Source organism: Myripristis murdjan, chromosome 9 (assembly GCF_902150065.1).
Source record: "Myripristis murdjan chromosome 9, fMyrMur1.1, whole genome shotgun sequence".
In the NCBI taxonomy this organism is placed as follows: Eukaryota; Metazoa; Chordata; class Actinopteri; order Holocentriformes; family Holocentridae; genus Myripristis; species Myripristis murdjan.
Genome location: NC_043988.1, coordinates 15,457,529 through 15,575,913, shown reverse-complemented (window position 1 = coordinate 15,575,913; position 118,385 = coordinate 15,457,529). Strand labels below are relative to the sequence as shown.

Sequence of the window (118,385 nt, the reverse complement as noted above, 5' to 3'; positions counted from 1 at the left end):
GGTCGTATTAACCCTTACGAAAAACACCACCGTAATCCATCTCATGTATTTTGTCATACATTTTACATGGATGCTATCAAAATATAAATTCCTTGCTCTTGCGTTAAAAAAACAAAAAACAAACAAACAAAAAAAAAAAAAAAACATATAGAAGACCCTTATATAATTGTGTGTATGTGTGTCTCAAAATAACTATATATAGTCAATATAATCAATTACTTATATATATATATATATATATATATATATATATATATGTGTGTGTGTGTGTGTGTGTGTGTGTGTGTGTGTGTGTGTGTGTGTGTGTGTATTTAAAACCCACGTAAACACACACACACCACACCAATCACAGACAAATCAGACACTGTATAAGTCGCCTCTATATAATCTCTATGGGCCAGATACGAGCCAAGGATTTTCCCGAGATTATGAATTCGATTCCTTCCATTTAGTGCATCTTCAGGAAATTCACAGTGATGAGGGGATGTTTCTGTATTTCAGTCAGTTGTAAGATCGGATAAACCCCTGTCAGAGTAAGCTAATGTGTTGTATGAACTTATTTCTTAAGAAACAAATTCGTCTGACATAAAATCCACGACAGTCGGTTCCAGTCCATCTGAGGCACGTCGTGTTATTTCTGGCCACTGATCGTTGCATAAATAATGGACATATCCAATCGCTGTGAGCCGAGGAAAAGGCTACAAAAATGTTTTTCTTTCTTTAGGACCACATGTAATTAGGCCTATCTGTAATACCTATTAGCTACAGATGGGAAATTGTAGCTATAATGTTAATTTAACGCAACGCCTGTCTAGTTAGTTCGCACTGGCTTTAAGACCAATTTAATATGAAAAGGCGATCTCGGTTATTTGGACACTATTCCACTACATTTCAGGTTCAACAAAGCTTTTGAAATGATCACATAATTTATACCTTTACACAAAATAACAATAGGCCTATAATCGGCTTATACTTCTCGCTTTTATACATTTACATTCACGAAATGATAATGACGTATGAGAATTCGTCGCTATCGAAATAATCCGTGATTTTTAAAAATTATTATTATCTAAGTTTAATTATTATTTTTAACAATATTTGATCCGGTCAAGTATCCTCACCAATGGTCAGTCTGTACGCTGAGGTGTCAGTCTGCCCAGGTAGGCCCGCCCACTGCGGCTGAAACCCAAGTGAACTGAAAAACATCTGCAGGTGATCCGGACTGGGCTTCCAAAACGACATCAGCTACAGTACTCCTGTGTTCTAACGAAAAGAACTTCAATATAAAACTCACTGAATAATGTTGTCTAAATATTACGGAAATATTAAGTTCCCATAGGAATAGGCTGTAATGCAGATATTATATTCACAGGATAAAATAAATAAAGATAAAATAAATAAGTAAATAAAAATGCCATACACTTAGAAATCATATAAGCTTGCAATGGAAAATAATACGAATGAGTACAAAGGTACACTGTAAATCGTCATAGGAATACTGAAATATTTAGAAATACTAATTTTTGGGTGTATGTTTTTCTTTCTTCCGCGGATTTCTTTTCTTTTTTTTTTCTTTTTTTTAAGAAAAAAAAAATCCTAAAACAGTCAAAGTTATAGGTGAAAGGGAGACACATTTAGCAAGACAAACAAACAAACAAAAGATTATAATAAGGAATTTTGAATTCTTTCAGAAACAAAAACCCTATTGGAATAAACCCAAATCTTTTATTTAATAAAAAAAACTATGCCAGTTGTGCACACGGCTCTGCTTTTACGCGCTTTGTAGCAAGGTCCTGTAATAACGCCCTCATAATGCATTTATAACTTTGTAACTACCGCTGCGGTGGTCGCTGATGATTATTTCAAAGCCGGAAGAAATTTTCCAATTACCTTCTCAGGCATTATAATGTAATACCGTGTTCTTTGAGTTTTTACAAAGTATTAATAAAGTCTCTTGACATTAACAATTCCCCTTTGATAATTACAATGTCATGAAACCAGAATTTAAGGAAGAAAAAAATACAGTATGGACTTTTCATAATGTCTTTATCAGGGAATAAGTTAACTCTGAGGTGTATATAAATATATCTGTTTAAATGTTCTGGGAAAAAACCATATATCTCTAATATGTTGGACATGAGAAGAGCATTTACATTGTTTATTAACACCTCCCTGTTTTTCATTGTGAATTTCCCTTTAAGATTCATGTGTACTGTCTGGCATAATGTATTACTGGGAAAGATGATGCCATTGTAATGTTAAGTGAGATAAACACTGGCTTTAAATGTCAAATAAATGTCTGCAGTATGAATACTTATGATATAATGCCATGTTTGTTTTAATGTAAGTGGAAAGAAACAAATGTAAAAATGATGTCATTGTCATTATTTCAATGTCATGCAATCCATATTGTCTTAAACTGTAGTTTCTATGGCACCATGCACTGACTTGACCTTTCTTTCATGGCAAAGGCTCATATGAAGCTGGTTCTGTTTTTGCGTCTGCACAGTGTGAACGTGACCATTATCTTGAGATGCATGCAGAAACACGTCAAACACAATGAAATCACACCAAGTCACATCAGGGTAACTAAGAAAGCCAGTAACTTTACTGAAATCTCTGCAAAATACAAATAACCTTTCCCTCCAGCAAAGGAGACTTTTATTTCATCCCCATACGTTTTCACTACATACAGCTGAATCAAGTCCCTTGAGTTACAGAGATGTGGATTTAATTTAATAACATCTTAGTCTCAAGTGGCGACAAAGGCCAGCTTATGCCGCTGAAAGCCGCTCTTGCGTTCCAAAAAAACATTTACTCCAAACCTCCTCCAATTTTGGGTTTATACAAGCTACATTTGATACTACAAGACTGACTTTTTAAGCATTTTTGAGATATTACTCTTTTTTTATTCCTTTTTTTCAACTTATGGATACATTTTAAATAAACCACAAACAAAGTGGAGCAACAAAGAGTCCCATGTGAATGCAGGGACTTTAAGTAATGGTATGGTATTACACATGGCTGTACAGGTGTATGGTCTCCCCTTTGCACTGCAAGTGACTTATCAAAACATGAGCTGAGGTACTGCTTGGGTCAATTTTGAGGTACCAAGATTTAGGCTATCATGATAACGACAAACAGCAACTGATCAACAGATGATGAAAAAGAACGGCGTCAAATTTAAAAACAAACCCCCTTCCCCCAAGCACACACACACACACACACACACACACACACACACACACACAGACACACACACACACAAGGATTTGATAAAAAGACACGTTTGCTCCATGTCTTTGGTTAAAAATATTAATAGAACGACAGCACTCTGACTAACAAATGGGACATGTTGGCATTATTTCAGTCAGTGAGCAAGTTGCATGATAATTGGTGTGTAATGTGCTTTGTTCAAGTGGACAACAAGCATGCCTTTCACATGATGACCCCTAAATATGTCTGTTAATTACGCAGAGTGGATCACAGATTGTAAATACAAAATAAACTTTTGCATGTAACCTAATCCCTTTTAATGCAATGCACAGGGAGACGGATGACCAACAAAACAGATACCAGCAGTACTAATACTTGGTATTGACAACAGAGTTCAGTATCTAACGCTAAATATGACCGATTTGAATTGAAGTGTGAAACCAATTGTACATTTCAGCAAATTCTTTTATTGTTTTGTTTCAATGCTTGCAAATAACCATAAATGAATGTGAAAATAAAAGTTGAGTTTACAACACAGAAATGCCACTGGCTTTGGTTTCTCCACACATATGCTGCCTGAAATATCATGTTTCTTTTTTTTTTTTCTCAACCTTTTGTATTGAATTAAAAAAAAGAGAGAGAAAAACACTGTTAGAGGCTCTGCCCCTGTTTGACTACACAGACTGTATACAGTAACAACATAGTGAACCTGCATGAAATATGCACACAGAAATACCATAACACTTAATTAAGTGACAGCAGATACGGGAGTGGGAGGCAGAGAGATATGTGGCTAGTCTCATTGTTTAAAAAAGAGAAAATCAAAACAGCTATTTATCTAAAATAAACAATTGTGCTTCTCCCATACCAGCATGACCAATTTTTTTTCCTTCAGCATCTTACTTTGAACTGTCAGCGACATTAGTAAAAGACGTGGAACCCTGTTTTAAAGAATGGAACGTGAGGACTCACAAGATGATGCAGAAAAAACTGGGCTTTCAATTGATCAGTGATAATTATTGCAACACACTTGCAACATTACCTGACATGAATATGATTTCAAACAAACACAGTTTCTATCAATCTGGGCTTTTGCAACATCCTGAACACAAGTACAGGCTGTGGTGAAGAGGTGAGGTTTAAAAAAAAATGTTGCGGATTTTTTTTTTTTTTTTTTCATGGGATAAACTATATTAAGGATATAATTAATGTTAAAAATGCAATATATGATCCATCTAAACATGGATTGCGGGTAATATTATTTCCACAAAAGTATGACAAGCATGTACTTCATGTGTCAGCATCTATTTCTGTGTCATCCCCAGTTCCAGTCTTGAGACATTTTCCACTAACAGGTTGTTTTTCAGCATTTAGGCCTGTCGTTCCTCATTTACACAAAGCCTGGCAATGCTTTCCAGCTGGTTTTTAAGGTTAGACTAAATACACTCCTGAACAGCACTGTTCAGAGCTCAAATCAAACAAACCAGACAATATGTGCAACTGCACATAGAAACTCCACTAAGAAACCAACAAAAATCATTATTATATATATTTATATATTAGAAAGCTATACACAAGCATGTTAATTTCACAGATTTTTTAAAGATTCTTAATATTACCATTATTATATATAATTAGAAATACACGTTTAAAAACAAACCTCTACAAAGATAAAACAGTTCAGCAAAGCATTGGATCTCAGTCTGTTTTCATGGCTTAGGGCTTCAAAGCCCTGTCATTTCACCTCTGGTTGAACTATCCATCTCTTATTAGCAAAGCTATCAAAAAACACATTCTGGCTTATAGAAACTACAAAAAGCCACAAAAATGCTTTGCATTGTATTCCTTTCATATGAAAATATAAGCAAGTGTATCGTACAATTGTTTTTTATTTTTCCTTTTTTTTTTTGTTTATTAATACTGAATAGTTAATACAAGACCCAGAGTTTTCTCGATTACACTAACGTAGCTCTTAGATCAAAGGGTGGTCCTCACTCAGCTCCGTTCTTTAAGGGGAGCGCTAAAATCATCAAAGGTTCCACACAACTACCACTGGGTCTGCCTGTTTACCTGTACAATCCTTCAAATGTTGCATAATAGCTTTTCATTTAGTGAGTAAATAAATCTTGTAATGTCTGGCAACTTTTGACCCCCGCCCTTCCCCCTCGACCCTCTATTTACATAAATACGTTGAACCTGCAACATGACATCATCTAATGTTAACACACATTTTTGCAAGGGAGAACTGCAGAGAAGGTATATAGCGATGAAACTGACACTGTACACATGTATTGGTTGTCCAACTCAAGTGCTAAGGTGTTTTCCACTCGACATACTCGCTCTCATGTTTATGTTTTTTTTTTTTGTCTCTAGTCACTGATATATCGCTGAGGCAAATTTTAAGTACTTTTTACGAAACAGAGTACCTGACTTTTTTTTGTTTATTTGTTGATATGCATATATGTACACATACACACACGTGTAAAGATATATGCATACGTGATTCTTTTTATCCACACACAATACAATTTATGCATAGTTCCCCAACAAAAATACCCCCTTATGCCATCCCAACCAACATCCACCCACCCAAACCCCCAGTACAACACCCCACTGGTTTATATAACGTCAATATGTATAGCACACACACACTCAGCAAAAAGAAGAAAATAAATCAAGGAGAAAAAAACATTACAAATAGATTTTAGAAAAGGGCTGTCCCTCTACTTTCCTTCAGCGATAGAGAGATAAAAGGAGAGAGGCCGTGGGGTTGGGTGGTGAGTGACTCGTGATATCGAGTGAGAGCAGGAAGAGAAGGAGCTTGACTTGGGGGCATCGTAACGCTGTGTGTTGGGGGCTCAGGGCAACTCGGGGCACTGCCGGGGGAGAAGAGAGAGCTATCATGTCGCCCATCCCTCTGACAGGCGCACCCGTTTGATGGAGGGGCTCTCGCGCTCATCCAGGGCGGGCCGGGCCAGTCCCAGAGGTGAGTGGAACTCATTCCTGTGCTCGTCGCGGTCGCTGCCCTCATGGGAGCTGCTGCAACTGCTCAGGCTATCAACGGGGGAGCGTCCCGAGTCCTGGCGGGACGAAGGATTCTGGGGAGGCGGCACCCCGCCGCCGTAGCCCCCCGGTGTGCTGCTGGTGCGATCTCTAGGAGGAGAAACAGGTTCGGACTTGATGTGCAGGCTTTGAGCAGAGGGCAGGGAGAGATTTGAACCCTGACATAAGTGAGAGCTAGAGCAATTTCTGTAGGAAGGAAAGGAAACGCAAGGGGTTACAGAGTTACAGAGTAAGAAACAAAGTGATTTTAAAGTCAGTCTGTCACACGCCAACATGCATGCATGCACACACACGTACGCTCACACACAAAAAAAAACACAAGTGCGCACACAGTTGATCAAATGAAAAAAGAGAGGTGTCGTGTTTGTGTTTGACTTTGCCATGTGAAGGCTGTGAGGGACACATAGGCCTCTGTGAATGGAGTATCAATAAATATCTCATACAGCCTTCCTAATTAAACAGCACAGCTATATAAATGCACAAACTTTCATCTTAATGCTTTACAAGCAATAACCAGCAGGACGGTTTGCACATTTTTATGCAAATGTCCGTGTACTGTGAGAACTCCATGTGTGTGTTGCGTGGATGTCACATTTAACACAACACCTCACATGCAAGTTTAATGCACTCACCCTAGCTGGCCGAGGGCTGAGTGCTGCATGTTCTGGAGGTGTTGCTGTTGCCACCCGCTCATCGAGCCAAGGTGAAGGGAGCTGCCACTGTTGAAGCCAGACAGGGAGGACAGGTCTGCACTATTCAGGGAATACTCTGCATATACACAAATAAAGACAATGAGAGAGAAAGGGGCAGGTTAATAGGTAATTCAGACCAGTTCAAACAGGTTTGCTGCGAGAAAACAGTTCTAATAAAAGCTGCTGCAAAGTGAGGATTAAAATGATCCATTTGCAGCTTGGTGTGCAGTGATGCCATTATGTCACAGTGCAAGACTGTGTTCTGTCAGTAGGTGTGATAAGGCATAAGTGTAAGACAATAGCACCCTCTTCTGTTGGAATACTGTATAACACTTAAAAGTGGTAATGTCAAGGTTTCAGAGGCAACCAGCTTACAAATTACAAACTAGTAAAAGGATAATTTTTACTGATGCAAGGCATGTTGGAATAGGTCACTCTGGGAGAATACTGTTGGATATTACATTCATACAAAACATATTCCAGGTAAATAAATCGTAGGTTGAATGTAAGATAGAACATAGGTTAATAGACACATGACAGTTTAACACAAGTCAAAATGTGTGGGGACTTGTGAACAGCTGGAGCACTGATACCTACCAGTACCATAGGAAGTAGAGATGGCAGATGGGTAGCCGCCCATGCCTTGTCCTGGTAGAGTGGGAGTTGCTACTGATACCACCGGGGTGGCCAATGACTGAGCAGACTGAGAGTTGTTTATTCTCTGGTTCTGTGAGAGAGAAAGTGACAGACAGAGAGCGACAGAGAGGGGAGATGCTTCAGCACACTGAAAACCAACTAGAGCCCTCCCCTCCCACCCCCAAAAAGAAAAGAGAACAAATACAAACAAACAAAAAAAACAAACAATACATTAAGAAAGTTGTGTTTTTTTTTTTTCTTCATTTCTTTCCTCCACAGATGCTAACAAAATAAATGTGATGCCAGCTTCTGGGGAAATTAATCACTTGACATGCGGCACGGCTGAACCCTGCCAACCCTATCATTTACCACCCTTTCCGAGGGCCCACTGTCGCTATAGTAACACCATCAGTCTCCACGGCAACGTAGGGTAGCGACGACAAGGGAGAGGCACTTTGCTGTGGCAGAGGGGAGGGTTTGGCAGAAAATGATGTGAGGTTTGATGAAAATATAAAAGTGTACTCTTTTGTTGCTTTTCATTTCTAGATTCTGAGTAATAAAAAGCTCGGCGCTGGTGTGCTTTGCAGCGCTCCAGACTGAGGCAAAAAAGATAAGAGGGAGGAGGAGAGGGGGGAGGTATACAAGCGCTGAGATAGAAAAGAGGCCAGGCTGCTTTTACTCTGGCACACCACTGGATGGCACTATGTGTCCTCACAAAATGTCATATGAGATGACATTGGAGGCTCCAGCACAGTTACCAACAATGAAGGTGAAAGTTACTCGGGACTATTTTCTCAAAATGCAACTAGCTGCATAAGTCTCCATACTGAGAGACAACCACTGAATATAAATTCAGAATAAAGTGCTCATACTCAGGCGACTGCATTGCCCACGGTTCTGAAAAGCATACTGTGAGTCACGAAAACCATCTTAAATAGCCTCTAATTATACAACTAAGGTTTGAGGAGGAGTTTTTTTAGGTTCCATTTGGGATTGTTTATTTTGATGGCTAAATCTGAGTGGTAGTCTGACTTACCAATAGCAGATCGACATCCTCAGACTGATGGCATTGAAAGGGGAGGGTGATAAATTCAAATTAGTGAGTGTGAGTGAGCATGTAGAAGTGGTGGCTAGGTGTGGATCTGTGGATGGAGCTGCTACAGGATCGAGCCAAAGGAAACGGAACTAATGTGAAAAGAGGATGCTGAGGACTACGGCTGCTACACTAACTTAGCACACCTTATAACGACAAAAAGAACGAAAAAACACATTGGCGTTCACGGTGTATATGCCGACACAGGCGCGCACACACCCTCACACAGTAGAAGAAATGCATCAGACGATATATCAGACTTGGGCTAGTAAATGTAAAATTTGCACGAGGTGTGCTCTACCTAAAGTCGCAATTACTCATCGGAAACATAACCTCATCAGCTGAAGTCTGATATAACGAGATAAAAGCCACAGAGAGAACATGAAAGGAAATCTTGAAAAACAGCAAACAAACAGGGAAGACCCCCTGTTGGTAGGGATTTAAACAGCAGAGAAATGGGGGGGTGGGCAAAAGAGGAATGATGGCATGAGAGAAGGATAAAGAGGTTACTCACGATGGAGGGCATGTTGTTCTTGGCGCCGGGAGGGATGAGTACACGTAGGTCAGGTTTGCGGTTGTTCATGCCCAAGTTCATGGGTGGGGGAGATTTAGCCTGCATGTTCTTGTTCATGCCACCTGGAGAGACCAGCAGACCGGGCGAGTTACGGTGGTTCCCATACCCATTTCCTGAAAAACAAGGGAGTAACAGAAAGAAAGAGGGAGATAGAGAGAGAGAGATAGACGGAGAAACATTATATACTTGAATGATCTATGAAGCAAAGAAATTTCTACATGTTATGTAACACATTTCAAAAGTTTAACAAGTGGAAAATCTTCTGTCCATGATGGTGCAGCCGAATTAAGAACGACAGGAACCCATTTTCACCCTGTCTTCCTTGTCACTGTTTTTCTCTACTGTCAAACAAACCAACACTTTCTGCCAAAGTCCTTACTATTTAACTACCGTTCCTTATGCAGTTAGAAAGAAAAGAAAATCTCCAACGTAACAAGTCCTTTAGTCAGTGTTAAAATCTTGATGTTCTTAAAACAAGTGAAAAACATCAGCCAGGGGTATGTGACAATCCCACTTGCTTCAGGAATTCTTCGGGGGAAATAAATATAAATATGTCGAAATAAGGCAGAATAAGACAGATCACAAATAAAGGAAAGGAAATGTCACTTTATTCAAGATTATTTGATCAGCACTGGAAAAAAGTGGGATTATCTTATCCCACTGGCAGAAAAACAAGATTTCAACTGAGAATAGGATGCAGGCATCCACTTGTTTCGGAGAAGCCTTCACCCTCCACCTCTGTCACTGTCAGTTAAGGCTATATGTACCCGGCAACAGCCAGTGAATTGTGTAAAAACATCTAATTATGGGGAGCGAGACCACAGAGCGATGGGACCCATCATTTGGCCATCAGAGCTAAACACATGTGGTTCTTCCAGACAAAGACCCTGCCTAGGGATTGCCACTGGATCCGCACTCCCCTAAACTACAGAGTTTAGGAGAATGCATAGCACCCAGTCCTCGCTCAAAAGCAGTGGGGCAATATCCGAGCAATATCATTAAAAAACTGAGAGTGGAGCAGTCTTGCAAGCAGCATATTCTTTGTTTCTAACCCAATCCCACAAGCTGTTTTTCCCCCTACTTCTCCTTCCTTCTTCCAAGGGGTAGAACACAGGGCACTGTGTGGACGTTCCCACTTGAAAGACGGGCAGGAATTATACGTTAGACATAAATGAATTTCCTAATCATATACTCCAGGGGAAAATGAGTCGCAGATGTCTTCCTGGGCAATTTCCCTTGCTGATCTTTGTTTAATTTGAGAGCGAGGTTTTTGTTGTTTGGAAATGAAAAGTCTCGAAAGCTCAATTTGAACAATCTGAAGAGTAAACGACCGCTAGCGGTGAGAGAAAATGAGGCCGTCTGACAGAAAACGAGAAAAACAGTGTGTGTGTGTGACTGCTGGTGTGTTCGTGTTTGCGTCTCTGCCGGCATGTGTGGTGCGTGTGCTTGTATAATCTGATGTTAACAAAACAGACTCTGTGTAACATTGTACGCTCTGCTTGTACATGCAATCTTTGCATATACATGGCTATATATTTAACATAAGCGCGGTATGACTTGAGACACTTTATGAGATGCGCTCTATGGCTGCTTGTGCGCAGGCCATGGCGCATGGATGCACGTGTGTGTTTTGTGTTGGACCCTCTTAGTTCCAGTGTCAATCTCACATTAGCGAAGAGGCAGCTGCCTCTTCAGTTTTCCCGCTCTTTCATTCTCATGGCTGGCCCTTTGTGAGGTGGAGTGGGTGCATGTGGAGATAGATGAATGAGATCACTCACTCACTCTCTCTCCCTCTCTTTCACACACACACACACACACACACACACACACACACAGACACGCACATGAACGCACACACTTTTAGTAAATAACCCAGCAGGAAGTACATCAGTGTTTCTGTACAGATGAAAAAAGAGAGTGAGCCATACAGAGACATTAATACACAGTTTGGTCAAGATGACATGGACTTCATCTTGGAGACAATTAAACTGACATCTGTGTATTTCCACCCCGTGAAGACGGTTACAGTCCAGTCAATTAGCTGCTGGATGACTGTGAGTGGCATAGGCCAGTCCTTAAGCGCATACAGAGTTAAGTCACAGGCTAATAAAATTAATGAAGCAAGAATTGTGAAGGAAACTACTTGATTCTATGTTGTATTCTGTTCTATCCTACCCTATTCTATTCTGTTCTGTTCGATTCTATATTGTTTTGTTCTGTTCTATTTTATTCTGTTCTCTATTCTCTAATCAGTTCAACTCAGCTCAGTTCAGTTCATTTCAGTTCGACTCAATTCGGCTCACTGGATTTCAGTTCAGTTCAATTCTTTTCTGTTTTGCTCTGCTTTTCTGTGCTGTTTTGTTCTCATTCTCGATACTGAATTCAGTTTCATTTTATTATATACTGTATCTTATTCTATTCTATTCTATTCTATTCCATTATATTCTGTTCTCTGCTCTATTCAGTTCATTTCCACTGAGTTCAATTCAATTTAATTCAATTCAGTTCAATTTTGTTCTGCTCTGATCTATTCTATTCTGTTCTACTGTCTACTCTACCCAAATATGTTCATTTCTCCATTCTATTTTATTCTATTCTACTCTATTCTCTACTCCTCAGTTCAGTTCAGTTTAGTTTAAGTCAGTTCAATTCAGTTCCATTTTGTTCTATTCTATTCTATTCTATTCTATTCTATTCTATTCTATTCTATTCTATCCCATGTTCTTTGGTTCTCTTCTATTTATTAACAAATTTATTCTATAATATTATGTATTCACTTCCATGATTAATTAAATTAATTTCAGTTCAGTTGAGTTTAATAATTCCATTCCATTCAATTCAGTTCAATTCACTTCAATTCAATTCAGTTTACTTCAATTCTATTCTATTCTATTCTATTCTATTCTATTCTATTCTATTCTATTCTCTACTGTACCCCAATCTGTTCTTTTCTCTGTTCTGTTCTATTTGATTCTATGCTCTTGTACGGCGTGTTCACTGTGATCTAACAACAGTTGTGTCCTGCCGGCTGCACACAGGCCTCAGTGCTGAGGACATGGTATCCAGCGCTCACTTCCACTCCTCTCCTCCTCGCTGCTTCACACGGTTGAGCTGCGATGCAGGCTGGCGTCAACCGTTTAGAGGAAGTACCAAAATTAACACAGCCCAGCCAGGAGTCTATTTTGCTTCTGTAAAAAAGCGAGTAACATCTGATCTGAGATTCAGATAAACAAGTTATTGCTGTTTCTGAGGGGCTGGGAAAAACCTGAGGTCAAAGCTGAAGGACGGCAAACTGTCTGTAGGTGTCATGGTTATGACCTAGGACACCTCAAGGTGTGTGTGTGTTTGACATGACCCCCCTCACCCCACTCTTCGTTTCATTCTCTCTCTCTCTCTGTCTTTCTCTTACACACACACACACACACACACACACACACACACACACACACACACACACACACACACACACACACACACACAAAACAGAGAGGTGTGGTTAAACTCATGTACATTTAACTGTTACTGAACAAATTTCTGATGTCCTGTTGTGGTTTAACAGGCGCGCTCCATTCTATTCCCCATACACACACACTCTTCCGGTGCGGTTTGGCCAAATGTGCATTCAACTCTGAATTCACCAACTGAACTGGTGTGTCACACTCATGCGTACAGCTTGTGCAGTTAGTGTGAGGCGCTGATAGGCATTAGACACGCAATATTTGATCTGCTGAACCTGGCTGGCTACCAGTTACTGTATCGGCCTAATGGTGTTTTAGAGAGGGAATTAGCAGAACCAAGACAGGAGGTCAGAGGTAGATGGTTGCATGTTTTAAAACGAGCATGCTGCTGAGTGTAGCTTGTATTTGTATGTAACATCTGTGTGATTAAGGCAAGAGATGTCCTAATGATGCACCATGTGTACCGTGTTTTAGAGAGTAATTGGTGTATGATCAAGGTGAGAGGTGGCAGGAGCGGCTGGTTACTTCTTCAGTGCGCTCTGGCGAGCAGAGTGCTGATCAGAGCAGAGCTGACAGCTACAGTACATAATTGTACAAATGGAGGTGTTCACATGCTGGGACAGCTGTCTTTCTCTCCCTCACTCTCTTGCTCTCTTTCTCCCCATCTCATCTCCGTATCTCTATCTGTCTTTCTCCTAGCGAGCAAAGAGGTTGAGTGATATAACACATACATAGCTGTGAACATGCACACGAAGACACAGACACAGACACACAGACAGACACACACACACACACACACACACGCCACCCACAACATTTCCATAAAGAGGACCTGATGACTCAGTCTTCAGTCTTCAACACAGTCATTTCTTTCTTATCAATCAAATCTGACAGTGGACGACATGAGTGGCACAGCACTGGTTTTGCATAGCCTATGTGTGTGCGTTTAGAAAGAGCAATTCACACCCACACACACACACACACACACACACACACACACACACACACAACTTACACAAACCTGGTCCCTCCTGAGCCACTTAGGCCATGGCAGTAGGGACACCCACAGAAAGGCGGCCAGATGGTTACCTAGACAATCAGCTTATCAAAACCTGCGCTGAGGAGGAGAAGAACAATAAACGAGTCCTTGTGGTGCCACAGTGGCCGGGCCACCTCACATTGAGTCACTCAGAAGAACATCATTAAAATGGCTGACCAACTTCACAGCACACTCCAATCTGTGTTCTCCCACTGTTTCTCCTCTGCACACATGCTTCCACCATCACTGGATATTCATCACTGGGGTTTCCCCCCAACATACACACACTTGCACGCTTTCTCTCTCCCTCTAGATGAGATTTAAGAGAGCTTTGAATGGAATCTTTTAGCTTCCACATGACTCTCTCTCCACATCGTGTTTTTCGCTGCTGCTGAGCGACGCAGAGCTCTCACAGAGCGCTTCTGTTCCCTCGCTGTGGCGACACAAAGGCTACATTTGAAGCACACTCTGCAGCACGCTGCCGACGAGCACACGCCACAACAAATGGCCCTGTTGTGTGTGTGTGTGTGTGTGTGTGTGTGTGTATGTGTGTTCATGTGCGTGTGTGTGACGAGTGACCAGACAGAGAAACCAGGCGCTGACCCCTGGGATGGAGCCCTAGGGGCCAGACAGGGTTGCCCAGCTGTGCCCCACTGACCTCCCAAACTCCCCCTTTTTATATTCTACACTGTACTTCAGGGCTGTAAAATTTAAACCTTTAAAATAGAGTCTCTATATAATAAAACAGTGGCCTGACATACCCCTGGAGACATACATGTTGATCTCCAGAAGCTAACACACATGATTCTACACACATATGTTCTTTATACATATGTTGCTCCACTCTCAACAGCATCATTATGGTATAGTGGGCAACTCAAAACACTGGATTAATTATGCTGCACACATATGATAGCAGTTAGCCCATATAAAGAGTTTATGTAGCAAAACAACTTGGACTAAATGGGAACTGCAGCTGTTGTCATTTGCAGTTTACATCGAAACCCAAGAGGCAGAAGAAATAAATAGTGGTTAAAGAGTTGTATATGTGCGACATGTTGATGCGTGGCTCATTAGACAGAGCTGAGAGGGAGAGAGAGGAAGTTTGAGAAGAAGAGGTGGGGGGTCAAACTGTACAGTCAAAGGTCTCACACCTCTGCTGACTGTCCATCTCATCAATCTATCTGCTGGTGTATAATCCAATTTTATTTCCCCCCACTTGTTTTACAGTTTTATAGCTGAAACCAAGCAGGATGTGTCACAGCCCCAGTGCTGGGCAAACATTCCCAGATGAACTCCAAGACCACTAACATCAACACATCATGGACAGAATCTCCACTTGGGTTTGGGTTACTATTAGTCATGCGTTTTATGGCCCCGAGTGGTTGAGTGGGTACCATGTACATATGTGCGCTTGTGTGTGTTGTAGCAGACAACTGTGTGAGAAAAGGAGGCCATTCTTACCAGCACTGGTGCCCGCGCCAGTGGTGAGGTCAGCACCCATGAGGCCACCTGAAAGATGAAAGAGAGAGGGGAAACCGAAAGAGAAGAAAACCATTAGAGGGGAGACTTCCCTCTTTCACACCTGTATTCAATCCACTATCACCTCCCTTCTCGTTCCTCGCTTGGCTTCGAGTGGCTAACTCAGTTTAGCCACAATCTGCCGTGTGTATGTGTGTACATGACATGTGTACTGATACCAGAAGGAACACTGCTTCCCACTGAAACCTTAAGCTCTGAGCAACTGGACACTGCGAGTGGATACATACAGACGACGTCCAAGAAAAATGACACATTGTTATTTTTAAGCCATGTGAGGTGGAAGAGTGGGAGGGCCCAGAACGTGTGCGGTTTGGTGTGGATGCTGCGAGCGCCAAAACTCATATTTAGTTTGTGCTGGCGCTTCTAGCATCCAGTTGTAATGACAGGGTGAGGGTGTGGGCAGCAGCCTACAGACCAGAGGGACAGAATAAGGATTCTGGACAACAATAACAAACCGACAGGCCTGATTTGCTTATGTCACCAGCAGCTCAGTGCCTATACATAGAGCCAGACATCCCCTGTATAGAACCTCACACTAAATCAACAGGGCCGCTGGCAGGATTTAAATGCAATATTAAATCATCGACTTACTTTAAATAAAATACTGAGCAGGCAATATGTGAGTGTATGAGGGGAGTTTGGTTTCTGATTTACTCACTGCCTTCTAGTGGAAATATTAAGGGTCATTGTGCAACAAAATAGATGGCCTATTAGAATGTGAGAGTGTGAGTGTGTGCGTGTGACTAGGTACATGTGTGAAAAAGAGAGGAGATGGTCGTAAAAGGACAGACAGGCAGTCAAAAAGATAGGTAGCTGTAATAGCGGCGTGTACATGGGTGGATGAGTGCATGTTAGGTCCTACCTGTGTTACCTGCACTGGGGGGTCTGTGTGTGACTCCAGGAGACATGCTATTTCTCTGTAGGCCGTGGTGTGCCAGTGGCAACAGGTTGTGGTTGCCTAGGGAACCACCAGGATGGCTGTAAATGAGACTGTTCTGGTTGCTAACGGGGATGGACACGGGCATCTCGTAGTTAGACGGGGGTACGGCCTGCTGGAAGAGAGAGAGAGAGAGAGAGAGAGAGAGAGAGAGAGAGAGAGCGAGGATGGTTAATGTTTAATTAAATCAAGCAGTGAGACACTGAAAGATGCCAACAAACACAGTGAGCGAACAAACTGAGACAAGGCCATCAAATAGAGGTATGGAGACAGAGAGAAACAGCGAGACAGAAAGAGACATGACATTCCAGAAACTCCAGAAACACAAAGGAATATAAAACAGAGGCAGTCAAATGCACACTGTTCAAAAAAAAAAAAAAGAAAAAAAAACTGAGACTGAAAGAGACACCAAAGTCCACAAGGACAAACGGACAACTAACAATAGACATGCATGCATAGATGAATGGTAGAGAAAACAACTTCTTGGAACAAAGACAAAGAACAAGACAGGAGGAATTGTGAAGGGGAGGGTTGCAAAGAAAAAAAAAGAAAAGAAAAGGGTGAGCGCTTAGAAAACTCCTCTTTGAGTACCTCAAAACGCTTGCAAGCTGATATATGGGCTGGCTACACTCCATCATCCAAACTTTATCCAACACAGAGACGTAATAGTATGCAAATACAAAAAAAAGAATATGGACATTGGCCTTTGCTTCTTTAAACGCTACTAATAGTGCGTCTTCACATGACTTAAGTTTTTGTCCCTCACATGTTGTGACATTTTAAGGAGATTTTCTTCAATGGAAACAAAAGGTTGACCTGAGGAAGCATTGTGCTGTGGTCACTGCATTTATATTCCCAGAAATACATTCTTGGTTTATTACATTAAAGGAATAAGAAGGCTACGGTTTACTGGGAATAAGGCCAGTGGCTTCCCACTGTTCTAAATGAGCTAAAGATAATTCAGTCTGTCTTCACCTCACTATAAAAATCCATACACTATGTCATGTAAAAGTAGCTTTGGGACCGGAGTAGTGAATGTAATCACGATGGCTCAGTTACTGTGTGTGTGTGTATATATAAATATGAAGGAATAACATATTTTTTTCTGTCCAATATAATGAATGCAAAGTGTTTTTTAAGTGGTAGACTGTCAGTCAGCAGTCTCATCAGGAACATGAGTAGAAGTAGCTAGTAAGGCCTCCTGGCCCCAGGCGTCTAGTTTGTCATGTTTATTGTGTCACTTGGCAGAAGGGCTTAACCTTGGGAGTGCCCTGGAAGTGGTTGATCCTGCATGTTAGCTTTAGGAAGTAGAAAATAGGGCCTTAAATTGCTGCCATGTGTCTCAGGGCAATGAAGGGAGCTCATCAGTGGGAACATCGGCATGGCTGACGTGGAAGTAGGATATGAGCCTTTGCCTTGCCTAGTCTTCTTCAATTTTCTCCCCTCTCCTAATGTTCTTTTTGCAGGGCAAATATTATTTCATGGTACAAAGAGAGTTACTTTAACCATATTTCACTGCAGGCCTCTCCACTTTTCGCTTTTGCTGCAACTCTACGCAGGAACAGGCCGGCCAAAAGCTTGGTTGCTTTCTTTCATAACTAGCGAGTGGCTGTCTCTGGTTCTGTTTTATTTTTTTAAGATTTTCAGTAATTTCTTCCATCTTGGATTCCTTGTTGGAGTTTCTGTACCTCATGACTGCTGTACGCTCTGTGGTTCAGCGAGTGCGGGAGGGCCTGTAGATGTGTGTATGTGTGTGTGCACACATTTGTCTGTGTGTGTGTGTGCACACACCCCATCACTGGTGTAAGGGCCCCGCCTGCAAGCTGTCATTTAACTGGTGCCATCCTTCCTGTTTTCACTCATCCCTCCTCCTCCCCCCTCTCCCTGCAGTCCCCTCAACAGTCCCCTGCAATCCAGAGGCCCAGTGCTTGGCAGCCACCCTGACCACACACTGAACTGCCACTTGTTGTGAGCAGAGTCACCCCCACCACCGCTGCCCCACCCCCATCCCCACCCAGCCCTCATCCCAACCCCACCCCACCCCGCCACGCCACCCCAACTCACCAACCCTCGCCTTGCCTCTAACCACATCTCCCCCTGCTCCACACAACCCTGTCACACACTACTGTTCTTTGAATTATCTACCGTGGAATTATCTCTTTCACCATATGGCTAGGACGCTAACCATTCCAATATGGTGCTTTGTGAATGGTGAGCGAGCTCAGTTTACGTCGAAAAGAGCTTTTATTTTGTGGTTTCTGCTGGCTGGCTGCTGAGATTTGCCTCTTCTGTAAAATGGATGCTTTACAATATAAATCCGACAGTGGACAAAGTTTAGCTCTACCTATGGCCATCGACAGAGATGTCCTTTTAAAAAGGTGCCACTGTCAGACATTGCCTTCATTAGCCTCATTATTTCAGTGATGAAGGTTGAAGAAAGATAATTGAGTTGTTTTTTTGTTTTTTTTTTCTTTTTCATAACGCATGAGATACAGACCCATGATTAAGAGTGTGTGCATGCCTGCTGCTGTTTCATTGCCATGGTGTCTGTCCTTGTTGTTGCGGGTGACTGAGCGCTGTGTTTCGATGCAGGAAAAGGGAAAAACACATGCAGACCACACCTCCCCTGAGAGCCGGGCAAGGCATTATGGGTAATAGGTTCAGGGGTGGGATACCAGTGAGCTTCAAATTTGTCAAGAGAGAAAACACCCAATCACCATGACAAAAATGCCTGCTACTTATGATTATTGGTTAAAGTTATGCCAAATTTGAGCACGGCTCCTCAACTGTAATCAAGCGAAATCAAAGAATTGTAATTTTTTTCACTGTAAGTATATATCTTCTAGTTGTAATTAGCATATCTGTATTTGCCTAGTAGATTGCGGTTAGGTCTCACTTTGTGTATTTAGTCTAGAGGCAAACAATGGCGGTTAGCTGGGTTAGCTTCACGGCCACTCAGTGTCTTGTTAGCCAGCTGAGGATGCAGCGTAGTGTCAACCCAGTACTTACAGGTATTTTATGAGTTTTAATCATGTGATCGAACTCCTCGTTAATCTGTTTGTATTTCTCCTCAGTGCGTGGGGTGAGGGTGAGAGCAGACTCGAGCTCCGGGCTCTCGCCGCCTTTGTTCTCCTTCTTGCTCAATGCCTGCCAGGTCCCATAACCCCCACAGAGACGGACGGAGACACAGATGAAGCGACGGAGAGATGGATGGTAGGAACAGATGACAAAACGACAAAAACGAGGACGCAGGGACAGAGAGCGTGGGGGGGAGAAAAGGGAGAGAGAGGAGAGAAAGGTGAGAGGAAGGCTCATGGGGTTCAACAAGAGGTACTTACACACAGTCTCTGTCTGCTGATCATCAGATCAATGTCCTCGTTTATTTTCCTGTACTTGTCCTCGGACTCGGGGCTGTGACCGACCGAGTCGTCTGCGTCGGGGTCTGGGCTGTCACAGCCGTTTAGGCCCTTCTTTCTCAATGTCTGCAAACAGAGCAGTTGCACAGCACAGTTGAGGGGCTTGGGGGGGAACAGTGACCCAGGAGTACAGCTTGGGAGGGGGAATGAGAGATGAACTGTGAGGAGGTGCCTTTTAGAATCGATCCTGACAAAAAGTCAAGCTGGATTAGGAATCGATCAGATAGTAATTTAACAAATTTAACAAAACAAGTAGAAAAAAGTGCCTTTTGATTCTTGCTTATAAGCAAATTTCAAAAGCATTTTCTCCAAAACAAAACATGTTGTTTCCGAGAAAATATTCCATAAATTCCACCTTATCACTTACAACCAATCAGTTTGGCAGGCTCCATTCTAACCTCCATCGACACGGGGTGAGGTGAGGACACAGCGGCTGCTTTGTCAACAAGTAAACATGCAAGAAAAACATTCAGGATGGCACAAAGGATTTAATCGCATCCACTAACAAGACATAACAAATGCTGAGACTCTTCAACCAAATGAGGCAACATGGGACCTTAAAACCTCATAATTACACAGGAAGGGGGACAGTCATAAAACATGGGAGTGAAACACATTTTTTGTAAGCGTGGTCATCAGTGGATAGTGGAATAGGACTGAGATAGATACAGGAAAGGTGACTAGGTTCAGGTCTGTGGTGTGTGTTTTTAAATGTGGCAGTTTCTGTTTTGGCCACCTGATGGCCACCTGCCCCCATTTGAGTGGCCAGAAAACAGCAGACAGACAGAGAAGCCTGCTCTCCACTCACTCACCACTCCCTGCGATGGGAAAGTGACAGAGCGAGTGAGAGAGAGAGAGAGAGAAAGAGAGAGAGAGAGAGAGAGAGAGAGAGAGAGAGAGAGAGAGAGAGAGGAAGCTGCCTCTGTCCTTCTTTAGATATCGTTGACAACAATAACAATAGGGATAAGTTTCAGAGCGCATTACTCTGTGTGATAGCATGAGGGGATGTTTGCCTGAGCGAGCGGGTAGGGATGTACCAATGGGTGCTGCGTTCATTTGCCTCGTACAGTGGGAGACAAAGAAAGAGGGAGAAAGAAGAAGAAAAGTACAGTAGCTGACAGTTAAGGATCTCATCAAAGACCCCCGCACACCACCACCACCCACCCACCCTCCCCTCCTCTCCTCTCTTCACTCTCCCCCTCCCTCCCTCCCCCCCTCTCTCTCCTCCACGGCTGGCTTTAATAAAGGGAGATTAGTCTACAGGAGGAATATCACGGGCCTGCTCCTGTCTGCGCAGACGTCGCTTCACACTGCGCTCTCCTGCTTTCATCTGAAGCTCCATATCAGACAGACGTAATTAAATTTACTTTAGCACACCCTGTATTTGATGCTGATCAAGTGTGTGCCTCTCTGTGTGTATGTTTTAGCGCGTCGGTGCGTGCATGTGTCTGTTTGAGTGTGTGATGGTAGTGTGTGTGTGTGTGTGTGTGTGTGTGTGGGAGGAGAATGAGGGGAATGAGTCTGTGTTTGTGTGTGCCTGTGTGGGTGTGTGAGAGTGGGTGTTAGAGAAAAAGAGAGAGAGAAAGAGATCGAGAGAAAGACTGAGCAAGGAAAAAGATAGATGCTAAGATAAGTTAATCTTAGTGAACTTCTCCCTCTCATTTGTTTGCCTGCTTCAGTACTCACTCATGGCAGAGATACAAGTGCTAGCTACTCCATCACAACCAGCAGCAGAAGTGACAGGGAGCGATCTGCCTGCTTAGAAAACAAATAACAATCCAGTCATCTCTCATGTCAGCAGAACAAAGCCCTGTTTTGAGTGTGGTTTTAGTGAACTTAGAGGGCTTCTTTTGTGTGTGTGATAGCTGTTTGATTCCTGAGGCGTCTCGTGGCGAAGCAGCTACTGTAAGCGTGTCAACATTTGCTGGCTCTCCTCTTCTCACTCTGAATCCTCACTTGGCCCCCAGAGTGGAAATCTGGAGTTCTGAATTTGAAAGCGTCTCTCACATCTCTGACAGTCTTCAGGAAATCACACCAAACAAATCAACCAAGGCAACGCAGGAGATCTGACTTCTAACAGACCTACAGTGAATCAGGCACTCTTGCTCTATCTGAGGTGGATGAGTCAAAAGAACAAAGGGGTTGCGAAGGTCTAGCATGCTGTCTTTTTTGGCAAAGGCGTGAGATGTAAAACTTTTTTTTCCCGTTTCTTTGGTGTACTTTCATTCTGGTCTTGGCGATGCAAGAATTCATGTCGAACTGACAAGAGCTGAACTGCTGGCCTTTTTTTCTGTTCACATGAGAATGCATTCAAGGAAAATCAACTTATACTTTCTACTTGCAGTGCAGAATTGAACCGCCAACCACCAGCAGCATAAAGTGCATGAGGTAACGCTTCCATTCTGGGAAGAGTAAGGCGGCAGGGCATGCTGGGAGGAGGGAACGAGGGCTCGGCTAAAGGTGAGACCCATATGGGGTAAGTGAGCTGGGTGAGTGGGTGGGTTGGGGGTGGGGTAGTGGTTGAGTCGGGTGTTGATGGGGTGCAGGGAGCCAGGGCTGGAGTGTTATATGACTTTGAAGCATGTGGTCCAGGCTTAGCTTTCCAGCACGGCTCAGCAGATCGAGGGTGCGGCACAAGGGCGCAATGCCACTCATCCCAGCTATGCCCACCTGTTTAACGACATCGCACCTGTTGCCAAAGGCTGACACACAGCCCAACGACCAATCACAACCTTTGCAGTGTTCATATGGCCATAGAAGGCCCTCTCTCTCTCTCTCATACCCTCTCTACCCCACCTCTTCCCATCTTCCACCCCAGCCTGTCTCACCCTATCCTTGTCACCCTATGTATTTTCCCCTCACTCTCTAATTGCCCATTGCTCCCTCCATGCCCTGCATTTGTCATGCATTTCATAGCTCTCCGTGACGACACCGACCGCTGCTCCAAACAAATGCTCCGAGTCTCTTATACATCATCACCGCTATATGAGAGACATCAAAGAGCAGTCTTTCAAAATGACTGAGAGAATAACGATCATTGCAAAGTGATTTCCCTGCTACTATGCTGATATTAAAAAAAAAAAAAAAAAAAAAAAAAGAGTATGGATATGGAGGGCTGGCAGGGAAACAGAGTCTTTGGGGAATATGGTAATAGGATGTGGATTAAACAAAAAACATTTTGGTACACTTCACTCATGCCAAGAGCTGAATTTTATGCACAAAAAATATTCCCCCAAATTATCATTCTCATATTAAAATTCTACATTTTTCTAACTAATTAGGATTTTCATTCCAAAGAGAAATGCACATGATTTGAATAATCTACTCTTACAAAATGATTGCTCGCATTAGAGTGAAACTTTTCATGGAGCTGTATTAAAGTTTTAGCTGTCTTCAAGCCTCTGTTTACAAAATAGTGACATTTTTGACAATGTAAGAGTTTTTTTTTGTTTTGTTTTTTTTGTAATTACCAAGCTATCGGTGTCAGATAGTTGGTGTTTAGGAATAAAATCCTTTACCTATTATGCAGTAAAAAGACAATCTACAGAACAAAAAGATCACACCGTATGACCTACAGGAGATGAAAGCTTCTACTCCTTAAACCAAAGCGTTCATTAATAAGCAGTGATCAGTCTCACCAAACAGAACAAAATGGCCTACCATGGACACCCTTTGAAGTAGAAACAGGATGAGGAGAGGGGCAGATAAGAGGAGAAAAAGGGAGAGTAGAGAGAGGTACAACCTACAAATGAGTCCAATACAGATTCACAGGGCACAGTTATCGAGAGAGAGAGAGAGAGAAAGAGAGAGAAGGAGAGAAAGTACAAGGGAGAGACACACAGAGAGAGAGAGAGAGAAAAAAAAAAGAAAAAGCTGTGTATGCTTGCTTGGCTCTGTGTCTTTCTCTGTGGCCCCTTTGGAGGCTTGCTCCTAATTAAACTCCTTCTTCATGATGCTCCCTCCTGACTCGACTTGTCACAGGGCCTGTGTGAAGCAGGCACGGCGTAGACACTGCGTCCTACATACTTAGACACCCGTCTCATACCCTTCAGCTCCGCGCCCACGGCTAGCCTGGGCCAGGTTGGCCTGGACTGGGAAGAGCAGGGCGAAAAAGGTGAGCTGGGTTAGACGGAGATAACGGGAGGTTAAGTGAGGCAAGGCTGAGTTGCACGGAGACTGATTCAGGTTTCCTTGGCTAAGTGCTGGTACGGTTATCAGTCTGTATTTTATGGGGGGAAAAAATGGATGTGCATATTCCACTTTCCCAAGATTTGAGCTCACTAAGGTTCTAATTGCAGGGAGAGAAATATGACCATTTTCCCTTTATACATTTCAGAATTTGGGGTGTGGATGATAATCTCATGTAGCTCCTGTGAGGAATTATGGAGGGTATCTGCGAATTCTGGGCGGCCTCAGGGGGTCTGCTAGGGACAGCTGACGCCTGCCCAGAGCCCCCGCCATACCAGGATCCGTCTGCTCGGCATTCTGCCACCCTGACCACCCTCTCTATCCCTTTTCTTTCTGCCCAACCTCTCTGTGTTGCTCACTGTCTTAGTCTGTTACTGTGTCTCCCTACATCCACCCTCCTCCACTCATCTTCTGTGCCATTACTATATTTCAGCACAATCTGAGTCAAAACACTGGTGGATTTGATGGATCCGTCTTCTCTCAGGTAGACACTCGGCTGCCGGGTTTGAGAGACCAACTGTGGTTATCTTGGCAGTGGGCTTCGAAGGGTAAGACACATTCAATATTGTGTTTGTGGCTACTGGTGACAGCTAGGCCAATGTCTTCAAGCAATGTCTGGCAGCATCAGTGCAAAATTCCCCTATAAAAACAGTCAGCAGATAATAAACAGATTTTTATGCCACTGCCAACATTGTATGGTCCTCTGAATATGCACACACTATTGTAAGCAAAAACAAGACTTAGAAAGAAAGAAGCGTAGTATGGTGGTAAGGCACAAAGACTGTTTTCCCCAGTAAATGCAGCAGTTTAAGCACTTTATGCTTTTGTAGTGCATTTCTGCACTTGATGGAAAACACCAGTTTCTGTCAGACGACCAAAATAAAAAGGCAATAATAACTATGCCACTTATGGTTAATCATGTTTGCTGTGTGGTGGGAAAAATAAAATGGAACTGGAATAAACAGCCGCTCTCTGGCCGCCTTTCAGCATCATCTAACGGTGTGTCAAAATGTTAAAAATGTTACAAAGCCGACTGATTCACTTCAACAATCCTCAGACATTAAGGTTGTGCTCCCTGAAGTCTATGACAATATAATAGTGGTGCGTACAGGCCTTGGCAATGCATGAGAATGTGTGTGGGGTGGATGTGACCACAGGGGCCACCTACAGTATACAGTAAAGGAGTTATCTTCAGTGACTGCATGGTTTAGGACCCCAAGGTGAGTCATAATGGAATTAAAAACCACCCGCAAATAATCTTAAAGAGAATGTCATGTAATGCTGGAGGCTACAATATTTAAATAGTCTTTTTCAGTTCCTGCAATGCAGAAGAGCTTGGAAAGTACACTGTTAAATAGTAGGATTGATTTTCTTAACTAACAAAACTAAGATTTAGACCATGAGAATTTTAGCGAGAAGGTGAGTTGCCAGAGGGAGAGTTTGAAAACCGCAGCACAATAGGGACCTCCCTGGCTTTTACCAATTCACAGGCTCAATTTCACCAGAGCAGACTGGTATAGAAAAATGTGGCTGAGTGTCAGTGGGGTGAGGCAGCAGGGAGACTCACTGTCCCTTCCCATCACAAATAACAAGATGGAGGTGGTCATGAAGTGGCTCCGCTGTGGATTAAGACCCCCAAGCACATTCAGGGTGGGCTTGTTGGTAGCAGGGATGGGGTGATACTTTGGGATGAGCTCTCATTCTCTTTATTTCACTCTTTTCTGTCTCTGTCCCTCTGGCTCCCTCTTCCTATCGTTCTCTTTCTGTCTGTCTCTCCCCGCTTTTTTCTCCCTCTCTCTCTTTCTTTCTTTCCGCTTTCCAGAGTGGAGGGAACATCAGAGGGATCAGGCTGGCTTAGCTTATTGGAAGCAGATGGCAGACCAAAGGCAAGAAGGCCACAGTTTCATGAAGCGTGGTTTGAACATGCCAGGGACCATGTCGAGGGGCATGCCCATGGATGATGGCTAGGTGGTGTGTATGTGTGTGTGTGTGTGTGTGTGTGTGTGTGTGTGTGTGTGTGTGTGTGTCTGTGTGTGTGGACGCACACATGCTGCTTGTGTGAGCATTTGGAAGGGGGAGGGTGTGGGGGCGATTTTGTAGGTTACCAATCTGAGGAGTGGGACCCCCAAATCACAGTTGTGCCTCGCCTGTTTTTTTTTTTTTTTTTTTTTTTTTTCAGTCATCATCTGTGAATCCCTCTGCAGTGGTTGGGCCGCCGTTTGAAAAACTAGCGCATCAATGGCTTTTCAGTGATTTGATGGCTTTGAAGCCCCTTGCTCCTGGTGCCCTGCTGCACTATAATCAGGAATCAAAGGCTGGCGGCTCGGATCCGTCAACCCTGGGCAAAATGGTCGCGTGTTCGGTAATAACGCCGTCTAACTGTGTAATTATTGGCTGTCTAGAGATCACTGGACTGGCTAAACACAAAAAAGGGAAAGACTAAGAAAGAGAGCGAGACATAGAGAAAGTGTAAGAGTGAGAGAAAGAAAGCAAGAGAGAGAGATAGAGGGTGCTGTGCACAACGAGGTTCCTCCACATATCTCCCAAGTGTGGCGATGTGGTGCTACACGTTGCTAAAATCACCATTAAAAAGAGCCCGTTGCAAATTAGGGCCCACTCACAGGCAGACAGTCTCAGCTAGCCAGTACATAGCACAATACCAGATGGTCCAGTGTTCTCCATATGGAGGAGACACACACTAAGCACATGTCAGAATCCAACACTGTTTGCTACAGCAGCATCTCAGCCCTGGGAACAAAGTGGTCATTCAGACTAGTCACTACACTGTATAATTACCCAGACAGACACTATGAGACACAATGCCAGCTCAGTGAAACTGGATAAAGAGGGCGCTTATGCCTGCACCCTCAACCTACCATCTTTCCTTCCATCTCCTCTTCAGAGTTACATAATACATCTCTATTAAAATTACAAAAATAGGGAGCATGCACTGTGTCTACATGTAATTCAAATTCAATATTGTGTAGAAAAATCTCCATCAAATGCCATCAGATCAGATTTGCGTAATGACACGCGGCACGATGTAATTGCAATGTGATATTATCAACACTCCGCTGTATAAACTCTTGCTTTTCATGTTCTAAGTAATCACGGGACCCTAACGACACAAGGCTTCAGTTCTTTTCGGGTGGCAATGGGTGAACTTTCAATTCCTCCCTCTGGCCACCCTCTATTCCCACTTGGTCCCCCACCAACCGTCACTTATCGTCTTTTGTCTCTGTGTCTCTTATCGCGTGGTGCCACAACAGGAAAGGGGGCCTGAGGGAGGCCTTGAGTAACAATGACCAGCCGGTTGACCTCTATACTGTGACCTTGAGTTTCCACACCCTGTCCACAGCGGCAGTCAGGGGAGGGGAGGGGTTCTGGTGGTTGGTTGAGGCCAGGGGGGAAGCTCCAGGCGGGGCAGGGAATGCCATCTATAAAAATAGATCTTCATTATTCTGAATTTTCCACAAATAGTTTCAAAGAACAAGGCATCATTTCATCTTAATGACTGGCGTGAATTGTTTTGGGCTGCGTAGTGGAAAAGCCTTGCCTTTTGGCAGCGTGGCCTCAGAAGTGGCCTGCCTTTGCACTGCTCTACACCACAGGGACCACATATTGGCACATTTCAAACAGTCTATTTTTAAAGCCTCCTTTTGTTGTTGTGTGAATACCTCAGACTTCCGCTTCAGTATATTGACCTTAAAAAACACTTCTGACAGTGATCCAAATGCTACTTATAGTTTCTTGTCTGAGGTTCTGCTTTTCTGGGCAGCGGGCGTCTGATGTGGAATAAAATGCTGAGCCTGTAGATCATGTACATTATCTGCCATTTTGTTTCGAGTCTCTCCTCAAAAACAAGAAGTGAGACAGGCATATAGCACAGAAAATTTTAGCTTGGTTAACTTGTTGGCCTCATGTCTGGGGCCGGAGAACTGGAGACAGACAGATTTACACACGACACAATGTGGTTCGAAATGCCAAAACCATCATTTTGGTTGTGTTAGGAGCCTGCCTTGGCTGTGCGAGGGTGAGACCTCTCAGGGTTTGTCACATGCATGATGGGAAGCCCTGCCAATTACAAGCCAAGAAAACCACTGACATGGGACCCCACCTATAGAGGTGGGATAATACATTTTTTTCTCCAAAGCCAATCAACATGCCTCTGAGCAGAATTTCACCCCTGTCTTCTTGACTCCCGTTACCTTGATACAACGCAATTTAAAGTGTAAATTAAGAGCTCACAGACAGGAAACACAAATAAATAAATAAATGAATAAAAAAAAGCTGCAAATTAGATCATTAGTGATATAGACTCTAATGGCAAATGTTGCATGTTTGGCATTAATTCTCAGTGTAAATGATAAAAGTGAGATATCACTTACAAAAAAAATGTGCCCCTAACATCGGTTAACTAAACTATGCCTTTATTTTCTCTGTTAACAAAAAAAGTTTCAAAAGCAACCAGACAGGAAGCCTCTGTGTGGTAGAGAGAGGGGAAAAATTCCAGGGAATTAAATAATACAGCTCTTTATCCTGAGGATCAAATGTTTATAGGCACCGCTGGGTCTCAGACCGATGGTCTTATGCATGTGGTCGCCGAGGGCAACTCTTCATGGACGATCCACACAGAGGGAGAGAGAGAGAGAGAGAGACGGAGGCTGAATGAATAGCCTGACACTTTGCTTACTCACTCCTCCATTACAAAAACATCCCCCCACCACCCGCCCTGCCTCCAACACTGTGAGAGAGAGCGAGGGAGAAAAAGGGAGAGAGAGAGAGAGAGAGAGAGAGAGAGAGAGAGAGAGGGGAGAGAGAGAGAGATTCCACGCCTATTCTTTCTCCTAGCAAGGACCGCCAGCCAGGCACTATTTTTAGCTTCACCACACACTATTTTTAGACCACTACCGGTTTTTGAGGCATTTATTAGGGAAAAGAATACCAAAAAGAAAAAAAAAAACACTGAGCGAGGGTGTGTGTATGTGTGTGGGGGGGCTCCTTTACTATGACCATCTAACAAACCCTACTTTTTATACGCCGTGAACTCAGCAGATGTTCCCAGTTGCTGGAAAGTGTGAGGAAAACGTAGCGACTAAAGGGAGACACATCTGTGGAAAACGTACGAAAGCACTCCCCCTTCTCTTTATTAGTCTTTTTGTGCCATAATATCCCCTTTTCTTTGCCTGCAGAAGAAACAATACAACACAGTGCTGATATCTGGAGCTCCAAGTCCGAAGAGAAAGGACAGGGAGGGGGGGTGTGGATGGGTGTAGACTGGGAAAGAGGAGTACAAAGGCACGCCTCAGTCGGTGGAATTCACAGCGCTTTGAACACTGGGAAGATGTTTCACAAGTATGCAATATGTGGTAGGTTTTTTTCCACTAACCTTTGAGCTTCTTTGCAACTCGGTGAAATGAGTGAGCTGACAGAGCGAGCTCTGACTGTGTTGATAAGATCGAGAGTATAAAGTAAGCACTGAAGGTGGAGGAAATATATGTACATGAGAAGTTATTGACTGTGAAACTTTCTCTCACTTCATATAAGAAACACACTAAGCTTCACATACTAACTAGTATAAAAAGGTGTTTTTTTTTCATTTTTTTTTTCTTCAACATATGCTATGCTGCAGCGTGGAGATGGGCTGTCATCAGAGCCTTTGTTTTAACAAATCCTTACGCTGCTAGCTTGCCAATGTCACAAGGTTAATTTACTTAGTCAGTCAAAGCAGCTTCAGACCATAATCCTCAACTCACCAGGAAAAACAAGTCGTGTTGTTGATCTCTCTGTCACTCATAAACACTGAGGCACCGTGATCACCGCAACGCCCTGAACCTCCCCCCACCACCTACATACACCCTATCCTAACACCTCAACGCCCAAATTACTGTGGACAAGTGTGGGGTAAGGGCTACGATATGACTCCCTTATTTCTCTTGGATGCTGACACATGTAAAAACCGTAGTTGGTAAATTAGTGAAAGCATTCAAGAGTAATTATACAGTCTTTGAGAGCCATGAGAAGAAGTCATTCAGCGAGCCGATCAACAGAGAAAACTCCTTAAGGCTAATGTTCTCCATGCTGTTTAGAAACCAAATAAGCACATAGAATAGCACACATGCTGGAAAATATTTTCACAAGAGTGAGGCAGAGCATGAGCACACTGGCACTTCAGAGAGGGAGATCACATGTTCTGTTGACGTGCAAGAATATTATGAAGAGGAAGGAAGAAGAAGAAAAAAAAAAAACGTTACAAAATATGTTTAAATGAATGAAGAAGGAAAGTTTTGAGGTGAATGCAACTGAAATCAAGAAGATGAATTAGTCCCTCAAGTATTTATAACATGAGGAAAAATCAGATTTTATGGCCAAATGAAACGTGTTGTGAAGCATGCAATAAACTGATGTGGACGCTGGTATATTTACTCTTTTCCTTTCACCGTTTTATTTCTCTTTATTTCCCTTTGTTTTGATCCCTCCCTCTTTTCTCCCCTCCCTCCCTCCAGTGGACTGTCACTGGGCTGAAATCACACCTGTGCTTCTCACACGTCTCGGCACACGGGTGAACCATACGCAGGGTGAAACATGGTGAGGGAGCTTTGCTGAATCTCATTAGCCAAGCGGGTAGTCATTAACAGAATGACCTTTGGAAATAATTACCAGCCTTCCTCCCTCCATCTCTCTTTCCCTCCCTCCTTCTCTCCTTGCACTCACCCATTCCTCTGTCCCTCCCCCTTCCCCCTCTCATTCAGCACTTCCTCTTAGGTGAGGATGCAGGGAGGGAAAAAAAGAGCAAGGCGAGGGAATAGAGGGAATCGGGTTGAGGATAGGAGGGGAGGCATGCTCCCCCCCGCTCTGCTGTTTGAGATTACAGGGTGAGCTGAACTTTCAGATTAGGTTAATCTGCTGGAAATGGGATTGGCCACCAGCCTTTCCCCTGGCAGGCAGGCAGGAAGGCAGGCAGGCAGGCGAGGTCTGCTCTGTACCAAGAGCCATGTGCCACTCCATGTGATGCTTGAGCCAATGGCATCAGAGTGTGCTGTGCTGGCTGAGGTCATCACAATGCCATCATCTCTGCAGGGTGTGAGCCAATTGTCACCGTGTATGCACACACGCACAAACACATACTGTACCGGCACGGCGAGCGCACTCTTACACAGGCCAGAAATACTCGCGTGCATGAATATGAACACATGCACTCAAACGCCACCGTCTACCTTGATTCACCTGCCTCCATTTTTTCGAGGTATATCCTGGTATTGAGTGGGTATAAGCTCCCTATCGCTGCTCACTCACTCACCCTCCGGCTGTATCACAAACCTGTGTTCTTTGTTTCAACAGAGGGAAAACAAACACATTGTGGAATAGGGATTTGGCACAGCCCGGGTGTGTTGTTGGATTTGGGGCTGTTCAATCACTACGAGAGCCAGCCAGCACCACTTAGGTTTGGGCTTGATCCGCAATCATCGGGAGGGGGGAAAAAAAGGACTCTTTCATGTGCTATTGCAATTAACAACCCCCATACTGGCATAATAAATCTCCAATGAGAGCTCAAAGAGATTCTTCCTAAGGAGGAATGAGAAGAAAAAGGAGATATGGATCTATTCTCTTGTTATTTCCCAACACGGCTTCCCATTTCTCCCCTAATGCCGTTCACATGTCCAGGAAACCGGCCTGGCAGACAGTGAGTATAGGAAATCTATCTGCGTGTTTGACTGTTTTATCTGGAGCCAGACTCAGAGTGTACTGTAGACCTGCCAGGAGGACACACTCGCGGGCCCGCTCGGACATCCAACGACGCGAGATATCTTTCTGCCTCTGTGTTTGCTTTCATCAAGCTATTACGAGAGCACGGATAAGCAGCTCTTTAAAGAATTAGCATTAATTAAGTGGACCTCCCCACTCCTTTGTAAAACAGCTGACAATGCTTTGTAGTACACTTTTTTTTTTACTGCAATCTCAGGGACAAGTTTACGTGCCGTACAGTATTCTGTGTGACACTATACATGGAATCGGTTTCAGTAAAAGCATTCAAAACACTGGGGAACATGTGTTCCCGATTTGAATCTGTGTATTGAATTGCCGTTGGATTTGTGTTGCTATTATTACGGGTTTCTGTGTGTTTTACATTGTGAATTTGACACCAATAGCTTTGCAGCCATCTTGATTAGCAATGCCTCTCTTGTGTTACCGCTTGGGCTTGGAGGAGGGTAGCATTGGTTTCTTGGTCTTTTGCTTTCACAGATATTTGTGGAAGTGTCATCCTCAGCTGAGACGGTTTTCATGTGAGTCATCAAGACCTTCTTTACCACTCCTCTCTCTCTCTCTCTCTCTCTCTCTCTCTCTCTCTCTCTCTCAGTTTATCTCTACTACTCTCTCTTTATCTCCGTCTCCTGCCTCTCATACACATCTACGTGCCCATACGTACACAAAGAGTTTCAAAATAATGGGATATGAGGAGATATGCTCAATGAAAAACAGGATGAAAAAGAGAGAGACAGAAATAGAATGAGAGAGAGAGAGGGAGAGAGAAAAGCCCTCCAGCCTCTTGTAAACATGCTGTAGCTAGAGAGGCTGTGCAACGCTCTCAGTGCCACTCTCTCAACAACGCTAATTATCAACCAAAGACATGCTAATTACATAGAGCTTTATTGCTAATGTAGCAGGCCTCTATGCCAGCCGCCCACACTCTGAGCTCCGCTCCCCTACCTCTGCCTCTCCTCCCACTACACCTCCAGGCACAGCAGCAACAGAGAGAGAGCGAGAGAGACAGAGAAAGACAGAGAGCGAGAGAGAGAGAGAGAGAGAGAGAGAGAGAAATGCATTTCTGTGTGTTTGCTGAAGGAAAGGGGTTTCTGATGTACACATTTGAAAGGAGATATCATATTGCCATACATCACGTCATATTTAGTGTCTCTCTCTTGCTCTCTTGGGACTTTGCCCCCACCCCGAAAATCCATCCCTTCGTCCTCCTCCCCATCCTACCATCTCAACAGGAAGTTCGCTTTGCTCCTGCCCTCCATCCAAACCCCCAACCCCCCCTCCTCCAACTCAACAACCCACCCACGTTCCTGCACCTGTGACGTAGCCTAGCAGCAGCACACAAGGCTCCGCGGGAGGGAGCCGACCCCGAGTTCCTCTCCCCTCCGCCCCTCCCTCCGTCCTCCTTCGCGCGCCCTCCTTCCACCCACACTAAACATGCTAGTGTCAGCCCTGTGGCCAATCCCGTTAGCACGCTGCAGCTCGGGCTGAAGGCCTCTTCAGATCGATGTCTCCCACTGTGAGTCGCTCAGAGACAGCGGAGCCCCGGTCCACCGGGAATCACAGGGTAGGTAGTGCGCCGCGGCGCTCTCCCTTCACTAGGCTCTTTAGCATCTTCCCCTGACACGGCTGTTTACACGTTAGCCATCCCCTGCTCCTTAATGGAGAGACACAGTTAGGGAGAGAGCTTCAAAGCAGGAGCTCTCGTCACAGGCACTTGCTGAAACATGTGACAACTCTCTTCAAGGGCTCAGCTGGGGCAGGGTAATACACTGACTATGGGAGACAGTGGCCGAAGGGCTTGGTGCATAAAGGGTACCAGCACTTAGGTATACTGGAGAGAAAAGTATATACTAAATGGGTTAATGTAAATGATATAATACGCACAGAATGTTTTTTTTTTTTCTTTTATATCCCTGTGATATACTTGGATATGATTAATTCACAAAGTACAAGCTGTGATCCACATGGGTGCGTAATCAGAATTAAAATAAGCTTTGGGGACACAGCATTGATGTAAATAGCTTTACTGATTATTATTATTTCATTTATTTATTTATTAATGTATTTATTTATTTATTTATTTATTTATTTATTTTTACTGATTATGTGTCAGAGTGGCACAACAGATTACAACCAAAGTGTTACGTATAAAGAAAGAAAACAAAAAGAATCCAAAGTGATAGCCCGAGCATCAAAAATGACAATACAACAATAATCTGAAAAAGCTAATATGAATTATGGAGAAGGGATGAGAGCGTATACAGTACTGCAAAACTGAATAAGCTGTCATGCTGTCTAGTTGGCAGATGATTTATTTGTCTTTCTAAATGCTCTCCATGATAATGCACCTACCCTGCGTTCACTTTGTTTTGATCATCAGGGTTAGCTTTACAATCAGTGCTATATCACTTGATGTTTTTGCTACCGTGCATTAACACACGGCACATTTGACTGCACCAAAATGGAAATGGTTATGGAGTGAAGGAAATAATGACAGCAACAAAGCATGGATAACACTGTTAGGTTTGCATGGTGGTGGGGTGTATTCATTTCATTTATGGTGTTTTTATTAAATCTCTGACTTAAGTGAAATCAGATGCTTTTAAATACACTGTAACCGACCTTGACATGACAAGTCCTGTAATGTTAATGTGCGCATGTTTCCCAGTGAGTTCTGAGGGAAAAAAAACATCTTTACATCTTATCAGTGAACATGGTGTGAGTGTGTATTTGTGCGTGTGTTTGTGTGTGTGTTAGGGAGAAGGATAACCTATGCATGCATGTATGTCTGTGTGTGTGGCCCACCAGGTTTGTCAGATCTCCATAGTAACTGTTGCATAACGGCGTCACGTTGAGAGCTTAAGGATCCTTGAGGGTGTCCGTTCGGCATCAGCACCTGCTTTAGCTACCTGCCTACTGGCTGGCCTGACAGCACTGGTTAACGTCGCCTTGAGCAGGGCTTATGACATGTGTGTCCAAAGCAACTCAGATCAACATGCTACTCTAAGAGAAACACCGATGGCAACAAGACAGCGAGGCCAGGAGCCAACAGCTACAAGTCACAAGGGACAGCCTGCAGGGGCCGAATTGACGATATCTCTATGAAGGCACAATGTACAAGCAAGACACAGAGGCAATTTTAAATGAGCAATCTGTGTTGTGATTAATAACAACATGCGGATTATAATTTTATTTAGGTTTCTTATCCTATCCTCAGTGATTTTGAACCATTAATCAATCCTATCATCGAGATGTTACTTTGTCCTCCTATGATGCCAATGCACCAACAGCAACAATGATGCAAGGTTTACTTCTTGACCTACTGCCACTATCAACATGACATAAGCCTTAAATACCTTTACACACCGCATAAAGGCCCCATAAGTCGTTTAGAATCATATTCAGTCTTAAAGTCTTGTTTTTCTCAAAACAAGTTAAAATATTTGCCAGGGGGATGAGATAATCCCACTTGTTTCCAATGCAGTTACACTTCTTTCAGGAATTTTACTGTGAACACGTATAAATATGTTGAAACAAGGCAGAATAAGGCAAATCAGCCTGCTAGCATCGGGAAATTTCTGGAAATAAGATGATTTGCATCGGAAATAAGTAGGATTATCACTTCCTGCTGGCAGATTTTTTTTTCCGCTTGTTTTAAGAAAAACACGATTTTAAGACTGAATATGAGTCTAAATGACTTGTTAAGATGGAGAGTTTTTGCAGTGCAAGAGTGACTGATATTGGCTCTGAGCCCCTGGGGAAAGCAGGAAAACTAGTGCGGCAACTATCTCTCACATTGTGTCGGGTGTAAATACCCAAAGAGAGAAGTGAGGGTTGCTGAATGAGTCAAAAACACTGTGCACATCTGTCTGTCTGCATATTTCTGTGTGTGTTTGCATGAGTGTGCAGGTGTATTCCCTTTGATTTGATGTGCGTTCCCGTGCATGTGTGTGTGCGCATGCACTGTGCTTGTGCGCGGGTGTGCATGTACTGCATTAGTGCGTGCGTCTATTACTATAACTTACCTCCACAATGTCCGAGTTGGTCCTGCTCTCGTGGGGCTCGTTGTACTCGGTGTATTTAAGCAGGACCTTGTCCATGTCTGTGCTGGCATACTGGAACAGCTTGTTGGTGCTGTTGAAGATGATCAGGGCAATCTCACAGTCACACAGCACGCTTAGCTCATACGCCTTCTTCATCAGGCCAAACTTTCGCTTTGTAAATGTCACCTAAGGAGACAGGGATAAAGAAAGAAGATGATTAAGAAAAAAAAGAGGAGAGATAATAATTTTCTTGGTGAACATTTTTTTTTTTTTTACTAATGAGACTTTTCCTTTGGTCACATAGTTGACAGGAATCTTTTAGCAACAACCTTAAAATCTTATCAACATTGCTTCTTTTCTAACTCACAGTGCTTTATTATGACAAATGCATACTTCATTATAAGCCTGTTTTCTCTGTAATCGTGACAAAGAAGGCGTATGACACAAACAGAACTTTTTCTGCTTGTGAATCAAGAATTTGTAGGGAAACGGCATTAAAAAAAAAAAAATGTCTGAAAAGCGAGGCCTGCTGTTGGTTCAACACCCTGTGACTGAAAGGTTACTGGAACAGTCCATCTACTATACCAGGAAAGAAGAAAAAAAGAAGCTGGGTATGCATTTAAGGAACTGAAAATAATCTGCCTCAGAGAGATAACGGTAAAGCAGATCGGTTATTGCTTGTACATCAAAGCATGCTGCAGTTCATTATGGAACATATGTGACTTCTAATTGTCCCTTTCTTATGATCTGAGTGTGATCTCTCACTTGCACTCCCTCTCTCATACAGACATACACGTAGCTGTGACTATTTTTATCTGAGAAAAAAAAAATAGCTGAGACATACCGTTTTCCCATGGTCACATTAATACCCACTGTTCATTTGTTGTACCGACCAATTAACCACCTCTCAGAGCGAATAACAAAACACTGATATAAATAACAGTGGTTTCCCTGACTGTAAGCACTCAACACTGAAAATGCTCTTGAACTTAAACCACAAAAAATGTCTTCTCTGATGGGGGCCTCTCTCCTTTTCTTTGTCTTTCTATCTCTGTGTGTGTGTGTGAACTTCTACGTGCATGCATGCATGTTTGTGTGAGGCCCAACACCTTGCCCAGTGCCTTTAATAACACCGGCGTACATGTACCCACACTGTCAAAATAGAACATCCTCTATTCCTCTATTGTTTGGATCAAAACTAGAGCAGTGAAAGTGAGTTAATTCCAGTGAGCTGCACCTGGTTTCTTTTCCAAGCGTTACATGCGAGCTCTTTGGCTCTGTGGGAAAATGAGAAAACACATCACTGCCAGCCTCCCTCTCTGATCAACTTTGCGTTTTCATTGACATTTCCTTTTTTTTTCCATTTTTATTTACTTCTCTGACTCTGTGTATTCGCTTTAGAGATTTTTTATTTATTTATTTTTTTACCGAGGATGCTTTTTACAGCGAGAAGATATTGCCAGAACTGTGCCCAGCTGGTAGCTAATGATCTCAGTTTGTTGATTAACTGGATCTTTGTCTATTCTCTCCAGACGCCTAAATGGGCCAAAAAAAAAAAAAAAAAAAAAAAAAAATACAAAACCTCCCGACAACGCTCAGTTAAACGCGATCTGAATATAACAGCTGTAAAGTGGACGACTAGTGTACATTTCAACATTTAGTAGAGATTTACACAAGTATTTCAAGCACTGATCTCTGGGTCAACATATCACTGAAAAGATAAATGAATATATCAATAGTGTAAGTCCATCACGCATTGCCCTTCAGATTCTCTCTGAGCTCCTCTGCTGCTGTACAGCGTTGAGGCCTGAAAGAGGAGATAGGGTTGAATGGATATTGATAGATAGTTTTGGATTTCCTGAAATGATATCTCCCAGGATGCACTAGAGAAACTGAATATCAAACTATCCCCCACCCCCAACCCATCCTATCCCATCCCATCCCATTTCTCTCTCTCTCTCTCTCGCTCCCTCTCTCTCTCAGAGTGAGTAAACCTTAGATGAACCACCATTCCCTGCCCCGGCTTCTCCTCGAAAGTTTGCCAATGATGTCACTAAGCCAATAGCGAGCGCCCTATCGGATGGCAAGCAACGGCTACAGACAACAGGGGATGAAACCGGAGACACGGTCCACGTTTCTAACTCCTGACAAACTGCAAAACGGTGTGTGTCACGTCAGGTTCTATAGCTCGGTTGCAAACGCTCATCTGACTCGCCGACGACATAAGGAGAAAAAGCTCCCCTGGGCTCTAAATACCATGCTGACATTTACACAGTCATACTGGAATATGGGAAAAAAACAACCCTCATTCTTATGCCTTGAGATCAAAAGGCAGCTTGTGACAATAAGATTAATTGTCATATCCAGCCCACTCTAAGCTGTACCCAAAATTGAAACGTAAGCGCCCTAAAGGCGTCTGCCATGCCAGACTATAACAGCAGAGCTACAGCGAGGCCCTCATATGACAGAGTACACATGATGACAGGATTAATAGGACATAAGGTCAAAGCAGGAAATTCAGGAGCAGGGCATGTGGAGTGTTGTCTTCCCCAGGAGCCAGGCGGGTCTTCAGAGGAGTTTGGATGCTCGGGGCATCAGGGGCAGACACAGGACACAGCTAGCCGCCAGCCCAGCTCTGTTATCACTCACTCACTCACTCACTCATTCTACTGGGGCCATTAATGTTTCAAAAGGTGGCACGTGGCACACATGGCGTGCTGGTTGTGCGTCCTCTGGGTGTACAGCTATAAGTCTCCAAGGGGAGGCCTTCATGCTGGCTCTGCTGTCTCTGATCGCCCACAGATTACCGGACCAGTGGCGAACGCCCACACAGACAGACGCACACGCAAACACACAAACGCAGCGGGGTAAGGCAGCAAGCTCCGTCTCTTTCTCTGTCACAGACAGAGTGAGAGAGAGACAAAGAGAGAGAGAGAGAAAATATCAGACGCGTTGAGTACTTGTAAACATGTATACAGACACGCACTCCCTGCTTCTCCAGTCAAAGTTGTCCTGATTCCTCCACTTTAAATGAGGAGCCGCACAAGCATTCCCACATATTGTAATTCACACATAGGCTGACTTTAACAACACCACAGGAAGAGAATGAATGTGATTATGAAATGCCTAAACTGACCAAACAATAACACCCACATAAGCATCACACCCCACCCCCACACCTTACTCTGACACATACAACCCGCTACCTCACAATCACATGTACTAACAACACCGTGCACTTACACCCATAAACACACACACTGCACACATGCTTGGGCACAAACATTTGGTCAAACACATTCAAGAGAAACACGGAGTTGGCTCGTAAATACTATCTTGTCTGTAAGCGCTGGTGCAAGCATCTTGTCGGATGTGCTAATTTGTCTGAAAATCTGTATCTCGGCTATGCAATTTTAATATTCACCGGAGCGGTTTCACTGCTTGAGGTAACTCTGTCGTGACTTCGCTGTCTCACATGATGCCGTCATGTGACCCATTTAGCCCTTCGACATTGCCGCTGATGATGTCACCACAGGCCTTTACTGTGCAAGCTCAAAACAGCTCTCTCAGTTCACAACTTTGGTAAAGCAGCAGTCTGGACCTATATAGCACTGTGGACCTATATTTATTCAGCCACTGCTCTATAGTCTACCCATGTCCGCATGACAGCACATGACATGAGCAGTGCAAATGATCTACAGACATGTATTGCTAATTTTACTGTTTTTTTTTCTGTTTGCACTTGTTTTAATCTTGCTCATTTTTAATTTGCCTGGCTTTTTTCATCTTAATATGAATTAATAATAGTATTAATTATTAGGTGCTCTATAAATAAAGTTTGTTATTATTTATTATCATTGACAAAGAGGCCTTACAATGCCAGGCCTAAATGTCTTTCTTGGTAGAAAAAGCTCAACTATATATGAGACAGTGTCCAGTTGATAATGACCTTATGGCCTATTATGGCAAAACAATAAAAACTTTACTCTGTTGTGTCATTGTTTTTAAGGTTTTCACATAAGGGGACTGAAGTGTCATGTAATTGCAGTTATACAACTACAATTTATAATTTTTAAGAGTTCATGCCGACTGTTGAATGTTGAACTTAAAATATTTTTTTTCTCAAAACGATGTCCTTGTTTTTGGTGTCGAACCATAAAACCCATTGTAAAACCACCCGTTTCTTGGTGTGGGTGTAATCTTTGTTTCCTTGGTCAGTGGGTGCTGTTAGACACACCAGTGCGCTAATAACAGAGCATGACTGGTACAACACCTTTACCGCTATGTCTGCTGGTGGAGGAGATCAGTGTAAAAACCCTGGTAAGTGTGTGAGTGTGAACCCAACTGTATCTTTTCACTTCAGTAAATTGGGAACCAGGGTGTGAAACCTATCTTGAAGCTCACAGGCACAGACACACACACACACACACACACGCAAACACACATATATACATATACAAACATGAGATTTTTGTTGTCGCATTTTCCGCCATGCTGAGAGACAAGACTTTAAGCTAAACCATGGTATAATGGGACGTTTGACACCCAAACTGGCCGTGTTGTTGCATGCTTGCAGGACAGTTTCTTAGAGCAGGGGTGTGTTCATGTGAGGTGGTTAGAGGCTGGAACCGTGATTTCCCAACATGCACATTCTTCCCATAAACACATGCAAGATAGACTCAAAGCACAAACATGTTTATCGGGATCAGCTCTAAACAATTGGTATGTCACACCTCCTCAGGCGCAAAAAAAAAAAATCAAGAAAAATGCTTGGGATAAACAGAGGGACCAGAGGAAAGAGAGGACAGCGGCTGATTCTCCACCACATGGGTGAGAGGGGAGAGAGAGGGAGGGGGAGAGGAGGAGGGAGGGAGGAGAGAGAGGGGGCGGACGCACAGGAAGCACATTTGTATGCATTTCCTCTCATAACAGGAAGAGGCCAGTGGCTTCCCCTTCACAATGGCTTCGCTTCTGCTTCCCACCTCCTGCCTGCCTGTGCTTCCCTGGGGGGAGGAGGAGGTGGAGGAAGAGGAGGAGCGGAGAGACAGGCACCAAGAACTGCTGGTTAGCAAACCAAACATGGACACATGAATACACACATACACACACGAACGCACGCACGCACGCACACACACGCCAGTCAGCTACTGAGCAGCACAATTTGTCTTGAGACAAACACTCATCCCATTGTCGGAGGCCAAAGCAGGAAGAGATGGGCTTACGCAAAAGGAATAAGTAGAGGAGCCCAAGACCTGCGCCTGAACTCTGCCTCACAGCCAAAGAAGCTGTTAAGAGGGGCATTACGACAAAAGAAGCTTTGTTCCACCTCTAATATATGCTATGCTCTTCTCTCCCCTCAAAACCCCACTTATCATCCTGTTTCAGTGTGCCCTTATTGTACAGTAGGACCAAGAGGCAGCCATCTCCAAATGCTGCACGCATTTCTCTGTTCATTGTTACAGTCCAAACTGACTGATTAATGTGACTGAAAGCGAACCTAGAGAGCTGAATGAGTGCTGTTTTAACTGTGTCATTTCAAGTCATAGGTGTCTTAAAATACATGGTAGTTTTGATTTTTCCTCTACTTGGAGCTAGTGATTACACTACAGTAGAGCACTGTAATGCCTGGGTATGCTCCCGCTCTGTATGTTCCTGTTTATGCTGAAAAACCACAAGTGGAAAGTGATATATCCACCAAATGAAAAAAAAGCTGATGTTGCTTTGCAACACCAGAGTTAGTGGCCAGAATGGCAAAAATAACTTTGTTTTCATACATATGAGGTGGATTAACATTTGTCGTGGCACTAAGACTTACACTGTGTACTGTAGTGGACAAAGACGAGAAATAAAGGGAAGCTGTAGTCAAAGCATCAGCATCACCTTCAGCGTGTAGCGAGAAAAAAAAAAAAAACATTATAGAGTGAGGTAAGAGAGCAAAATGAGCCGAAAAGCATTTGAAAGAGAAACTGAACAAGAAAGAAGTTAAGAAGAGACAAAAGAGAGAGAGAGAGAGAGAGAGAGAGAGAGAGAGAGAGAGAATGAAGCGGGGAGAAGGTGAGAGCTTAGTGAGCCCTTTTCAGGTGAGGTCTCACAGTGCTGAACATATGACACAGAGGAGTGCTGCTCACGGCAGTAAAAAAGAAAAAGACGGGAGAAGGTGGGAAACAGGGAATTAGAGAAGGGGTGCAGGGGTGACGAGCTACCCTGTGGGCCTCATTATTTTCCTGCTGTTAATTTCATTCACGCGTTTTCTCACCCCGATGCTGTTGATTGGAGGGAAGACTGCTTTGTCGTAGAGACAAAAAGACCCCTTATTTAAGCTGCAACGCTGCAGCTGACTTGATGAGGGATAGGAAATATATACAGGAAGAGGTAAAGACATGAAAATCCTTTTTTTATCTTCTCCCTGCCAAGCATGTGTGTGTGTGAGTGAATGTTGTTTAGGGAGGCTGGGGGAGTTGTGCCGCTTTACTTCCTGTGACTGATGACCTGATCTATGTTTGACCTTTAGCCCTGGGGCCCTTCCCCTCTGGAACCCCTGCATCCAACCCTCTCTCACAGGGATATGCACACACATGCACGCACACACAAACACACACACAGTCATCCTAAATTAAGCCCACTGCGTGTACTGGCTGGAGAGGTAACACTCATTAGAGCCAATTGCAGTAAATTAGTCGGACCCCAAGATGCCTGACTCCAGAGAGATAGATGTGTTTTCATGTGTACATGTGTTTACAACCATGTATTTGTCTACGCTGCATAAACAAGACACCATATGCACCATCTAAGTATGTGTCTGAGTATATAATCTGTTTGAGCGTCTATGTCTGGAATCTGTCTGTCCTGTATGTGCGTGCATGTGTGTGCGCGCTCACCTGTGCATATATAATGTACATGTGTATGCTCTTGCGTGTGTGCTTGTGTGCTTGTGTCTATGCGCCTATCTGTGCGCATGTGTGTGTGTGTCAAAGCTTGGGCGAGAGAGTCTGCTCTCTGTCTGCAGCCCGTGCGTTTATGGCACAGGGGGCTCTTTCATGTGCCCGAGGCTGGGAGAGGGTCTGAGTGGTTGGGGGGCTTGGAGCCAGGGCTCACACACTGCTGCCCACTGTCCAGAGCTCCGGGCAGCCAGTCAACGCCAGGGAGGCCTGGCCCTTCTGCCCCTGCTCTGGGGAAGTGTTTCGGGGCCTGGGGGTGGCAGCCCAAAGTGGCCGCCCAGAGAGAGCCAGGCCGTGTGCCCACTATGATGCTACTGCCGCAGGGAGGGCAGAGGAGGGGGGGTGAAGGGTGGGTTGAGTGGGGCAGCGGAGCCCTGTGGGTGGCAAGGTAGCGTTGACAGCCCCACAGAATGGTGCCACTCAGTGGAGGGCTGCAGGATGGAGGAGAAGAGTATGCAGACAGGTAGGAATAAGAAGAATAGAAAGGCTTTGATAATAGCTGGATGGAGCTCTCTAGGAATGGTTGCAAGAATATTGTCCTTGTACCATGTTTTGACCACATGTGTTCTGAAACTGTTTTCATATTCATATCTTCAGAAATTGCCATATTCCATGCACAGATAATACAAATAGTATTCATCAGCTGAACAGAAGAACTTTGAGAAGATGGCAAAAAAATTGTTAAGTTTTGAGCTTTATTAACGTAAATCAGTAAAAATATGCCAAGAATGTGAGGTTGAAGGCAATGCTATACAAAGTCCTCTACTGTTTATTTGACTTTGGCACTGGGACATTTCCTCAAAAAGGAAGTGAAAATATGCAAAAGCCAGGGCTTCCGTTTCAACAAAATAAAAGCTGAAGGACAACAACAACCACCCCAAAAAAAAAAAAAAAAAAAAAAAAAAAAAAAAAAAGTTTCTCTGTCTGTCCCTGTCTTGTGATATCCGCCTCTACAATCCCCAAACGAGGTGATGTCATTCCTTTAGGCCTCAAGTTGAATGACACTGTCTGAATGCCATCTGCTCCACAGAGCATGTGATGAAATTTTCCACATGTGACCGATGATATCATATCAGCAGGGTTGAGCCATTCATTATTCAAATACAAACAACACAACACCAAACAAAGATCAAGTAAATGCCTAATCTATTATTTCAGAGGGCAAAAACAACAAAATCCAGTGATATATCGATTCTCCTTTCCCTGAACTCTTCCTCTTGTCTCTCTCTCCTCTGCTCCCTCCTCCTCTCCCCTGTAAGTAAAGCCCGGATATCTCAGGCATCGATTCCCCTCAGGTGTCCTTCCTGTCTCCCTCTCTCCCTCCTTATCCTCAGGAGCCGGAGTGCCTGGTGCGACTGGCGAGCCCAGTCTAAGGTGGGATGAGAGAGAAGGGCTGAGATAACAGTGGGGAGGAAGTGTGGGCGCTGGTGCAACACGATAGCTTCCCTCCTCATCTGAAACTCTGTGACCTCCTCCTCTCTCTCGCTCTCTGTCTCTCTCTCTGTCTGCCCGCCTGTCTCTCGTTCAATAACAAATACACAAACAAGCATACACAGGCACATATTCACACACACCATATCTGCTTCTTCTTCTTTATACCCCCCACCACCTCCCTTTCTATGTATTTCTTTCTCACCCTCTCCTCTTTGTAACTTCAGCTGCGACTTCCCTTACAACCTGTTACCGAGGTAAGCACGCTGTGTATCACAGTCAGCGACATGAGTGCTGCAAGGTTGAGCTGTCATACGCCTCTGCAATTCATGCAGTCACCCTCGTGGCAATCAGTCACGATAGCAGCCACAATCCACTTCGCTCCCTCGCCCAGTGTTGGCCAATCAATTCGTAGAATCACTTGGTGTCACTTTGTAAGAGGAAACAGTCTGCACATTGGAAAAGTTTTAGGGAACATCACTGTAGATGTGAGACGATATGGTATTAAGACGGGCCTGTGTTCAAATGAGGTATGTGTATGTGTGTGTGCGTGTGTGTGTGTGTGTGTATGACCTGTGATCCAGGGGCCACGTTAACAGCGTATGGATCCAATTGGGCTGCCAGGAAGCTGACAGAGTGTCAGTGGTCACTTGTGCCACAGGAAGTGATCGATTGTGGGCCTCGAGGGCAGCAAGAGAGCTCTGTCTATATCTATTTCCTGCCACAGACAAGAGTGTCTGCCTGAGTCTTGTTGTGCACAACTTATCATTTTTCTCTCCAGTCGCAGCCCAAGTAATGCCAGCTGTTTGCAAAATGCCCCATGCAAGAATTCCATTATTTTTGCTTTATTTATTGATTTATTTTCCTAATTATCATGTATCACTAGGTTTGATACCTGAGCCGGGGCATCAGTATCTGTCCTGGAGCACAGAGGAAAACTACAGCAGTCCTACTGTTTCTGCTTCAGCTCAAGAAAAATACTGTCCCAGTGTTTGTCTGTCAGGCCCTCCCTCATCTCCACCCTGTTGGCCCATTCCAGCCCGGTAGCGGCTCCAGCTACGTGCCACTTTGGACCATCCCATCTCTGTTTGGTTGTTTGTTTGTGTTTTCTTCCACCCTGCCCCTCCTGTGTTAACCCCGCCCCTCCCCCTCCGCACGGTAATATTCCACTGCCAATGAGCTAAAGTGGGTGGCATGGTGTGAGAGGTTGGGTGTGTGAAGGGTGCTACAGTTGTGTGTAGGCCGCAGTCCACAGGATGGGCAATGATATGCAGAATTTGAGAGTGGCAAATGTTCTCATGCAAATCCCTTTGGGCCAAAAAGCCTCCTGCTGCCCTCAGATTGGTTTGTTAGATTTAAGGGAAACAACCCTGCCATTATAAGCTGACGTATCCCTTCTACCCAAAGCAATAACTGTGCTATCACCGCGTACACCTCTCTGTTCCCCTATTCACATATTGCCCAGACTCCCAGAAGACCTTCATTGTTGAAGGCTATGTGGGGTGCAGGGTGTTTCTCCTTCCTCCCTCCTCCACCCCTCCTCTCCTCCACCCTTATACTCATCCATCCTCCCATCCCCGAGGGACTTACCTGTCTGTTGCGTTCATCCATAATCCGCGTGATCTGAATCTTTTTCCTCCCCATCGTCCCCGTCTCTTTCTTTCTCTCCTCTTCCTAAAGAACTTTATGTTTTCTTCTCTCTCTCTCTCTCTTTCTCTCTCTCTGTCTCTCTCTCTCTCCTCTTCCTTTGTCTTTCTCTTCTTCGGCTTCTGTTTTCTCTTCTGCTTTTCCTTTATCTGGCTTTTTTATCTTCTCTCTGTTTGCACCAATCAATTCAAAGATTCCAGCATCCGTACCTGCAAGAAAGAAAGAAAAAGGGGGGAGGGGGGTGGGAGGGGTGGGATGGGTGAGAGGAAAGGCATTAAGCGAAATGAAATATGGCAAAATACTGAGAGAAAAAATAATAAAAGTGGCATCATGGCAGCCACAAGGGAGGGTGAAGAAAGACAAAGAATCTGTCAACAATGTTGTGAGAACCGCTGTGTTTTTCACTGTCGATATCATGCAAATCAGGTTTTGCTTTTTTTTTTTTCCCAGGCACCGACTATGAGAGGAGACAGCGCTGTCAGGATCTCGCCTCGTTCACAGAGAGTTTGACAGTGTTTTGGAAGTGCCGCTAACTTAAACGCTCTAATCACCAACACTGTAACATTACCTCCAGACTGAGAAATACATTTTGTTTCTTCCCACGAAACAGCACTGTATTGACAGTGGAACTGCCAGACGCAGCTTTTTCTACTCGATCCGCGGCTCATCTCCGAAATGGCAGATGTGAGTTGTAGGCTAGAATACAGATGTAAAACCTAGCGTAGTCTTGCCACGTTCTGGAAAAACAAAGCCAACAGCCAAAAAAAAAAAAAAATTCGGGCTGAGAGTGATCTTTTGAAACATGGTAAAAGGATGTTTCTTACAGCCAGAAATCAAACACAAAATTCCAACACGAACTTGTTAGTCAGGACTTGAACCAGCTGGATATATTGTATGTCGATGAGTGTGTGTCTGTGTGTGTGTGTGTATGTGTGTGTGTGTGTCTACATTTGTATGTGTGTATGTGTACCTGTGTTTGAGGAGTTGAGACCAGTGGCTGCTGAGCTGGACTGCATGTGCAAGGAAGCAAGCTGCGCTCCAAAAAGTTTGTGCGAGCGAGTGACTTTGTGTGTGTGTGTGTGTGTGTGTGTGTGTGTGTGTGTGTGTGTGTGTGTGTGTGCGTGTTCATGTGTGAGCTTGGCTAAGCCAGAGCTCTAGTGCATCTCTCCAGAGTGCTAAAGTAGGCCAACCCAATCTATCTCAGGGAGGAGCAGAAGAACTGTTGTTGTGTTTTCTTTTGACAGTAGAGGTGATAACGTCCCTCGTTATGCAAATGAGCATCCCATTATTTAAGCTCAGTGCAATGCAGGGGAGCTGTCAGCGCCGTCACATTAAAAAAAAATCCTCCATCTACCCTGCCTTTTTTTCTCTACTTTCCCCTTCTTCTCTCTTCTCTCCTTTCTGAACCAGATTTCCGGCACCTGGCAGCACAAGCATCAGACATTGATGTGGAAGACGACACCGCTTCACCAAAAGACATGTCAGTCTCCCACTCTCTCTCTCTCTCACACTCTCTAGCTCTCTCTCCCTCTGTTTCTCTCTTGCACACTCTCACACACGCACGATGTAATGCACTTCCCTCCCCCTTCTTTCCTTTTTTTTTTTTTTTATTTTTTATCTTCCCCTAACCTGAATCCATGTATTTATTGAGTAACATGCATGAGAAAGCACAAGAAAGCTCTAAACCCCTATAGTGAACACAGCACATTGTTACGCACTTGACCTCTTTGTGCTACAGGGGAGGACATTGATAATGAAAGTGCGTAATAGGAACATCCTGGGATACGGTGGTACTTAGTGGCGGGCCAGAGCCTGACTTACAGTGCACACATTATCATTTTATTTGCAACAGAAAACACAATTTACCTGTTCGAAGAGCATCACTATTATGGGTATCATGAGAGTTACTTAGTTACTTATGAATGCTGATGTCAACCATGGGAGTTTACTGTGAATTACAAATTAAATGTTTTGCATTTTATTTTTAAAAATGGCATTGCATTATTTTCGACATATCCTAAGGTGCCCTGTTTAAAACAAACAAACAAACAAAACCCCACACACTTAACACATCCAGCGCGCTAAATAAATTCGAACTCTTTGTGAAATGATAGTAAGGTTGGGATAATGTTAAATGCATAACAATAAAAGAGAAAAAAAATCCTGGGTTGATGGCTTGGAATACACCCACTCACGGCGCAAAAAAAAAAAAAAAAAAAAAAAAGGAGAAACAAACATAAACCCATCCTTTGGCTGTGAGAACAACAGCCGGACTGCACCATCATAATAATAACAACATCTAAAATAACTCTGTGGCAGCTTTTGAGAGGCCATCCAAAACATTTTAGCATTGCACTGCACAAACACACCCATCTACAGACAGAAAAACAAAGAGCTGCCCTGTAGAAGACGGGAAAAAAAAGGAAGAAGGATGTTGTCAGACAAACTAGGATTACAACAAGCCAACACTAAGGCGCTTGGCACAGGACAGCCAGACAAGGATATCAATCAACCCGGCATACCTCAATCATAAGCTGACAGCATCACCTCCTCCCAGTCTCCTCCTCAGCGCTACCAAACCCAGGCGTCACTCCAAACAAGGAGGCGTTACCTCTGTGATCCCTGCCTCCTGGCCTCCCACCTCCCCCTCGTTCCTCCCACAAGCCCCGCTGAGCTGAGCTGAACCTCTCAATGTCAACACCCGCTGGGGCAACACCTTAGGCCTTACGTAACATTAACACTAAGACTAAGCCCGTGTCCTGAACATTTAATCCCTGCTTTGGCTCCTAGCGCCAGCCAACACTCCCCGAGGTGAGGTTCTGCTGCCGCTTAGCCCCGTGTCGATGCTCCCCCACCTCCCTTCCCCACTTCTTACTCTCTTGCCTCCTCTACCTCCTCCTACACAACAACGTGAGTTCCCTCCAACCCCCCACCCATCGCTCCCTCCCTACCCCTCCCACCCCCCCCTTTTTCCTCACACCCGCCCCCGTCCCATATGAGTGCCAGGCAACTCGCTCCTGGCTAAGAACAGAGTGCCCACCTCCTCATCGGGCGCTCTTCCCTCTCCTTTCCCTTGATCTATCCCTCCTTCCTCCCTTTCATCCTTCCCTCCTCTCCTTCACTTGTGGCGGAGACGGGGACGCAGGAGCATCAGTTAACCGATTACCACTGAACCGCTCAATCCAATTTGGCCCTGTGACGCCAAAGACGGCAACACAGAGGGAAATGCAGCGAGCGACGCGCACATGGTCAGGCGACACGGAGCGGCAATCCGCTGCCAAAAAAAGCATTTTTTGGCAAGAGCGTGACACCGACACCTGACCTTGAGAGGGCAATTGAGGTGAGGCGAGAAACGAGGAGAGAAAACGAAAAGGCACAGAAAGAGAGACAAAGAGGAAGAAAGACAGCGCGGGGAGAAAAAACTAACAAGCTTTAATGTACTAAGCCAATTTACTAATCCCAAAGTAAGGCGCAGGGAGAGAGGGAACGCAGTGTGGAGAGAGGAGAACAGAGCATAAAGATGTCATGTTTCTCTCTTTATCTCCTCTGCTCAGTCTGACTAATGGTATGCCTATAGATTCATACCAGTAACTGGAAGGAAGCTGAGAGAGGGGGGGGGTCACTGCTGAGGTCAGAGAGCACACTGTCACCGAGCAGACAGAGGGAGAACCGGCTGCTCCTCCTGCTTGTTTTATATCTCAACCAATGTCCCAACTCCCGGTGCTTTGACTTGGAGAGGTGACAATGGGAGAGAGAGCGAAATAGAGCAGAGTGGAGGGAAACAGAGAAATTGAGAGAAGAGAGGGAAATGGAAGGAAGCAGAAAGAGGGATCTTTTGAACAGGCACCAGGCCTCTCCAGGGGGAGGGGAAGCGCTGTACCCACGACCCTCCCATCTGTTAAGCAGACGGACGGAGGGAGAGAGAGAGAGAGAGAGAGAGAGGGAGAGGGAGAGGGAGAGGGGGATGAAGGGTGGGGGGAGGACAGTCGAGATGGAGAGAGAGAGAGAGAGCAGCGATTCAGCACATAGATCTAATGAGCATTCTCTCTCTCTCTCTCGCTCTCTCTCTCTCTCTCCCTCTCTCTCTCCCTCTCTCTCTCAGAAGTGGAGCTGAGAGGACGATGAGAACATACACACTCAGTGCACCACAAGGCTTGATTCTAGGTCGCCTCTCTCCCAAGTGTTTAGTCACTAAAAACTAATATACAGCACATGGCACTTTTTCACATTCTAATAGACGATCTGTAGGGTGCTTGTTAATGTGGCTTTGTTATTGAGGACAGACACTGTGAAGACGACACCAGTGTATCAAAGGAGAGTGGGGGGGGCGGCGGCAAAAAGAGGAACTTTACCTTGACTCACGCTCAGGACAAATTTGTCACTTTGAGAGACAGCTGCATGGCGCAAAGCAACGGGTTTTATTAGTGAGCAGGCAGGACACATGGGAAATAGGAATGCAAAATGCTCTTCAGTTCCAAGAACAAGAGTTGCACACCATCTTCTCATTATTTCAACATTCAGAGAATTGTGAGGGACAAAATAAAAGCAAAAGTACCGCGGCTGTAAATACTACAAGAGCGCGATTCTGCTGACACCGATATTTCCTCGAATCCTAATTCTACATGTTATAGCAAATTGGGGAAGGTGATTTATCATGACAGGATTGGCGATGTTTTTCCAAGAAACCCCACCTCGGCAGCGCAGCCTCGGCTCATGGTACATCTGCAACACATTTGGTAATAGCATGTGTCCTGAAAAAAAATATATAACGCCAGTATCCCCTATCCTCCTAGGAAATGTGGTTGTGAGGATTTGAAATAACATATTACACTGCAGTAAGTAAACCTTTTAGGAGGTGTATGGTACATTAAATAAACGCTCTCTCTTTTTTAAATAAACTCCCATTTCCTTTAAGAGGAGGATGAAGAAAAAAGAAGTAGCTTTAATACAGTTTTCCAAATACAATCTGAATGCAAGCACATAGACACGGCTCTGTTTTTTTTTTTTCCTCGTGCACTTTCTGTCATGTGGAGGGTTTTTTTCTCCCTCTTAATCCTGAGAACATTAAGTTGTTTTTTTTTTTTGTTGTTGTTTTTGTTTTTTGCTCCTTCCGTGAGTTCTTCTGTATGTGTGTGTGTGTGTGCACCGGTCTGTGTGAAGAGTGTGTGTGTGTGTGTGTGTGTTTGTGCTTTTGAGGTAGAGAGACAAGTATACAGCACTTGATCTCTCCTGTAAGGATGGATGGAGATACACCAGCAGCGACGAGAAGAGGAGAAGAGGAGAATGAGGTGGAGGAGCGAGCGGATGGCCAGGCAGGAGGGTAACAGAAAAGTGTGTATCAGGTCTCATTGTGCCTCTAATGTCATTACAGGCAGTGACTCCTCTATGTGGCACGCAGCACTCCCCATCTGTCAGAGCGAGATAGGCAGGGTGACGAATGGCTATCACTGCCGCCCCGCACCCTCCCCCCCCTCCCACCCCCACCCCTAATGTCTGCATCCTTTACGAGCGCCGGGGAAGAAGAGTGACCTAAACCTGGGCGGTAGCCCACGCGTAGGTGGGTCTCTACAGCTCTGAATCATGGCAGATATTAGGGCTAATTTAACATGTTAGCGGCTAAAGAGATTAGCAACATGTACATCTGGGGATTAGGGTGATAGCAGTGGATCATCGTATAATGTGTTCATTCCTTTTTTTTCCCCCCTCCCCATGCGTTCTCGCTAAACTTGAAATTGAGAGGCTGCGGTGTATGTGTGTGTATGTGTGTGTGTGTGTGTGGTGTGTGTGTGTGTGTGCTTATGTGTGTGCTGAGGAATATGTCTTCACCTGTCTCTCTCTATTAGCTCATGGTTTAGCTGGATCATTAGCGAGACAGAGATTGTTTCACATGTATTCTATTTCCAATCTCGATGTCCCTTAGAACTGAGACACCTGTCTATTGATGAGGAGGAAGCTGAGCCAGTGGTTGGCATAAGTTTTATACACTCTGTCAAGCGCTCATAAGTGTGACTGACACTATGGAACAAAGTGTATCGTTATAAGTAGCAGCTCAAGTGCTATAAGACGAGCTCTCAATTCCTCACAAGGCCGAGTTCTACCAATTCCTCGACTTAAAACTGATTGATTTTCATACTAATGAGACTCTAGCAGCACTGTTCCCTCTCTTGTACTCCCCATCCAACAGCCATGCCCTGGGGTCTTGGGAGGACGGAGAGACAGGAAACACACACACACACACACACACACATACACACACACAGAGCCAGCTCAGCGGAAGGATGTGACATCAGCAGCAAGCAGACAATCAGAGGTGCTAAAGGTGCTTCCTTCCCTAAATCAGTCTGTCCACAGAGCATAAATTGGGAATCAAAACTCAACACTCTTCCCTAATATCTCAAGCACCAGAAGACAAGGAGAGGAAAGATAAACAGAAACTTCGGGAGATCGTTTTATGATTCCGTTCCTTAAATTATGGCTCTGTATTCTTTGCCTTTATATGACAAATCATACAGAAAAATAAGAGCGTATATGCCAGAGAAATGTTGGCATATCTTACAAACACAGCATAGTCATATTAACTGAACATATATGCCCCCCTCTGGATTCGGTTTTATACTGTGTGAGTAGAGCACATATGTTGAACATACCCTACATGTTTAACTTGTGTGCATATATGAACACAACATATTGTCCTTATATATTAATACATGTGCAGCCATATGAGATTGTCATATCTATAAGACAGTGGCAGCTGAGAAAAATCAAGGAAAAACATGGATTTGTGATATATGTAGCAGTATTCTATGTCCATATATGAAAATGTGCTAAATTTTAACATGTTTCTAATATGGGAATTTAATATGGCCATATACTGTATACAATACATGGAGATCCCTATGCATATTAAGAGCAAATGCACAAATAGGTTTCAGCTATAATAAATCAAAAGCAAAAATATTTTTGGGGGGGGTTTATATGATGCTGAAGGGCACTCTGCAACTGTGAAATCTTGACTGAGCAACATTTAAAAAAAAAAAAAAAAACAGAACAAAAACACTTTTCTTCAAAGTGCAAGACATTTTTTATTCCAACAAAAATAGCCATTTTAATGAAAAATCACAATACTAAAAGTGACTCTATCTGCAACTTTGACTTTTGCAGGAAGCTTATGTTTTGTTCGAATATTTCTGGTGAATCGGGCCTTGTAGTGTGAGTGGTGCAATACAAAATTAAAGCATTAGCTTTGAGAGAGGAATTTTCATTTAGGCATTACAGGCCATCCTTTCAGTACCTCAGCTGCAATGGTTGTCCTCCACCCCTACAGCAATCAGCTGGAAAACGGCTGAACATTTCTAAACGAAACTGCATCTCTCCCACTGAAAGAGCAGTTGTTGGAGAAAATAACACCTGTCTTCAAAGGGCATAAAAAGACACACTCACACACACACACACACACACACACAAAAAAAAAAAACAGGAGCGATAATACAGGGAAGATGATGTGTCTAAATTTGCTTCTGATGTGTCAGCTTTTCATTTTTAATGCAGTCTAAAAATATTTAGATTTGTATTTTTTTTTCATCCAGTCAGAGAAGAACTCTTACCAAATTTGTAATACAAGGGAATTGTCAAACATCTTACACTGTTGAATTAATTTGCCTACCATTTGTGTACTTTCTCTAATAAATGGAGCTGAAGATGTAATTCCTACTACCCTGCTATGTCTTTGCAATATTCTATTACAGGACCAAAGGAAATCCATTTTCTACCCAGTGGGGTCATCTCTAATCGCAGTAGTGTGTTCCAAGAGAAAAAAAAAAAAATCCTACATAATTAGTTCTTGTTGGATAGAAATCCTAGATGTTGTATGGCTTTGGGGTAATGGATTGGTACACCAATTTAATCAGCTTTAGGCGTTTATTGTTTATGTTCTTGTGGCAAAAAATGCAGTTTTGCCAACTTTTGTGCTGTGATATAATTGCATTAGGGAAGTATAATGAGGGGTAAGGTAGGGAGATGAAGCTGTTCGTTTGGGCAGCTGCGGTTCTCACTCAGCACCAGCAAACAGGGGCCTTGGGGCCATGAGAGCTGCAATGGAGACAGGTAACCATCCGTCAGAGCCAGCATGGAGACAGGTGAGAGCCATCTTTCCATAGCCCATTGCTGACTTCCCCAAGGACGAAGGGACTTGACACAATGCGTCAACCTCCCCTTTGAAAGGAGGCCAAGGGCTGTAAAGCTGCAGCTGCCTGGCCAAAGGCAGACAAGCAAGAGGGCACATGTGAAAGTGAGCCAAAGCTAGACGGACAGACGGAGAGAGAGCGAGAGTAGCCAAAACAGCTAAAAAAGGCTTTCCCCGTCCCTGTCAGCTGCCTTTATTATTATTATTATTGTTATTGTTATTGTGACAGTAGCTTAAGTGCTAAACAGATAAACATAAGTAAAAAAGGAGTTAGAGGACTGCAGTGACAGACCTGCCACACACACACACCCTTGTGCCAAAGTGGAAAAAGAGGTATCAGAAGAAAAAAAAAAAAAAAAAAAAAAAAGGAGAAGAGAAGAAAAAGCAGAAGTGAGGGCGAGTCACAATTTGGAGAGGCCCCGGAAAGGCTGGAATGAATCACCATTGAGAGCATTCAGTCTTTCCATGGTATGAGCAAAAGGAGGGGCGATGGACATTTTCGAGTCAAGCAGAGATAGAAATGACTACAGACAGTAAATAAATAAATAAATAAATAAAGACACTCATTAAAGGCAGTGCAGTACAAGGTGCATGTAGGAAGAGGAGGTGGGCAGGAGGAAAAATGAGAGGTAGTGATGCGTTTTATTTGTTTTTTTGTTTGTTTGTTTTTTTTGTTTGTTTACCATTTATGCGCCGTGGAAAGCGGTGATGAATGCGAGCCATGCTTTAACACACACAAGTCAACTTTCATTTACTTTCATTTCACTTAATCAATATGGCAACATCCTTTTCTTTCACTTCTCTCTCTCTCTCTCCCTCTCTCTCTCTCTCTCTCAAAAAACTTTCAAGCCTGTTTCTAGCCTTTGTACAGTCTTCTACAAAGGCCTGCTGGACGTCATGTTTTCCAAAGCGCGTGTTAACCGCTGTCTCAGTTCACATGTTGCCACGTACACTTCAGGGCCCAGGTGTAACCAACCACCACACAGATGCTGACACCGAAGGACTGGAACTGAAAATGAACGCACACACACATCAGTGGTCGCGTGTACACCCACATACCCTTCCAGTCACCCACACACACACACACACACACACACACATGCACCAATAAAGTGCACCTCCATGTGAACAGATAGGCATTCCCCATGATCTGTACAGCTTATTTACCAAATCACATCAACCGACGCAATTTATGAGACATATTTCATACAATACATGGAAAAAAAAAAAAAGGAGGGAAAAATAATGAACAAGGGAACCGATGCAGCGGAATTACAGTATAAACCCTTCAATGAGGACCCAGCCCCCACAGGAACAGCCGGGAGTCATGTCACTAAGAACACACAAAGCACTGACATATTCACCCAATTATGTTCCCTGCCAAGTATGACAATGTCTCAGGATGTTAGCAATGTTCTCCAATGTGAGTGTGTGTGTGTATGTGTGTGTTAGAATATAAGCACGCATGTATGTGTGTCTGTGTGTGTGTGTGCATGTGTGTGTCAGGGGTTTTCAAATTGAGGGTAAGGGCTAGGTGCTGGGCTGCACAGCCTTATATTCAAATACATCAAACTTCCCAGTAGTCGCGTGCCCTCAGCTCACCGCCCCCCACCCCTCCTACCACACTACATCAACACCAGACAACATGGTTAGACGATTCACTGATGATTTCATCACACGCGCCCCCCTCGCCCTTAACTCTCTTTCTTTGCCACAGCATTCTAATCACCCTAATTAAAAGCTTTGTTCATTTAGAAATCTCTGATGACAATTTGTTTCACTCTACCCTACAGCAGTGGTGGCTGTGAAGAGAGGAGAATTAAATTTGATCTTCTGACAGCAATTATTAAATGCTCCCTCCTGGCCTCAATTAAGGCCCGCAGGCTAATGCTAACATGGCTAACCCTCATGCAACCATGCGGGCGCCAGCTTACTTCCCATTTCTCATCGCAGGGCTCCTTTTGTCACCTTTTCACGTGGGCGTGCATGCGAGTTTGCGTGTCTGCCTGCGCGGGTAAATCCGGGTGGGCGTATGTGCGTGCTTGCCCATGTGCTGTTGTCTGTTTTGCATACTCGGTTATAGGAAGGGGTAACTACACTGATTTTCCTTTTTCAGGCCTTTGCTGTAAGTAAGTATTGCGAGCATGAGAAGACTGACAGATCTACAGGGAAGTTGTGGAATTTACAATTTCTTCTGGTCTCGCCTCATCAGCACATTTGGAGACCGCAGTGATACTATTACGTGAACTCATTATTTTTGTAGTTACGACAATAGCATGCAAATATTGGGCCTGACAAGACGGGAAAGAGGCAAAAAAAGAACAAGGAAAGAAAAAAACAGACATAATGTGCTATTCGCAACACACAGGGAGTGCACTAGTGAGGTGCTCATCGTGTTAGCCTCTGTGATCCCACCTCTCTCTTTCACTGTTAAGACACATGTTCCCTATGCGAGGAGAGGGGACGAGAGTGTCTCAAGGTAGGAGGCAAATAAATCAATAAAAGGCATTGATCATGACCAGTGTCACTCTATTGCACTGGGTGGGTTCAGGTGTACACGCATGGGAGCACCCATGGAACAAAACAGTGTACCCCTCTACACAACATTTGCTTCTCCCTGTTTCTGTGACACTTAAACAGAATTACATCTCATGGCCACAGCCTTGCTGAGCTGAAGTAAGTGCCTCAGCTTTGTATTGAGTCTGCACAGCGTGTGGGTAATTTGCAGAGAAGTAGAAGGTTGCACACTTCAACAAGGATGTCCTTCATAGATTCGACCTTCTGTGTTTTTTTTTTTTTTTTCCTCTCCTCCGGTCCCTGTGCTCCGCTAGGAAACCGAGTAACCTAGATCGTAGAGAAGGGAGAGAGAGGGATTGTGACAGAGAGAGAGAGAGAGTAAGAGAGAGAGGGAGGGAGAGAAGAGACACAGAGCAAAAGAGGAGATGGGTAGGAGAGGTAAGAGGGTAGACTAGATGAATAAAGGGAAAGAGTTAGAGACTGACACCCCCCTCCCTTCCCAATAGCCACCCAGTGCTTTAAGAAAAAAAAGCGCAAATCCTTCTTGCATGATGTCAGGTTTTCTCTTCTTTTTTCTGCTCACCACAAGCTGATTGTGCTGATTATTGGTGCGCATTGTTGCCCTGTTGACGCTGCGCATCATTAAACAGAGATTGTTCCACTGTTAGTGTTTGTTTAAGCAAGGCTGGTGTAATGTTTCCAGTCAGTGTCTCTCCACCACAGACGCGCACACACACATGTAAACTTGAGACACAAGTTGTATGCCCCGCATCTATAATTTATGCTCTCCTTTTGCATTGTTTCGAGCCAAATTCGCTCAGCTTAATGCAATAAAGGAAAAAAAAAGGAAAACACTGAAACTTAGAATTGATCAAGCTGTTTCAAAGTATATATTTTTTTTCCCGCTCCTTATAGTAAAAGGAGATGCATAGCACATTCAAGGTACCGTAAAAGAGCTTTGAAAATATGAATCTTTAAGCACAGTAGCCAGCACTCTTACACTTTGACAGTGCTTTACAGTTCCCAGAGGAGCACTGGTGGTGGGGTGGATGAGGAGAAAGGTTGTATGGAGTGAGGAGGGCGTGTGGCGGCATACAGTACCTACAGATCAGCCTCTGTTTAGGGGAGTGGCCCCACCAAGGCCAGAGTAGGGCCAGACCCAGTCCAAGCCTCTCATTAGTCATCGGCTGGGTGCCGCGCTCCTGTTTGGAGTGGTTAAGGGGGAACCGGCGAGGGTCTGGCAGCTCCACTGTACTCCACTCCCCGCACCATCACAACCCGACCTCATCAAAGCGAGCGCTCGTAATTTGTCACAGAAAGCAGCCAATTAACATATGTTAAGGGAGGAGGGAGGACGAGAAGAAGGGAGGGGAGGAGGGGAAGGGCGAGTGAAAAAAGATAGCGTATGATTAAAGAGTCTGCACAGCTGCACAAAATCAAGATGGCAAAGAGAGGTTTGAAAGAGACCTCAGCCCCAGTGATCTGATAAAGCTTACTGTTACTTAACCCCCACGAGCAAGACGGAGAGAGACAGCAGAGGCAAGAGCGAGAGAATAAAATAATAGAGACAAACAAATATTAAATTACTGCTGTGAAGCTACAAGCCTTGGCAGAGCGCCTCAGTTCTCTGTATGTGGCTGCATCACACAAAGATGACCCCTTTTGCCAAAAACACCACCGTTGTTTGACCGGGTGCTATTATTAGCAAAGTGCACACCATTGTGCTTGACGTAGTTCACAGTTTTGCTAAAATCTGTCGGGCCACATCTTTTTTTTTTTTTTTTTTTTTTCCTTTTTCACTACTCCTTTTTGGTCTGAAAATATGACCGTCTGGTGCACCACAGCAATTTAGCTCCCTCTCTCATAAAACAAAAGGTGTTTTCACTTTTGTTTCATTTCTCTGTCACAAAGTTTCAAACAAGTTGCTTACATTCTGACTTGTTTGTTTGCTTTCAAAATTCTTGTTCCTCATGGTTGGTTTTTAACATGCCGCATGTGGTTGTTTATGCATGTGTGCATGCCCGTTGTGTGCTACTGATGTGTGTGTGTGTGTGTGTCTGTGCATTTATATGTCTGTTATTGTTGATGTTGTTGTTGTAGGAACATCTTGTGAAGTGAGTTGTGTGATATTGTGCCTTGTTGTTGGATACGGTGGCAGGCTGAATGCATTAGCAGTGCACGGCGATACCATTCTGTGTTCTGTCGTCTCTCAGCCGCCTCTGCCTCGTCTCTCTACAGCGAAAGTGATCACACAGGCTGACAGGCAAGTTTGGGCCTTCGTCTGCCGTGCCATTCTGCGCTATGTGGGCTTCAACTCTTTCAGCCGGCAAAACAAGAGAGGCGGGGAGGAAGCTTTAAACAAATTTGACTGATTTGGAATCTTACATCAAGTCATGGGGAAATCCCCTGGAAAAAAAAAAAAAAGAAAAAAGAAAAAAACAAAAAACAAAACAAAAGAAAAAACTTCAGATAAATTAAATAATGATTCTGTATCTCTAATTCAGCTCTTTGGAAATAAACATTATTGTCTGCCCTATTATTTTTCTCCTTCTCATTATTATCATTATGATTGTTATTATTATTGTTGTTGCTGTTGTTGACATCCTGATTACCATTCTCCAAGTGAATGAAAGCTGTTCTGACTGATGCCAGAGATAAAAATGGCAAAGAAAACTGTGACTGGCCCACAGAAAGTCTTCCAGTATATATAAATCATGACTGTTGCTTTTTTTCCTCCTCTTCCTCTCCTTTTGTGCTCTTATCCTGGCCATCAAGCATCAATCGTTATTTATTTATTTTTCCTATTTGGGAAGTAAAGGGCTAGAGTGGAGGAGCGGAGGAGTGAAGATGGAGTGGGGGATGGAGGGACGAGTGTGTGTGTGTGTGTGTGTGTGTGTGTGTGTGTGAGTGTGTTTGGTTCACAAGGCTTGCTGCTGCTCAGTTGTATTTTTCTCTTCTGCTCTACGTTGGAAAGCTGGTGGTTCAGTGAAGGACCTGGCTGCTTGGAGTCCCCCCACCACCACCACACACACACACACACACACACGCACACACACACACACACACACACACACACAAATCCCTCTGCTGCGAGCACAGCTGCACCGTTCACATAACCTCGCCTGCCCCCTCCTACCCCCCCAGCTAATGATAGCAGAGCACGTCCCCTCCACAAGGCAACAGCTTTTTCCACTTCATATATACACACACACACACACAAAACTTGCACACGCACACCAGGCACGCGCACACTCACTCACACACTCACTCGCACACACACACACACTAGTGGGCACAACATATCTCTTTTCCTTCTCTCTCTTCCTTCCCTTCATTTTTTCTCATATCACTGGCTTTTTTTTCTTCTTCTCCTCACCCTGAGAAAAATCCCCAGGCCTTATGACCCAAGGAATGGTCTGAGAACATTACACAGCACCCCCCCCAACCTCTTCCCACCCTACACACACACACACACAACCCACCCGCCTCCTCTCAAACTCCTCCAACTTCCCTCTCTCCCTCTGACCAACCCTGCGCAGCAAGTGACCTGCATTACAGCTGTGTGTGGGAATTTGTGCGCGTGTAACGTGTGTATGTGTTTGCCAATACCTGCGCACATGTGTGTATGAGCACACTGTACGCACATGTGCGTTTTGCATGTATGACTAGTTGGACTCAATGTGCTCAGACAGTTATATACACATTTCTACAGTGTGTGTGAGTGGAGGAGGAGGGAGGTGAGGGCAGCTCTGGGCTTCAGCTGCGCCTACTGTGCATTATCCCAAATAAACAACTCATTACACGTGTACTTAACCAAGGGGAGCTAGCGAGCATCGGAAGCTAATCCCCGTTATCGTTCCCAGCATTTCTCTTCCGATTAGGCTACAGGGAAGAGGAGCCCGGGAAGGTAGGCTGCTCAGCGCAGGAGGAGGAGGAGGAGAGGGAGGAGGAGGGAGGCGGGAGGAAGAAGAGAGAAGAAAGAAATGGATTTGAGTTAACTTCCCACAAGTGCCTTTCTTACTTATAGTATCCCCTCTCGCTCTATCTTTCTCTCTCTCTCGCCGTCTCTCCCTCTCTCTCTCCCCTCTCTCTCCTTCTCTCCTTCCTTCTCCCTGTGGATTTTGCACTGCTCTTCCTTGTTTTCGACCATCTCTCAGAACTGGGTCATCGACAGACTGTGCGGCAGCATTTTGAAGAACATGGGGGTGGGGTGGGGTGGTGGTGGTGGGGGGGGGAAGCGTGTTCTTTCTATGAGAACAATCCTAGGCTTCTTTAACAAGTAGCCCCGCTTATCAAATTAAGCTGTCAAAAGCACATTAATAACAGGCAGCACAATTCCCTTCACAGAGAGGGGAAAAAAGCACATCGGAAAAAAATGATTTCTCTTTTCCTTGTGTAAAGAGACAGTCCAGCAAGGGCAGTAAAGCTGTCCATTTCTCTCTCTCTCTCTCTCTCTCCCTCAATATGATTAAGAGACAACTATTATGAGGGCAAAGATGCAGAGTGCCACTCATTTAGAAGGTGGACAATATCCCAGGAAAGGATGCTGCAGGACTGACACTTGTGTATAATACAATTACTGTATATTGTCTCGCCACTTTCTGCTCAATAGACTCAAATGGGCGGGTTGGGTCACAGTTTAACTACAAGAGAACATCTCAGGGAGCTGAAAAGGATTTATAACCCAGTACTTAGATGGTTTGATGGAGGAACACAGAAGCAGGAGCCTCTGGAATAAGGCTAGAGAGTAAAGGTTAATATGAATAACTATCATGGAGACTGTGAGCCTGGGTAAATAAATTATTAACAAATTTAAGTTTGACCCTGGATCATTTAAAAAATATATTTATTATTAATATCATTATTATTAACAACAACACCACCACCAACAACAATAGTAATAGTAATAATAATAATTACTGGGTTACTAAACTATCAAGAGCCTACAATAACTCAAATTTACCCTCAAACGTATCATTATCAGTAAAGCGAAAGTTTGTTCTCTCATTTCAGAGCTCTCACTACCCTTGAAAACAGGGAGCCAGCTCATCTCATAAGTGAGAGCAAAGTGTGAGGGAAACAGTGTATAGCAGGGAGGCAACGAGACAAAGTTAACACTCTAAGTGCTGTTCACATGGCACATGTCTGAGACGAAGAAATGAAATTAACACGACACCTCGGCATACAGATGGCAAAGAGGAGAGAAAATCACCCTTTGACCTTACACTCATAGACTAAGTGTCAGAAAAATACAGACCTCATGCTGAGGCAATTCTATTATGTTGCCATCTTGACAGTCTTACAGCCTTGGACGAGGACTCAGGATTTGTAAAAACAAATTAACATGCAGCTACTTTACCCTTGCTTTACCAAAACCTGACAGTGTCAGCAGAGGCTGCTCATGCTAAACTGGAAGGTCTTTTGTGTGTTACTCCAGGGACTGATTTTCTCACATCCTCGATGCGAGCCCCATCCTGTCCGCTAGGCCCCCGAGGGGTCTGCTCTGTCACAGCCCGGACAGCGAGTGGGCCACTGCTGGATACATGTGACGTGGAGGCTCTGGTGGAGGGAGGCTTGAGCCACGACAGGTATCCCCCACACTTTCTCTGCTATTTATAAAACCATGAGTCCAGCAGCGGGCCAAAAATAAGACGGAGGCCTTTTTTATCCCAAATAATAAAGGTCTCTCCCTCTCTCTCTCTCTCTGTCTCCCTCTCTCTCTCGCCCTCTCACTTCCTTACACACACACATGCAGGGTCACACACAACACACAAACTATAAGAGAGCACAGAAACACAGATTTCCACCACACAAAGACCTGCATACAAAAAATGAACAGTGCAACAGAGGCTGAAAAAGTGAAAAACTCCTAGCTAGACAATGAACTCACCTCTCTCTCTTTTTATCTATCTCTTTCTCTCTCTCTTTCCCTCATGTGCGAACACTCAAACGCACACACACACACACACACACACACACACACACATACACCCTGCAGACAAAAGTCAATATCAAGGCTGAGCTATTTCTGTAGAGAGCACTATTTAGGAAGTGTGGGCTGGGTGCCAGTATTCTCCTCGGTATCGTCTGGGCGTCATTGCACCGCTGCTGTTATACAAACTCTCCTCTCCGCGCTCCTCACCTCTTTCCTCTCTCACCCGCTCCTCACCCTTTCCACCCAACCCTTCCATTGTCAGTACACATGCATGCTCTCTCTCCCTCTCTCTCCCTCTCTCTCTCACTCTCTCACACACACACACACACACACAAGGTTATTTGTTTTTCCACTGGGTCGAACCACAGTGCCAGGTGAAAGCATCTATTGGCAGGGCCCAGAAAGTGGCTGGTGTGAGATCACAAGGCCCCACTCTGCCCAGCAAACCTTGAAGTGAAGCGCCGGGCTGGAGTTTCAAACAAAGTGCCCCCTCATTCATTATACATGCAACTGCACTGAAAATCTCCTTCCGCAACACCATCACTTCTCTCCCTCTCTCTCTCTCTCTCTCCCTCTCTCTCTCTCTTTCTCTTGCTCTCTCCCTGTCTCTCTCTTTCTCTCGCTCTCCTCACATCGTCCCTCTCCCTTTCTCCCCTTTGCTTTTTCCAGACAGAGCATCCATAAAGTATGAATAAAATTAATGACATCACGAGCTGCACTTTGGAAGAGCCACTGTAGGAAAAGCCATACATCACAGTACAAAAGGAGCCAGGCCCGAAAAATTGTTTAAAAAAATGGACGGAGAGAGGGGGGGGGGTGAGGAGTTTTTTTTTTTTTTTTTTTTTTTCTCACTTTGCCCCTCTCTACCCATGTGACACTTGATACTCTGTATGTTATTATGTGAACAAAAACAAAACATCCCTAAAACTCTCTCAAGTTCCAGTTAACATGTAAGAGAAATTCACTACATGGCCAATTTATTTTTTTCATCACCATTCTCACAGGTAGGATTACACATTTTAGGGCTCTGCTAATAGCAAAAGCAATTAACTGATGAGCACAACTAAATAAGTTGATTATACATTTTATGCAGACTTCTGCGCTCTATCTTTACATTTTTTCCTCTACCCTCTGACTGAATCTTTCTCTCTACTCCTCTCATTTTTACACATTTCTTTGTCTTCCTCTCTCCTGACATTTTTTTTTTTTTTTAGGGCCAAGCACTGTAAGTACTCGAGCCAGGCCTGTGCTCCACATTCTGCAGGCTGGCCCTTGGTCTGGGAATGGCACAGATGACAGTGGAAAGGAACACTGGTGTGGACTTTGGCAGGACACAGACTGGTTAAGCTGTGTGCTCTGCGGAAGAGGGGAGCCCTGACCATGGATTCCTATAAAGCTTTTTCTCGACTCAGACAGCGCTAACAGCGTTTTCAACAGCACGGTCCCCTCAGAGCTTAACAGGGAACTTCCTGATGTTGGAGGCTATACCCAAAAAAAAAAAAAAAAAAAAAAAAAAAAAATAGTGGCTCTGCTGTAAAATAAGGATCGTGTTTAATGCTGTAATGTTCCTCACTGGAGCAGAGCAAAGAGACGGATATATCAGTTGCGCTGTCTATTAGAGGAAATGTAGTGCAACAACGTTTCGTTTCAAGAACAACATCACACAAAAGCCTGACCGGGTAAAATTTGAGTCCCTATTCCTCTGAATCTGTCGTGAACACAAGATCTGCTAAAAATACCCGATAGCTTCGGCGGGGCGGTATGAGGCTCGGCTCGGCAGCGTGGATGGGGAGCAGTGGCAGCAGCGGCGGAGATTGTGGCAGCCGAGTGAGCGAGGGGTTTCAGATGGATGTGAGCTTGTGTGAGGCCAAGGCACAGAGCTACCTCTGTGCGTCTCACCGGACTCTGTTGCAGAATGACTCGGCTATGTTGCAGCCGTGACAAAGATAAATTACAGCCACTGGAAAATATTTCTACATTTTTTTCTCTCTCTCTCTCACGCTCTCCCTCTATACACCTCTTTTTTTTTTTTTTTTTTTTTTTTTTTTGGTCATTGGGCGGCGTCCAAATGTTTGCCACACCAAAGGCAGATGGTGAAAGGTGGTGGCGGTGGTGGGGTTCTCTCTGAAAATATATTTGGTGGGAGAAAAGTTACCCCTCACCACGCACAGGTCAGGTACTGTGTTTTATCATGGAACATGCCTTCAAATCACCAAGTTTATGTACATGGACAGCAAACAGCTCCAACCCTCCGCGAAAGCCCCTAAAATTCACACCTCTAACTTTAAGCAAAAAGGATCCCCAGTTAATTCCAATTTTATTGCACAACTTGTTTAGGACAGGAAATACAGATGCACACTGTATTTGGCATTAGAGACTCGGCTAGGTGCGGGACAGCTGCGTGGATTCTGTCTGTGCTCGATTGATATCAAATAAAAATGAAAAATCTCACAGAAAAGCAACTGAAGTGCCTGTTGGTTGAGTTAATAAACTTTGTCACCGATGTGCAAATGCTGTGCACAGAAAATTTAATCACGTCAGCTCATTTTAAGGAAAAGAACTGCACATAATTACCAGTCTCTACGCTATGACATTCACAATGTTTAGGCAAAAGAATACAACCTCTGTTCTTCTCTAAATGTTTCTCTTGCTCTTATCATCCCCAGTCCTCTGCTCCCTGCTCTCCACCAGCCCTCTCGCCTTCCAGGGCTCTCCCTATCCAAATATTTCGGGGAGAAGGCCTCAGGCATGGCGAGGTGCTTTAGGTGTCTCTTTAGGTGGGCTGCGGCTGATGATATGATTGTGTGGTCGGCAGTGCTGAGCGAAGACCACCCAGCAGGCGACTGCTGTCGAAATGACCAACAGGCCGGGGCAGGAAACAGGAAACAGGAAGAAGGAGGCAGGACGTCCTGTTCATCTAGTCCAGTGACCGTTAAGCATTACATCACTGAGACATCACTCTGTAACGAAGGTTAGCTGATCACAGGCCAGCCGTTCTCTTGCTCTGCTCTTCACTCAACCTCGGCTGTATTCATTTTATGTCTACATTCTCTATCTGCCTCTTTCTGTCTCTCTCTGTCTATGCATCTGTCTTCTCAGTTTGTCTTTTCAGCCTTCACACTGACACTGTTTTCCAGACTGCTCCATCGTCCCAGACATCAAATCCTACCCTCTTCTGTGTGAGAATAAAAGAAAAAAAAGAAAGAAATACACGCATTTTCATTTGAATACACACCAACAACAACCTCACAAAACTCAGACAAACACAAAAGCACAAACATTCCGACACGCAAACAGACAGCCAGAGACAAGACGCAAACTTGAACACACACACACACACACACACACACACACAAACCTCCCAGACACACAGCACACTGACAGACAAACACACAAAGAAACAGCAAACACAAGGCACAGCACAGCCAGAAGTCTACTTTATGCAGAAATATTCTAAAATGTGTTTTACAATACAATTAAACATCAAAGGCTGATATATTCCTCTGTGATCTTTAACACCCCAGTGAACAAACCCCATACACCCCCATCCACTTACAGCGCACAGAGAAAGTTGCTGAACGTCACCGCTAATTACTAGATAGAGACAGAAGAAGACTTTGCATCATTATGCAAAAACCAGGACATATTCAAATATATGCATTCAAATCCACCATAAACCATTCAAGGACTGTGTTATTTACTTGGGATTATTTCTTAAGTTTCATGAGTAATTGCAGCTCTTATGAAGCTACACAGGCGGTTCTCCCAATGCAAAGAAACACAAGGGTAAAAATCTCTAACATGCACAACAGTTAGGACAATGAAAGAGGGATCTGTTCGGAACGAGTAAATAAACACATGGTGAGGTCGAGCCTGATGCTTTTCATTAGTACTATAAAAATGTATGGAAATTCTTTTTTTTAACAAAAAGGAGTTTTCCTCCCATGCAGCAGCAGAGGGAACACCTGCCACACACAATAAACAAGAGTTGAGACTGCAACAAGCCCTTAAGTTACCATAAAACCTAAGTATTTGCATCTGCTCATACACAGACAAGAGAATAGTTACTCTAAGCAAAAACGCTTTCACACTTTCACACTATTTGTGTCTGATAAATTCCCTAAAAAAGGCAAGAGAGAGCCTATCTTGCAGTGTATCGTCTTTGAATTTTTCACGTGCTCCATAGCATTTATATGAGAGTATACTGAAACCAAAATAGACCAGATCATTTACAGTATACAAGCATGTCTCTCGACGGTGTAAGATATTATGGGCTCCCGATATATGAGATAAATATGATTCTCTAGAATTACTTCTTATATTACTCTCTTGTTTGAGCCAAAGGGCATGAAGTCCAATTACAGTACTTCAGTATCTACCACCAGATCTTGCCAAACTGCAATCTGCAAATGAGAGCGTTTTACCTGATGTTTAACTGAGCAAACTCTGCAAACCCCTTCCAAAACATCTGAAACCATTAGTGAAAAAAAACTTTAAAGCATAGCAAAAGAGGCTATTAGATTATTTGCTTAAACGTAAATGCTTCTGATGTTTCCATTAAGAATAATGTTTTCACAGATTTGGTTTTCCATAAGGAGTGAATCGAGAAATGTGCCTTATGTACAGTGTAAAATATCTACGGTCAGAAGTAGCAGCACTGTGGTATACTTTTCCCCTTCTTGTTTTTTTTTTTTTCTTTGAGATGCAAACTTAATGGCACACATTTTACAGCAAACCTACGACAGATCCCATAATCTGACTACATGCACTCAGACAAGCTTACTCTCTCTCTGGTCCTATGTCTCAGCCCATGAGAAAAATCTAAGAATCCACATATGTATGTGCATTAAATTAAAAATTTATGATTAAAGATACTGGCAACAGTCCCTCCCACGCCATCTTTGTCTGAAGTTTTTTTTTTTTTTTTTTTTTTTTTTTTACTTTAAGAAACGGCAAAACCTTGACCCTGGCACACAACGCGTCCCTTCCCTTCACTTAACTAAAGCTTTACTGAGCCCCTGGTGTACAGCAAAGTGCCCTGACAATCGGCTCAATGCCCTGGCCAATCACAGAGACACGTGACCTTCTAATCCCTCTCTGTGAGAAGGGTAAGAGTGTGTTGTCACTGTTGGTTTTGTGAATCAGCGGCCAAAATCCCAAAAGATTTCTCAAGAGGGACAGGTCTTACAAGAATAAGAGAAACAAAGCAGTGCAGGCCAGATAGAGCGTGGGTGTCGGTGCATGTGTGTGTGTGCGTGTGTGTGTGTGTGTGTGTGTGTGTGTGTGTGTGTGTGTGTGCATGTGTATATGTGTGGTGTGTGTGAGTGCATGACAGAAAATTAGAGAGAAGAAGAGAGAGAGAGAGAGAAAGAGAGACTAAGGTTTTGTCTGTGCATTTGTGTGTGCATTTGCGTGTCTGCATGTTTGCCTGTGTGTGTGTGTGTGTGTGTGTGTGTGCCTGTGTATGTGTGTGTGTGTGTGTGTGTGTGTGTGCAGGGGCTCTGTAATCTTGGCTAAGAGAGTCCTCTGTGTGTAATCGTGGGTCCACATGCGAGCGCTCACCTTCCTCTGAGCGGATTAACCTAACGCTAAATCCCAAGAGAGCAACAGGCCAGACAGGCCACACAGAACAACTTCATTGACGATGGGCAAATGAGAGAAGGCAATGTGTAAAATCTTTTTATAGGGTTCGCAAAATTTATTTCACGAATAAGCAACTAATAGAGAGCCACATAAAGGACCGTAAAAATCGGGTAATGTACAGTGCACTAGATGATAATATCCAGCTGAAATATTGTCTATATAATACATACATTTTCAAATTTGAGGAACTTGTTAAGAAGTCAATCAGGCAAACCTATACAGGAGGATTTTCAGTCACTAGTTAAGCAGATGTTGTAGGCAGCAACACCGTGCCACTTAAAAATTGTCTGTACTTTTCCAGAGTGCCCTCAAAATGCCCTGCTGATATGCCTCATTTCAAATCTACATTAGCTCTTAGAGATGTCAAAATGTACTGTGATTATAATTACAAATTTAATTAATTTGTGGAAACTTCAACAATCCCTACCTTAATACGATTTTTTAAAAGTTCTTATGGATATTTAACAGACATAGACAGTCTTCTCACTTATTTGTTAGACATGATAAAAATTGTTAATGAACTTTAGTCAATTATTCAAAATTACATGGGTCGTATATTTTATATGCTCTAATCGAGAAGCCTGAGTTAAATGCACAAAGTCTGGCCTCTTGTACAATTGGTCACAAATAAAGCGAGGTGTACTGTCCAATTTTAAATATTGCAACAATCCATGCTTCATCTGTACCTATAATAAATAGGCCTGGAATCTGCATTTGGACCATAAAACAAACAAAACAATTTTCATGTCTAAAGCTGCAACCAGTGCAAGTTGCCACAGGTTAATTAAGGTGTCATTATTAATCTTCTCACTGCAACAGGTTTAAATGAGACACCAGAGACTGCACTTAACTGACCACATAAATATATCAATCTCCCTGTAGTACAATTAGGCTAAACAACTTCAGTCACAAAGTCACAGAGATGAAAATGACTGGGATTCAGCTGGAACACGCCTAACCTCCATCAGCCTAGAAAAGGCTCCAGACAAAGCCTTGATTTACAACACTTATTATCAGTGTGTCTCCAGTCAGCATGAAATTATGTTCACATATAGATTACACTACACTATATAGTGCACTGTGTGTTGGAAAATATTAAATATTTGGCAATAAGCTAAGCTTTCACTTCAGAAATATTTCTAAAAGCAGGGGCTATCAAGGCCAGTTTAATACAAAATACCTGGTGCACTAGGTTACTGGAAATGCACTGAAAACTTGAATTATGCATATAGTTCAAATAGTGCACCTACGTGTAAACTACCACCCCAAAAGTAGATTAAATTCACTTAAAATGTTTATCATAACACCATGCAATAGCTCTCCCTATAATAACCCTTGCCTTATTGAAACTAATTATCAAAAAATGAGTGTCCTTATAACTACCTGAAATTGTTGATTTCCTACTTTGATGAATTGAGTTCCTAAATTTCCACTCGGGTTATTTAACAGGAATAATGTTATAAATTACGCAGCCTGCCACTACATCTTATACTACAGTGTAACTTTTCCAATGCCACCCCGTAGCGAAGAGCAGAGTATATTATTAAGGCTATCCTATATTAAGGAGAGGAGCCTATTCAGTAGCGCTGGGACTGTGAGCCTGCATGTGGACACGAGAAAGCGACTACAAGGTCGAAACAACAGTAAGACAGTAAACTACGAGTCAGACCTTGACTGTCCTAATAGACTATAAACGGTCATTTGATGCCAGGGTGTAATTATATGGCAGAGTTGTCATAGAGATAAGTTGATCAGGGTCACAACAAATCAATAAGCGCAGTTACTGTACTTTGTTGAGGGAGGTAGCCCTCGAGTTCCCTCTGTTAGACAATAAATAAAGCTCATCGGATATTTTCCATCGAGATGCAACGTGTCTGGTGTTTATATATTTGGGGGAGTAAGTGGCAGGTGGTGTAGCGCGTTACTTACTTATTTTCGCGTGAAATCTTTCTCCGGGTGAAGTGAGAGAGGTTACAAGCAGTCCTCCCGGTTTGGTCCAGCCGAATGACAGGAAGGTTGAAGCCGCTGGCTGATGGGGACGGACTTCGCCAAGACGCACTTAAATCCAGGAGCGCAACTCAGCAGAGGACGTCGCCGGGAGGGGAAAAAAGTAACCTACAGTATGTGGTGTGAGTCTCTATAATGTCATCAAGAACTACTCTCTCTCTCTCTCTCTCTCTCTCTCTCTCTCTCTCTCTCTCTCTCTCTCTCTCTCTCTCTCTCTCTCTCTCTCTCTCTCTCTCTCTCTCTGTGTGTGTGTGTGTGTGTGTGTCTCTCTCTCTCTCTCTCTCTCTCTCTCTCTCTCTCTCTCTGTCTGTGTCTGGTCGGAAAAGTGTCTCTCCAGAAGGCGAGGGCGCTTCGCCTCTTCTCCCTGCGAGGTGCCGGTGAGCGGAGACGGACCCGGTGGAGCGGTGGAGGTGGCGGTGCTGCTGGACGTCTGGAGCTGATGGTGATGTTGAGCGGCTGTTTCTGTTCCTTCCCACAATCCTGACCGAGTCTTTCCCTAAACCCTCTCCTCTCCCAGTGCGAGGAGAAATAATCGTTTTTTTTTAAACCCCTGAAAGGGGGCGGGCTCACATTTCCCAACTCTACTTTAATGAAAGAGGCACGGCTCTTAATGCATTATTATCGCGAACCTCGATAGTGGACGCACAATTAACTGCTCTGAGAGGACCGCTAGAGGAGGATTATGGAGAATATGTGCTTTAACTAATAAACCAAGGGAGAGCACGTTAAACATCTGCAGCCGCCTAGACACCTAAATCCATTGCCGTCTGAGCTGTTTTCTCACTGTCAGTAAGATGAGATAACTGCACTTTCCGATGCACTTTCACTTGTTTCAAGTATTACATTTCTAGAAATTTATATCAGTTTGATCCAAGACAGAATAAGGCACATCACTCCACTTGTATCGAGAACATGTCACTTGAGGAAAATAATTGAAACAAAGTTGATCTGCTTTGGGGAAAAAGTTGAATTATCCCACCCTACTGACAAAAAAAGAAAAAAAGAGAACTCATCAGACTAAATGAGTCAAGTTGGGTATTTTTTACAGTGTAATGATGCTAGAATTATAATCAACCCGCAAATCTTGTTTACCAAATTCCAAATAAAATCAGTGTCAACAGATTGCCTCCATGCCTTTGCAGCATGACAAGCACCTCCGTGAGAAAAGTCTCTTTTCTCAGTCACCACAAACTACCATCCACCTCCAGCTGCCAATCATTCCCCAGGACCCAGCTATCTCCAGCAGATAAGCCCTGACACAGACAGTAAGCATGGGGAAATTACCAAGCCTTTATCCATCCAACCAAATGATTTCAAAACATCCACTCTATTAGTGTGAAGATAACAATTAGAACAGCAAGTTTGCCACTTCAGATAAGACACAGGCAGACAGTGCAATGGTTTTCTGAGCTGAGATGTCTCCCAGATAGGCCTTGTAATACAGCAGCGCTGTTATATCCACATTATATGGGTACTTTATCAGTTTCTTGAATGTCTGTCTTGAATGAGGATTATTACCCTCTAATATGTCATCAGTTCTCACACTCAGGGACCATGGGTACCTCATAGCGCAATATTAAGTATAATATATATATTATACTTAATATTACGTTTTGCCTGATGTGGCTTTTTGAAGGCCAGTATCAATATTTCTGGAAAGCCATAATTGTGTGCAGATCATGCGACCATTTTCATGTAAAACAATTTCAAAAAGTTACAAGTATTCACTGTTCCCCCTATAACTGTATTATTGACACAGTGAAAAAAGTGGGAAAAAAACTCTTAAATAGCATTTAGAAAGGGGTTTTCAAACTTTTCATGTTACAATCCCCCAAGTTGACTTTCATTAAGTCGCGTATTCCCTTTTCAAACAAGTGTGTCCCAGGGACCCTTATATGAACAGATACTTTGGTTTGTGTTTGGCCAGTTATTTAAGTGTTTAAATTCCATACTTAAGAAGTGACAAATAGATTCAAAGCTGTGAGATTAAAACATTAAAATAATTATGTGTTTTTTTGTGAGTGTGTGGTAATTTCTTGTGGATTAAATTATATGAAGTTAAATTAAACTATTCCTTATTTGGCTGAGAAGCCCCTGGAAGCCATTAAGGTCCCCTTGGGATCTATTGACCTCACTTTGAAAAACACTGATTGAGACCATCGCAGGACATTAAAGTTTCAATTAAACCCATAACAATCAAACTCACAGGTGGGTCAGCAGTTTGTTGAGGGAGAAGCAGGTTTCATTACAGGTTTTACAAAGTGACACTTGTGAGCTGTGGAGTAAAAATTATATCCTTACCTCCATCATACTGGCAGCAGATAATAATGACCAGTGAAACCAATGCTGGCCACATATATTGCTAAACCAATATATCAATCCAACTTTCACAGTAAACTTTTTTTTTTTTTTCCCAAAATGCAGACAAGTATCGTTCCTGGATATAGAAAAGCACTTTCTATAATACACTTTCTTAGCTTTGCATTACAGTGCATGCCTGTCACTATTGTGTGACACACAGGAAAAAACCAAGGAGCACCCTAATCTTTCCTTCACTTGGATGTTCATCGGTGAAGTACAAGCACCGTGTCCAGCCAGTCAGAGAAGGAAAGGGCGGGACATGAAATCAGTTAATAAATAAATCAAGCTGGCTAATCTGCTTGACGGGCGGGCATTTCAGCTTGTAACTGAACCCGTTGGTGTCTGATGACTCGGGATCCCACCTTCACCATCACCTGACCCTTTAATCTTTAATAGCGTTTCCTCTGCCCCTCAAACCTCCCTAATGATCAATACGCTGTATAGCCTGTTAGACACAGTGAGCCCATGAATGCTACATGGCAGATATCGATGGCATTAGGGTGTATATCCACACATGAATACACATGATTTCTGCGTTTCAGAGCAGAATAAAATTCATGATTGATTACTAGATGTAATCTGTCATTTTGGATAGGAAATAATTGCCGGTTGTCCTTGCTATAAAATGACAGTAAACCTTTTATATTATGTTTCTCTATTGGTTGAGAAATTTTATTATGCACTATATGGTGCAATTGAATGGACATCTAAGGAAGACAGCATGATTGTACATACCACATTCAATATTCCTTCGATTGCCGTCGTAAGCCTGTGTGCCCTTGGTCTTGTATTTTTTTCTGTGTTGTCTGTCAGTGATTCATCGCAGAGGTCCTTGCAGTTTTCACAATGTTTGAGGTCTGTCTTTGATTGGCACCTGGGAGGAGAAGTAACACAGGGAGGGTTTAGAAGGAGAAGAGAGAGGGAACCCACCACTGAAATGGTGATTGCTTGCATGTATGTGCACGTGTGTATCATGCACAGAGTGTGCAGGATCCATGTTACGGTTTGTGTGTGAGCACATGTGTGTTTAATGGCCATGTGAAATACAGAAAAATAAATGGGGGAGGCGGATAGAATATATTTGAATGGTGAAAATCATTAAAAGAGGCAAACACTGGCTCATGCATATTCATAAATGACTGTCTGAAATGTCCACAGGGATAAACTTATAGTGAAGGCATAGTAACATCCTCATTCTATGCTCACAGATTCAATGCAAAGTAGGGAAGACCTATATTATCCTCTGTTTGAGTTTGCAGAGCGGTGGTCTACGGCAAAATCTAAATATGGCTTCAACAGCTCAAAGCATTATCCACATTACTATAATCTATTGTGTTGTTCAGAGAATGTCACAACATTATGCCTTTTACGCCAGATAAATTTAGACTGAGATTTAGTTACACAACGTAAACATGCTGAGTGTGTTATTGTTGCTACCGCTGCTGACAGAATATTTTAAATGTTAGGCATTTTTATATGTAAATATGTTCAAGAGTGAGAAATTGTGGCATCTGTTGCATCTCAAGCCAAGTATTTTCTCCCCGATTAAAACTATAACCCGATTATTAGTTTCTTGCCATCTGAAACTTTTCCTGCCCAACCCAGAAGCCGTCGTCCCTCCCTCATACGCACATTAAGACATGCCACCCTTAACTTACTTAGTATTCAATGTTTTCAGGGGTGGTGAGCGAATGTGTGTGGGGGTGTGGGGTGTGTGGGGTGAGGCGGTGGTAGTGGTGGTGGTGGTGGGGGTGGGAAGGGGGGGTCGGTAGTCTCATCAAAGCCTGGTGAAGAAAAACCCACAGTTTGCCAAAATAATTATGTAATTTCAAATATGTCACAGTGTTTATACACACACTTTAGGCTTTTGGGCAAATGCAATTTCATGAGGTTTGGCATCAGTCGTGCATAAGAAGAGAAGGGGGGAAACTGCGACTGGATGTTAAGTCAAACACATAAGTGCGGTTTGCTGATATTGATCTTGCTCGGATTGTTTCTTAAGCCTCTCCTGGCAGTCACTTCACAGCATGTGTCACACACACACACACACACGCATACGCACACACACACAGACACACACACACTCGCACGCAGAACTGCTCGCCTGAAAATGTGTGTGTTTTTGTAACGGAGGGAGAAAGAAAGGAATGCCTCTCTCAAGCATAAGATAAACACAAACACATTTCCAGGGCAAACAGGAACAGCCCGGGCTCGGTGCAATCTGTTGTCGATCATGCTCACGTGAAAACACAATCTGCCTGTCACACTAGATGATGTTGTCAAGCACTCTGCCTCACTACTCCCGAGAATTAACCAGCTATTACAGAAGTACTACAAGACACATGGAGTATTTGTTGTTTGTCAGATATGTCTGAAGATGCTTCCAGCTTTATCTGGTATTTTCTGCTTTCAGTCACTCTCCCTGTCTTTATTCCCTAATGAATTTGAGAGACATTTGGTGTTTTGACATCGGATTGATGCAACATGATGTGACGACCAAACTCTTCACAGGGGGTAGAGAGAGACCTGCGGGCCATTTTAGCTCACAGGCTCAGCTGGGTAACTATAGATCTTAGTTTCTTCTGTGTGTGTGTGTGTGTGTGTGTGTGTGTGTGTGTGTATTTGAGAGTGTGTGTGAGTATGCGCGTGTTGTGGTTACACTGCTTTGGGTTTTTGAAGACCCGCACCAATAACAGTATTTTTACACTGAAGCTGCCAATAGCTGACATTTTACGCCAGTATTCTGAATCTTTCAATTTTACCATTTTTTTTTTTAAAAATGACAGATATTCAGTGTTTCCTCTATAATTTCATTCTTTTATTTGACTATCATGTGACATTAAAACTCTCTACAGCACATGCACAATGGTTGGGGAAACTCTGGGATACATTAAATGAAAATTATTTTACAAAAAATAATTGAACAATCAATGTCTAAGGAAAATAAAATGCATTTTTATTGTAGGTTATACCAAGCACTGATACCACTTGTACCAGCCCAGTATGTTGACAAATGTATTGTGTATCGGGAAAACTGTAGTGTGTGTGAGTAGGTGTGTGTGCATATGTGAGCGTGCCTGCATGTATATGTTTGCATGTGTGTTTGGGCATATGCATGTGTAAGTACATGTCTGCACGTGTGTAATGCTGCGCTTGATTGTTTGATTCGGTGTCATAAATCCTTAAATTTACAAAATACAATACGCAACTTTTATGTACACCATTCGTAATTCATGTAAATACCATTTTCATATTGTGCAAGAGTTGATTAAAAAAAAAATCTGGATTCTGATCTCAGAGAGATCACCTCACCTTTAGAATCCCTCCCACATTTTGTGGGAGAGATGAAGACCTTTCCCTGCCTCTCTGTATTTGGTCTTTGTGTAAGTCACCCACAGCAGTATATTACACATAATTTTGCGTTCCTTATTAATAAGGTTTATAATGAAATTCAGAGGGCAATATCATCAGTAATTACAGTCATAGAAATCGTGCCACTGTACAGTATAATTAGGGAGGCAAGGGTGAGAAAAGCACTTTTAATTAATTGAAATCATATGTCCTTATATTATAAAATATAAAAAAAAGAGAAATCCATGGTTCTGGGTATTTATTTATTTGTACACTCAAATGAGCTTTCCTTGCAATATAAAGGTTAAGAATTGCCATTATCCAAGTTCAATTATGCTTGCAGGAAATGTTATACTAGTGTCTAGCATTGAAATAGCTGGCTAAAAAGCAGTATATTCAAATTGTCTGAGTAAAGAACATTTACACCAGTGCCTTATGTTATTTAAATTTTTACAAAATAATAAATTGCATAATTGTTTTCTGCTGGAGTCTAATAGTTAAACTTTGCTTTACTTTTCGTCTGTGTCTTTTTTAACAAACACAATACAGCTTAAAGCCATCTCTGTAATTTATTCCATATCCTCACTTAGAAGCCAGTCCTGCTGTTGTCCCATTAAGACAAAATAATGAAAAAAGAAAAGAATAAAAATATTTCCACCTATCACAAGGTGCTGGATTCTGTGACATTAGGTCTCATGGTGAGTTTTAATTTCACAAATACCATTTTTCTGTGAGGCTTGACCCTTAAGTCTGCTTGGCTTTTATGAAATCCACATTACTGGTTTGTATTATTCTGCTGCTCTTACGGCTCAATTTTTAAAAAAGCAGCCCAGATGCATTCAGAGCAGAATAAGAAGGCCTCTAACATTTTAATGGGCACATTTGCTGAGCAGTGTCACGAGAGAGACGATATTGGCGATTTGCATGTGTAGTGTTTGACCAACAGTATTCTGTCTGTACACCTTTTTATCCATTATGGATGAGGCACAACCTGAACGACAAGCTCTCCCTTTGTTGTGCCTGACGCTCCAGTTACATCACAGCAAAAAGTCCTGTGGGCATGTGCCTGCACTTGCAAGCGCTCAGTGAGGTGTTGATCAGAGCTGTTGCTTCTTTACTTTGTCATACTACCATCTACAACCACACACACACACAAACACACACACACACACATGCACACACTGGATATATGACACTTGACTGATAAAGATACAGCACATGAGACACGCGGAGCTAAATTATTCAAATGATGATTGATTTGTTAATTGGGAGATTAGATGAGACCATGACTCTTATCTCATGTTAAGAAATTTGTTTCCCCTCCTTTATGGATCAAGTTGAACTTGGTTTAATTTAATGAATGATAATGAATTGAGTTCTCCAGCACAGGCTACCACAAACAGCTATAGCCTTTATTTTGATACAGGGAATTGGGCGTAATGGTAACTACAAGAAGTTGCCGTGTTAATACTGCTAGATATTTGTGCAAGATTCTTTGCACTCGCCTCTGTGAAATATGTTAAATGTGACTACAGTGCTCCTGTTTGACTTAATGTAGGTGTCTGGATTGCTCCCTGGTCTTACACTCAGAGGGTTTTTATGTCACTTTGGCTTTGCAGTGTAAGGCAATCATGAATGCAAAAGCCCCATAGCTGCCATCATGGTGCCACCTGCTACATATAAGAAGCTCATTGTGCTTTTGTGGGTGCAGGACGCTGCTATGTAATTAAATATGCTGCCTATAGGGGAGCTCTAAATCCTTCTCAGTGCAAATGCAACCGCTTTATCACATGGACCCCCTGGAGAAGTGCCAGGTGTGTGTGTGTGTGTGTGTGTGTGTGTGTGTGTGTGTGTGTGTGTGCATGTGTGTTTACATAGTGCAACCGATAACTTTTAAACTCAGATAATTCCAAATTATCAAATAATGAAATGTTATTTTCTTTGATACAAATTATACATCTAAAAATTTAGTCAAAGTACTCATTATTTAATGAAAAATGAGCACACTGACATGCAACTATTTTATTTTTAAATTGTTCGTTTTAAGTCTAATCCTGTGCACTGCTACTGTCCCCTCTATCTCTTTTTGTGCTGTGGCATTCTGTAAGTGTAATTGCCGCACTTTCTGTCTGCATATCAGGGACTCAAAGTTCTCTTTGTCTCTACTAGATTGCTTCATGAGAGGAAAAAAAAAACCTCACTTTCCGCTAATGATTTTTCCTCCTTTTGAATGGTTGGAAAGTAATTCCCTCCAGACGGCTCCAACACGGGCACAGTTATTTCATTGTTTCTCACTGCCCTTTCTCTAATTGTGCCCATAAAGGGGAGATGCCAATATTACATTTTTGCTGTCTCTGTACAGGGGTTGCCCACCGGTGTTTCCTGAAGTGGTGCAGAGGCTATGTCTGACACCGTTGGGGTGTTAAATGTGCAGCAATGGAAAAGATCGTACGTCCCCCAAAAAGTTCCATGATCATCATGGAATTATAAGTGATGTGTGTACCAAACTTCAAACTTGAATCAAACAGATTTGTCAGTTTATTTTTGTCTATATCTTAAGTTGCGACTCATAACACGACCTGTTGTGGCTGCAGAGTATAGTAACGATCAGATCTTATATCATTTTACCTTTGTTATGTATAAAATCTCTGGCAGCTGACTTCTGTTTTCCTGCATTCCGACTCCCCTTATCCATCTAGTTTCCTATTACAGCTAACTAATAATATAGTTATCATAACTAATAATATATAATTAGTATATATAATATATATGTAGTATATATAACATTATATAATTATTATAACTAATAACTTTGATACAACTTTTGTACTAATACCCTTACTTTTACAACATTTGGTTGATTGATGTGTCTATGTATGATGTGTTACTGCGTACTTGTTATCATGTATTTGTTGTCTTTTTGTGAAAATCCAATGACTTATGAGTCCAAGACAAATTTTCCCATAGGGCAATAAAGTATATCCTATCCTGCCCGAACTGATATATGATCAAATTATAAAATCAAAAGATATTTCATATATGAACACTCAACCATAGTGCTAGCACACACAAACACACATCATAAACACACAAGCCTGCATTTACAGAGAATTTACCCGTCTGCTTCTGTCCCACTACAGTGGTAAAGAAAGCTTATCATAAATATTGTAGAGGGGGGCTGAGAGCCCAGGCCTTTGGTGCGACTGTGTCCTTGCATCTCTGTGTCATGCAGTCTTCGGCTGCGAGCAACCCAACAATTGATCTCTAGCACTGATCAGCCCTCTCTCAGTTGTGAAAAATATTTCAGATCAGGCGTTATGTCTCCATGTAGGACATCTCTGCATGCACAATACCAGTTCAATCATTACTTGAAATTGCACAGCTGATGGTGTGGGAGGGGCATTTACTGTATAGTGCATGACATTCAGCAATAGCAGAAAAGCCTGCAATCATCACTGCCTCCAATTCCCATAGTAACCATTACACAGCAGAAGTCACTTCTGCAGCTGTTGACCTGAACCGATTCCCTCGACAATTAGAGATCACTCAGCACAGCTATGCAACTTCTCCCACACTCTCAACAAGCATCTGATAGCATCTCCCTGTGAAGTAAAGCAAATGGAGAGGACTATAGTGTGTGCCTAAATGAGGCAACTCCAGCTCTGATGTGTGATAGTGAGGCCTAGCGAACGTTGGTGCAGGCCCGTAGTGCACAGCGGAGCTCGGCAGACGAGCAGCGGCGTCTAAAGCTCTGTGTGCCTCCAGGATCACCCCCGACTCATTCTTATTCAGACATGATCAGAGGGGAGGCAGGCAACTGAGATTAGCTGCAGATCAAAAGAGCTGCCTCGTGTTTTGTAGATTTAGGCAGCCCCGGCGCACAAGCGCTCTATAGGGGCGGTGGAGCGTCATACTGTTCGCTGGCCTCAACACTGCTCAGGGGGGTTGACGGAAAGAGAGTTTTTATACAGGGGGCCGGACTACGGCTGGAAATCTATCAAAATGAATTAATGAAGATGGTAGAAGAGAATGAAAGGGGGAAAAAGAACAAAATTACTATGGAGTTACTGTAAGCAATTACAGTGGAACAAAGATACTTGTCCTTTTCATGCCGTCGTGGCTGAAACTACTTCCATATGTGTAATATGTCTTGGTTCAGTGATAATTTGTTTTAAAAATGAAATGCACTTTCTACAATAACATAGCTTGGGTAACCCAAGAGCATCTGGATCAGTGGCACCCACAAAATAACCATGGCAACTACTGCCAAGCATTCTGTCAGAGGCAGTTATAAAATAAACAGCAGCGGTGCACACCTATACTGTAGGTTAATCTTACTCTTAATTTACTTCCCGGTGCCAAAAGAAAACAAAAGAATACCTGGTGTAAAAATATCTGCATTAAACCGCACTTTACTAAATGATGCACTTGCAAATATAATCTGCAATCATGTATAGATGTTCGGCTGTTGTAGCTGAATATAATTAAACCAGCACTGTGCATTAGTAAGCCATGATATATAGACATAACTCAGCAAAAAGGTACAGGCAAGTTTTAATTTTTGTATTATATTACAACATGGTCCGTACTTGCTACACTGAATGTAGTATAGCAAACAATGAAGCCAATAGCCCAGTATAATAGTGAAATGACAGGATGAGGTGAGTTTCAAAGCCAGAGAGGCAACTGCGTAAGAGCGCTCGCCACCCTACAGAGAAAGAAAACAACGCGTTTCCTTAACTCTGCGCCCCATCAAAGCAGTGGAATTCAGGGGCAGAAAAGTTAATAAGTGAGGACTGAGAGGTTCCTGTAAACTGGGTCAAAGTTTCTCAGGTCGCATCTCTTTGGGGTTAATGGTAACAGGCGAGTATGAACCAAGGACAAGAACATGCATACATACAACTCAGCTGGAAGTCATGTACTGTAAATAAGTATCTAGATATATCTAATAAGTATCTAGTCATGCCTAATTGCATATTTTTCTTGTTTTTTTATTCTATTCATTCTACTCTATACATTCACTGTGAAAGTGTCTATTTAAATGTGTTGTAATTGATGATGAATATTAGTTGTAGTGTTAGTATTGATGTTATTAATATAATGATTATGGTGATGATTCATGTCAGTGATGATTTGAAAATAACAATGCTATGTTACTGGTAACAAAAAACAAAAAACAAAAAAACAATAAGGCTTCGCGCTGTTCCAGCGCTCGGGCCCTAAAAAAATATGATGATAACACATTTGTTACTCTAGACTAAGATGATATCAAATTCAGGGGCATTATTACTTTGTCCCCTTCTTTCATCTGAACATTACACTAACATCAAAAACGCTGAAGGAAGAAGTCATTCACCACTTATTAAAATCAAACTAAACTTTTGTTTTAGTATGAAATTCCTCTCAGTTGTTTTGGGACTTGTGCCCTGTATTGGAGACTCTCCGATTCTCTTATGCCTTCTTAGAAGCCAGTTGGTCGTACACAAACCCCTCTCTGTTCATGTAAAATGACAAATTTCCTCTTTTGTTTCAGAGTTTGGCCGGTAATGTTTTACTTAGGCACCAGGCTGCATGACACAAATTGCTATTGAAGTGTGCAGTTGCCACTTAGGTAGCTACCTTGAGAGAATGAGTCATTTCTAAAGCAAACAGCATGTTAAGGCCACGCTCTTTTCTCTCACTGATAATTCCAGATTGTGCAATGAGATGTTCTAAGCAATTACCCTTAAAAGTACCAGTAACCCGAACTGACTGTGAGGAATTAGAAACAGAGAAACAACACAATATAAAGTTCCACTTTAGCGACTCAAACCATTTGTCATGCCTTGGAGAAATAAAAATGGCAATGTTTAAAACTTGAACACATGCAGTTCCAGGAGCCTCAATCAACTTATTCCCCAAGTGCTCTCAAAGAGGTGATTGGCAACAGCTGGGACGTGACTCCTCCCTCAGCAGTTAAAGCTTGTCTGTTGACTTTCTACTTTTCAAGCATGAGGAGAAGCCAAAGTAAAACACTAATTAAGCCTATTCTTTGGCCTTTTTCACTCCAGTAGATCCATTTCTTTCTTGGGCTAAATGACAAATAAATTGTTCATTGAATACAGCAGGTATATAACAAAACAATTGTAACACTTCACAACCAATTTCAAAATCAACATTTTCAGAAGGAAAGAGTGGGTTGTATTTCAAATCTGTTTAAAAATGTCAGGAGCTGCTGTGCAGAGTATGGTTAAAAAACCTCCGACCCTGCCAGAGACACATTTTCCACAGTCAGAACGGGACGGAGAGGAGAAGAGGTAAACAGGGAAGGGAATAGGTGTATTCTAAAAACTCACCCGTGCCGTTTCTCTGCTTCGCCAGGAAGTTACACCCTTCAGTAGCAACTGAGGGCCAGCTCAATTAAAAAAAAAAATCAAAAATAAATAAAAAAAGAACAGAGAGATTGCTGTGATAGTGTGAAAGAAAAAGAAAAAAATACTAACAAATACACAATTTCACATAAATGTCCTGCATGTGATAAAGCCAGACCAGCTGGCTTTGAATAGAAACCCCCGATTTGGGTTGTGTGTTTGCCCCTGATCTCTGTCTGAACTGAACCCTGGTCTAGTTCTTTCCAGCCCCCCCACCCTGCTCCCACCCCTCCATCCTAGCTCAATCCACCTGCCCCCGTCACTCCTGGGTAAATTTAGCCTTCTGAGGGATCAGTGACACCCCCCGCACACACAACCCAGACCTTTGTCAGCGCTGGCATATGTGCCCTGGATTATTGCCCCCCAAAGAATGCTGCCATCTTCATAGGGTGGCAAAAAAAGACACCCCCTCCTCCTTTTCCTCCCTCACACATCCCTGACTTGAAACTGTGTAGACAACATTCTTCTCATTAGAGTTGTTTTCTTTCGAAATGGAGTTTTTACAGGTGGAACTAAATTACCATATTGTGCATAAACTTGCAATATGCTCACTTGCGTGATTTACATGCATTTTTTCTGTAAACATTTGACAGAAAAAATACCATGCTATATTTAATGGGGCAGAACTCAGGGGCCTATATTATGGCCTATTACAAAATGGGAGCTCGTTTATGCTCTATTTCATTTCTCTAATTTGATGACCAAGGGTACTACCCAACATATTAAATAAACCTCTCTATGACAAATACCACTACCCCTTTCATAACCGGCACCGGTGCAATCTATTTTAATCATAAATAAATTGTCCAAGGGAAGAGATTAGCAAGCATTGATAACATCTTGTCAAATGTCAAAATCCTAGGTTCAGTGGTATACACCTATAATTTGGTAATTTTGTAAGCTCATTTAACTAAGTATATCTATGACTAAAATCCACCTACCGACATTTTTCCCTTTTTTTGGAGAACCACAATGCTCAGGAAATGTAGGCTTTTCATTATATTGAGTTTGACTAATACCTGATAAAAATCATACATCACCATCCAATGGGAAAGTTTTGAGCTTCCCAAAGCCGCTGGCGTCCCAACTGTAAGCCATTTCCCTCCTCTAAATGATACGTTCACTATTTCAACATAGACGTATGAGCAAGCTTTAATCTCATATCCACTGCAATTCCTTGCACATTACCATGTTGTGTGGGGGTGGCACAGGGGGGAATTGTATTTTTATCAAGATATTTTCCAGTCAAAGTATTACACCTGATGCCAAAATCCAATGCCGATAATGACACTGAATGATACACTTAAATTATTGCTTTATGTTTCCCTCTTAAAACAACCAATTTGCTAATGTGGAGATAGATGATATATGGCATTTGATGGAGGAAAGATGAGTAGGATATAGATTGGTATTTTCCCAGAATATATCCAAAAGAGGGAATCCAGTGTGAGCAGGGAATTAAACAGTGGTGTTCCCTTGATGATAGGGATTCACACTCTCCTGTTGGTGAAATATGTTTTGTATTGATCAGGTTGGATTGTTTACATGTTTCTGGGCACAAATAATCAACTAATCTGGTTATTCTTGTAAACATAGGGATTTCTGTCGCCACAACTATCTCTCTATAGTGAGAGATTGGTGTCTGCTCTGTCTTATAATGAGCTAGACAGGAATTCGGTGACTTGTTTATTCATTTATTTTTAGCTTGATCAGATTGATTAAGGGCACTTTAGTTAATTATGGTGTCCAAAGAATAGGAAGGGATTTAGTATCTCGGAGGGATTCAGTAAGTAGGGAGGTATGAATCTACAGTGTATGAATCTACAGTGTTCCATGATGGGGCAGTCTCCATCCACCAGGCCAACTTGGGATACTATGAAGCCCAAACAGCAGACGACCAAGTGCATGCATGCACACACACACACACAGACACACACCAAAAACTCTGTAACTTTGTGCTGCGTTTGTGTGTTGGCCTGTGTGTTTTGGCTGAAGACTTCCTTTGAATAAACAGCCTTCCCAGTGGGGGCCTCGTAACAGGACATTTTAACTCTGTCTCTCTTTTCATGGGGCTGCGCCTAAGTGGGGGGACAGAGGGCTAAAGCCTGGCTGTCTTTTCATGAGTGTGGCAGGGTCAAGGGGAAGGAGAGGGGCCAGCATGGCAGTCTATGGCACCATGCCATGGCATAGCACTCGACCACAGGAACCAGCAAGGCAGCAGTACTGTAAAGATGAATCTAGGGCACATCCTGTCCCTATCAAACAAGGACTGGCAGGCCCACAAAGACCTCTGTTTGCCTTGAGTGTATGAATATTAAATGTGAGCATCTCTGAGGGTGTTCATGCTATGGCTCACGACACCGTAGACCATGCCAGTGGTGCAACACAAAGCATTCTGTCAGCTGAAAGGTGACGGACAACCAACAGGAAATGTGGCGTGGCGTCTCCTCTAAAAACTCCATTCAATGTGTTTTATTTCCTCCTTTTTTTCTGTTGCTTTATCATTAAATCATCAGCAGCAAATTAAAGTAATTATTGTAATGAACCCAATGACAGGTTTATGCAACTCTGGGTGGATTTATGACTGCTTTTATAACATCTCCACAGTAGTCTGGTGCAACCCGGCAGTCTGGCTTGGTGCTGATGACAAAGTCTCACCTATGTGTGTGCTTGCTTGTGTGTCTGTGTGTACTAAATGTCTCTTGAAGCAACAACAAACAAAATAAGTTGCATATGGCAAAGCAATGTTTTTTGGTGTGTATGTGCACATGCTCACATGTGTGTATAACCCAGCAGAAACTTTTTTTCTTTCTGCTTAAAGTGTGCTGTGTGGTGTGAGCTGACTTCAGCGTGTCTGCCCAGCCCTCTGCTCCACACAAGGTCGCTCTGTGTGTGTTCGGCCTCGGAGAATGAGGGGAGGCCATGGTGCACAATCACCACTAAGCACATACCTTTCTGCCCCGCAGCCCCACCAGCCCAGCTCAGACACAAAACCAGTGGCTGAATGTTTATCAAATGTCTCAGTGTAGGAGTACTGATCTGGGACCGCTGCTCAGGTGTTTTTGACAATCTTTTTCATAAAGAATCAATCTGCTAACTGACTTTAGATTAGCACTCCAAATCTGATATGCTTGATGAATGCCAGCTCGGGCCTTAACCAAACCCGGGCCGGCCCAGATTAATGAGGCCTGACTGAGCTGCTCCTCTGGAGCCCTATCCTGATGAGCTCTGTTGGTTTTATAAGAGGCCCCCTGTGACAGGATCTGATAAAACACAGCAGAAGGAGGGCTAGGGAGAGAGGTGGGGAGTGCAAGAGAGAAAGATTGAGAGAGACAAGGACAGAGAAAGACAGGGAGACAGAGAGAAAGCAAGAGAGAGAGAGAGAGAGAGAGAGAGAGAGAGGGAGAGCAAGAGGGAGTGTGCACACCTTGATCCAAAAACAATATTTTGACTGAAACGTTAGCCGTTCCATCTGGCTCATTTGAAGGATAGATTATGACTGGTGCCATGGCTAACTCTTTATCCCACACTGTTCCTACTGTAAGTGCAGTCTGACATTTTTCCTAAAGGAGAGGTGTGCAGGAAATAAATGTGAATAATGGGATTACTATTGGGCATGCACAGTGCCTATCACACAAAGTGTGTGTTATCTTGTAGGTTAATTTAAAGAGTAAACATAAAACAAATATAGCAATGATAGATGCTAAATCTGACGTAAATCTAAAAAGACAGATATATATAAGTAAAATGTCTCTTAATGTATTTTACATTTCTTTTTTGGTTTGATTAGGGTCTTTTAAGAAATCAAAAATGCTCAAATGGGTCAAAGAAATGTATTTTCTCTCTACTGTCATGTCTCTGCATCCTCTCTTGGATTGGATAATAACAGAAAGAATTTTCTGGTGGCCATGGAAACAAAGTGAAGCACTTACCCTGCACTCATTGCTCTATGTTTCCCTTAACTTCCACATAAATCTTCCTCATGCTTCTCTCTCTTTCCTCTCTCTTTCCTTTCCAGGGAGCTGGGTAAAAACTGGGTAGGGGGTTCTTTTCCTCCAGATGATATCCTTTATAGATTTTGCTATATAGTTGTATAATATGAAATAAAAGCTGAGATTGAAACATTCTGATAGATAACCTTCCTTCTCATATTACCTAACATCTCTGTGAAGGACTTGCAGTGCATGCCCACATCTTTCCAGTGAAGGGTTTTTTTTATTTTTATTTTTTTTAGTCAGTTGTTTATCAAAGCTTGTAAGATAGCATAGAAGGTCTAATCTCTTCTCTTCTCTTCTCTTCTCTTCTCTTCTCTTCTCTTCTCTTCTCTTCTCTTCTCTCCATTTGCCTTCTCTCCTACTGTGACTCAAGCTATGGCCCCAGGCACCATCTTTAAAGTGACGGGCGGTCCAATTGAAACGTCAGCCCCATATCTTCCATTTAGGGGAAACGTCAAAGATAATAGGCAAAAGAGAAGAAGGGGCAAAAATGGGATGACTTCTTGATTAGCTAGATCTCATAACCTTTCACAAATACACTGGACCAAATTCACAACATCAAAAATGAGCACTTGATTAATATTCACGCTTCAAGTTCTAATCATTGACACTGAAAGATGTAGTGCAACTGCATCATTAAATTAAATCTCAGTGCTTCAAATCTCATTTTTTCCTCATATTGCTCTTTGAGTATTTTCACCCCTGACTAAACCTCAGTGGCAGATGTTTAGACTTGAAAGCTAACAGGAATTGATACAGTGATGAACTTTTGATGCCAACTGAACTCAACTAAGCTACATACCACATTCAATAATGCCACATTAGACCACATTAACTGAGCATATGATCCTGACTGCCTTTGAAACCATGCTAACCAAGAAATTGGCTATTAGTATAATTTTCAAAGTAAGGCTATATTTAGCATCAGCGCATATGGAGTCGTTGCTTCGCTTGTTGAATCAGAGCATTACACATTCTGCTAATGCCAGATAGGTTTGTCATGTAAATACACGCGGCATCTTTGTATACATCATTTTTGTTTGTTTGGATCATTCGCTGGACACACTGTAATACTATTTAGCACTTAATATGTATATAATTCATAGAATGTGCTTTGGTACATATGACTACCATTAACATTATATTCATGTGTGGTTATGTATGACTAAGCATTATCATTGTTTGGCCAGTATTTTTGTGTGGCATGGTTACTGCAGGTCCATATGGTGAACCTCTTTACCGTGTGTGCTGACACATACTGACCACATGAAGAACTTCTAAAACATATGGAAAATCTCATTCTCCCAAATGAAGCCACATATTTCTGTCCCATGAGTATTTGCATTTTGTGGGTGGGGCGTATGCAGTGAATGATTGATGTACCAACGATGTGATGTGTTTTTATGGGCTTACAGTGAAACCAGGCTAAACCATTGGTGATATCTCTCTGTCTATCACATCATCCAGCTTTACGGGTTATTGACATCTGAAGGGAAATCATTCACTGCCCTGCTTTTCCCTCAATTATTATTACATATATCACTGTTCACTGTGTCTCATACTGTTCCTATTCTTTCCCTTTGTTTATTTAAAGTGATAGATCACATTGATAGATCAGACTTTTCCAGAAGGATGAGGCGTTCAATCAGTCATCTACCAACATCAAATACATTTGTCACCACCAGTACCCAAGCTCTTCTTTTGCCACTCCATTTATTTGCATATCACTACTGTCAGGGGCGACCCTCACAATTCAAATTTTGGATCTTTTTGTACTTTTACTTGAATATAATATTCATATATCCCTGTATGGATTAGACTAACTACAATGGAACTGTTCCAAAACCTAGGATACATTTTAAAAAGTCAGGCTGTTTTGTTGTAATTTCTGAAAATTTTACCTTTCGAAAACATTTGTTTTCATGAATGTGATCACAAGAGTTTCAAGAGCTCTTGTGTCGACACAAAATCTGTTTTGTTCACAAGTCACCACAGTTTGAAAATACATTGTCTATTATTCTGCTGTTCCTGTGTGGCTCCTGTGCCCGGGGTACAGTCTACCAACACTGGGATTTAGATTTTGGCCCCAAATAGGGCGACATATGTATAAAATTCAGTAATGTTGCTTTAATGAAGGTGCTTTGGACAATAAGGATCACTAACTACACAATTTTTACTTCTGTGAATGGAGAAAAAAAATACTGGTATGATTATGAAATTTCAGCTAGCTGTCACTGTCATTTCAGTATTTATAATGATAATAATGATAATAATGGCTTTAAAAATGTGTACAACATCTAAATGTTCTTCCTTTGCTTGGAGTCCAACAACTATTCCTTGTTTTGAGAGAGAGCATGATCTCTCAGACCTTACAGTATGAGGTAATTTTAAACAGCTACAATCACTATTTGAAGGTACTGGAACCATGTTATCTGAGTGAAATAGTATGACGGCTGAGGTACACCCTTGCTACACCCTATAAGATTATGGTGACAAAAGAATACAGCGCTCACTTGTGTCAAATGTATGACTGGAGAGAGTTCAGAGAAGCAACCACAACCTAAAGCTTATAGACCAAAGCCTAAGGGAACACAGCACTTTGGTGCCCAGGGAAAACAAAGTCTCAGACCAGAGGTTTAGGGTGTTGCCGGCTCTTCTGTCAACTACACTTAACATGACAGTATGCAACTCCGAACCAGACAACATACAGTAGATCGAAAACTTCTCAGTCAGGGGAAAAAGTGATAGGTCAGTTGTTTCATTATGTACATGCAACTGCCACACATGCAATGGAACAGGGTCATTCAGTCTGGTACAACAAATACAGCAGGGATTTAAAGACAGTCATTGAAATTTCATGAATAGTAGAATCTCACCTTTTCAACCACAGCAATTAACAAGACTAGGCAAGCCCAGATGAAGCTGGGTTGCCACTGTGACTTGAATCACTGAAAATGAACAGTTTCTGTTCTGCTATTTCACTTTCCTAATTATGCAAGCTCGTGGGGCAGAGGCGTCATTGCCCATTGTCTGCTGGTCTAGTCACTAGCCCACCAAACAGCCTCTCTGCAGTCCTATCTCAGGCCTTGTCTTCTACTGGACTCTATGGGTTGTACTTCTCAAATTATACGCATGGACTAGCTCTGTACAGATTTTCTTAAAATCAGTTGGCCAATCAGGATGGCCTGCCTAGGGTGTGTGTGTGTTGTCCACACAGGATACAAGGGGGCGTACCAAGCTTTCATCTTCAGCAAATGGGGAAACAGCTCAGTGAGAAGCAATGGATAGATGCTTTGTCGCTTCTTTTAGCAATATATGTTGGAGGAGGCGCTATCTCATGCCACCATTATGTGTATGCAGCAGGCATTTCCATCATTTTACATCAGGAGCTCATTCTGGTCAAGAACCATACAGCTAGATGCATTTTGTCCTCCACTCTGTAGGGGAGACTGGGACGTAAAACTGCACCTTCTACGCATGTCCACCATCCGATTCACTGAACAGCTGTTTCTGTCCTATTGGGATGGTGTGGCTGGCAAAGCCTTATCCAAGAAGTGTCTTGCCAAATGGCTGTGTGAGTGTATCTCCCAGGCCTATAGGCAGGGGGGAAAGAGACCCTCCCGCTACAGTCTGTGCATACTTCACACATAGTGTAGCAGTGTCAACAGCCATTTTTGGTGGGATGAGTGTTGAGGACATGTGCAAGGCAGAGTCGTGGTCCACAACCTGTCTGTCATATGTTTCTATCTCTTAGACATTATGGTTTCCTTTTCAGGGTCTGTACTCACTCAGCTGTCTTTGGACCAGGCGCTCCTTGGACATTACACACATCACCTGCATTTCCCATGCTTCTTGATGATCTGAGTGATGCGGTGGGCAGGGTGTCTTTGGCAGGACTTATGACCCCTGCTAGGTCAGCCCTTCCACCTGGGTTCCCTCGGTGGGATTAGATCCCTTATTTCTTTAGCCTAAGTGGCTGACCTGGGAAATAAGATGGCCGTGGTGATCGGGCATTCATCGAGCTCCACCAATTGTACCCATGCAATCCGGTAGAGGGCTGAGTCTGTGTGAGATAGAACAATGGTTATGATGGACCTTGCTGCCCATACTGTTCACTGAAGAGGGTTGTGGATGCTGTCATCTTTTTATGCTGCCTGTCCTGATTGGCCCACAGCGTTTATGCAATTTTTTAGTGAGCCAGTACTTTTAGAGCTAGGGTTATAATATTGTAACCTCTGTTCGGTCACCTCCCTGTAGGAGAGTAGACTAGAGAGTAGAGAGTAACTTACTTCCTGTTTGTCCAGTTAGCTAACTAAACTGCCTCAAGCTCTACCTTGATTTTTGCATTTCAACAGCTAGGATATGGACATTCAATATTCTTGGTAGCCCTGCTCACCTTGTCTGGCAAAAATGAGTTTTTAGTGTGAAAATCTGACACCTTCACGGGTATCCATTCAGACAGAATTGCTGTTGGATCATGTTCATAGCTGTAGTGGCCTGTCCCAGATGAATCTGTGTATCAACATGTTGAAACACTGATAAAGTTCCATAAGAGCTTAATTCTGAATAATGTGGCTTTCTGTTCAGTCACCACAGACAGAGGAATGATGGTTAACCAAATGTCTGTAATGAACAAAATATGTGGTGATTTTGTTGGCTGTGCAAGCTTACCATAGTAATTCATATTCCCCTTTGCTATATTTTATTTAAAGGTACACAATGTAAAATTGCAGTGGGTCAAAGTGAAGTGAGAACCAGTTTGACTAAATTATCAAAAAAAAAAAAAAAAAAGAAAGAAAGAAATGGAATAATCACATAATTTGATAGTTACATCTACATGGTTCCATTATCACCCAAACTCATAAAAAGATTACATACTTATTCCTAAACAGTCCTCACTTTAATTTTCCCTCAGCAGTTTTACATAGTACTTTAATTTCGACCCTACATGGGTTTTGGAATATATGTGTCCGGATGTTTGACACTCTGAATTAACAGGACAACCCAGGAGATTTGATATTACTTGAGAGACCTTATTAGATACAATCCATCAATGAATACTACCAAATAACAGAGGACACTCCTGTGTCAGGCCACATCTTCACTTTGCTGTGTCTCCATCTTGTTTATACTTAAGAACGCAATGTGATATTTCTTAAATTAGCATCTTTATTAAAAGGTGTCTTGCTTCCTCCATTAGATCCTGTCATGGTGGCATCTGGCTGATGTAAATCCTGTGTAGTTTGTGTTGGCTCAGAGTGAGAAACTCCGCAGGGCCTATATGCATCCCACCCCCACCCTCCACCCCACCCGGCCGTATCACCCACTTGCACACATCCTGATGAATATATGCAAACAAAGACATGCATAGAGAAGCTCATACAGTGCGCACATACAAAAACACCAAAGGAACATACAAACTCATAAGCACACACGGGGAGCATATACTGTACAAGCACACTCACACACGTATATGCATATATTCACAGAAAATGACCGAGAGATTGAGGGAGACAGGGAGATAAAGAGAGAGACTTGTCATCCTCCTGTCAGAAGCAGTAATCATTTCAAAGTGTTTCTCTCTGTGGCCTCTGCCACACGCCCTGTACGTTGAACGGTGGAGAATAATCATTTAAATGTCTCCCAATCAGCCCTTTGCCATCTTCAATTACACCTTTCCACCCTAACATTTGTGTAATTTTCTAATCTGGCTGAGGCGTGGGGCTGTCAAATGTGCCAGAAAAAGCAGCGCAGCGCCGGCAAAGACTGACAGATGGATCCACCAAGATGGAGAGGCACATCTCTGGATCCTCCATATACACTGCACTGCTGGCGGATTATGGCCACTTCCGATGGGGATTTCCACTATTATGACGAGAAGCACAAGTGATTGTTTTCGTTCTGTTAACACCCATGCATTTCAGAGTTGAAATACAAGGTTTCTAGGGGGAACTGACAATATCCCGAGAGGCCCAAGCCACGGCAGAGTCCAAAATGTGAATTTCAAATCTTGTTACACAAAACACTCATGGGACATGCACTTTCACACCATCCATGGTTTAGCATTACACAGGTTGACTAGTTGTTGTGGCCTGGGTGCCACTAAGTGATTACTGGTTCTGGCAGTAGCTCTGGTACGACTTGATATTGATTTTCTGTCATTTCTCAAGTCCAGTACTTAGTGCCTCTGTGTAGAGCCACTGAGGGGTAAAAGCTTTTTGAAAGGGCAGCTCTTGGTTGAACTTCACTTCTGGTAGTGCTGTAGTGAGCAGATGAATGTGGAGTGCCAGTACACCCCCTGAGGCGTCACCCATTACAGTGTTTTAGGTTAAAGTGCCCTCCACTTTGCTAACAGAAAAAGGCATCTAAAAACACAGAGAAATGGTCCAGACCCCCACCCCTCTTTTTCCCCCCTTTTGTGACACTGCACATGTAGAAATGTAATACATGAACTTATATGCCTTAATATCAGAGAAATACATGTGACAGATATAGTTATATATGAACCAAACATATATACAACATAAATAATAATAATATGCATTTAACAAATCCACATATTGTCCTAATACAGTCATATATGTTTAGCTCCAATTCTGGATCAAAATATATGACAGTGGTGTATAGTGACTCAAAAAAAATGTGTATTTGTAATATATGTTAGACATATATGTCAATATATGAAAATGTTTCGTAGTTGGGTATTTAATATGAAAACACATAGAAATCCCCCATATATATATATTAAATTTCAATATATGATAGAATGAAATGTATATATTACAATTGTACAGCTTAAGTACATATGCAGATACTGTATGCATCTTCAAAAATAGATATTGATACTGTACTGCACATATACATACTGTATACAGTGTGTGCTGCTTCACTGTGTTTCATCACAGAGGAATGGTTTTAAATATTAATAGCAAATAACTATGGAGAACTCACTACTCTCTTAGGACTGTGTTACCTGCAAAAATCGATGCCTGTCTGAGGCATCATTTGAAGCAAAAATTTGTAATCAGTGTGATTGCTTGGCAAGGATGATGGAATTATGTTTTAGATGCTCCTCCAAGGACAGAAATAAGAGATCTGTGGCAATCACTGCCAGAGTAATTATCAAAGAATGGTCAGACATACACACACACACACACATGCACGCGCACACACACACACACACACACACACACACACACACACACACACACACACACACACACACACATACACACACACACACACACACACGCGCGCACACACACACACACACACATACTGATTAGCTAATGCAGCTTGTTATGAACAAATGTGATGCTTCATTTCTGCTGGCAAATCAAACAGCTTTGGCTTGTGGTTTCAGACTCATTAGAACAGATCTAAGAGAACTGTTAAAATGGAACATGTGCCCTTGGTTCTGCCTCAAATACCTACTCCAATCCATCAGCTCCACACATCAGGACCGGCCCATCTGACACGAGAATGTGTTAGGGTACTGCTCCTAAATATTGTGAATTGTTTTTAAGGAGGAAAAAAAAAATCCCAAAAGAAATGATCAAACTTTCAAAAACGTGTGGCATTCATCTTCAAAAATCTATCATTTCATAATTACAGTTAGGCATCTGTTTTCATTATTATTTATTCCCAAAATGAAAACATTTAATTTCAGAAGGAAACTGATCTCACATACAGCATGTTACAAAATGCACATGTATTTTGAATGAGCGGTAGGCAATGTGCATGGCTTATACTCAGTGATGTCTGATCTATCATGAATAAAGAACTAAAATGAGGGATATCTACTTCATGGAGATGATTTCACTCTCTTCACCCCCCCCTCACTTGAGTCTGTATATAACTCTGGAAGTGGAGGACATCTGCTTATATCCCAGCTTCTTTCATACACTCGCTCTTACCTCGTCTTCCTTGTGATTTTGATTAGATGCCAAGGAGCACTTTTTTTCTGTTGCTTTACAACACAGATGTGACAATCTAATAAGGCAAACCCATGGTCTCCCTATCGGAAAACAACCCTTCTTTTGTAAACCATCTGTTTATGGTACTTTAAACCAATGCACCATGTTATATTTAGTGTCATTCCTCACAGGCCGTTTGATATTGCTGAGTGGCAATAAGCAACATTTCCCCCATGGCTCTGTAGTTGGCTTGAAAAATAGAGTAAATAAAACACATTGGGACAGCCTTACCTTTGGTTCAATAAAGGGAAGGCAGAGTAGGAGTGAGTGAAATGGTTAGTTTTTCTTAACTGTGCCAGTAATTTAATAACAACTAAATGTACAGTAAGAAACTGCCGAGAATGCATGTTTTGTGTGTGTGTGTGTGTGTGTGTGTGTGTGTGTGTGTGTGTGCATGCGCACGCACGCGCGTGCCTGTGTGTGTGTGTTGTAGCCCCAGATGGAAAAAAACAGATTAACAAACAAACAAGCAAACATACAAAACAGAGCATGGAGCATTTTGCAGCCTATCTACAAAAAACTGGATTAGTCTCGTCTTCACAAAAACTTCAGTCCCGTCCCACACTGTTCCTGCTCTCAGATCCTCGTTGCACACAGCCCTGGGTTGCCTGATAAATAATGCTTCCTGTCGTAGGCTTTCCATGTTGAACAGTTCACTGTTTGAAGACAAGTGTGGCTGTTCAGATTTTCCCAACTGGACTTCTGACAGACACTTACACAAACAGAAATCCAACACCTTTGCATCAGATTCCTCACCACGGCTGAAGGAGAGAGAGAGAGAGAGAGAGAGAGAGAGAGAGAGAGAGAGAGAGAGAGAGAGAGAGAGAGAGAAAGAGAGAGAAGGAGAGAGGGAGAGTGTGTGAGTGACAGAGGGGGTGGGGGGGTAGACAGACAGAAAGACAGATGGAACATGTGTAGGCTCTATACATATATGGATAAAAGAATAAAAAATAATGTGGTTACCTGTCTATTCATAAAATCCATTACGCAGAACCACTGCAGTGATGAACATCTTGTTCTCACTCGGAGCAAAACACCCTCTCTGACTGGCTATGAATAAGACTGATCTGTCAACACTATTTTCAGACAGACTCGCCCATGAGTATCAAAACTAAACTGGGCTTTCCTCACAAAAAACTGGAAAAGAAAGTAGACACAAGTCACACAATATAATCTTTATGTTTAAAGACAGCTGTACTTAATCCTTAATTGAAAGTAGGAATCAAATGTACCATGAATGATCTCCTTTACAAGTTTAAGGGAGCACACAGAAATGTGAAGTAATCCATGGGAGCTGTTTTATGTGTTAAGGCATGGCAAGGCACTTTTATGCTTTTCCAATAATGTAAAATGACACTAAAACAGCAAAACCAATGTTTAACACTGACATGTGGAGGCTGAATATTGTTCTTTACATGAATTTTACATAGCGGGGTAGTCATAGTGACTCATCTTGTAACTCGCTCCCCTGCTGATTAGCATTAATTCAAAACCTGTCAAGTCGAGAGCTTGGAATTATAAGCTTCTTGCTGACTTTTTTTTTTTTTTTTTGTTAAGAAAATTGCATTATCCATATGCTCTTAATCTTTGGATGATACTTTATGCTTGCATAGTGTTTTTTTTTTTTTTTTTTTTTTTTTTTTTTTTTTAGGTCATATTGGGGTTAAATGTTTTAAAAGATGCAAAGTTCTATCTCACAAACTGCATTTCAGTTTGTTACTAGGAGGTGTCATTTCCTATGCAATTGCAAACCTCAATTTGTTTGTGAGAGCCAATCAAAGCATCTAATTTTCCTAAATGTGTAATTATAATGGTGGGCCAAAAAACAGCCATTTTTTTAAAGTTAAGAATGACATCACTTCATTTTTTGCCACAATAGCAAAAGGAAAGTGAGTTTTTTTCACTTAATCAATGGTAATTGCTGTGTTAACAATTTTATCATTAGTTTTACATGGACCAGCTTGCTTAGTTTAGCTACAGAGCCTAGCAACAGCCTAGAATAGTCATCATTGTCTTTTAACAGGTTATGAACTTATTACTGAATCTATAGAAAGTTGATTTAATATTTAAAAAACTGTCCACTGGTTACTCCTGTTCACTACGGATAATGTTTCAAAACATCTACTGTGTGTAGCCTGAAGATAGGTTTAACTGTTAAAACAAGACATGTGACTCATATGTTGTGTTTTATTTCAGAACAGCAGCCAAATAGTAGAAGAAGGTTAAAAAAGGAGAAACGGGGACAACGGAGGTTAGGGACTTCAGATGGTGAAAGGACCAGGTGAGGGTGTGCAGTTCATCTTCATGGAAGTGTGCAAGACACAAACCACAGTGGACAAGGAGTAACAAAAATATGTGCAGAAAATCTGATTATCTCACCTTTGGGCAAGTAACAGAAGCCACAAGCAAAGTACAACGGCACACTGGCTGGCATAACACTGAACTCATCAAGATGCTGTAAATTGTTTAATATTTTAATCTTCGAAAAGTTGTTTGTTATGATGATCTGAGATTTTAAAGAGAAATCCTTTAATAAACCTTTTTTTTTTTTATCACTGGTGTGGCTCATGCTGTAACTTCAAGAGTGTCAGTGTAATTCAGATGATGAATATTACACCAAAACTGATTGAATTTGATGCAATCTAGTCTTAATGTTCTTCAAAGGTGATTTGATAATTCAATTTTACCATTAAATCGTATTCATCTTGTTTCCACTGAAACAGAGGCATCCTCGTTGTGAGCAGGACCTTATGACAGGAAATCCAAAGTGACATCACAGAATTATGGGTTCATTTCTGCTTGGCTTAAAACTTAAAACGTCTAATTGTCCTCACACTTTGATACTGAAGCATCCAGAGCAGCACAGGATGCAGGCCTTATTGAGCTATAAATATAGATTGCACCACATAACACTTTTGCCCGTTGGGACGCTGAGACTTTGATGCCCAGTGGTGTATTCAATCTGCACTCAATCCAGATAGAACCTTATAATTCAAAAACTATTAAAGTATTGCTTTTGATAATGTAATTTTTAAATGCTTTTTTTGAATGCTCAAAATGAATGCGGAGACCTCTGGAAGTACAAAGCAGATATTGCCTATGAATAGAAACAAACCAGTAGAATCCACCAACATACCACTTTTGTTGCAAAGCAAACAAACAAATAAATAATCTAGCCAAATGAAAAAAAGCTGAAAGAGCAAAGGATGAGGCAGAAATCCTCTGCCAGTGATTGTCTCGGCAAAAGTTCCTCCTTGAGCTGGAAAGCGAGGGCTTGGACCTCCACTGCAGCTGATAAGGCTGTGTGTGGAGTTATTTTTTTGGGAGGGGTGAAACCCGGCTGAGAGACTTTATTGATTCAAATTAATTAATCCACTTACTGAGGAGGGGGATTCTGTGGCTCTGGAGCGACTTAAATAGTCCACACAAATTAAACTGTAAATTTGTTGCCTTTAATGATATTCCCAAGTAATTGAATTGCAGGAATGTTTCAAAACATGTGGCATTAGCATGCAAAAACCATGTGTTTTAGCAATGGATAACCCAAATAAAATTTGGTATTAATTAATTTTTGATACGGTTCAAGCCTATTTAGTGTGATTGTAATTACCATCTCTGCGGAAAAGAAATAGTATGTGGGTTTTAGAGAAGAACAGCAGATAAAGCTAATACAAATTCACATTTAAGATGTTAGCAAATAATATATAGACAAACGTATGTGAAAAAAGATTTATTCGTGCATTGATCGCTAAAGTACGTTATTTCAATTTATGTAATCAAAATGGTCTTTTTGAAAATTCACCTATTCAAGGTGTTTTGTTTTGTAGGTCCACGCTTGTGTACTGCAAAGGGAAATTGAAAATCAAAAACTGGAGGAGGTGTTCTGTATTTTTTAACTTTTTCTTTTCTTTTTTTTCCCCTTTTTTTTCTTTATATATTTGGTCTGGCAGTAAAGTTGTAGGTGTCCCATATTGCTCCTGTTCCTCTTTTCTCCTCCCTAATACTTTGTGACAGCCGTACCACAGCATCCTCGGCTAATCCCAACAGGAAAAGCATAGATTAGACATTTTGTACCTGCACAGATGATTTTACATGCACTCCATGACAACTGCCACTACCCATGCCAAAAGAGAAAAAGAGAGAAAAAGACAGACATGGTAGAAAAATAAGTAAGACATAATTATCCCCTTCTAATTCACTGAAGGAAGTTGGTGGGATAATTGATGCAGCGTTGTTCCTAGCACATCTGTTTTCCATGACACATTCCACAGAGTGTATACATCTGGATGTGGTGTGTGTGTGTGTGTGTGTGCGCGCGCGCGCGCACGCGTGCGTGCATGTGTGTGTTCAGCATGTTTCCTACTTGAGACAGGTGAAAGTGTCTTAACACCTTCGCCGTGGATGCTTGTGTCACACAACAAAGATGCACACACACATACACACACACGCAGACACACTGACTCGCGCTGTGTTTTTGAATAGACTGCACATCGCATGCATTGTGTAACTATACATTTAAACACTGACAGATATTACTGGATCAATCATTAATTTTGAACTCTGTAAAACTCTGAAAACAACCCTCATTTTGGTTTGTTCACAAAATCTGCCTAATGAATTTGTTGTTATCCGTTCTGAATCAGTTCTTGCGATAACAGCAGCTCACTCTGCACAAGTACAAGCACACAATATTTTGGAGAAAAAAATTCCCTCCCCCAAGAAATTGGTATGGATGTATGACTGGTGCTTGATTTTCTCCCTGTTCAAATTGTTTTGAGAAGAGCCCATATGATTCTGGCGAAGTGCAGAATTCCACAGCCTCTCGTCAACAAACTGCAGAGCTTTCAAGGTGTCAACAAGCAGCAACCCCCGTTATAATGGATCTATTCCAGATCCACATACGGGGTGCATATTGCACCTCTACGGAACATGCATCCCAAAGACTTTCATTAACCTGGCACACTACCATCCACATTCTCATTAAGGTAAAACGTTTGTCAGTCTGGGATCTTTAATCCTATCGATAAACTCCCTTCCAGTATTACAAACATCCCTTCAAAAGCCAATGACTGTTTGCTAATTACATGAAAAATGTAGTGTAAATATATCAGTGCACATTAGAAACCCCTTGAACTCATATTTTCCCGTACATTTCACTGAAGTAGCCTCAATGTTTGAGTTTTTTTTCTCCATATTGTACAACAATGACACATATATATTCTGTATCAGCTGTTTGCAAAGTTTCATTGAAGCTTTATATTGAGTGAAATATTCACATCTAAGAAGCCGTTGTTTTAAGGTTGCACCATTAGATCAAATAGAAAATATTAAATGTTTTGTGTCAATTTATTTACTTTTCCCTGTAATTCAGCAGGACATATTTTGGATCTTTGGAAACCTTAGGGTCTCCTCTAGAAATTAAAATAAAGTACTGTGGGTTTGAACAAAGCTCGGCTGTGCAGCAATGACAAATTTTCCCATGGAAGTGGCAGAGCTGAAGAGGTTAACACATGTCAAAAGGAGGTGGGAAATTTGAATAAAGCCTATATTTTTTCAAACAAAAATCTCTAAACCGGCTTCAGATATTCCCATACACTACTTTGGGATGATTAGAAAGATTTATTTGGTTCCAAAAGGTGTTTCTACAGCTAAGGTCTATCATTAGCCCGTAATCTCAGTTGTGAGTCAATTCATGTAATATTTATTGAGATGTCATGGTTTTCCCCAGGAGACGCTGTGCCGAACATGTTTTGGCTTACAATGCTGATTCACATTCACAGTTGACGGCGTGCTATTACACAGGACGCAACAGGATGACCTCCCCAAGTCAAAGCTTAATCTCCCCTTCTTAAAAGGACCCTACAGTGAGGGCTAATGAAATGCATCTCCTCTCCAGCTCCCCAGTGAGTGCAAGAGGATTTTTCTGATTGAAAACTTCCTGGAGGTGTCTTGCTTGGTTTGTGAAACGTTGTAATTACTGCTGGGGCTCTCCTCCCTCTCTGTTTGCAGGGGGGCTGAGCAGCGTTTGCCTGCGCTCCGGGGTTCTCCCTCAGTTCAGCACACTTAGGCCCGTCTAATTAGAGTCTCTGCCACATCTCCATGCTGCTGTCTCCACACGCAGCTGGGGACGACCCCCAAATCAAGCTGCGGCGCACAAACTCTCCCCAACCGGTGCTAAGCAAGCAACAACAGGCGACACTCTCAACACGATGTGAGCGCTAGCTTCTTCCTTCTTTCTCTCATCATCCCCCCCTCTTTTTCCTCCTCCTCCTCCACCACCACCACCACCTCAGCCCTCTTTTCTCCATCCTTCTTTTTTCCCTCCCTTTGTTCTCCCTCTCCTCCTCACCAAGCTCAGGCAGAGCGGCTACAAAGAGCCCCACATAGGAAGATGAGAGGGAGCAGAGAGCGAAAGAGGGTGTGAGTTCAGACGCTGCACAGCGCTTGTGTGTTCGTACGTCTGTTTGTGTTTCAGCGTGCATGTGTGCATGTGTGTGTGTGTGCGTGTGTGAAAGTCTGAGAGAGTGAGACGGCAGGAGATCGCCAGGGTAGTGAGAGTCGGTAGTACACCCAGAGGCACTGAGAAAGAACAGAGAGAACACTTGCCCCCCCATCAAGAGCAGTTGTTCAACCCCCTGAGGCGAGGTGATGCAGGGATGGGGGGAGCATTGAAGGGCGGAGAGGTGGCAGGAAAAGCTACACTCGTCTGCTTTTCTCTTTCACCTGCTCACCTTTGCAGTCTCTTCACACTCTCCCCCACCCATTCCTTATGCCCCATGGGTTCATAGAGACTAGTGGTGTAGATTTATTTTCTTGTGCTTCTCTTTGTCTCAGATGAAGTTTAGAAAACGCCCGCTGACTGTATACTTGTAAATCTATAAGGTGCAAGGAGATGTGCCAATCTGTAGTACAGGTGAAATTCCCATGGATATGTGCATGTTTGTGTGTTTGTGATGGTGTGTAGACATGTTTGTGAGCATTCTCCCATGCAACACAAACATGCTGTGTATATTTGCTGTATTTTGAGGACTTGATTACACTGCCTGACCTCTGATTCTAGCTGGTGGGACAGGTTTGCAGCTGCCTTTGTCAAATCTCACTTTCATTTGAACCCAGAAAGTTGAAAGGTACCTTCTACTCTAAAGGTATATATTCATTATGTGTATTGCATGCATGTTTATATGGATGCATGTGAGTGTTATATGTGTGCATGCATGTGTGTGTGTGTGTGTTTGTGTCTAATGAGGCTGTGTTTGTTTCGATCAGGAGGAGAAGGTGCATAAAAACAGACGAGGACGACAGTCTTTGAGTCACATACAATGACGGATGAAACAGTTAGCAACATAGAGTGTGTACCCTCTGGGACTCACAAGCACATACATACAAATACACACACACACTCCTCATCCTCATCAAATGTGGAAAAACAACACATGAACACCGCAACGGTGTCAAACCAAAGCACGGCCATGCTTTCCTTCAAGAAGACCGCTGTGTTCTGATCAGTTGCAGCGTTGTTGCCAAGTTTGTCTCCTCACGTGTTGAGATTACATAGGGAGAGATGTGCATGTGTGTGTGCATGTGTGTGTGTGTGTGTTTACGGGGTGGTGGTGGTGTGGTTCCATCAATATGGTCCTGCACCTGGAGAATTGAAGAAAGTGACCACATCTACTGAGCATACTAGCTGCCCCACTCTCAGTTCTGCTCTTCTCTCTCTCTCTCCCTCTCTCTTTATATTTGAGAACACACACCTGCAGCCAGCCTCTAACCACGCTTCAGTAATCTGCTGACTCCCTCTGATTTAGAGCCTTATGTCTGGTCAGTAGCCAAAGGACCCTGGCAGTCTCACTAGTAATACGATACTGTACACCATCTATGATATCCATTCCCCTACACCATATCGCACCAGTACCAGAGGACAGGATAAGAACTAACAACTTGTCCTCCATGATTTCCTGACTGAAACTGTACCCCTATATATTATTTGTGGGACTTGAAGAAGGCAACATTGCAAAACACTATCTAATTTAGTTGGTCTGTAAGTGAGCACAGCAGTGTCAGTGCTTCTGATTGGAAATACCAACCCTGGTTTCAGGATATGATAGTTAAAACTTTGTCATAAATTTTAGCATGGTGGTGCTGATAACTGCAATTAAGGCCCATACCTCCAACCTGTAGTAATGTGAGTTCACAGAGGAAGCTAGCAAGGTAGTTAGTGAACTATGGCTGCAGAGAGGAGGGCTGTTGAGAATATAATGGATGGCAACATGTTCAAGCTGAGTCCACAGTGCAGATGTGCTTGTTTGAGCCCAAGTTCACTGCTACAGATTTTGGAAAGGAGGCAAAAAGTCAAGCAGTCTGTGGGCTGGACAGAGGGGATGGACAGGCTTGGGTAACAGCGATTGGTAAGTCACTGGCATTTTTAAAATTAGGCTCAAGTTAGTGACTGTCCTTCGCCCCAGTAGCAAGCAGGCCCCCAAAAATGACAAGAATATCATGTAATATATGCAGACATTTCATCCATTTAAAACACATTTAAAACACATTTAAAAATAAAAGCTTCATTGGTATTTGGTATTATAGACTGAAATGCTAGCCATCTTTCCAAGCAGCTGTCTTTATTTAGACAATTGAATATCAGTATTGAACTTAGTATCAACTTTGTGTCAGCTGAGTGAATGTACATACTGAACTATGTATCAGCTGTGATTTACAGTTGAATCAATGTTTATTTTAATGTCAACCTGTCAAACGTAAACACTCAACTTGGGGCCAATAGATTAACAGCTTATCAGCCTCATATCGGTTAGGGTTTGGGTTTTGTTGATACTAAGTTTTATTATTATCATTGGACACGATGATAAGTGTGCTGCTGTGCCAGCTGACGGTCGCAGCCAGTTTGCTTGTAAATATTATAAATAGGGAAAGTAATGACAAGAAGAATAACTAGCATCCAAACACAGTGGGTGACACCATGAAGGTATCATTCTTTTCTCAGTCAGGGGAAATCAGCCTCAGTGCTTTTTGTCATCGCTGTCACAGGACCTGTTGACCCCTCTGCCTGCTTCACCATCCTCATTTCTACTTTTCATCTCCCACCCCATCTCCCCCGTGACTCTCTGTGTTTGTTCTTGTCTTACAGGTCGTGCTGTTCCCGTCCTGTCCACTAGGTTTCACGCAGCCCAGCCCTGCACCAGCTGTTTCTCATCACTGGTGAGTCTTCAACAGTATAGTCAGGCCACCCGCCTTCCTTGTGGTCTCCACGTTCTTGTATTTGTCCATTGGTTACCTGCCTTCACCCCGATCTGTTTTTTTTTTTCTCCTTTTTTTCTTGGTTTGTTTGGCTTGAATTGCTGATTGTCTTGAGCTTTGCCTGGCTTTACCTCAATGTACTTTGTTTGTCTTTATACTTTTGCTTTACTTCTGGTGAAGTATGTAACGTTGTATGTCTGTGTCTGTGTGTCTGCATTTGGCTCCACATTACTCTGCCTGTCACAGGTGCACAACTCACGCCACAGCGCACCAGCTCAGTACTGCCAACTCTTTTTCCGGAGAAAGCAGTCATTAGCTGCTAAAAAAGTCAGGAGAAGTCATTAGATGATGTTATACACTGATTTGCATATCAATATGCAGTATTTGCCAGAGTCTCCACTCATAGCAGGGGGAGGGGCTTAACTCTATAAGTACTGTCCTCACCATATGTCTTGTGATTGGACAAGCAAGTGGTGCAAACTGTCATCAGAGTGATATTTTAGGAGTCAACACAATAGCTTCCCAATGGTCAGAAAAAGTTGTTAGACTTGTTGAAAGTCACTTATGAGAATTAATTCACCAGAGAGCCTGAAAAGTCAAAGAGCAAATCTAGCAAGAAAACTGCCAAGTTGGCCTTAGTGTACCATGTCCTTGCATACATGCATACCATGAAACCTATGAAAAAACTCATAAAATAAACACCAGTCTCTACAGTGGCTGGAACTTTAACAGTCATACTTGCTAGTCCTCCTGGCATTCTTCATGCCCTTCTTCCGGTGTTCGCCAGGGATTTCATTTCATCCAGTTTTCTTCCATATGCTGCAAATTTCAAAATTGCCTATTTACTACAGTTGTTTGTCATATTAACATAAAAAAAATATATATATATATTGGCCCTATACCCCAGAAGATCTCCCTACCTCTGGACAGTCAAGGTTGATGAGTACCTTGGTTTTCAATTCAAACTGCCTGTTGCTTTTGACAATGAACTCACCAGGGGGACAGTAAAGTGATAAAGTTGCCTTGTATGAAAGTTGCTCCAGCTCTTGCATGCATACTGTGAGACTTACAATAAACACCAAGTCTCAAATAGTGGTGGGAACTTTAACAAGTATACTTGCACACCTTCAAAATTACCCCAGGAGACTCACCCCCTACCCTAACACCCCAAACCCCTACTTTTGTTTTGACGATCCCCAAATACCTGAACCAGTTTGGGAGAACGCTATTGAGTGTTCAAGTGGTGATGTGTTTTTGTGTGCTTACCTGAAAGATACGTTGACCATGGTTTCCCTCAGCAGATACTCACATTTTGTCCAATGCAGTTATCACCACCATCCAATATACTTTTCAAATTTTGAACCATACATGCAACTGATGTAGGCAGAACGCTAAGATTATGTTAAAACAAACCACAACAATTGGATGTGTCCCACCAACACCACACCTCCACCAGACCCCTGCACATGTCCACCATAGTGCAGCAACTGCTCCTCTGTAGGGCTGTGCAATATTACAATATATATCATATGTATCGTGTGTAGAAAAACATCTATCATTCCATTACTTGCTCTATAATATATTTTGTTGTGCCACAAATCAACTAATTCCGGTCATTTCTTAGGGCAGTTTATTTTCTGTAATTTGGACGATGCTGAGCGTTCTCCTGCACTGCAGCATGAGTGTAGGCGACATGAACTAACTGCATAACATACATAATAAAATGGTCTACAGCAGTGTGAGTGTTTGTTCTGAGTGTCACACTTCAATGATCACTAAACTCCGGACAGCAGTGTCATTTTATTACCTCTGCACTTATGAAGCTGAGATACGAACAGCAGAAGTCATGGATGCATCCACTGAGACAAAACATTCACTCCAAAGCAGAGTTTTGATTTATTTCTCACCATGAATTTAACTCCTTGCAGACTGAAGAATTTGGGGATGAGCTGGCACCATCATAACAGATATGCAAACCTCCTCAGTTCCAGTTGTTTGATGAGACATGACAGCCGGCATCACGTTGTCTTTATCAACTGGCATGAAACACTAAGGTAGTACAAAGAAGTCTGGCGGACCTCAGCAGCCTCGTGGTGCCTGACATGCAGGTACAGGTTTGGAGAGGTGCAGGAACCACACACACACACACCTGCAGTGTGGCTGTGGCAGTGTTTTGACAGAAAACTAAATGTTCTGGGTATTTGACTGAGGAAGTGTCACTCCACATGGCACATTCAGGGCGCTATTGTTGCCTGCGAAAAAATTGTGCCAGCATCGGGAAGCATGTGCAGATCGTTGAAAGACTCCTTTCATCATTACACTTCTATTTCAATTTACATACATTACATTTATTCATGTAATTTGATGTGCTATATCGTGATGTATATCATTGTTGGGATGTGAAATGACAAATGTTGGAATATGAGGTTATCGTGTCAGTTTGATCGAGCTGTGAATGAAGTGGAGACGCAGAAACAGAAAGGAGCACATGGAGCAGAGCAGCCTGGGAATGTGACTTAAGGTGCTTGATGTAATGATATGTAATTATTCTGACAGCCACTGTAGTTTCAGTGTAGCAATTCACTTTTTAAAGACACATGACCAGCTTAACATTTTGAAAGTGAAATGATAACGGGTGTAATTTTTGTCAGCGAACAACACGTGAAACTTTCGTAGGCTTATGTGAACCATGGACCTTATCTGAAATATATCTATATCTATATCTACAGTACAGGCCAAAAGTTTGGACACACCTTCTCATTCAATGCATTTTCTTTATTTTCATGACTATTTACATTGTAGATTCTCACTGAAGGAATCAAAACTATGAATGAACACGTGGAGTTATGTACTTAACAAAAAAAGGTGAAATAACTGAAAACATGTTTTATATTCTAGTTTCTTCAAAATAGCCACCCTTTGCTCTGATTACTGCTTTGCACACTCTTGGCATTCTCTCGATGAGCTTCAAAAGGTAGTCACCTGAAATGGTTTTCACTTCACAGGTGTGCCTTATCAGGGTTAATTAGTGGAATTTCTTGCTTTATCAATGGGGTTGGGACCATCAGTTGTGTTGTGCAGAAGTCAAGCCGACAGCCCTATTGGACAACTGTTAAAATTCATATTATGGCAAGAACCAATCAGCTAGCTAAAGAAAAACGAGTGGCCATCATTACTTTAAGAAATGAAGGTCAGTCAGTCCGGAAAATTGCAAAAACTTTAAATGTGTGAAAATAAAGAAAATGAAAATAAAGAAAACGCATTGAATGAGAAGGTGTGTCCAAACTTTTGGCCTGTACTGTATATCTATATCTATATCTATATCTATGTTTTATATCTATATTTTTATTGCCTTAAAGAAATTAATTTTATGAATATCCTTTTTATAGGATTACACACCTTTACCTTTTTTTAAAGAGTGAGGATAAATAAAGAATTGTCATTTCATAGTGTTCATATTTCTAATGAGGATTATTTTTCACAGTTGAACCAAACTCAGAACCACAAATTGCCCAGTACTATTGGCTGTTTTCATTTCATTTTGTTTTGATACACTGATGCTTTGTTTAAAATTCATTTGTAAAAAAAAAAAAATGTCAAATGTTACCAACTGAACTGTAAAAATACTTGTACCTTTGGCCCAAAGCGATGGAGTCTACAAATCAAGGTGGGAATTAAGCACTTAACTTGACTTTTACACAAAAACAATAACTCTTGACCATACAAAAGTAAAGATTATGTTAACATTATGGCCATACAATCTCAGACCATCAAGCGTCTACAACGAATAAACTTTGCCTGCATGGTAAACTTGAGACCCGTCCGATCTAGTTTGGGCCGGACACATAGCTGTCATTTCTGTCAAGCTGCAGGACGGCAGTAAATTACCAGAGTGACTGTCGCCTCCCCTACCTACGATTTGCCTCGGCTATTTAAATCCAGAAGAAAAGGTCAGTTTCTAATTACAAAATGGCAGCTTTCCAGGAGATGAGATTGTGTTGACAGTAGCACTGGTGTCACTTTCAGCGTAATATGCACGAGCTATAGACTTATATGTTATTGCCTTTGTTTAAGAGAGAATGGTGATGACCACACTGTTTTAGTTCTCAGATCAGGTTTTCCCACAGCACAACATGGGCACGATGATATGTGTAAGCTTTGCAACTGCAGAGGCTAATGTTATGTGTGGCAGAGAAATACTGTATTTCCTTTGCCTCTAAGCATTTTAATTACTGCTAGATTGAGACTGAGCTACAGTCATGAAACCGTTTGGTGTAACAGGTGTGGAATTTATTAAGGAGGGACTATGCTAACAGATCTTCTTTTGTTGTTGACAATAGACTTTTTTTTTGTTGTTGGCAACTGGTTGGACTGATTCTTCTGCAGAAAGCTGTAACATTAAGTTACAAAGAATATTTTTTTCTTTGTAGTTTGGTTATAATTATAATTTAACCATAAATGTGAAAGAATTTGCAAACTGATCAAAATCCAATTGCCTCTGCATTCAAGATGCATCTTTAATGGTGTCATGTCATGCTGAACCAGTAGGCATGAACAAAGATTTCAGCCAATAAAATAATCTCATTTTTGGACAATCTGTCAAATGCCTTTCTCTCCCTAACTGGTCACTCAGAGGTTTACACTGTTGAGTTTACACTGTTGAAAGATGCCTCCTCATGTTGTGTCGCACCACGGCCATGAGTTTCAACAGGAAATACATCAGATTGAGGAAGATAGAGCTAAAATGTGTAAACACAAAAACTAACTGACTCTTCATTAGAATTGATTAACATGGCGAAATAATGAAAACAAGGCCTAAGTTCACAATAACTATAATTATCCTTTAACTATTGATGCTTCTTACCTTTAGGCACCATTAGATCAGCTGATGAAAATTATAAATCAATAAATACATAAATAAATAAAAACAAAAACAAAACAAAACAAAACAAAACAAAAAGCATCAATAGAAACTCAGTTTTCATTAAGAGAAAATCCAAGGCATCAGACTGGCCATAATATTTGATCGCTGAGGGAATTGTCAATTACAGAAAACTCTTGTATTATTAAATATTTTATAATGCTGAATTCATTCTTGCCCAAGCACAAATGAACAAAGAGTAAACTGAGCTGCTTGCAGTCTTTTCCTTCATGGTTTCACCAGCAACCTAACGGTCATTAACACTGTCAAGAGGGCACCTCTTAAAACAGAGTGTGTCTTGCTTTTTCCCTCCCCGGTGTGGGCATTGCGGATGGGCTTGTCATCAGTTTAGTCCTCGGCCTTGTTTTAACACATCTCCAGGGATCGCTGGTTCTTGAGCAGACATTTACATTCACTCTTTTTACACAATTTTTTTTTCCTCTTTAAACTTGTTTCTTGGCAGGTTGACCTGTTGAGAGGGAGCCCACGTTGCCTCACAGCCAGTTGAGCGGCGTTCAAAAGCTGTAAGAACTGCATTCAAAAAGGCCTCCTCTGGTTTCAGCCCCAAGGGAGCTCTAGAGATGGCTTGTCTGTCTATGCCTCACTCCAGGTTAGCTAAATAAATTACTAAATTACCAACTAATTAACTAACTAACCAACTAACTAACTAACTAAATAAATAATTGCAAATGAACTGTGACAAATTTGTACTTCAAAGAGAACATAAGTAATGGATTCAGCATAAGTGGATGATGAATCCATTATGACTATTGTCTGTAACAGAAGAAGGTAGTGGGAGTGGAGCAGATGACCAGTGATCTCTTTTGTTGTGGTCATGCCATCATCACTTCCTTCCCTGCATCCAAAATCCCTGTTTTCTCTCCACGGAGCCGTGTACTTGTGACCAAGGGCTAACTATAAGCATGGGGTTACCTGATGAAAACCATATCATAGGATAAGGGGAGGGCCAGATTCTCCATTTGTGATAGGCTTTGCATTTGTTGCAACAAGTCTGATGATGGACTTAAGCAGATGCTCCTGATGCAAGCGCTTAGTATGTCAAGGCTGGGAGAGATGTTTTGCAGAAGAAGGAATATCTCTATGGCCTTGTCCTCAAAAGCGAAACGCATGGGAGCAGTCATGTGAACGCACTCTAGAGAAAGAGAAATTCATATACGTGCATGCACACACACACACACACACACACACAGACACACACACGCACTCACACATCCAATCAGCCGCAGATATGTACATGCTACTTGGCAACCTAACTAAGCTGTTAAATGTATGTGCAGTGTGTGTGTGTGTGTGTGTGTGTGTGTGTGTGTGTGTGTGTGCGTGAGAGAGAGACAGAGAGAGAGAGAGAGAGAGAGAGAGAGAGAGAGAGAGAGAGAGAGACAGACAAAGAGGGCTCCATGGCTTCCCTTCCCAAGGAGAGAGTGTGATATAACTGGGAAGGCATGAGGACGTGGGAGGCAAGCGGGTGGGAGTGGGGTGAAGGGGAGCCCATCTAAACTCATTTTGAAAATCAGAACTTCTTTTCTAAAGTCAGCATTTCAAATCAGAGCGTGTCCCCTCTCATTTAATGCATCATTTTGCGAAGTGATAAATTTGTGAATTAGACATACATCCTTTTTGCTTTTAAGATACTGGGCCTCATAAGGGAGGGAGCAGTGTGGAGGATTTAAGAGCGTTTCGCCGTGTCAAACGTTAAAACCCACAGGGAGAGCTTCAGCACAATTAGACCAGGGTGAAGGGAAGAGAGGGAAAAAAAACACAGACAAAATCAGGATCTTAAGAGCAGCGGCGTTATTCGTCTGTACAGTAACGTGGTTATCTGTCGCGGGTGATCCTTTTAAACGCTTCGTTTGCAGGGATAAAAGCAGAGCGGAGGAAATAAACTTAGTTCTGCCTCCAATCTGCAAATCCTTGGTGGTCATGGAAGATGATCCCAATTTGCTTCTGAGCAGCACTGTCAGATCTCACAATAATAAATAATTTAAGACTTTAAGCGGCAATTATGCTCGATAAATGTGGAAAGCCTGTAGACCACTGCTTGCTGTAGCCAGACGATGTTGTGGTTCCTGCAAAAATACACCAGTCGCTACTTATGTCATAGTCCATAAATCATGCAAAAAGGTTAATGAGAAATATTTGATTGTACATCAGGTACATTCCCAGGACCCACTCCAAGTCTATAAGGATGAACAGAATGATTTATCCTTGATAGATTATTTGTTTAGACCTGTCAAACCATTGCTTAATTTGAATGTGTGTTGCTCTTAAGCTCAATATATGTATTTACAAACTCAACAGCAGCGGTGAATGAGTGAATAGTATTGAATGACTAGTATCTTCATATATTTTCAGTGAACTGTATATGCGTTTTTTTCTTTTTGTGTTTGACTCAAACATACTCTTTATTGTGGATGAAAAAGTTGCTATGTTATGCGATGCCATTTAAATTAGTGATGTGACACCTCATGCACCTCTAGTTTATACACGGGGCGATGCACACCCGAGGATTCAAGGGCTTCTCAACAGGAGTGGACTACACCACAAAATTAAATTTTGAGCACAGACAAAGACACAATAAAACTATACAGTGTGTAATTGCAGATCATGTCGCTCCCAGTCTGGATTGTAACCAAATAACCAATCAGCCGAGCAGCCAAGTAAACAATAGAGAGAAACAATATGAGCCAAGGCGTGGAGGGCGATAACATAGGCCGGCCTGGTTTCAGAAAGCTGTGGTTGGGTTTGTTGTCTCTCTCTGTGGCGTGGCTTGTTCTCTCATGGACTGTCTGCCGTCTCTCATGGCCCCATGTTTGCCTTTTGTTTCTGCCAAGAGAATGCCAAATCATCAAGTCTCCTCCAGCGTCCACAGCTGCTGAGGTGAGACACTGAATTTACGACATGATTACACAATTTAACAATAAAGGAAATGGAAATTGCTCTCTATTGCCTAAGATGTTTGTTCTTTTTGGATAATGTAATGTCCCACTATTAATCTATTTATAAAAGCAGATTTAAAGTAAACCTCCCCCTAAATTATCATTAGTTCCGTTTCTAGAAAGAAAGTAGTGCCGACGCAGCATTTACTTTTATTACTGACTGGGAGCATTTAATTTGGTTAAACTCTGGGATGTGAGCTGTGAGGTCTGTTAAACAGCACGCTCATTTTTGTTTTTAGGCTGGGGAGGGTTGCGGAGGGAAACAAAGCCAGAGAGCACCAGAAATTGAGAAAGAGTGAAAGAGAGAGAGAGAGAGCGAGAGTGAGAGAGAGAGCAAGAGAGAAGGAGGAAGGCTGCAAGGCCTAGATTTTGGCACGGTCCACTATTTACATAGAAGAGTCACTGTGTCCGTTTTGGCTAGATGTTTCGGTGGCCACTGGAATCCAGAGTGTGAATACCTGCATTGAGCCACTGGGGCCGAGGCAACGCTGTGAGGCCACGGACAGGCAGGAGCCACTGGTCACCACAGTTTGAACATGATGCCCTCATGCTGTTTGCTCCCCTGCCGCCTCCTCTCCTGTAAGGCCACCACTGTGTTTGCTCATGCGTGGATATGAAATAGCAGCAAATATGATGTGATGTGTGGAACTGAGCGCCATCTTGCAGGAACCGAGCTGCATGTTTGTTATTTTTCATGCTTTTCTGAAATATGTGTGTACGTTTTTGTTCTCCTGACAATCCCCGTACAAATGGCTGAATGAAGACATGCATGTCCATAAATGACATGTTATTCGTAAATGAGCTGAGTGGTGATAGACCACATTGTTTAATTTGATTTTGATGAATTTTTCGAATCATATCCTGCTCAAGTGGAGTGCAAACATTCTCTGAATGCACGCTTTGAATGAAGCCAAGTGGTATCATACACTGTATAATCTTCATGTTGTTTATCTTGTTTTTCAGATGGCAAAGATAAATTAAAATTTCAAATTTAATCAAATCAAACCTACTGGCCTAAGTGCAATGAAATCTAATTGATGTAAATATCGAAACATCTAAATGTCAAACAGATCCCCTAGGTCTCACTCCTGCATGCTCAAAATGACCACTTTCACTGACCATGACTGTTTGTTGACATATGTTCTGTTCACAGACATTTACAACAGATAATTCACTGGTATTACCTTCTTGTTGTCTGAACAAATTATCCGACCACAACATTAAAAAAAAAAAAAAAACAAAAAAAAAAAACTATATATATATATATATATATATATATATTTAGTGCACAACAAAAGCAGCAAATAACTGTTGCCAGTTTAATAATGAATACATCAAGTGCGTAAGTTGGAAATGTAGTCCCATACAAACCAGCACAGAGCCTGAGTATTGCTAGAATACAGTGGATGTGACCACAGGGAATGGAGAGAGAGGAGAAAAGTTGAGGGAACTAGAGGTTTGAAAGAGCGACAAGGGAGAAAGAAAGAACTCCCAAAGACTTAATTCTCTCTCTTTTCAGAGCCAACAAGGCCTCTGCATTCCCTGCCATTAGCAAAGCTGAAATCTTACAGTGAAAAGTGGGGAGATAAAATGGCATTATATGAAAATGGCATGGTGACACTATGCATTGGCGACAGATTCTTTTAAAGTTAACAGGCCATATAATTTATCCACTAAAATATTAGCCTCTTTCCCAGAGGCTGGGGTTAGTCATGGAGAGCTAGGAGGGGTGTTGTATTGTGGTGGGGGTTGAAATAAGCTTATTATCAAATTTGACTCTCAAACTGCCTCATTTCTTGGATGCATGAAATGCCCTGTCTCTTCTGTGAGGGTGGCTGGTAATGCTGAGTGGCAGGTACTCCAGAACAGCGCCAGGGTCCGGTCGGTCGCCAAGGTGATGACGTTATGGCAACCGGCCGTCAAACGCCTGGACAACCGCCGTCGTCGGCAGAGACACTCACCAGAACCAGATGCTGCTAGCATTTCCACCAATTAGGAGTCGGGAGCTTGTGTGCCTGTCGGAGGAGAAGGAGGCCAACAGTGAACAGAGGAACAACACCATCACTGTCAGACACAGGACTACAACCACTGAGGAACAACAGAGCTACGGTAGAAAAAGAAAAAAAAAACAGAAATGAAAGAGAAGACAGAGAGAAAAAAAAAACAGTAAGAAATAGAAAAAAAAATAAATTTCAGTGGCTGTTGCCCATGGTTACTAATTAATCAGGGAGCTTCACTGACTTGTTCCAAGACAGAGAGTGAGAAAGGGAGGAAAAATGAATAAAAAATACCGTATCTGCCACATAGGCTGTCTGACTTGTTTTCCTGAAATACACGGACCTTTGTGTTACAGTCTCCAATGTCCCTCCTTTTTCCTGTGCTGAAGAAAATGTGATCTTCAGCATACTTCACTCAGCTGCAAGTACATATTTGCTATTTCCTCCCTGGCCAGGCAAACCCAGGTCCAGCCTAAGGGGAGTGTGACAGAAAGGCTGAGACAAACAGCCAAAGATATATATACAGTAGATAGATAATAGAATAAAATAAATCAATGAGAAAATGGAACGGAGCAAATGGAGCATTCACCTCAAATGCTCCATTTGAGGTAAGTGGACGTCTTTGTATCACATCCCCCCTCAAAATATAGAACAAACAAACAATAAATAAATAGGATCCTCTTTTTCTTCCACTTTAAATAAATTTGTCACTGAAAGATGGTCGCCACAAAGACAGTACTTCCATCTTCGTCATCGTCATTATCATCACCATCATCGTCAGTGTCATCATCATCATCATATTTAGGGCTGTATTGAGGTACTGTCAGGAAACAACAGGAAAAGACGTGTAGTGGAGTGCTGTAACGGCAGTAGTGTGGATGTCCTCGGAACATGGAGGGCTCTGTTGTCTGGTTGAGCATGTTCTGAATGGAGAGTAATTTCATGTCCTTGTGTAAAAGTACACCCTATTGTTTGGGAATTAAGTACAGTGTATAGGCCTGTAATTATACCTCCACAATAGCGGGTTTTCAGAAAAGGGCTGGAAATAGCATTGGAGGGTTCCGGTCTGATCTTCGAGCTACGGCGCTACTAACAGGCTGACGGACTGTAAAATGTCAGAGGGTAGAGAATAGAATCAGAGACTTGTATCTTTTTACTGCCTGTGGATTGGTGGGGCGCGCTGCCTTTGTCCAGCGACTTCCTGGTTCGCTCCGCGTTGCTGTTTGTAAATGTGGGCACGCTGCGACGAAAGCGAGTGTTAAAGGCTATTGTTAAGAACAGCTAGAGTAAAGGAAAATCAGGAAGAGAAAGAGAGTGAGGTAAATAAGATAAAAGAGGGCCAAAGAGGAGAGAATTAAGCAAGGTGCAAAAAAAAAAAAAAAAAAAAAAAAAAAAAAAATAGAGGGTCCTAATAAGATTTTCTATCTATTCCACTCCACAGCCATTTTGTATGCTGAAATAACATCACGATTTTACCCCAATTTCATAAGTGAGCTGGCTGGCCTGGTGCCTAACTACCCGGCAAATAGAGGGAATAATATCATTATATCATATACAATGGAGGGAAATCCCAGCGGTGAGCAGACTGCATGAGCAGCTGTCTGATAGAGACAGTAGGCGTGTGCAAGTCTGTGTGTATGCATGTGTGTGTGGATGTATGAAAGTGTGGGGGGAAGTTGGGGGGTGGTGTACAGTAGCTGTGTGTGTGTGTGTGTGTGTGTGTGTGTGGTGTCGTCATTGACTTTGGCTTTCTAGTAGGCTCCCGGGCAGTGCTTTACCTGGGACCTAATCAGTCAGTGAGCCTCACTACCTCCCGGGACCTCCCAGCTGGAGGGTTGTGTGTGTGTCTGTGTGTTTATGTGTGTGTGTGTGTGTGTGAGAGAGAGAGAGAGAGAGAGAGGGAGAGAGAGAGAGAGAGAGAGAGAGTCTAAAGGGGGGCTGCAGACGGCTGTGCTGAAGAGAACTGCCTTCTGGGAGCTGGTTCAACCCCGCCTTCTCAGTCTCAGTGCCCACGGCTCTCTCTGACTGGCCACAGTCAAGGTGATCTTCCCTTTTATAATACACACACCTCCACAGGTACACACACACACACACACACACACACACACAACGACCAACACACCTGTGTAGAAATATTACAGCTAGCTACAAATGGACCGATGGATTGAAATGTCAGTATTATATTGATGTATAGGAGTTGAATCAAACTGTCATCTACTGCCCATTCACACCCACACATACCACACACACACACACACACACACACACACCCAAACACCCACAGAGACAGCACGAAATTGCAGAAATGGTGGCAAATAAGGTCACATAATTTCTTTCCATAGGCAAACCTGATTCCTTCCCTAATGTTGGGGGAAATGACCTGCACAAATTAATCAGCCATCAGTGTAGTTCCTAACTACTTCTGACAGTATTTACTGGACCTGGCAGCCTTTGTCTGGAGCTGGGAACAGTAACGGTGGCCAGGCGGCGGTCTTACTCGATGAGGAGATGTTGGACGTCAGCCATGCTGAGCTTCAAGAGCCCCCTGGGCCTCAGTCCCAGGGGTGAGCAAGGGTTCAGGGAGAAACCACGCACCAGGCAACTGGCAGCCCACAAACCCCTCAAACGGCCAACCTCCACCTGGAGAATCACTTTACACGGAGAAAAGGAGGGAACGAGGTGGGGAGAAGGAGACGAGGGAGAAAAAGAGCGGCGAGGAGAGGAAACATAGCAGGTTGCCATGACGAAGAAGCGGAGGAATAAAACACAAACAGAGGCGGGTGGCACTGGGGTTGTCAGCAGCGAGAGCTTGACAGCTTCCCTGGCATGCCTGGTACCTTCGGCTGCAGAAGTCTGGTAGACAGAGGGATTGGGGAAACTCAGTCTGCTGCTCTCCTCTCTTCTCCGTTCCTCTCCCCTCCTCCCCAAAGATCACAGTACAGTCTTCCAGCAAATCCCCGTTGTCGCCCTCGTTTTTCACTGGAACTTTAGCTTTTCACTCCTTTGTCCATTTCTGCCTGTGTGTTGTAGTACTGTACCTTCTCAAACTAATCCTCTGTTGTCACGGTCCACTGGCTCTGACCCACAGTGACAGGAAGACCACCTGTGGCCTGCCAGACTGTGACCTAAATGGGGCTTATGGCAGGACAGCAATAGAGTGTGTTTGTATTAGAGAGTGAGAGGGAGAGAGAGAGGGAGAGTGTGTGTGTGTGTGTGAGAGAGAGAGAGAGAGAGAGAGAGTGAGAGAGAGAGCAACTATGTGTGCTTTTCCAAGTGTGTTGTTGTTGCCTTTTATTGTTTCATACCATACTGCATGCATGTGTATGTGTGTAAAAAAAAGTGTGTATATATGTGCATGCCGGGGCATGCATGTAAATTAGACTTTTCTTTGTAGATCACATGCTTCCATCAAATCTGTTGTCGCGCCACACAGATGGGCCTGCAGGATAATGTTGGAGAGACAATAACTGCTGATGACGAGCCGACATACTGTGGAGGACCTGGCAAAGGAGAGCGGGCTATTTGTAATGGGGAAAAACAAAGATGATATAAGATTTATTGAACCAACAGAGCCGAGCAAATGAACAACAAATGAACAGAGCTCAGTGAAGGATAAAATAACACAGCAGCGTAGAGGAGGCGTCCACCAACAGCAGTAAAAAGCAGTCCTGTATCGATCGAGCAGCGAGCCTGCCAGCTACTGCAGCCGTCCTCTTTCCAGGAAGGCTCTCCACACACAGGATAGACCTTAAGGCATCTCACTGCACCATGTGTGTTTGTATATATTTGTGTATTTATGTGTGCACGCACATTGAAGAATCTGAGCGTATATTGCCCTCAATCTTTGACCTCCGCTGAGGAAGTGTTTTGAAGCTTACAGACATGAAAATAATTTAAAGGATCAACCTTTACCATTTATTATGTGGGTATCACAGAGGTCGCTTCCAGAAAACAGGCATTTTGTCCACATGGAATCACTAATGAACATGTATCTGACAGACAAGCCTGCGCAGCGTTGGTTGACACACAATATAATCCTGATTGCATATGAATTAAGTGGAAGTGGGTTGAAATGTCACAGTGCACACAGTGACTCAGTGAGCCACCTGGAATAAATGACACCACGTCTCCTCTGGTGAAGGCAGGACATCCCTAGCATGGGGGAACTGGGTCAAGGCTGAAATATTCATGGTGTAGGCTCAACCACACACACACACACACACACACACACACAAACACACACACATGGGAGACAGCACTGGGAGCTGCCAGCCTGTTGCTGGGTGCCGAGCTGAGCTGGGGCAGCTAAGCTTGCTGGTTTAGGTGAGTATGTATTTGTGAGTGTGTGTGTGTGTGTGTGTGTGTGTGGGTGTGGGTGTGGGTGTCATGTGATCTTTTGTCAGGAGATAAGGTGACAGCAACTGGGTACACAGACATATCCATCTTGGGTCCACTCTGCGATGCGACGTATAGACGCTGTGCCCTCCAAATGTGGAAAACAAAACAAAACATGAAAAGCAATGCATCTCATAGGTTTAACCCAACATTGCCAGTTCATTGTATTTTGTGCACCAATTCCCTTACTATCTCAAACTACTTTTTGCCTTTCCTGTAGCACACTTGTATGCTGCTGCTCTTCAAGTGTCCCTGCATGTGTGCATGACGCCATGTCACACAAATATTCCCCATCGTCATTGTGTGGTATCATGTTGCAGTGAGCCAGTAAACCATGCAATTAAAAAGCAATTCCAGAGGTTAAGGGACCTGGACAAGTGGTCAGATATGATAGGGTAGAGGATAAGCTGGTAGAAAATCATATGGAGGGCAAATGTACGGTAAACAATGAAGCTTTGTTAGCATCTTGTGCGAGGTAAATGGCGACTTAGCTTTCCACATAAATTACACGCCAGTTACATGTCTTGATTCACATACAAGGTAACTGTAACATGTTTTTAATGAGACTCCAGTTGTTTCTCCCACACATTATGCAGTGACCTCTTTATGCTCCCTTTATGGCTCCTTTATGCCAGTGGCAATTAAAATGTATTCAGGTGGAAGATAAAAGTCTTTCCCCTGGAAAATCTGAAAGACGAGGGGAGTGTATGTGAATGTAATTTCATGACGGCAACTGAGATAAGGTGAGAGATTGAGACTGTAAAAAAAAAAAAAAAATAGAATGAGAACAATACACATCTATCAGGCTT

At 42.7% G+C, this 118,385-nt stretch overlaps 1 protein-coding gene across 13 annotated transcripts; it reads right to left on the bottom strand.

Moving 5' to 3' along the window:
- Positions 1-3,663: 3,663 nt before the first annotated feature.
- mef2cb (myocyte enhancer factor 2cb) lies at positions 3,664-70,147 on the bottom strand. Of its 13 annotated transcripts, none has more exons than XM_030060241.1 (11): positions 69,884-70,147; positions 45,621-45,886; positions 35,644-35,847; positions 19,589-19,732; positions 16,185-16,365; positions 15,236-15,283; positions 9,215-9,387; positions 8,644-8,667; positions 7,569-7,698; positions 6,912-7,047; positions 3,664-6,465 (listed from the first exon to the last, which is right to left on the bottom strand). In XM_030060241.1, exons 2-11 carry the CDS (start codon positions 45,672-45,674, stop codon positions 6,117-6,119), a joined length of 1,443 nt encoding a protein of 480 aa, XP_029916101.1. In that variant the 5' UTR covers positions 45,675-45,886; positions 69,884-70,147; the 3' UTR covers positions 3,664-6,116. The 13 variants fall into 13 exon arrangements, with proteins under 13 accessions (XP_029916101.1, XP_029916102.1, XP_029916109.1 ...); XM_030060242.1 differs by having other exon boundaries at positions 16,185-16,362; XM_030060249.1 differs by lacking the exon at positions 8,644-8,667 and adding an exon at positions 19,260-19,397 and having other exon boundaries at positions 16,176-16,365; positions 19,673-19,732.
- Between the last annotated feature and the right edge of the window lie 48,238 nt (positions 70,148-118,385).

Excerpts from the sequence above, each read along its gene's own strand:
- mef2cb (XM_030060249.1), bottom strand. The coding sequence starts at position 45,674 with ATGGGGAGGAAAAAGATTCAGATCACGCGGATTATGGATGAACGCAAC. Across the intron at positions 35,848-45,620 it reads TGGATGAACGCAACAGACAG|GTGACATTTACAAAGCGAAA; the intron begins GTAAGTCCCTCG and ends CTGTCTCCTTAG. Across the intron at positions 7,699-9,214 it reads AGAACAACATGCCCTCCATC|AACCAGAGAATAAACAACTC; the intron begins GTGAGTAACCTC and ends TCTCTCTCACAG.